The 142895-nt window shown below is 41.7% G+C and overlaps 8 protein-coding genes, 2 long non-coding RNA genes and 4 other non-coding genes across 26 annotated transcripts in view; 13 read left to right on the forward strand and 1 right to left on the reverse strand.

Annotated features, from left to right (window-relative positions):
* Nucleotides 1–16685: 16685 nt before the first annotated feature.
* On the forward strand, nt 16686–25935 carry LOC109869937 (casein kinase I). 2 transcript variants are annotated; one of them, XM_031805245.1, is made up of 11 exons: nt 16686–16968; nt 18604–18704; nt 19233–19343; nt 19554–19702; nt 19907–20135; nt 21084–21254; nt 22172–22320; nt 22571–22778; nt 23347–23486; nt 23688–23751; nt 23958–25935. In XM_031805245.1, exons 2-10 carry the CDS (start codon nt 18629–18631, stop codon nt 23718–23720), a joined length of 1266 nt encoding a protein of 421 aa, XP_031661105.1. In that variant the 5' UTR covers nt 16686–16968; nt 18604–18628; the 3' UTR covers nt 23721–23751; nt 23958–25935. The 2 variants fall into 2 exon arrangements, with proteins under 2 accessions (XP_031661105.1, XP_031661106.1); XM_031805246.1 differs by having other exon boundaries at nt 16691–17005.
* Nucleotides 25936–26375: 440 nt separating this feature from the next.
* Nucleotides 26376–44791, forward strand: LOC109870247 (transmembrane protein 184B-like). Of its 8 annotated transcripts, none has more exons than XM_031804539.1 (11): nt 26376–26624; nt 26759–26787; nt 26909–26985; nt 32483–32728; nt 36159–36324; nt 40518–40608; nt 40697–40864; nt 41079–41248; nt 41433–41633; nt 42112–42138; nt 42426–44753. In XM_031804539.1, exons 4-11 carry the CDS (start codon nt 32483–32485, stop codon nt 42653–42655), a joined length of 1299 nt encoding a protein of 432 aa, XP_031660399.1. In that variant the 5' UTR covers nt 26376–26624; nt 26759–26787; nt 26909–26985; the 3' UTR covers nt 42656–44753. The 8 variants fall into 8 exon arrangements, with proteins under 8 accessions (XP_031660399.1, XP_031660397.1, XP_031660396.1 ...); XM_031804537.1 differs by having other exon boundaries at nt 26937–26985; XM_031804538.1 differs by having other exon boundaries at nt 26386–26466; nt 26937–26985.
* Nucleotides 44792–47220: 2429 nt separating this feature from the next.
* Nucleotides 47221–52305, reverse strand: LOC109870498 (transcription factor MafF-like). Of its 3 annotated transcripts, none has more exons than XM_020461020.2 (3): nt 51995–52305; nt 50451–50538; nt 47221–50354 (listed from the first exon to the last, which is right to left on the reverse strand). In XM_020461020.2, exons 2-3 carry the CDS (start codon nt 50481–50483, stop codon nt 49911–49913), a joined length of 477 nt encoding a protein of 158 aa, XP_020316609.1. In that variant the 5' UTR covers nt 50484–50538; nt 51995–52305; the 3' UTR covers nt 47221–49910. The 3 variants fall into 3 exon arrangements, with proteins under 3 accessions (XP_020316609.1, XP_020316611.1, XP_020316610.1); XM_020461022.2 differs by lacking the exon at nt 51995–52305 and adding an exon at nt 51521–51577; XM_020461021.2 differs by lacking the exon at nt 51995–52305 and adding an exon at nt 51170–51289.
* A 444-nt stretch (nt 52306–52749) lies between these two features.
* Nucleotides 52750–57506, forward strand: tomm22 (translocase of outer mitochondrial membrane 22 homolog (yeast)). Its single transcript, XM_020461023.2, has 4 exons — nt 52750–53067; nt 54338–54456; nt 55329–55446; nt 56341–57506. The coding sequence occupies exons 1-4, from the start codon at nt 52978–52980 to the stop codon at nt 56413–56415; spliced, it is 402 nt and encodes a 133-aa protein (XP_020316612.1). The 5' UTR covers nt 52750–52977; the 3' UTR covers nt 56416–57506.
* A 96-nt stretch (nt 57507–57602) lies between these two features.
* Nucleotides 57603–68042, forward strand: dmc1 (DNA meiotic recombinase 1). Its single transcript, XM_020460839.2, has 13 exons — nt 57603–58280; nt 58610–58654; nt 58865–59011; nt 59176–59258; nt 59374–59426; nt 59562–59603; nt 59732–59804; nt 62311–62402; nt 66771–66844; nt 67035–67149; nt 67294–67354; nt 67490–67606; nt 67766–68042. Exons 1-13 carry the CDS (start codon nt 58224–58226, stop codon nt 67833–67835), a joined length of 1029 nt encoding a protein of 342 aa, XP_020316428.1. The 5' UTR covers nt 57603–58223; the 3' UTR covers nt 67836–68042.
* Nucleotides 68043–73047: 5005 nt separating this feature from the next.
* Nucleotides 73048–84682, forward strand: LOC109870044 (eukaryotic peptide chain release factor GTP-binding subunit ERF3A). 3 transcript variants are annotated; one of them, XM_020460363.2, is made up of 14 exons: nt 73048–73447; nt 73779–73820; nt 75285–75554; nt 75690–75723; nt 75900–75977; nt 76145–76325; nt 76702–76856; nt 77095–77235; nt 77474–77567; nt 79018–79098; nt 79478–79651; nt 83477–83566; nt 83717–83885; nt 84041–84682. In XM_020460363.2, the coding sequence occupies exons 1-14, from the start codon at nt 73249–73251 to the stop codon at nt 84091–84093; spliced, it is 1761 nt and encodes a 586-aa protein (XP_020315952.1). In that variant the 5' UTR covers nt 73048–73248; the 3' UTR covers nt 84094–84682. The 3 variants fall into 3 exon arrangements, with proteins under 3 accessions (XP_020315952.1, XP_031660580.1, XP_031660581.1); XM_031804720.1 differs by having other exon boundaries at nt 75285–75723; XM_031804721.1 differs by lacking the exon at nt 73779–73820 and having other exon boundaries at nt 73049–73447.
* Nucleotides 84683–89498: 4816 nt separating this feature from the next.
* LOC109870045 (uncharacterized) lies at nt 89499–117724 on the forward strand. Its single transcript, XR_004205420.1, has 19 exons — nt 89499–89522; nt 89620–89768; nt 91541–91643; nt 91859–91954; nt 92284–92415; nt 95528–95676; nt 97449–97550; nt 97766–97861; nt 98191–98322; nt 105107–105255; nt 107028–107130; nt 107346–107441; nt 107771–107902; nt 111015–111163; nt 112937–113039; nt 113240–113335; nt 113665–113796; nt 116886–117003; nt 117325–117724. It is a non-coding gene; the product is annotated as an uncharacterized LOC109870045 (long non-coding RNA).
* LOC116357535 (small nucleolar RNA ACA64) lies at nt 92090–92217 on the forward strand. The gene has a single exon (XR_004205557.1). It is a non-coding gene; the product is annotated as a small nucleolar RNA ACA64 (small nucleolar RNA).
* LOC116357536 (small nucleolar RNA ACA64) lies at nt 97997–98124 on the forward strand. The gene has a single exon (XR_004205558.1). It is a non-coding gene; the product is annotated as a small nucleolar RNA ACA64 (small nucleolar RNA).
* LOC116357537 (small nucleolar RNA ACA64) lies at nt 107577–107704 on the forward strand. Its single transcript, XR_004205559.1, has one exon. It is a non-coding gene; the product is annotated as a small nucleolar RNA ACA64 (small nucleolar RNA).
* LOC116357539 (small nucleolar RNA ACA64) lies at nt 113471–113598 on the forward strand. Its single transcript, XR_004205560.1, has one exon. It is a non-coding gene; the product is annotated as a small nucleolar RNA ACA64 (small nucleolar RNA).
* A 6833-nt stretch (nt 117725–124557) lies between the features above and the next one.
* Nucleotides 124558–125959, forward strand: LOC109870440 (uncharacterized). Its single transcript, XR_002252149.2, has 2 exons — nt 124558–125252; nt 125698–125959. It is a non-coding gene; the product is annotated as an uncharacterized LOC109870440 (long non-coding RNA).
* Nucleotides 125960–128464: 2505 nt separating this feature from the next.
* tnfrsf17 (TNF receptor superfamily member 17) lies at nt 128465–131317 on the forward strand. The gene is made up of 3 exons (XM_020461124.2): nt 128465–129067; nt 129348–129491; nt 129903–131317. Exons 1-3 carry the CDS (start codon nt 128950–128952, stop codon nt 130196–130198), a joined length of 558 nt encoding a protein of 185 aa, XP_020316713.1. The 5' UTR covers nt 128465–128949; the 3' UTR covers nt 130199–131317.
* Nucleotides 130378–142895, forward strand: part of snx29 (sorting nexin 29) — a 106596-nt gene continuing 94078 nt past the window's right edge. Inside the window, exons 1-11 of the mRNA XM_020460609.2 lie at nt 130378–130819; nt 131510–131574; nt 134727–134779; nt 134913–135037; nt 138038–138218; nt 138326–138396; nt 138835–139104; nt 139260–139626; nt 139766–139860; nt 140186–140282; nt 141614–141702. Coding sequence (XP_020316198.1) covers nt 130813–130819; nt 131510–131574; nt 134727–134779; nt 134913–135037; nt 138038–138218; nt 138326–138396; nt 138835–139104; nt 139260–139626; nt 139766–139860; nt 140186–140282; nt 141614–141702 — 1420 coding nt within the window. The 5' untranslated portion in view covers nt 130378–130812. The remainder of the gene's footprint in view (nt 130820–131509; nt 131575–134726; nt 134780–134912; nt 135038–138037; nt 138219–138325; nt 138397–138834; nt 139105–139259; nt 139627–139765; nt 139861–140185; nt 140283–141613; nt 141703–142895) is intronic.

Here is a 142895-nt window from a genome sequence, read left to right on the forward strand (position 1 = left end):
ATCTGATGTTAGAGAAGATTCCATTGGAGAACACTCTGGGTTCTGTTGGATAAATAACTCTCCAACCAGTTCTCACAGTTAATTGGCATGAATAATTTTACAAATCATTCCAGTGTTGTGCGTGAAAAGTACAGGAGGCTTCTGAGAGACTGGAACCGGTATGCCTAGCACCGACAATCATACCACGCTCAGTCGCTAAGGTCACTTGTTTTGCCCATTCTAGCGTTCAATCGAACAGTAACTGGAATGCCTTGATGCCCGTCTGCCTGCTATATATAGCCAGCCACGGCCACGTGACTTACTGTCTGTAGGAGCGAGCCCTTTTTCGGGAACGAGCTGGTGTAACTTATAAACTGGCCACTGAGTGTGCATATACGTTAACATAACTCTCCAACCGGTTCTCACAGTTAATTGGCATGAATCATTTTACAAATCATTCCAGTGTCGCATTTGGATTCACCTCCTCATACACATCAGACCAACATGTTCAACAAGAGAGTCCTGGGAAAACATTTTGTGTGGTCTCTTATAAATTACTTTAGGCCCAAACTTTGGCACTTTGGCTTTCCTTGTTATTGCCACAATAGTATGGTCACTACAGCCAATGGGAACTTTGCTTTGGAGCAAAGCTCTGCAGCATTAGTGAAGATATGATCAATACAATTGGATGTCACAGATCCAACACTTATGGTTTACACTAGTTGCTTGAGTGATATCCTGGGTCATATTACAGGCATCAGTCACAGTTAGAGGCTTCTTCTTGAGAGGACAGCTAGTTGCTAACCAGTCAATGTTCAGGTCACCCAGAAAATAGACCTCTAACATTACACACACTATCAAGCATTGGACGCATTATCCAAATACAAATGATCCAACCTCAGGAGGCTAAAGAAATTTGGTTTAACACCTAAAACCCTCTCAAACTTTAACAGATGCACAATTGAGAGCATCCTGTCGGGCTGTATCATCGCCTGGTACGGCAACTGCACAGCCCACAACCGTAAAGCTCTCCAGAGGATGGTGCGATCTGCCCTCCTGAACACCTACAGCGCACGATGCTATTGGAAGGCCAAAAAGATCATAAAGGACATCAACCACCCGAGCCACTGCCTGTTCAATCCGCTATCATCCAGAAGGCGAGGTCACTACAGGTGCATCAAAGCTGGGACCGAGAGACTGGAAAAACAGCTTCTATCTCAAGGCCATCGGACTGCCAAACAGCCATCACTAGCACATCAGAGGCGGCTGCCTATAGACATAGATTAAAACTTTTAGAAATGGATCACTAGCCACTAATAATGTTTCCGTATCGAGCATTACTTATCTAATATGTATAAACTGCACTCTACACTATTCTACGGTTTCCTAGTCACTTTAATTGTGTGTAAATATTGCATCACCCATCTCATATGTATATACTGTACTCTATACTATGCCACTGTATCGTAGTCCAATGCCTCTCTGACATATATGTATATATTCTTAATTCATTTCTACTTAGATTTGTGTGTATTGGGTATATGTTGTGAAACTGTTAGATATTACTGCACTGTCGGAGCTAGAAGCACAAGCATTTCGCTACACCCACAAACATGTATGTGACCAATACATTTGATTTGATATTGATACCTTTAGCATTTGGTGGCCTATAATGGCACCCCTAAAGAAGAGGCTTTAGACGAGGCAGGTGAACTTGCAACCACAACACTTCCAAATCATTTGACATGAGATCCTCTAAACTTTTACAGGAATAATGCTCTGAACATATACAGGCATTCCTGTATCTTCTGTAGATGTTATATCCCTGTATTGCTACTGCTGTATCGTCAAAGGAATTATCAAAGTGAGTTTGAGATGGCCAGTATAGGAATGTTATGTGATGTTAGCAAGTTATTGATTTCATGAACCTTTATTTCAAAGGCTACTTGTATTAATATGGACTTTTCTTAGACCTTTCCTGGGTAGCTTATCAGTGAAAAAAAATAAGTAAAATAACAATTTAAACATTGTTTGACTAACAGTCAGTCAATCAGGCACTTGTGAGTGTCAGTTGGTCTGTGTGTGTGTGATGGGTTGAAGCTACTGACCCAAAAGCTTGGCTCTCACTCCTCCCAGGCTTTTGCGAGGAAGGGTGGACAATGAGCTTGTCGTAGCGGGTGTAAGCCTAAGCAATGTCCCCACACACTCTGGCAGCTTTCATAGCTGGGATAGGTTCTTTCCACCTCTGGTGCACAGCTTCAGAGAAGTCCTCATTGAGTAAGATGTTGGTTTCTCAAGTTCTTGGCTCTCTCCAGAACAGCCATCTTGTCCTTGAACCTTAGGAACTTGACCACTATCAGCCAGGGTCTGTCACCTGGGCTGGTTACAGGTTTTCCAGACCTGTGTGCACACTCCACCTCAATCTTCCTATGATCCATCTGCAGCTTTTTGGTGAAATATTTTCTCACTTTCTCCTCGGACTTCGTCCAGGTCTCATGTGGAGACTGTGGTATGTCATCCACAACAGTGTTATTCCTCCTGGATTGTCCCTCTATAGTCTGTTTTCACAGTCATCTGTAATAGAATCCCACAGAAAATGTTCCCATTTGGTTTTTTTCCGCCATTCAATTTTCCAATAGGATGACTTTAGAACCACTTCAACCGAGGCCTGTTTCATGTAGGTTTTCCCCTGGCGTGACATTTTGACGACCATGTTAAATCAATCTCAGACAAGGTAACTTTAATCAATATATCTGGCTCTATTTACTCTTAGATTCGAAAAAAGGTAATTAGCATCAAAGTACAGTTGAAGTAGGAAGTTTACATTCACCTAGGTTGGAGTCATTAAAACTTGTTTTTCAACCACTCCACAATTGTCTTGTTAGCAAACTATGAGTTTTGGCAAGTCGTTTAGGACATCTACTTTGTGCATGACAAGTCATTTTTCCAACAATTGTTTACAGACAGATTATTTCACTGTATCACAATTCCAGTGGGTCAGAGGTTTACATACACTAAGTTGACTGGCTTTAAACAGCTTGGAAAATTCCCGATAATTATGTCATGACTATAGAAGCTGGAGGAAACGGGTACAAAAGTATCTATATCCACAGTAAAATGAGTCCTATATCGACATAACCTGAGAGGCCGCTCAGCAAGGAAGAAGCCACTGCTCCAAAACTGCCATAAAAAAGATAGACTACGGTTTGCAACTGCACATGGGGACAAAGATCGTACTTTTTGGAGAAATGTCCTCTGATCTGATGAAACAAAAATAGAACTGTTTGGCCATAACCATCGTTATTTTTGGAGGAAAAAGGGAGAGGCTTGCAAGCCAAAGAACACCATCCCAACCGTGACGCACGGGGGTGGCAGCATCATGTTGTGGGGGTGCTTTGCTGCAGGATGGACTGATGCTCTTCCCAAAATAGATGGCATCATGAGAAAAGAAAATGTGGATATATTGAAGCAACATCTCAAGATATCAGTCAGGAAGTTAAAGCTTGGTCGCAAATGGGTCTTCCAAATAGACAATGACCCCAAGCATACTTCCAAAGTTGTGGCGAAATGGCTTAAGGACAACAAAGTCAAGGTATTGTACTGGCCATCACTAAGCCCTGACCACAATCCTATAGAAAATTTGTGGGCAGAACTGAAAAAGTGTCTGCAAGCAAGGAGGCCTACAAACCTGACTCAGGTACACCAGCTCTGTCAGGAGGAATGGGCCAAAATTGACCCAACTTATTGTGGGAAGCTTGTGGAAGGCTACCCAAAACGTTTGACCCATGTTAAACTATTTAAAGGCAACGCTACTAAATACTAATTGAGTATGTAAACTTCTGACCCACTGAGAATATGATGAAAATGTTGTGCACTTGAGTGAGGACCCAAAAGCGGTTTAGCAAAAACAGAGTCCTTTAATGTAAAAACACAGGGAAGACAGATCCTCTTCAGATGTAGAAAATGGCAAAAATAGACAACCCTCAGAGAGGGCGACAAATGAAACAGAAAGTCCTTCTGATATTTACAAAAGAGTCCCCTTCTTAGCAGCAGAGGAGAATAGCTGGGTTGCGGCGACAGACTGCTGGTCTCTCTGGGTAGGCGCGGGTCGTAGCGGACAGAGGTACCTGATCACACGTAGCATCAGGAGAACAGGCAGATTCCGACAGGATGGGACAAGGGTGAAGCAAACGAGACGATAGTTTGGTTCTGGCATGAGAAACTCAAACGAGAATCTGACAAAGAAAGAAGCAGGAACAGAGAGAGAAATAGAGACCTAATCAGAGGGAAAAAGGGAACAGGTGGGAAAAGGGTGAACGAGGTAGTTAGAGAAGATGAGGAACAGCTGGGGGAAGGAGAGGAAGAGAAGGTAACCTAATACGACCGGCAGAGGGAAACGGAGTGAAGAGAAAGAACAGGAACAAGACATAAATCAAATCAAATCAAATCAAATCAAATTTATTTGTCACATACACATGGTTAGCAGATGTTAATGCGAGTGTAGCGAAATGCTTGTGCTTCTAGTTCCGACAATGCAGTAATATGACAATACATGACAGAAATAAATAAAAACAGAAATAAATCATTCTCTACTATTATTATGACATTTCACATTCTTCAAATAAAGTGTTGATCCTAACTGAGCTAAGATTTGGAATTTTTACTAGGATTAAATGTTAGGAATTGTAACAAACTGAGTTTAAATGTATGTAAACCTCCGACTTCAACTGTAGATATCATGCAAGACTACAAATCCCTGCAAGTTCCTACACATAATCTCTATCTGACACCTTTGCTGTTAGCTAACTATCTATAGCTACCTTGATCCTTAAACGAAAGATATATTGAACATTTTCAATATTTTGTTTAATACCAAATGCTTATTTATGCATTTGTTCCTATCTTGTACAGAATACTATCCTAGTAGCAGTCAGATATTTACAATGTTCCATGAATACTAGGCTACCCTTATTTTACCAGATCCTTTTCTCGTTCAGCCTATTTAATACCCTCAAAGCCAGATGAACTCATTGCAGAATGTATCCACATTATACAAATATTTATTTGACAGGAATGCACCTATGTAACAGTATAACTTTAGACCGTCCCCTCGCCCCTCCCCGGGCGGCGAACCAGGGACCCTCTGCACACAGCAACAGTCACCCTCGAAGCATCTTTACCCATCGCTCCACAAAAGCCACGGCACTTGCAGAGCAAGGGGAACCACTACTTCAAGATCTCAGAGCAAGTGACGTCACCGATTGAAACGCTATTCAGGGACACATTATTCCATTTCTGTTAGTCACATGTCTGTGGAACTTGTTCAGTTTATGTCTCAGTTGTTGAATCTTGTTATGTTCATACAAATATTTACACATGTGAAGTTTGCTGAAAATAAATGCAGTTGACAGTGAGAGGACGTACATTTTTTGGCTGAGTTTATGTGCACACCCTCCCCCTCCATAAAATGAACTCTAAATTGATTATTACCACTATAAATAAATAACTGTAGCAACCCTGTGTTTCCAAACGTGGATATCGGCTTTACCATTTCAGGCTGGTTTTGTGATACAGTCAATGCCACACATGGCTACAGGTCAGAAGGTTGAGGGTTTGCCGACCACCACGAGCAAGCTCACTCTCCCTACCTGTTTCATTACACTAAGATCAGAGCCGGCTGCAGACAATGATCAGCTTGTGGGGAATAAGATTTTCAGCATTTTGATGCTATATTTATAATTATATAAAATATATGCAATGAATTTTCATTGTGACTAGTTCATTGTAACTTTGTCACATAAGAGGTCATATAGTTAATACATGAAATGGAAAATACTTAGGTTATTGAAGTGTTAGGTTCTAGGTCGAAGAATAGCTGATCGGAAAGGAGGCAGAACAAGTCTTAATCTTTTTTAAACAACTGCTGGGAAGATAGGCCTATGTGGCCATACTATACAGGACAACTTGGAGGAATGATGATCGACAACAGACAGCCAGGGCCTAAAATTAACTTTTTGGTCCACCAGCCAATGTGACAGTTTAACAATCTACCAGCCACTCAGATTTTTACCAGCCAAAATATATTTATGCCATAATTACACCTGCCTGTGTGATAGAGAATCTGCCTGGTAGCCAATATGTCTCTAGCAACCGAGCTTGTGAACAAAACAATTTAAATAGCCAAGGCACACAAGGACAAAGTCTCACTTTAGTTTACCTTTGAGTAAATTAGATCAACTTTTATGCCTGTGCACAGCGCTTCTAAAAATGAATCTTACTTCAGCACTTCAATCACAGTGCGCACAGCTCCCAAGCCAGGCAGTGTTGCGCAGAGGTGGGATATTATAGGATTCGTAGTTCTTTGTGTGATTAGCTAAAATCGTACTCGCAAATGCCCAAATCTACCTGCATTTGGCGGGTGGCGGATGTTAATTTTAGGCCCTGCAGACAGCACATCAGTATCAGAAGTAAAAAATACAACCAGACTGGCCTGCGACTGTGTCTTTCTATATACCGGAGAGAGTAGACCCACAATCGATCCAAATGGAATGAATGGAATGGAACATTCAAATAACAGTGCTTTTGTGCCATTATTCAAATTACATTTTTAATGTAGTTTAGAGCCTAGAGATGAATTGTACTCAATTGTTCATTGGAATGTGGTGGTATAGGCTAGTCTAGGTAGTATCATTTTATTGTCCCTAAACAAGATCAATAGGGGAGCTTTTTGAGCTGCCTATCAGCTCTATCTTGTGGATTTATATTGAAAATCGGTGCAGATTTGAATGATTTTATGTGTGGTATGATTGTTAGTTAACCTATTGCAGATCTGGACAAATGATCCAACTACCACTATTGTCACTATGGATAGAGGGCAGGATAGGCAATTGACTGGTAGACTACATTGACCTGTGGTATAGTAAGCACACAGAAAAAAGTAGTGCATAAGGTTAGCACCAAATCATCTTGATAGGAGAGGAGCAGATGAGGAAATGTGGCTACATGGAAGATATATAGTAAAACCTTCCGGGGGAAAAACACCGCCTCCCATGCCAAATATTTGTTTTATTACGTTTGACAACCCTCCCCTATTTTGGACCAGCCCTCTTACCCCAGTAAATGTCAAACTGCCCTTAAGGTAGGTTTAATATGTAATACTAGGTCAACTCCAGCAGAATGAGAAATACACTTAACTCAAAACAAGGAAGTCATGCCTAAACACAGTTATATCAACATCCTTCTTGTCAATTTAACAGGTCTGTGTTGCTGCTGTCAATTGTGAGCAGCACATTTACCACTGCATTCAGCCTGAATCCCAGAATAAGCAGGACAACATTACACAGGTTTAAAAAAGGTCGCAGAAACAGTACACCACAACACTTTAAAACGTGTTACCAAGTCTAGATGTTATCAAATTAGGAGAAGAACAAGTTAAGGAAACAGCGTAGGCAAAACGGGTGAAGGTAGAGTGGATTTATCAAGATAAAATGAAGGGTTCCAAAGTGTCCGAAGTTGAGGGACAATGGGACATTGCTAGAGGGATGGATGGCCATGGAATAAACATAAAATGGGGTGATGTGTGCTTCTGCACCCATTTCAGGTTGTTGTCACAAATATCCTGCCCATGTCCAGTCATACTCGGGGGGGGGGGGAGCTTGTGTCCCTCGATGTCATTCCATCTCAGTTACAACATTAAAATCGTGGTCATCTTGTGTCTGTGAATCACAACATGAAAGACGATGAGTGATCACAGCATTAAAGACGAGTGATCACAACATTAAAGACGATGATTGATCACAGCATTAAAAACGAGTGATCACAGCATTAAAGACGACGAGTGATCACAGCATTAAAAACAAGTGATCACAGCATTAAAGACGATGAGTGATCACAGCATTAAAGACGATGAGTGATCACAACATTAAAGACGATGAGTGATCACAACATTAAAGACGATGAGTGATCACAGCATTAAAGATGATGAGTGATCACAGTATTAAAGACAATGAGTGATCACAGCATTAAAGACGATGAGTGATCACAACATTAAAGACAATGAGTGATCACAACATTAAAGACGATGAGTGATCACAACATTAAAGACGAAAAGTGATCACAGCATTAAAGATGAGTGATCACAGCATTAAAGACGATGAGTGATCACAACATTAAAGACGATAAGTGATCACAGCATTTCCACCAATTGAGACATACACAATACAACTTAAGCATTGAGGACAGAATTTGGTTGACAACATGATGGTTTACACTATGTCAACAATGTGTAAATGATGTAAGAATCTTAACCCACCTGTAGGTCCATTAAAGTGTGTGTGGTCACTTAGGCCTGAGCATCAACCAGTACTGGGACCAGTGGAGACTGGAGATGCTTGCTCTCTAAGTGCTGCTTGAATGTCTTCAGGTCTACGTCTAAATGTCATGTACAAAATGGAGGAAGTTAATCTGTGGTTTAGATTGAATTCAAAGTTGACACAAATGATAAACAAAGCAATACGATGTAACAAATGAATACACATATAAAAGACTGTACCACACATGCCAGTACAACAGCCTACACATAGAGAGGAACCTAAAGGCACATACAGTACCAACCAAAAATACTCACCCAACAGTCAGGGCATGTGTGGACCACTGCTGCTATGACTGTAGTCTTCTGGTCCGCAGCTGCTCCCTTCTTCACAGCAGCCACGTTTAGCATCAGTCAACAAGTCTCAACTTGAAAGTGGTGCATGCGTTATATATCAATACCATCGAAATGGTTTGTTGTATTGGTTTGACAAAATGGTTTGTCAGATGACGCAAATGCTAAACTACAGGACTGTTTTGCTAGCACAGACTGGAATATATTCCAGGATTCATATGATGGCATTGAGGAGTATACTATCAGTCACCTTCATCAATAAGTGCATCGTACGTACGTACAGTGTATTTGGAAAGTATTCAGACCACTTGACTTTTTCCACATTTTGTTATGTTACAGCCTTATTCTAACATGGATACTAAAACAATTTTGCCTCGTCAATCTACACACGTTAGCCCATAATGAAAAGGTGGAAACAGTTTTTCAGAAATGTTTGTAAATGTATTGAAAAAAACTAAAACAGAAATAGCTTATTTACATAAGTATTCAGACCCTTTGCTATGAGACTCAAAATTGTGCTGAGGTGCATCCTGTTTCCATTGATCATCCTTGAGATGTTTTTACAACTTGATCGGAGTCCAACTGTGGTAAAAACAATTGACTGGACGTGATTTGAAAAGGCACAAACCTGTCTATATAAGGTCCCACAGTTGACAGTTGACAGTGCATGTCAGATCAAAAACCAAGCCATGAGGTCAAAGGAATTGTCCATAGAGCTCCGTGACAGGAGTGTGTCGAGGCACAGATCTGGGGAAGGGTAACAAAACATTTCTGCAGCATTGAAGATCCCCAAGAACACAGTGGCCTCCATCATTCTGAAATGGAAGAAGTTTTGAACCACCAAGACTCTTCCTAGAGCTGGCCACCCAGCCAAACTGAACAATCGGGGGAGAAGGGCCTTGGTCAGGGAGGTGACCAAGTTCCGCTGTGGAGATGGGAGAACATTCCAGAAGGACAATCTTCTCATTGACTCGGTACCAGTACGCCCTGTATATATAGCCTCGTTATTGTTATTTTGTTCTATTAGTAAATATTTTATAAACTCTTATTTTTACTTAAAACTGCATTGTTGGACTCATAAGGAAGAATTTCATGGTGTTTGGCGCATGTGACAAATAACATTTTATTTTATTTGGTTAGAAATTTGGCATCAATAACATGACAGTAATTTTACCCAAAAACAAATCTGTGAATACCAATTAATTTAAAATCCACCATGAGGAATAACATTGCCTACTAGCTATAACAGTAACAGCAAATGGACCAATGTCTTCCCGCAGTAAAGCAAGCACACTGTTGACTTGAGAGGATGCTAATCAATCCATCTCTGAAACCTCTCGGAAAGCCAGACCAAAATAATACAGCTAGCTAGGGTAGCTACAAGTCAATTAGTACTTGAATTAGGCTACCCACCCCTCACCCACAGATACAAGCAAACATTATCTAGAATGCTAGCTTCACCATCTAAGTTAGATAGCTAGTTTAACTATCAAGTTAAACTGTTGGTTTATTAAAGCCAAAGAAAGCTAAACAAATGTGTAGGAATTTCACATGCATTTAAATGGCTAGATAAATAGACTGCAAATGTAGCCATCTAGCCAGGATAATGTTGCTAACTACCCCATTCATAGACGCTAACTTCTTTAGCGTCTGTTGACGATAGTGTCTTCTGGTTGGGTGAGTTTTGTTAAGATCCCTAAAGCTCGTTCTGAACGTTAAAGCATATCGCTTGGAGTGCGGGTTTGGAAACATACGGATCGTATTTTTCATATTAGCTAGTGTTGATAATGGGATATGTAGAAGGGTGAGCCGGTCAAGGATCGATTCAGACAAGGTGGTAAATTGTATGACAAGCGACAGTTTAATTATGAGTGAAGATATCTGGTACAGCGTATACGGGCCCGTTCATTCAGCTCATAAGGAACCTCCAGAAAGAAGCCCCGCTAACAGTTTGCACAAGCATTATATACAGAACAGAAAGTAGGTTGATTCTAGAAGATCGGGTCTTCGGATTGGTTCAGGCTGAGGTGTAGTCTTCCGGCATTGGCGCAGTTGAACCATCCGTCATCATAGAATCTCGCCGTGCCTGTTCTTGGTCACACAAAGTTCAGCTAAAAAAGGAGATTAGGTGTGTGCGCTGTCCTCAGTCACACAATGTTCGGCTAGAAAGGAGATTAGGTGTGTGCGCTGGTTTCTGCAAGTCAAGGCTGTCTCTTCCTCCCAATGTGTGGGTGTATGTCTTATCTGTGTGTCCTCGGCAGTTAGTGTGTGTAATGTGTGTGTGTTGTGTGGGAGCCATCCTGTATGGGACCTAACATGTTTTACTGTGAAAATACGTTGTCTCAGTTATAGCAATGTAATAGCAGTAGGCTGGTCACCTGCATAAGAAATAGCACTTCCTTACACTAGAAATATATATATATATATATATATATATATATATATATATATATATATATATATATATATATACAGTGCCTTGCGAAAGTATTCGGCCCCCTTGAACTTTGCGACCTTTTGCCACATTTCAGGCTTCAAACATAAAGATATAATACTGTATTTTTTGGGAAGAATCAACAGCAAGTGGGACACAATCATGAAGTGGACGACATTTATTGGATATTTCAAACTTTTTTAACAAATCAAAAACTGAAAAATTGGGCGTGCAAAATTATTCAGCCCCTTTATATATCCCTTTAAGCATGGTGAAGTTGTTAAATTACACTTTGGTTGGTGTATCAATACACCCAGTCACTACAAAGATACAGGCGTCCTTCCTAACTCAGTTGCTGGAGAGAAGGAAATCTCTGGTGACTTTAAAACAGTTATAGAGTTGAATGGCTGTGATAGGAATAAACTGAGGATGGATCAACAACATTGTAGTTACTGTCACGGTTCATGAATCCACTGCCTCTCTCTTTCTCTCTCTCTCTCTCCCGTGTTTGTGTGGGCGTGGTTCCCAATCTCGGCCTGATTGTCTGTGCCAGCTGGAATCACTTATCTTCCCTTTATATGTTCTGTAACCAGTGTTTCTTGTTGTCAGATCGTTGTTACTTCTCTGAGTTTGTGTCGTGTGTCCGTGCTCATCTCTCACCGCCCTTGTGTGGATTATCTGCTGTGCTCCCTCCTACCCATCCGGACACACTCCCCTGGATTTCTCAGCACGCTATCATCAGAAGACGCGCCCTAGTCCCTGGGTCGGATTCCGTCTGAGTACAGTCTGTCTGTCCTGTTGCTGCTGTAACTGTATTCATTAAACCATCGTTGCTTGCATCTTGCATCCGCCTCTGTATTGTCACAGTTACTCCACAATATGAACCTAATTGACAGGGTGAAAAGAAGGAAGCCTGTACAGTATACAAATATTCCATAACTTGCATCCTGTTTGCAATAAGGCACTGATGCAATATTGCAAAAATGTGACAAAGCAATTAACTTTTTGTCCTGAATACAAAGTGTTATGTTTGGGGCAAATCCAATACAACGCATTACTGAGTACCGTACCACTCTCCATATTTTCAAGCATAGTGGTGGCTGCATCTTGTTATGAGTATGCTTGTAATCGTTAGGGATTGTGGTGTTTTTGTGCAGACACTGGGAAATGAATTCACCTTTCAGCAAGACAATAACCTAAAGCACATGGCCAAATCTACACTGAAGTTGCTTACCACAAAGACCGTGAAAGTTCCTGAGTGGCCAAGTTACAGTTTTGACTTAAATCTACTTGAAAGTCTATGGCAAGACCTGAAAATGATTGTCTAGCAATGATCAACAACAAATTTGACATAGCTTGAAGAATTTTTCAAATAATATCGGGCAAATGTTGCGCAGGTGTGAAAATCTCTTAGCGACTTACCCAGAAAGACTCACAACTGTAATCGCAGCTGAAGGTTCTTCAACAAATAATTGACTCAGGGTTGTGAATTATTATGTAATTAAGATATTTCTGTATTTAATTTTCAATAAATTGGCACATTTTTCTAAAAACATGTTTTCTCTTCATCATTATAGTGTATTGTGTGTAGATGGGTGAGAAAACAAAAAGTTATAAATTTTGAATTCAGGCTGTAACACAACAAAATGTGTAATAAGTCAAGGGGTATGAATACTTTCTGAAGGCACTGTATAGGGTTAGGTTTAGTGTTCCCACACAGCTATATCTCCATGTTACATCATTTGTTTACGGAAGACATAGGCGGCCACCAGTGTTAATTTGCTATCCAGCGTGCTCAGAACACCTGTGTGTAAGCATAAAGGAAGTGCAGTTCGTTAACTGGAGGCACACACAGCATGTGGATCTGGAGGAGGAGATGACAGGACTTAGAGAAACGATCCACAACGACCAGGATCGCGGTGTTACACTGTGGAAGATCCGTCAGAAAATCCACCGACAGGTGCGACCAAGGCCGCTGTGGAATGGGTAAGGGGTGTAGCTTACCTCTGGGCAGGTGCAGAGGAGCCTTACACTGGGCGCACACCGAGCAGGAGGAAACATAAACCCTCATGTCCTTAGCCAAGGTAGGCCAGCAGTACCTCCCGCTCAAACAGCGCACTGTCCGACCGATCCCAGGATGACCAGAGGAGGGTGACGTGTGGGCCCAATAGATCAACCGGTCACTACCGGCGCCACCAGGCAGGAGGCAGGGAGTATGGGAGTGGGATCCATGGGCCTCTCCTCTGTGTTATACAGCCAGGACAATGAGTCTGACTTCACTTTCTGGGAGCCTGGTCTGTAGGAAAGGGTGAACACAAAACGGGGGAAAAACATGGCCCACCTTGCCTGGCGAGGGTTCAGTCTCCTCGCTGCCCGGATGTACTCCAGATTGCAGTGGTCAGTCCAGATGAGAAAAGGGTGTCTGTCCCCCTCAAGCCAATGTCTCCACGCCTTCAAGGCCTTGACGACAGCCAACAGCTCCCGGTCCCCCACGTCATAGTTTCGCTCCTCCGGGCTGAGCTTCTTCGAGAAGAAGACACAGGGGCGGAGCTTCGGTGGCGTACCTGAGCGCTGAGAGAGCACAGCTCCTATCCCAGCCTCGGACGCGTCCACTTCCACTATGAACGCCAAAGAGAGATCCGGATGGGCCAGCACGGGAGCTGAGGTAAGCAGAGCCCTCAGGTGACTAAAAGCTCTGTCCGCGTCAGCCGACCACTGCAAACGCACCGAGGCCCCCCTTCAGCAGTGAGGTAATGGGAGCCGCTACCTGACCAAAACCTCGGATAAACCTCCGGTAGTAGTTGGCAAACCCTAAGAACCACTGCACCTCCTTTACCGTGGTGGGAGTCGGCCAATTACGCACGGCTGAAATGAGGTCACTCTCCATCTCCACCCCTGAGGTGGAAATGCGATACCCTAGGAAGGAGACGGACTGCTGGAAAAACAGGCATTTCTCAGCCTTGACGTACAGGTCATGCTCCAACAGGTGACCAAGCACCCTGCGCACCAGGGACACATGCTCAGCGCGTGTAGCGGAGTATATCAGGATATCATCAATATACACCACTACACCCTGCTCGTGCAGGTCCCTGAAAATCTCGTCTACAAAGGCTTGAAAGACTGATGGAAAATGAAAAGTGGATCGGCGATGGCTAGAAGGTCGGTGACGTTCACCGCCGAACGTCGCTCGAACAAGGAGAGGGACCAACTTCGGTAGAAGTTGTGACATAAACATTAAGTGACTAAAATACCATAGAATAGTATAGAATACAGTATATACATATGAGATGAGTAATGCCAGATATGTAACATTATTAAAGTGACTAGTGTTCTATTCCTTAAAGTGGTCAGTGATTTCTAGTCTATGCCTATAGGCATCCGCCTCTAATGTGCTAGTGATGGCTGTTTAGGAGGCTGGTGGCCTTGAGATAGAAGCTGTTTTTCAGGCTCTCATCCCAGCTTTGATGCACCTGTACTGACCTCGTCCTTCTGGATGATAGCGGGGTGAACAGGCAGTGGTTTGGGTGGTTGATGTCCTTGATGATAATTTTGGCCTTCCTGTGACATCGGGTGCTGTAGATGTCCTGGAGGGTGGGTAGCTTGCCCCCGGTAATGCGTTGGGCAGACCGCACCACCCTCTGGAGAGCCTTGCGGTTGCGGGCGGTGCAGTTGCCGTACCAGGCGGGGATGCAGCCCTACAGGATGCTTTCAATTGTGCATCTGTAATCATTTGTGAGGGTTTTAGGTGACAAGCCAAATTTCTTTAGCCTCCTGAGGTTGAAGAGGCTCTGTTGTACCTTCTTCTCCACACTGTCTGTGTGGGTGGTCCATTTCAGTTTGTCAGTGATGTGTACGCTGAGGAACTTAAAGCTTCCACCTTCTCCACTGCTGTCCTGTCGATGTGGATAGAGGGGTGCACCATCTGCTGTTTCCTGAAGTCCACAATCATCTCTTTTGTTTTGTTGACGCTGAGTGAGAGGTACCACACTCCCAGAGCCCTCACCTCCTCCATGTAGGCTGTCTCGTCATCGTTAGTAATCAAGCCTACTACTGTTGTGTTGTCTGCAAACTTGATGATTCAGTTGGAAGCGTGCTTGGCCACACAGTCATGGGTGAACAGGGAGTACAGGAAGGGACTGAGCACACACCCTTGTATGTTGAGGATCAGCGGAGTGGAGGTGATGTTTCCTACCTTCACCACCTGGGGGCAGCCCGTCAGGAAGTCCAGGACCCGGTTGCACAGGGCGGTGTTCAGACCCAGGGCCTCAAGCTTAATGATGAGCTTGGAGGGTACTATGGTGTTGTCCAGATCATCATGGCCCTGGTGCGTGACGTGAAGCTTGTGACAGGCATTTGTAGTTCTGTATGATAGCCATATTAGCAGCTATTTTGCATTTCATTTTTGGGAGGTAAATACAGGCAAATACATCATGCCAGGGTAAGCCTACATGAAACACAGACCTTATTTTAAGTGTTGCTAAAATCCCCTATGGAAAAAAATGAATGCTAGAAAAATGATTGCAACCATTTCCGTGTTTGGCTAGGTTTTATGGGTATTATGACTCATACTGTGGTACCACAGCGTTTCTAACCCTTACTGTAATGCCTTTGGTGATACTCTATAATGATTCACAGACAGTGCTGACATCATCTTGCGTGGACTTACCGTTTGTTGTGATCTTGCTGCAAGTCTCTCTTTCAGGACATCCGCCTCTCTGCAAACTGTTCTTAAGGTCTTGGACCTCTGCTCAGATCGTCCATTCTGTTGTTAGTTGAGTCCACCAGTATTTGGACAAGGCTCTTGAAGCTATTTTCCTGTTGCTGTAACAATTGCTTTTAGACATATTTTGGTTGATTTAAAAGATCCTGCACCTGTGACAGCAAAACACTGTCCTCTCCATTATTCCAACCCTCTTTAGCTTTAGTATAGTATCAAAGTAGGCTAACGCTGGGACTACACAAAATTCCAGCCAGCACAACTCACAGGGCCGATGGAAACAACAACAAACAAACAATCCTGCAAGAGTGACATTTCAAAAAAGGAGGAATGAGGACTTGGGTTAGAGAGGCCTATGCTGGCACCTACTGTAGTAACAGCAGAGGTGTCAGAGGTGTACTCAGCAAAGGTTAAATCTGATTTAGAAATTAAAATTAAAGAAAAATGAAATAATTCACTATTTTAGAAAAAAGGCCATGAAAAATCTTTACCAAGAAAATAATAACATTTAATTGCTGAATTTGAGCAGGAATATGATATTTTACTTTTGAAGAGAGCCAACAGGTTAAACTCAATTAAAGCATAAGCTACTATTAAGCATACTACTTATTGGCAAATAAACCTGGTAAACATCTTGCAGCCCTCACAAAACCAATACATCAAACTACATCAAATCATTTTAAAAGGTAAAGTTACAAATGCGTTAATTAGAATTAGACAACAGTGGGACTGATCCTACAGTCTTTTTAGACTCAACAAACAACAACACTTTCAGTAGACTGAGTATAGCAGCCTTGGAAAGTGCTCCAACTCACGACATTGACAACAGTGGAACAACAGCTGCATGAGGCGCGCGGTGTCTTTAAGGTAATCCGGGCATTTTCTTATGGTCTGTGCTGAATGACATCATTGATATTGTCAATGGTGTAACTGAGACGAGAGATAGAGGAATAGCTGGATTTCTGAGTTTACACCTAAATATCTGTCATTCGCAGTGCAGACTAGACCAGAGTATACCGCGGGACGCTTACATCAGGATCAGCAGGGCGGTGAGGAATGGTTCGTCAAGCGCATCGGCCGTCTTTCGCTGTCCATGGTGCTGTTTGAATGACAACGTCCTGATCAGCACCTCGGTGGAAGGAAGGCAGCAGTCCCTGAAGAGCTTGATCAAAAACGGTGGGCAACGGAGGGGAGGAAAGGCACGGGTCCATTGGTAAATAAGGGGGAATTGTGTTTGTCTGTTTGGGGTTTGTACAGGGACCCAAACAAGAGTGAGAATCCGATGGTAGGGACGTAGGGTTTTTCTCGTCCGAGAAGGTTTTCCCAAGCCAAGGGTGCGGCTTTGTGCAAATATTGACAATAAACACTGAACGTGAATTCGAATGTGTCTAATATAGGCCTAATTATATTGATTAGATTTTTGGATAGGTTTAATCTAGCTTCCCAGCTCTGTCGACTGGATGATTTACTATTTTACATCTGCAGCAAATGACGTGGCCCCTGGCATCTTGCTATGGAGCAGCGCTACAACCTTGCTACAAGAATAGGGCTCAATTTTGTAATAGGCTTATAGGGTAGGCTACTTACCTAACACAAACGTGAGCTGTTTCGTATATGCATTCATTAACAAGAGTTTGACCTTAACTGAGACGGGTTTACAGTGTAAAATTATCATGGTAAGATTGCATGTAGTTCCTGTCATCTATCATTACCTTGCATCAAAATGTTCTATCGCTGTTGGGATTTATCCCAATCTCATCCACCACCATTATGTACGACTGTAGAATATGTATTTTTTAATAGAATATAATTATATAATATATTATAACTTTATTAGTTCATTTTTTATAATCTGTTTAGTGTTCGTCAGTTACACATTCTATTTTGCTCTGCTCCCAACCTTTACAGACAAGACACCAGCAGGGCATCCTGAGTGCACTGCCCTTACAGAGCATGAATATAAATGCAAATTAAAAATATTTACCATCTTTATAATCAGTCTGTCTTTTCTATGTATGTATTTCAACACCATCACAGCCATTTTCCAAAGTAAACCTCTTCCTGTATTGTGATGGGAAAAGCATGCAGGCTGCATGCTGGAAGAAAATGTGTTTCACTTAATTTAATTTGGGACTCTGAAATGATGAGGTTATTCTAAATATTTGTTTATGTGCTGGTTTCCTTTGAAGTGAGATGGAGTGTCTGAGATGCCAGCTGGTTCAAAGTGCTGGATTTATTAAGTCAGATTCACACTGAGTTTTCCCCTGCACATGCCCTCTCAGAGAGGCATAGTACACAGCTTTTTCAAATCCATAGTTAAATCATCCAACTTTCTTATAAGAAGTTAAAAAACATTTTTTTTTAAATCAACATTTTAACCACACTATTTTCCACTCCCATTCCAATTATTTTGGCTTAAATAATGTTTTCTTCTTTCTCCATCCCTGACTTGGTCTTCATTTAGTCTTCTCTTGTCCCGTTTCTTATTTTGTAACCAATTCTCCCTTTTGTAACATCTTATTTGAGTTGGATCCCCATGAGATTGAGATGGAACTGGGTTGCGTCACAACGTCCTTCAGCTATATCGATCTACAGTTTGATTGAGGACAGGGGGCAGCACGTAGCCTAGCAGTTAAGAGCGTTAGGCCAGTAACCGAAAGGTCGCTGGTTCGCATCCCTGAGCCAACTAGGTGATAAATTAGTTGATGGGCCCTTGAGCAAGGCACTTAACCCTAATTGCTCATGTAAGTCACTCTGGATAAGAATGACTAAAATGTAAATGTATGTCTTCCCGTATGTTTGCTCCCACAGTGAGTTGGGAAGGACAGCAGGAACCATGGAACTGAGAGTGGGGAACAAGTACCGCCTCGGCAGGAAGATAGGGAGCGGCTCTTTTGGAGACATTTACCTGGGTAAGACCTTTGTTTTAATGTAGCTCTAACTCTACTTATTCTCACAAACCTCTAAATAAACATATTCCAGAGTAGACTTCCTTCCATACTAACTTTAAAGGGATTCTTCAGGATTTTGTCTACTTTTATTTACTTCTTCACAGTCAGATGAACTTGTGGATACAATTTTTATGTATCTGCGTGCAGTTTGAAGGAAGTTGCTAACTAGTGTTAGCACAAAGACTGGAAGTCTATGGTAACTGCTAGCATGTTAGTAGATACCATAGACTTCCAGTCATTGCGCTAACGCTTGTTAGCATTCAGCTGCGAAACTACCTATAACTTCTTTCATACTAGAAGTTAGAGATAGATAAAGGGTTTCATTGCCAAAATCCCAAAGTATCCTTTTAAAGTCTGTCTGAACACATTTCATCATTGAACACATCAAAGCTGGCCATAAAAAATAAAAGACTGTGTCAGAGTAGACCATGGTGATTGCATCATCAAAAAGGTGGTCATGGTATGTGTCCCTTCCTGTGTCTCTGTCAGGCATTAACATCGCCACGGGTGAGGAGGTGGCCATTAAGCTGGAATGTGTGAAGACCAAACACCCACAACTCCACATCGAGAGCAAGTTCTACAAGATGATGCAGGGAGGAGGTGAGAGAGGAGTAGGACAAGCGGGTGTGGTCAGAGGTGGGGGTAGTGGGCGACTGTGTTGGGAAACCCTAACCTGAAATCTGAAGTTTTGCATGAGTTTTCCAAGCTAATGCCTAGGCTTTAACTTAGAAGGCTTACTCTGGACCTGGGTTCGAACCACAGTATGTGACACTAGCTTATAAATCACACTCTCCCTTCCCTTCCCTATAGTGGGCATCCCATCCATAAAGTGGTGTGGAGCAGAGGGAGACTACAACGTGATGGTGATGGAGCTGCTAGGCCCCAGTCTGGAGGATCTGTTCAACTTCTGCTCCCGCAAGTTCAGCCTCAAGACTGTCCTGCTGCTGGCTGACCAGATGGTACAGCACGCATCCTCCTCCTCCTCCAAAACCTATTTTTATCATATGCTTCTCTATATGCTTTATTGTGCTGGCATTTTCAAAGAATACCCCTTGATTATATATAACGTTATTGGCTTTAACCAAGAACTGGAACTGATAATGATAGTCAACCATTCCCTCTCTCCTTTTCCCCTCTTCCTCCACTACCTTTCTCCTCTCCAGATCAGCCGTATTGAGTACATCCACTCTAAGAACTTCATCCACAGAGATGTGAAGCCTGACAACTTCCTGATGGGCCTGGGCAAGAAGGGCAACCTGGTGTACATCATTGACTTTGGCCTGGCCAAGAAGTACCGCGACGCCCGCACACACCAGCACATCCCCTACCGCGAGAACAAGAACCTGACCGGCACGGCACGCTATGCATCCATCAACACACATCTGGGGATAGGTACAGATATACAAATATATCTATTTGTTGACCTGTCACCCACTAATTGTAATATTAACCGTGTGTGTTCACGTTTGTTTGACCCTTCATCGGCTGTGTGTGTAGTGAGAGAGTCGATAGATTTTACGTGATTGCGTCGGTATTGATCAGGGGTTGATTCACAGAACTACTGCAGTAGGAGTATTGACCCTTCTCCATCTCCTCTCTCTTCCTCCCTCCCTCCCTCACTCCCCTGTCTCTCCTTTCCTTTACTCTATGCTCCTGTTCTCTCCTTTCCTTTACTCTCTGCTACTGTTCTCTCCTTTCCTTTACTCTATGCTCCTGTTCTCTCATTTCCTTTACTCTATGCTCCTGTTCTCTCATTTCCTTTACTCTATGCTCCTATTCTCTCATTTCCTTTACTCTATGCTCCTGTTCTCTCCTTTCCTTTACTCTATGCTCCTGTTCCCTCCTTTCCTTTACTCTATTCTCCTCTTCTCTAATTTCCTTTACTCTATACTCATCTTCTCTCATTTCCTTTACTCTATGCTCCTGTTCTCTCCTTTCCTTTACTCTATGCTCCTATTCTCTCATTTCCTTTACTCTATGCTCCTGTTCTCTCCTTTCCTTTACTCTATGTTCCTGTTCTCTCCTTTCCTTTACTCTATTCTCCTCTTCTCTAATTTCCTTTACTCTATTCTCCTCTTCTCTAATTTCCTTTACTCTATGTTCCTGTTCTCTCCTTTCCTTTACTCTATGCTCCTCTTCTCTAATTTCCTTTACTCTATGCTCCTGTTCTCTCCTTTCCTTTACTCTATACTCCTCTTCTCTCCTCTTTCTCCTCTAAAGGTATACACGTTATTGTTTTGTTTTATGTGTCTTAATAAGATCAGTATAGTGTCTCCTCTCTCCATGTCTCCTCTCTCCCCCCACAACCCCCCACTCTTCTCCCCCTCCCTCTCTCTACAGAGCAGTCTCGTCGTGATGACCTGGAGTCTCTGGGTTACGTCCTGATGTACTTCAACCTGGGCTCTCTGCCCTGGCAGGGCCTCAAGGCCGCCACCAAGAGGCAGAAGTACGAACGCATCAGTGAGAAGAAGATGTCCACCCCTATCGAGGTGCTCTGCAAGGGATACCCCTGTAAGTAGCTAAAGTCTGTTTCTTTATCCTGAGCTTACAACACTAACCATGAGTGTGTTTGTGTTAGTGTTGTTAGAAACACACTTCAAGTAGTCTTTCAACACCAAGCTAAATTAATGTGTATTTGACCCAAGTCTTTGGTGACACTTTGGTTACCCTCTGTCACCCACTCTATCCAACACTGAGTCTCTCTGTCACCCACTCTATCCACAGCTGAGTCTCTCTGTCACCCACTCTATCCACAACTGAGTCTCTCTGTCACCCACTCTATCCACAGCTGAGTCTCTCTGTCACCCACTCTATCCACAGCTGAGTCTCTCTGTCACCCACTCTATCCACAGCTGAGTCTCTCTGTCACCCACTCTATCCACAGCTGAGTCTTTCTGTCACCCACTCTATCCACAGCTGAGTCTCTCTGTCACCCACTCTATCCACAGCTGAGTCTTTCTGTCACCCACTCTATTCACAGCTGAGTCTCTCTGTCACCCACTCTATCCACAGCTGAGTCTCTCTGTCACCCACTCTATCCACAGCTGAGTCTCTCTGTCACCCACTCTATCCACAGCTGAGTCTCTCTGTCACCCACTCTATCCACAGCTGAGTCTCTCTGTCACCCACTCTATCCACAGCTGAGTCTCTCTGTCACCCACTCTATCCACAGCTGAGTCTTTCTGTCACCCACTCTATCCACAGCTGAGTCTCTCTGTCACCCACTCTATCCATAGCTGAGTCTTTCTGTCGCCCACTCTATCCATAGCTGAGTCTTTCTGTCGCCCACTCTATCCATAGCTGAGTCTTTCTGTCGCCCACTCTATCCATAGCTGAGTCTTTCTGTCGCCCACTCTATCCATAGCTGAGTCTTTCTGTCACCCACTCTATCCATAGCTGAGTCTTTCTGTCGCCCACTCTATTCACAGCTGAGTTCTCCACCTACCTGAACTTCTGTCGCTCTCTGCGGTTCGATGACAAGCCGGACTACTCGTACCTGAGACAGCTGTTCAGAAACCTGTTCCACAGACAGGGCTTCTCCTACGACTATGTCTTTGACTGGAACATGCTCAAGTTTGTGAGTACTGCATCCCTATTAACCATTATTATTACACTATTAATAATTTATTAACAATATATCTATTTGTTGACCTTATTTATCATTACATTTTCATTTTAAATGCAATTATACATTAGTGGATTACATGTGTATTATAAATGTATAATATATGACGTTTACATAGTTGATTATAGAAACGTGGTTCCCTATGAGTTTATTTTGAATCCCTGGCACCTTCCTAACCTGAACATACATCTTTCTGCTTCAGGGGGCCAGCAGGACAGCCGAGGATGGGGAGAGGGAGAGGGAGAGGGAGAGGAGAGAGGGAAAAGAGGGAGATGAGAGGATCGGCGGGGGACCTAGGGTACCTCGTGCCCTACCCCCGGGCGGCAACCCCCCGGGCGGTGTAGACAGGATCAGAAATGGCCCCAATGCAGCAGCCTCTAACCCTGCTTCCAGAGGAGTCGCACAGTCAGGTGAGTCATGAGGCAGACAGTAACCCTGCTTCCAGAGGAGTCGCACAGTCAGGTGAGTCATGAGGCAGACAGTAACCCTGCTTCCAGAGGAGTCGCACAGTCAGGTTAGTCATGAGGCAAACATTAACCCTGCTTCCAGAGGAGTCGCACCGTCAGGTGAGTCATGAGGCAAACAGTAGTTGAAAAGGTCTGCATTCTTAGAATGAAAGTGAAATATCAAACAAAATGTTTATTCCATTTTGACTAAAACAAATCTAAGAGTCCGGACCTTCTCTTTTTCTACTACTGACTATTTCAGATCTATGCACCAACTATTTAGGTTTTTACTTACTTCATTACTTACTTACTTCATTAGGTCGACAAGATATTACTGCATAAACACGAGGGTGGGTGTGTAAACTAAACCACTTGCTCAATTCATGACTCCAGTTTGTAGCCCTCTAGTCTCTTAAATAATCTGTTGTGTTTGGACTTGGCTGAGGAAACTTTGAGGAAAGTCCAAGGTGTGCAGGCATTTGTTCCAGCCCAGCACTAGATTCCATTTGACCAATAATGTGTGTGTGTGTAGGGAACCGGTCCCCACAGGCTGTGTCCCGTGCGGAGCGAGAGAGAAAGGTGGCCATGAGGCTCCACCGTGGTGCCCCCGCCAACATCTCCTCCTCTGACCTCACTGCACAGATGGGCCAGTCACGCATCGCCACATCACAGGTCATTTACCTACCATTGTATCTCTCTCTATTTTGCTCTCTCTTTCTGCTATCGTGAACCCCACTGCTCCCCCACTCTTCCTCTTCTGAAAGGGATTGAAGTTTGTCTGCCTGTGTATGTGAATGTATAATATGTCTGTTGAATGCACAGCACCTTATACTAAGCCTATGCTTTCTGTTAACCCCCTCTCCTCTCCACCAGGTCAGTGTGCCATTTGAACACCTGGGGAAGTGAGCTGCTCCTCTCTGGCCCTCTGGACTGGCAGGTAAGGACACGTCAGAGGGACAACACTATGTGAACTATGGACCAACCCTAACCTGTAACATCATTGCATGATTTACTCATGCTAGTGAGTTGCATGCACAGATCTCAAGTTTGAATTTGGCCCTAAGTATGTTTATGCTTTCTTGAATGACATTTTTTGCAAATGTGTGTAAAAAGTGAAGTAAATATATTCATATTTTTTTGCAGCCATGGCATTGTATCAAATACCTACTCAAGTACTTTTGAAATTGTTGGATAAAAAAGAAAGGAGTGGGTCAACAACACTGAAGAGGGATGAAAGATGGAAGAAAAAAAGGAAAGGAACGAAGGATTGAAAGAAAGTGTGAGAAGTGAACTCCTGTCCACTATGACTGTAGTTAACTGGAAGAAATTGTGAAAAGATGAAAGATTGACAACTTAAAGACACTCTCATGGTCTAGGCTTGCTTCCCGGGCTTGTAAGACCTTTGCCTCGGCTGGTGAATGAGACTTCGGTACTACTGTCCTGGTTCACTCTCATTACACCGGCTATATGATCAGTGGGACCATACACGTCTCTCAGAAGCTCAATGCGCATAAAAACATGCACATGTCAGTGCAAAACGGACAAGCTCTGATTGTTCTAGATGTTTTCACCGCTGAGGTGGTTGTGTGGGCTCATGTGTAGCTTAAAAAACACAGTCGAAACCGTTTGTCTCACATTGAATGTCCAATTTATGACAGCTGCATTTACTGCTAATGGTGTATGTTTATAATCAACAACAAGAAGAACAAAATCTGAGGTTTCCTGTGGTCAAGTAAAAAGGATTTATTCACTAGTAGGCAAGACGATCTCAGTTGAGAGGAATTGGGTGTGAAATGAAAGAAAGAGAGATAGGAAGAGATGTGGTAAAACGTTGTTCAGGAATGGGAAAAGATGAATGTGAATGAATGTGAAAGTGTTTGCGTCAGAGTTGCTTAGAGAAGTGGAAGTGTTTGCATCAGAATTGCTTAGAGAAGTGGGTTTGCATATAGTCAGTGTATGTCAATGTCTTATTGTCTTACTGTTTGTTTTTCGTACTTTTGGTTTTAGCAAGCCAAGGACCAACCAAGAGTCAAAGGAGGAAGGGGGGTGGTAGGAGACTTAGAGAGATGGACTGTCACCCATTTTCTCTTTACGTCTTCGCGGTTTAGGAATTCCAGGATAAGAATAATTATGAGTAGATTTTAACCTAGCGTTAAATGAGGAAATTTTGGTTCTACAACACTTACTGTTAAGATTATTGACACATTTCCATTGAGGTTCCACTCCCCTCTGCGGTGTATGTGAACACAGTATTGTATTACATTTGTCAACAACCAAGAGCTAAAAATGCCCCTTCAAATGATGGTGGACCATATAATAAAGGACCGTTACTTCTTATCATTATGTGGAGGAAATTAGTTATTTAATCAATTGATTGTTTTTGTTCTAGAGTTTTTGTCAACTGGTAAGTCAAGGCAAGACACTAACCTCTCATGCCAGGCTTCGCAAAAGGGAGAATAATGTTAAACAATACCTGCGTTCTTGGTTGTTATGATAATAAGAAAACAAGCCGTATTATCCTGGCGATGCGAGGAGGAGCATGGGAGAAATGAAGAGGATGGATTTCAAAGTTATATGCTCAATAACTTTTTTTAAAATATTTTTTTATCTCTTTAAATATGTTTTTGTGTAAAGCAAAAATGTGCTAGGTTGTTTGTTTGAAGATGTCAATGTAGTAACAGAGATTTATTGACCTGCAGGAGGGCTTGGTTAGGTGCAAAGGGAGTCAAATGTAAGGTAGGCCTACACCTGAGCAGGCAGATAACAATAAAGATGGAATATATGGTTGTGTGGGTGCACTGATATCTTGTACATTTCTTTACCATGTTTAGATTTTATTACAACAATATTGTGTATAATAATAATAATTAATAATAATAATTGTATTGTGTCCCTTTCCATAAAGTTGTCTTGTTGCATCTCAAACTCAACAGCACAGCATCACCACATATAGTGCATAAATACATAGATTACATACAACGATGTAAATTACGTGCAATAATGCAACAAAAAACGACAGATGTGGATAAAGTTTACGGAATAGGCCTGCGCTAGTTCATACCGTTTTGATTCATGGGAGGGGGGCTATATTTTATGAGTCAATAAAGATATGCACAACTTATAATATTGTCTGTTGTGTGTGTGTGTGTGGATAATTTATTTTAGAAGTCATTTTGATAGTTCTTAGATACATTTTCAATTCTTACCTTCGCTGTTAGGATGGAAAATAATGTAAAACTAAACTGACCTAGGATCAGCCCGTAAATGCGATTCGACTCAAATTAGACATGCGCATTGCCACAAATCACAACTAGAGAGAACGAAGCAAAACGAGAGATTTTGCTCGCCAAAATTGTCCAATATAAACCCAAAGCTTTTCTATGGGTTTATTCTGGACCTACAGTAAACGTGTAGCCTGCCTTCGAGCCTTTTGGACAACGACTCCCATTGTTAGGGTGGAGACATGAGCATCTCGTCATTATAAACTCATCTCTGTCACGACTCTGTCCACTTCCTGGTACTCGGTGTTCATTGGCTGTGATTGGTGGAAACAGCAGGCTACATATCATTCGAGAGAACCTACGGAGAGTACCGAACGGAGTTGATCGAATGTAGCTAATCCTAGAAGATAGGGTCTGTTACAAACGCCGAGGTAGGAAAAAGGAGAGAAAGGAATGACGGAGTTTATAGAGCAGGACAAAACTGATATTTTACCTGTATTGTTCATAACGGAATGAAGAAATGACCAAGGCACACTAAAATGAGATTCAAACCTTAAACTGAGATTTTTAAAAACGGATTTAACTCTTGGTTAGTATTGAAAGATTTCCAATCGAGCAGGACTGGAAAATAAACATGGATGTCGAAGTAACGATCGCAGTTTTGTGGAATTAAATACATTTTTCTCTCATTTCTTTCTTTAAAACTGCACTCGCCGACTAAAGTTTGTTCAGAAACCATCAATTGATGAAAGGTAAAATTATTTTACTTGCTCGTTTGAATGCAAATAAATCAGATTAAAGTTATGTCTAAAATAAGAATCGTTTCTAGTTGTCTACCCTTTAAAATATAATTAGAATAAACGTATGTTTCAGTTTTTTTCTCTCCAAATCCATTCTTCAGACAGACGTCATCTTGATTCAAGTTTACATATCGACAATCGACTGCAAAGGTGAGAGTGACGGTCTATATACAGTATGCGCCTGTTTTACGACCCTGTCATTCATACATTCAGTGTCGAGTTCTGCTTACATTAGTGGCTACTATGTTTTTCTACTGCAAATAATGTTTTTCTGCCAGTTTGCTTGAATGGTTGCTGCTGTTTGCTGGTAATCACTCGATCTTCCTAATCTCATTTCATCGTTTTACAAGTAATTGAAGTTAGTAGCATTTGTTATGGATTATGTATTGAAAGCATTTAACCATTTTTGATCGTTTTTAATATCATTACCTTCCTCACAAACCCCAACACACACACATTCCAGTCATGTGTGTCTCTCTCCCTGTCTGTCCTACAGTCTGCCGTTGATGCATTCAACCCAGCCCCATTCTACATGTTAATTTGCTGATTCTCTGCAAACCAATACAAATTACCCCCATCACACACAGAGAGAAACATACACATTCATAGACATTCATGTGACTCAAGCTCCAACGCTCACACAGTCTCATAATCAATGTAATTGGATTCATTTAATTTCATTAGTGTAGTGAGACCCAGGATTACACCTGTGTTTGCATGCCTGTGTGTGTGGAAGCAACATAATACTGCCTCAGTCTGTCATGCTGCTGTTAATATGACTTGCTCTGCGGTTTGGCAGCCAAGCCATGATATGATAGGTCAGTTTAGACATGTCCTTTAACATGCTGTCCACTGTTGCTGTCTCTGATTTTGCTTGAGAAAGGCTTTGAGTCACAACGGGCTATTTTTAGTCTCACTGTGTGTGTTATTGTGTGTGGCCTTTGAAGTGGACAGTATTTCTTATTTTTGTTCGATGATAATGTCAATGACAGCAACAACTGGCATTGAAGTTATCGCGTGGCAGATACAACATGCCAGCAGGATATCTGATACTAAATTCTGTTTGAAATAGGGATTCATAATGACTAAATAGAAATGTTTACAGATGCCATTTTTGGCTTTTCCTTGTGTTTGGTCCCTCTTCCATAGAAAAATAATGTAGTTAACCAAACCGTACAGCTCTATGCACAAGAACAACTTAAAAAAATGTCAGATTTTTTGAAAACAAAAACACATTTACTTCAAGGACAGTGCAGATGCAAAGTTTGGTAACAGCATGACAGCATGACAGTTTGCACAGTTTGTGCCGTCATTCTGTTACCACACTTTGTGTCTGCACTGTTCTTCAAGTAAGTGTTTTTGGAGAGAGAAATACATCTGTGGAAATGATTCAAAGTAGGCCTTGTGTATAGAGTTGAATGGTTTGTTTACTTTGCAATCATTGACGTACAAAAAGCATCAGTATCAGCAGCACTCTTTTATCGTGAAATTGCACATACAATACATGCTTTCAGATCAACCTGTTTAACACAAAACTGTCAAAAGAAACTCAATTATTTTAGGCAGGAGGGAATGCCCTGTCTCAGTAGCTGTGCGTGGGTAAAATCACCAGGGAAACCAATCACTATTCCAGCACAATTTCAACATAATCAAATCACCTCTGGTTAATCTAATATAGTGACAACTAAAACATACACAAAAATGATTTAGTCTAATCAACGTAAGCTAAATACAGTTGAAGTCGGAAGTTTACATACACCTTAACCAAATACATTTAAACTCCGTTTATCACAATTCCTGACATTTAATCCAAGTAAAAATTAATTGTCTTAGGTCAGTTAGGATCACCTCTTTATTTTAAGAATGTGAAATGTCAGAATAACGACGAGACGGCCTACAGGGAGGAGGTGAGGGCCCTCGGAGTGTGGTGTCAGGAAAATAACCTCACACTCAACGTCAACAAAACTAAGGAGATGATTGTGGACTTCAGGAAACAGCAGAGGGAACACCCCCCTATCCACATCGATGGAACAGTGGTGGAGAGGGTAGCAAGTTTTAAGTTCCTCGGCATACACATCACAGACAAACTGAATTGGTCCACTCACACAGACCGCATCGTGAAGAAGGTGCAGCAGCGCCTCTTCAACCTCAGGAGGCTGAAGAAATTTGGCTTGTCACCAAAAGCACTCACAAACTTCTACAGATGCACAATCGAGAACATCCTGGCGGGCTGTATCACCGCCTGGTACTGCAACTGCTCCGCCCACAACCGTAAGGCTCTCCAGAGGGTAGTGAGGTCTGCACAACGCATCACCGGGGGCAAACTACCTGCCCTCCAGGACACCTACACCACCCGATGCTACAGGAAGGCCATAAAGATCATCAAGGACATCAACCACCCGAGCCACTGCCTGTTCACCCCGCTATCATCCAGAAGGCGAGGTCAGTACAGGTGCATCAAAGCTGGGACCGAGAGACTGAAAAACAGCTTCTATCTCAAGGCCATCAGACTGTTAAACAGCCACCACTAACATTGAGTGGCTGCTGCCAACACACTGACACTGACTCAACTCCAGCCACTTTAATAATGGGAATTGATGGGAAATGATGTAAATATATCACTAGCCACTTTATATAATGTTACTTACCCTACATTATTCATCTCATATGCATACGTATATACTGTACTCTATATCATCGACTGCATCCTTATGTAATACATGTATCACTAGCCACTTTAACTATGCCACTTTGTTTACATACTCATCTCATATGTATATACTGTACTCGATACCATCTACTGTATCTTGCCTATGCTGCTCTGTACCATCACTCATTCATATATCCTTATGTACATATTCTTTATCCCCTTACACTGTGTATAAGACAGTAGTTTTGGAATTGTTAGTTAGATTACTTGTTGGTTATTACTGCATTGTCGGAACTAGAAGCACAAGCATTTCGCTACACTCGCATTAACATCTGCTAACCATGTGTATGTGACAAATAAAATTTGATTTGGAATAATAGTAGAGAGAATGATTGATTTATTTCTGATGTTATTTATTTCATCACATTCTCAGTGGGTCAGAAGTTTACATACACTCAATTAGTATTTGGTAGCATTGCCTTTAAATTGTTTAACTTGGGTCAAATGTTTCAGGTAGCCTTCCACAAGCTTCCCGCAATAAGTTGGGTGAATTTTGGCCCATTTCTCCTGACAGAGCTGGTGTAACTGACTCAGGTTTGTAGGCCTCCTTGCTCGCACACGCTTTTTCAGTTCTGCCCACAAATTTTCTATAGGATTGAGGTCAGGGCTTTGATGGCCACTCCAATACCTTGACTTTGTTGTCCTTAAGCCATTTTGCCACAACTTTGGAAGTATGCTTGGGGTCATTGTCCATTTGGAAGACCCATTTGTGACCAAGGTTTTACTTCCTGACTGATGTCTTGAGATGTTGCTTCAATATATCCACATACTTTTCTTTCCTCGTGATGCCATCTATTTTGTTTAGTGCACCAGTCCCTCCTGCAGCAAAGCACCCCCACAACATGATGCTGCCACCCCTGTGCTTCATGGTTGGGATGATGTTCTTCGGCTTGCAGCCTCCCCCTTCTTCCTCCAAACATAATGATGGTCATTATGGCCAAACAGTTCTATTTTTGTTTCATCAGACCAGAGGACATTTCTCCAAAAAGTATGATATTTGTCCCCATGTGCAGTTGCAAACTGTAGTCTTTTTTTATTTTTATGGCGGTTTTGGAGCAGTGGCTTCTTCCTTGCTGAGCGGCCTTTCATGTTATGTCGATAGACTCATTTTACTGTGGATATATATACTTTTGTACCTGTTTCCTCCAGCATTTTCACAAGGTCATTTGCTGCTGTTCTGTGATTGATTTGCATTTTCGTACTGAAATACATGAATCTCTAGGAGACAGAACGCGTCTCCTTCCTGAGCGGTAGAACGGCCACGTGGTCCCATGGTGTTTATACTTGTGTACTATTGTTTGTACAGATGAACGTGTTACCTTCAGGCGTTTGGAAATTGCTCCCAAGGATGAACCAGACTTGTGGAGGTCTTTGCTGATTTCTTTTGATTTTCCCATGATGTCAAGCAAAGAGGCACTGAGTTTGAAGGTGGGGCTTGAAATACATCCACAGGTACACCTCCAAATGACTCAAATGATGTCAATTTACCTATCAGAAGCTTCTAAAGCCATGACATTTTCTGGAATTTCTGGAAGCTGTTTAAAGGCACAGTCAACTTAGTGTATATAAACTTCTGACCCACTGGAATTGTGATACTGTGAATTATAAGTGAAATAATCTGTCTAAACAATTGTTGGAAAAATTACTTGTGTCATGCACAAAGTGGATGTCCTAACCGACTTGCCAAAACTATAGTTTGTCAACAAAAAATGTGTGGAGTGGTTAAAACACTTAGGTTGGAGTCATTAACTCGTTTATGTAAACTTCCGACTTCAATTTATGTGGTTGTCCATGGTTCTGATTTCTCTCTGTGTGTGTGTGTGTGTGTGTGTGTGTGTGTGTGCGCGCGCGCGTTCGCGTTCATGCAAGTAGAAAAACATGTTGACTCACCATACGTGTAGAGAAATGCCAATGCCATCCTCTCTTTCATGTTGACAATGGTTTATCACTGTCATATAGTACACACTGTATGACAGTGTTGTCCTAGGCTACCTGGCTAAAATGCTTGCAAGCTAGCTTAACTTCCATTCATGGGCAACGTTAGCTAGTTAACATTCATCATTTATCTACATATTGAACTTCCATCCTCTTAGGCCAGGGGCACAACAATGTATGACATGGTTGGATCAGAATTGCCATTATAGTCATTGGTCAGTACGGAGAATTAAGTAAAACCCCAAGTCCAAATTCCTATCTCCATCCATGGCTAATTTAGGAAAGGGCCAATTTTAGCTAGCTTGCCGCCAGAGGACAACACAACGAGATGCAACAATAACATTTTTCTATCAATGACGTATGCTCCTAATGGGATTTGAAATGTTCTACTTTTTTTGTCAAGGGAGGTCAGATGCTTGCTGGCTTCCCTTGCTTTTAATGGTACAGGCGGCAACAATGTCATACTCGTTAGGACCAGACCGCATCAGATAGATGGCCTACACGTAGAGAGACAGAGGGGCACTGTTTCACTTGCTCAGCTGCTTTGTCCTGTGAGAAACATTCATTCTCTTGCAAATTGAAGGAAAATGATTAAACAGAGAGACAAAATAATGTATTCTTTAATTCTTTTTGGGGGGGTCAATATTCCTTGGCATCCATGAGCACATGCCACTGCTGTCTATACAGTTAGTAGCCTAGGAGGGGGAAACATTGGTTTGACTATCAGAGATTATACAGTTATCTCCCCCTCCCACTCTGGAATCTATTGATTCCCTCACTCTATTCAGTAAACAGTACAACACACCTGACTCATTGTCTCTGCTCTTCCTTTATCAGATGCTCTCATCAACATAAATTACATTATCGATAGCTGTGGTTGATGGTTACAGTATCTCCAATAATGCTCTGGAAAGTATCAGACTGAATGTCTGCACTGTTTATGCACGGTATCATTAATGTGGACATAAAGGATATGTTTTCTCTCTGTACCCTTTTCTCCAGATGAGTCGTCTGTGGAGGCGTGACGTGCCCCTGTCTGAACGACTAGGTGTTGGTGTTGGAGAGGAATACCCCCTGGGTGGGGCCCCTGGTCCCCCTCCCACCATGGACTCCCCGGGCCCCAACATCTCCTGGTTCCCAGAGACCCCTCTGCTGACCCTGGACCAGCCCACCTTCCTGATGACCCCCGCTGCCCAGGCCGTGTCGGGCTTCTTCGTCTGGACTGCCCTGCTCTTCACCTGTCACCAGGTAATAAAATACACATTACACACGCACACACAGATGCACACTTCCCCACATCTCAAAACACACTCATTCCAATAAAACTGAACACCATTTAGAGTTTCTATTGAATCTCCAAATGGTATGCCCAGGCTCGGGGGTCTAGGTGTTGTCTTCCCCTGTAGGCCCTACAGTGTGAGGAGCTTATTTAACCAGAGGTTCCACCTGGGGTGATTCTGGAGGAATAGATGCATCTGCTCAGTCAGAGAGCATAAGTTGCCTAGCAACAACACACAATCCCTGTTTGTTTAACTGAAAAACCACCACACAACTACACCGACCTTGTGCAAGGTAATCCCTGTCCTACTGTCTGAAATGAGAATGTCTGGTGACTTCTTTGTTTGGGTAGAGAAAAGGGGGCTAAACTGAAAAGATGCCAAGGATGGTGTGTAGACCATATAATTAGGAATTTGAATGCTAGAATGAACATGAACCTTTTTTATGGCGGTCCAAAGATCAGCCATGTTGGTCAGGGAGTTGGCCGACCATGGTCTGCCAGTGTTGTGATAAGATATTGTGTAAAACAATGAATGCGAAGAATTTAGCTGCACTATATGTCTGTTAGCTAGCCAGACCGTTTTAGAGGAATGATTCCATATATTTTTTTAATGAACTGCCAATATGCCAACATTCCATTCAAACAATCCTGTCAATCCACAGCCATAGCCTGGCTCAAAAAAGTATTGACATTGTATCATACACTTCTCAAAAAAATAAAGGGAACACTAAAATAACACATCCTAGATCTGAATGAATGAAATATTCTTTTTAAATACTTTTTTCTTTAAATAGTTGAATGTGCTGACAACAAAATCACACAAAAATGATAAATGGAAATCAAATTTATCAATCCATGAAGGTCTGGATTTGGAGTCACACTCAAATTAAAGTGGAAAACCACACTACAAGCTGATCCAACTTTGATGTAATGTCCTTAAAACAAGTCAAAATGAGGCTCAGTAGTGTGTGTGGCCTCCACGTGCCTGTATGACCTTCCTACAACGCCCGGGCATGCTCCTGATGAGGTGGCGGATGGTCTCCTGAGGGATCTCCTCCCAGACCTGGACTAAAGCACCCGCCAACTCCTGGACAGTCTGTGGTGCAACGTGGCGTTGGTGGATGGAGCGAGACATGATGTCCCAGATGTGCTCAATTGGATTCAGGTCTGGGGAACAGGGGGGCCAGTCCATAGCATCAATGCCTTCCTCTTGCAGGAACTGCTGACACACTCCAGCCACATGAGGTCTAGCATTGTCTTGCATTCGGAGGAACCCAGGGCCAGCATATGGTCTCACAAGGGGTCTGAGGATCTCATCTCGGTACCTAATGGCAGTCAGGCTACCTCTGGCGAGCACATGGAGGGCTGTGCGGCCCCCCCAAAGAAATGCCACCCCACACCATGACTGACCCACCGCCAAACCGGTCATGCTGGAGGATATTGCAGGCAGCAGAACGTTCTCCACGGCGTCTCCAGACTCTGTCACGTCTGTCACATGTGCTCAGTGTGAACCTGCTTTCATCTGTGAAGAGCACAGGGCGCCAGTGGCGAATTTGCCAATCTTGGTGTTCTCTGGCAAATGCCAAACGTCCTGCACGGTGTTGGGCTGTAAGCACAACCCCCACCTGTGGACGTCGGGCCCTCATACCACCCTCATGGAGTCTGTTTCTGACCGTTTGAGCAGACACATGCACATTTGTGGCCTGCTGGAGGTCATTTTGCAGGGCTCTGGCAGTGCTCCTCCTGCTCCTCCTTGCACAAAGGCGGAGGTAGCGGTCCTGCTGCTGGGTTGTTGCCCTCCTACGGCCTCCTCCACGTCTCCTGATGTACTGGCCTGTCTCCTGGTAGCGCCTCCATGCTCTGGACACTACGCTGACAGACACAGCAAACCTTCTTGCCACAGCTCGCATTGATGTGCCATCCTGGATGAGCTGCACTACCTGAGCCACTTGTTTGGGTTGTAGACTCCGTCTCATGCTACCACTAGAGTGAAAGCACCGCCAGCATTCAAAAGTGACCAAAACATCAGCCAGGAAGCATAGGAACTGAGAAGTGGTCTGTGGTCACCACCTGCAGAACCACTCCTTTATTGGGGGTGTCTTGCTAAATGCCTGTAATTTCCACCTGTTGTCTATTCCATTTGCACAACAGCATGTGAAATGCATTGTCAATCAGTGTTGCTTCCTAAGTGGACAGTTTGATTTCACAGAAGTGTGATTGACTTGGAGTTACATTGTGTTTAAGTGTTCCCTTTATTTTTTTGAGCAGTGTATAATAGCACTCACAGCTTTCCAAGAAAACAAAATTTGAGACAATTATGGTCTGTTTACATATATTTTAGAGGCTATTTATACAGAAAATATGTATAAAACCTGTATTTATAATTTTACACTTAGTGTACAAAACATTAGGGACACCTTCCTAATATTGAGTTGCACTCCCTTTTGCCCTCAGAACAGCCTCCATTAGTCGGGGCATGGACTCTACAAGGTGTTGAAAGCGTTCCACAGGGGAGCTGGCCCATGTTGACTCCAATGCTTCCCACAGTTGTCAAGTTGTCTGGATGTTCTTTGGGTGGTGGACCATTCTTGATACACATGGGAAACTGTTGAGCGTGAAAAACCCAGCAGCGTTGCAGTTCTTGACACACTCAAACCGGTGCGCCTGGCAACTACTACCATAATCTGTTCAGAGGCACTTAAATGTTGTGTTACCCATTCACCCTCTGAATGGCACACATACACAATCCATGTCTCAATTGTCTTAAGGCTTAAAACGCCTACTTTAACCTGTCTCCTCCCCTTCATCCAGCCTGTGGATTTAACAAGTGACATAGATAAGGGATCATAGCTTTCACCTGGATTCACCTGTGTCATGGAAAGAGCAGGTGTTTCTAGTGTTTTCTACACTCTGTGTATGACAATATTTTAGGTTGAATATAATTCCATTAAACATTTTCAGATGCATCACATACTTTAGTTTTCCTGCATAAGTAAAAGCAGGAAAAGCATCACCTATGCCACTACTGTCATTCATTCCAATTAGACTCATTTTGAATTTCTCCCTGACCAAGATGGCTGCCATTTTGCCCCATTTTGGAACGTTGGAGGGTTTATGACCTAGTCCCTCTAATTGAATAGGATCTCTGTGGTGTAGGCATCACTGTGTTCTTCTATGAATTCCCACTGCTCTCACTCCCATTTCTGTCTCCCTCAGAGGCAGGATGTTAATTAGTAACAGGTTTAGAAAGTATGCAATGCTGCTTTTGTGTCTTGTAAAATGGGACAATAGAAATTGATGTAAACATTAAACTCTATCCCCCTCTATTTGTTTCTCTCTCATTTATATATATATATAACCTCCTTTCCATCCATCTTTGCTTCTCTCTTGCCCTCTCAGATCTACATGCACCTGCGGTACTACAGTTCTCCTAATGAGCAGAGACACATCGTGCGGATTCTCTTCATCGTGCCCATCTATGCTTTTGACTCCTGGCTCAGCCTCCTCTTCTTCACTAACGAGGAGTACTACGTCTACTTTGACACCGTCCGGGACTGCTACGAGGGTAAGAGACTACACATGAGTTGAACAGAAATGAATGGCTTTACCATGCCGATCAGCTTTGTTGTGATACTTCCTCACCCAGTGAGCCAAACTGGTTGAAAAGATGTCTTTTCAATCAGTTTTGCTCCCTGGGCAGGCTGTCTTTGGCCTCCAATGTCCACATGTGGCTGTTTATCTAATCCACAAGGGTGTGTGTGCACGTGTGCGTGCGTGTTGTTTACCAGTGTGTGGGAGTCATGGTGCGGCTCCATGGACAGATGGCTAACTGCTGATCTGCCTCTGTGCTGCCTCTTGTTGTTCTGGGGCCTGGCCAGATTTCTGGGTAGGAAGAACCTGTTGCATAGCAACCGTGTTCACTGCACAAGGCAGCCCTAATGATGAGGTCTCACCCAAACATGCTGGTACACACACAGAGAACAGAAGACAGAGTCAGCTGTTTATCTGATATGGCTTATGCAATATTCATAGTCACAAGGGATACAATGGTGAATATCACACATTTTATAAAGGCCTAATGTACTTGTAAAATACCTTTTAACTTCTAGATACTGGTACTCTGTTATCTATGAATTTGGTCTGGCAGTCTGTGTGGGCTAGTCTGGTCTAGTGTGTGATGGGGTGTCACCCCAGGTCGGTTCTGTTCCTTAATGTCTATGGTTCTGTCTGTCTGTGCATGTGTTAGTAGAGCTGTGCTGCAGAGACAAACAGAGAGTGAGGGTGATGATGAGAGTGAGAAAGCGGGTGAGAGACAGGGTGCGAGTGATGGAGAGAGATGACAGAATATCTGATGCCAGTGCTTCTGCTGCAGAGAAGAAGGTGTGTTTGGCAAATGGGATCTCACAGCAGCTCTGTTCCCCTGGGTGTACATGCTAAATATAGAGCTGTACACTGTAACACACACTCCCATACATTCTCATGCAAGTACCATCACTCACTACACAGTCACACACACCCTCACTTAACGTTACAAATCACCAACATCCACTCTGGCACATACCCTCCCATATGTTATACACCAACACACTCGCTTACTGGTTCAATACACACACGACACACACTCTCACAGAACTGCTGAGCAGGGAATGAGAACTTTAGAATCCCCCTTCAGGGTTTAATAGAGAGTATAATGGTGTATCGTGTATTAGTCATACAGTGAGTGCCTCAGGGTTGGACCTTTCCTCATCTCAGTCATACTAGTCACATTGATGCAATACAGACAGACACATACAGTAGCAGTCAAACGTCTGGACACACCTACTCATTCCAGGGTTTTTCTTTATTTTTACTATATTCTACATTGTAGAATAATAGTGAAGACAACAAAACTATGATATAACACGTATGAAATCAAAGTTTTAAACAAATCAAAATATATTTTAGATTTGAGATTCCTCGAAGTAGCCACCCTTTGCCTTGATGACAGCTTTGCACTCTCTTGGCATTCTCTCAACCAAATTCATGAGGTAGTCAATTGGAATGCATTTCGATTAACAGGTGTGCCTTGTTAAAAGTTAATTTATGGAATTTCTTTCCATCTTAAATCATTTCAGCCAATCGGTTGTGTTGTGACAAGGTAGGGGTGGTATACAGAAGATAGCCCTATTTGGTAAAATACCAAGTCCATATTATGGCAAGAACAGCTCAAATAAGCAGAGAAACGACGGGCCATCATTACTTTAAGACATGAAGGTCAGACAATATGGATAATTTCAAGAATTTTTAAAGTTTCTTCAAGTGCAGTCGCAAAAACCATCAAGCGCTATGATGAAACTGTCTCTCATGAAGACAGCCACAGGAAAGGAAGACCCAGAGTTACCCCTGCTGCAGAGGATAAGTTCATTTAGAGTTACCAGCCTCAGAAATTGTGGCCCAAGTAAATGCTTCAGGGTTCAAGTAACAGACACACCTCAACATCAACTGTTCAGAGGAGACTGCTTGAATCAGGCCTTCATGGTCATATTGCTGCAAAGAAACCACTACTAAAGGACCGCAATAAGAAGAAGAGACTTGCTTAGCAATGGACATTAGACTGGTAGAAATATGTCCTTTGGTCTGATGAGTCCAAATGAGAGATGTTTTGTTTCCAACTGCCATGTCTTTGTGAGATGCAGAGTAGGTGAACGGATGATCTCTGCATTTGTGGTTCCCAGAGTGAAGCATGGAGGAGGTGGTGTGGGGGTGCTTTGCTGGTGACACTGTCTGTGATTTATTTTTATTCAAGGCACACTTAACCAGCATGGCTACCACAGCATTCTGCAGCGATATGCCATCCCATCTGGTTTGGGCTTAGTGGGACATCATTTTTTTTTCAACAGGACAATGACCCAACACACCTCCAGGCTGTGTAAGGGCTATTTGACCAAGAAGAAGTGTGATTGAGTGCTGCATCAGATGACCTGGCCTCCACAATCACCCAACCTCAACCCAATTGAGATGGTTTGGGATGAGTTTGACCGCAGAGTGAAGGAAAAGCAGCCAAGTGCTCAGCACATGTGGGAACTCCTTCAAGGCTGTTGGGAAAGCATTCCAGGTGACGCTGGTTGAGAGAATACCAAGAGTGTGCAAAGCTGTCATCAAGGCAAAGGGTGGCTACTTTTTGAAGAATCTCAAATATGAAATATATCTTGATTTGTTTAACACTTTTTTTAGTTGGTTACTACATGATTCCATAGGTGTTATTTTGTAGTTTTGATGTCATCACTATTATTCTACAATGTAGAAAAAAGTACAAATAAAGAAAAACCCTGGAATAATGAGTTGGTGTGTCCAAACCTTTGCTTGGTACTGTAGGCCACAGAGATGCTATTGGATGCATACTGTAGGATGTCTGTCAAAGGTGAGAATAAAGCACATCCATATGTGTTTACTTTTATTGTTGTTCCTTAAGAATAAAGCGAGTTGGTGTGGGGGGTGTGCGTGCGTGCGTGCGAATACACTGTGTGACTATACAGTTTCATAGAGCCCCTGGTGTAGTGAGAGTTGGTAATCCCTTCCTGCTTTATTGACCTGACACAGCCCATCAGTCACACTGCAGACACACACACACACTGCGTAGAACAGAACGTGCACATCCGGAACACAGACTGCAAAGTCACTGCCACCTGCTCTAGTATGACTGGTCTAAAGACATGACATTTATCACTCCCCAAGGAGGGCAGACACTGCTTCTCAGTCACTGGTTATATCATATGGATGGGTCAATGCCATTGCTAGTAGTGCTGGCAGGCCACTCAGATGATTTATAGCTCAGTGGGTCTGTGCAGTATGCACAGAGATCCTATAAGCTTTAGTATCTTGATTATACTGAACAAAAATATAAACGCAACATGTAAAGTGTTGCTCCCATTTTTTATGAGCTGAAATAAAAGATCCCAGAAATTTCCCATACGCACAAAAAGCTTATTTCTCTCAAATTTTGAGGACCAATGTGTTTACATCCCTGTTAGTGAGCAACTTTCCTTTTCCATGACAATCCATCCACCTGACAGGTGTGGCATATCAACAAGCTGATTAAACAGCATGATTATTACACAGGTGCTGGGGACAATAAAAGGGCACTTTAAAAAATGTGCAGTTGTCACACAACACAATGCCACAGATGTCTCAAGTTTTGAGGGAGCGTGCAATTGGCGTGCTGACTGTAGGAATGTCCACCAGGGCTGTTGCCAGAAAATGTAATGTTAATTTCTCTACCATAAGCCACGTCCAACTGGCCTCACGCCCCTGCACAGTCATGTGAAATCCATAGATTTGGGCCTAATGAATTTATTTTAATTGACTGATTTCCTTATATGATCTGTAACTCAGTCAAATTGTTTAATGTTGTGTTTTTATAATTTTTTGTTTAGTGTAATTCTATGAGTCTCTGGTCTGATCAACCAGTTAGAACAACACATCTCCTGTGGGCAGGAAGTAGAGGCCTCCCTTGGGTCTGTGACAACTCAGCACAGGAAGTCAACGAGTGGCTGGGTGGTCTGATGTTTGTTGCCTTTTTTCCCATTGCCTTTGATATGACAGTCATTGGCTTATCTTGTCTCTTGGGGTAATGGAAGAGTGCTGGGTTTTAGATCTTTTTCCATGTCCATATTAGGTAGTTAATATACTGTACACAATATTTAGATGTAAAACATATGTCTGAGGAGTTGACTTCTTAAACAGTCCTTTATTGACTGTGTGTGTGTCTCTCCTGTGCAGCGTTTGTCATCTATAACTTCCTGAGCCTGTGTTATGAGTACCTGGGAGGAGAGAGCGCCATAATGGCTGAGATCAGAGGAAAACCTATCGAGTGAGTCTCTTCTTCCACTCTGTGTGTGTAGTCTATTTGTGTGTGTGTGTTCAACATGTATTTAACAAGCGTTTTCCTGCGTCTCCAGGTCCAGTTGTATGTATGGTACGTGCTGTCTCTGGGGGAGGAGTTACTCCATTGGGTTCCTGCGGTTCTGTAAGCAGGCCACGCTACAGTTCTGTGTGATCAAACCCCTCATGGCCGTGGTCACAGTCATCCTGCAGGCCTTTGGAAAGTACCGTGATGGAGACTTCAAGTAAGCCACTGCTTCTTGTTATGCAATCGTTGAATATCTCATACAAAAAAATGTTATAAGATGTATACATCTCTTTTTTTATTAAAAGACTTTGATTACCAAAAAGATGCGGTGCTTCTGTGTAGATGGTCGCAAATCCAGTGATACAGATTTGTCCTAATGTTGGTTTACTCTCAAATCTAATCAACAGTCTTGTCCCTGTCTGTCCTCCTAGTGTGAATAGTGGGTACTTGTATGTGTCCATCGTCTACAACATCTCAGTCAGCCTGTCTCTCTACGCCCTCTTCCTCTTCTATTTCTCCACCCGAGATCTGCTCAGCCCCTACAGACCCTTGCTCAAATTCTTCATGGTCAAATCTGTCATATTCCTCTCTTTCTGGCAGGGTGAGAAGCACAACTAAACACACACACACTAAACATCTAAATACAGATATACATTTTTAGGTCATTGAAGCACTGTAGGCAATTTGAATATGAGTAATGTCATTCATATCATATTACATGCCAAGTCAATATCATTATACTATAGTACTGTAGTCATTCTCCACATATGTTTATTTACCATCAGGCATGTTGCTGGCCATTCTAGAGAAGTGTGGGGCCATCCCCAAAATCAACTCACCCGAGGTGTCAGTGGGAGAGGGAACGGTTGCCGCCGGTTACCAGAACTTCATCGTCTGTATCGAGATGTTCTTTGCCTCCCTGGCCCTGCGTCATGCCTTCACATACAAGGTCTACATGGACAAGAGGCTGGACTCTCTCTCTCAGGGTAAGGAGACTGAGTTTTAGCTGTATTATATACTGTGGTGACAAATTTAATAAAAATATTTAATTGAACCTTTATTTAACTGGACCTACTCGACATTGGTCCAGCTCATGGTACTCATATGGTATAGTATCTTTGCAGAACTTCTCTAGATAATATGATCACGTCTTCTCTTTGCACTGACTCACACTCCCTTTCCCTCTATTCCCTTGTCAACATACATTTCCCACTTTGTCCTCCTCCTCGCCGTACCCCTGTACTTCCTATGTTGTGGCGCTTTTTCAAATCTTTATTTCCTTTATCTCCTCCCATTCATCTTTGTTTTTTGGAATACCTCCTTTTCCTCGTTCTTTTAAAAAACTCCCTCCTTGGTTCATTGGTCATCCCTCTTCGTATTCTCTGGGTCATTTTGTCTGTCTTATTCTTCCTTCCATATCCTTGTCCCTTTTGTCTTTCTCTTTCCCCATGCTGCGTTATCAAGGCCCAGTTCCTATATATGGAGAGTATGGTAGGTCTACCACTGATTTGTTTCAACACCATCTTTATGGTTCTTTCTACTTTTTACAATCCTATGTTCAATGCTGTGCTCCTTTTTTGTCTTACTTTGAATGAAATGTTGCTTTCTGTGAAATCAGTGGTTGTTATTGTTGCTGTTTTTACATTCACTGTAGCAAGCTTACAAAAGTGATTTTCCACTGTTTAGGTTTCACATTATTCACAATTACTACACAACTCTTACTTTACCTTTTAAAAATATTTTATATATTGTCCTTTCCTCCACCCCCCTTCTCCCAGGTCGCTGTGCCCCCATGAAGAGCATCTCCAGCAGCCTGAAGGAGACAATGAACCCTGGAGACATGGTCCAGGATGCTATCCATAACTTCTCCCCGGCCTACCAGCAGTACACCCAGCAGTCCACCCTGGAACAGGGTCACTCTGCCCCGCCTGTGTCCCGCACACACAGCACCATCAGCACCCGCGACAATGAGAAGACTCTGCTGCTCAGCTCGGACGATGAGTTCTAAGTTAACACACACCAATCCCAGCCAATCACCTCTTTACTGACTGTTGCGGTAAGGTACTACCCCCTGGTCTTCCTCATGTAGTACATGTCTTATGGAGGATTGGCAGGGGATGTAAGGTGTGTTAGGGGTTGGTACGTCAATACAGGACCATGTGACTTAGCCTGGTCCATTTTAATATGCTCTACTACACACATACTATTTGCACAAAATCAGGACTATACAGGAACTATTGATAGAGCACACACTTAGTGGGAACATGCTGAGGTACATTTTGGTTGAAACTATTGTCTAGAAAAAAAACTTTTATAGGAATTTGAGGATTTTCTGAGACAGAATTGTACACTTATTAGAGATTTTATTTGGGGTTTGGATAAACTGGATTGTATGGTTAAAAAAATGTGTGTGCTTATTAGCTAACATCCCCTGAAGAAGACAGCCCATACCAGATTGATATTAGAGTACTCTAGCTATGTGTGGCATTTGATTTGGCTTATTGGTTTTTAGTTTTAAGACCAGGCCATTCTCAGATCTCTGTGGTGGCCATGTTTACAGTGGGTTTTAAATGGGCGGTGTGAGGGGGTGGTTTAGGGCAGAACCAGCTCTGTGGACTGGAGAATGGTGGTGTTGTCATTGATTCACTAGGGACATGGGATGGATGGGGGATGTGAGGGGAGGGCAGGGATAGTGCTTGGTTGGACAGCACTTGATCAGATTACAGATGAAGAGAGACCTGCTCCAGTGTGTAGCAGACAGGCAGGGTGAGGGCAATCGAGCAGCGTGGTAGTCTGGATTATACTGTTGTAATTGGGGCATTATTCGTATGGTGGGGATTAGGCCATGCTCTAATCCAGCAAGGCTCATTCTGCCAACCGACCTCTCCTGGCCTCTAATGTATGTTAGGAAAAACGCCTTTAGTGATATCTGTGCGATCAGAGTACGTAGACACCGCAGGAATATAGGTAAATGCTATTTTTAAATGCTTACAATTCCAGTTAGACAATCTCAGGCAAAAAAAGTGTAACTGGATGCAAAAAAACAACAACAAAAGATTGAGCTTTGTAATGAAGTGTGGGTCAATTTTAGACTCACTTTTAGTGTCGTATAGACGTTTCCATTACACAGAAGTGGACATTAAGTGCTTACAGAGCAAAGGTATTGCGTTATACATAGTTTAGCTTTGAGGTTATTGTAGTGAGTCATACGGACAGGCTGCCATTATACAGTAAAGTCATAGTGAGTCACTGCTGCTCCATGCTCAGTCCTGCCACCAGAGAGCAGCAAGGAGTCTATTATATTTGGTCAATTTATAGACACACACACCCTTATCTATCAAACACAGGCCGATCATGGTCACACATTATGTTTGTAGCCTACACATTCTGTCTGCTAGAGAAAGGAATGCTTTATCTTAGTGGAGTCCCAGCCTCAGTCTATGCTGACCCCTCCCTCAACATATACTATGTGTGAGAGAGCTAGGCCCTATTCATGTAGGCAAGACATTATCCAGAGAGGCTAGTAACTATTTGGGGTGTCAATATTTCCCATTAAAGTCAGAATGTCTGCTTCATTTATATTGTTGAGAGGCCAGTATGTACCGTGTTATGGAGCTACACTTATTATGGGTTGTCTACTGTAGCATGCTGTTGAATCCTTTGCCATGTTGAATAAATTATGAGGGTTTGGCCTCATCCCCAAACATTTCCAGTTTCTGGTACAAAGAGAAAGTCACCACAAGACAATTTCATTCTCCAGTTCTTCTTTTTCTGATATCTTCTCTCTCTGCGCTCTCTTTATCTAGGCCTAGGGTGTATTTTGAGATGTATAAGACTATTATTGCTAGACATAAGATGATGTACATACAGTTTGAAATGATATACTGGAGAAATATTTAGTGATGTTGATGTAATAATGACAATGATGTAAAACTCTGATTTAAAAAGGCTTCGTTTTGTACTGTCGCTCCATAAACCATTTAGAAATGGTTTTTGATGACTGCTTTCTTTTGTCTAGTTCTTTTGTATTTTGTCAAAGCTGCTGATATGCTCCTATTTTTAGTCTAAATGAAATTCAGACAAAATAAAGATATTTAGTCTTGTCATATTATTCTATTTCATATTAAACGTAGGCTTTTTAGAACCTGGTTGTCTTTTAGATGTCATGATTATCTTAAATATAGCTCCAAATCACACGGGTAAGGGTAGGATACCTCTCATTGGGAAGATTTACTCATGTCTGCAAAGTTTTGCATGTTTTCTTCTCTTTTTTGCAAGTACATTTTACATAAAAGTTTACTGTACAGTACATATTGCTTATTTTAACCTCCCTACTCATCAGTATTTCTAGTTCCCTAAAGAAAAAACCTATCCCTGCTAATGTACACACACACTTCTCCTTTCTGCTTCCCTCTCATACATTGTAGCCTGACAGTTCGGAAGAACTGGCCAAAACAACATGATCAAAAACTACAGTGCATTCGGAAAGTATTCAGACCCCTTGACCTTTTCCACATTTTGTTACGTTACAACCTTAATCTAAAATTGTTTAAATTGATGTCCTCATCAATCGGCACACAATACCCCATAATGACAAAGCAAAAACAGGGTTTTAGGAATGTTTGTTAATTTATTTCAAATATTACATTTACATAAGTATTCAGACCCTTTAATCAGTACTTTGTTGAAGCACCTTTGGCAGCGATTACAGCCTCTAGTCTTCTTGGGTATGACGCTACAAGCTTGGCACCTGTATTTGGGGAATTTCTCCCATTCTTCTCTGCAGATCCTCTGAGGCTCTGTCAGGCTGGATAGGGAGCATCGCTGCACAGCTATTTTGAGGTCTCTCCAGAGATGTTCTATCGGGCTCTGGCTGGGCCAATCAAAGACATTCAGAGACTTGTCCCGAAGCCACTTCTGCGTTGTCTTGGCTGTGTGCTTAGGGTTGTTGTTCTGTTGGAAGGTGAACCTTTGCCCCAGTCTGAGGTTCTGAGCACTCTGGAGCAGGTTTTTATCAAGGATCTCTCTGTACTTAGCTCCGTTCATCTTTCCCTCAATCCTGACTAGTCTCCCAGTCCCTGATGCTGAAAAACAGCCCAATAGCATGATGCTACCACCACCATGCTTCACCTAAAATGGCGTAGCAGTGCAGATGTTGTTTGTCGTTCTCCCGTGTACATTTTTTTCCCTGTCTTTCTTTGTGAAATATATCATCTCTTTTTCCATGTTTTAAATTAAATATACCTTCCGGCAACCTGCCTCACCCAATGTGATACACCATTTGCACACACTGTATATAGACCTTTTCTATTGTGTTATTGACTGTACGTTTGTTTATTCCATGTGTAACTCTGTGTTTGTGTAGCACTGCTTTGCTTGATCTTGGCCAGGTCGCAGTTGTAAATGAGAACTTGTTCTCAACTGGCCTACCTGGTTAAATAAAGGTGAATTAAAAAAAAATAGTGATGGTGCCAGGTTTCCTCCAGACATGACGCTTGGAATTCAGGTCAGTTAAATCTTGGTTTCATCAGAACAGATCATCGTTCCCCAAGTGTGCTGTCGTGCTTTTCACTGAGGAGTGGCTTCTGTCACGCAACTCTACCATATAGGCCTGATTGGTGGTGTTGCAGAGATGGTTGTCTTTCTGGAAGGTTCTCCCATCTCCACAGAGGAACTCTGGAGCCCCAGAGTAGGCACTTATGAAACTCAGTGAACACCAGCCCCAGAGTGACCACCAGGCCCTTCTCCCCCAATGGCTCAGTTTGGCTGGGCGGCCAGCTCTAGGAAGAGTTGGTGGTTCAAAACTTCTTCCATTTAAGAATGATCGAGGTCACTGTGTTCTTGGGGACCTTCAATGCTGCAGAAATGTTTTGGTATCCTTCCCCAGATCTGTGCCTCGACACAATCCTATCTCAGAGCTCTACGGACAATTCCTTCGACCTCATGGCTTGGTTTTTGCTGACATGCACTGTCAACTGTGGGACCTTATATATACAGGTGTGTGCCTTTCCAAATGTGCAGTCAATTGAATTTACAACAGGTGGACTCCAATCAAGTTGCAGAAACATCAAGGATGATCAATGGAAACAGGATGCACCTGAGCTGTTTTTGCGCTTTGATTATTGGGTATTGTGTGTAGATTGAGGACAAAAAATATTTAATCCATTTTAGAAGGCTGTGACATAAGTAGGAAAAATCAAGGGGTCTGAATACTTTCCAAATGCACTGTATACAGTATAAATGATAAATCACACCATTTTATGTACAATATATACAACATTTATTTCAATTATTAATATATAAAATAGACAATGTACTTAATTTTCACCATAGAAAAAATACATGTAATAAATACAAAGACCATTTTTGTTTTGCGGTATAACAAAACATCCAGCACAATTTGACAATAATCTTAGATGAGACATTAGATATTACTGAGGATAAATGCTATGCGACATTGATATTGAGCAGATAGCTAAATATATCTTACAGAAGTAATCAACACAATGTCACTATTGACAATTTAAATCATATTGCTATTACTTTCTGAACATTAAGTCAACCCCAGTCTAATAAGAGTCAGCAGGGGTTTATTGATAAATCATGGATGTTACAAGGTTTTCAATTGAATTAAGCACCACCTCATATCGGTCCTCTTCTCCTTCCTCATTCACCTCCCAAATCCTCTTCTACCACCACATCTTTCCTTCATATCCTGTTATCCCTTTCATCTCTGCCTCATTCTTTTATTCCTTTATCATTCTTTTCCTTCGTTCTTTCTCCTTACAGTGTTACTCTCCCTCTTGAGCCATTTCAGAAAACAAACGTGAAATAAAATGTATCATAAATAACAATACGTATCATCACCTTGGTACTTGATAGAAAAATAATATCCCTACAACAAGCCACTCGACTCACTATGAAATTAGTACAAATATGGTGTACACGCATACTAAAATCATCTTACAGCAACATGACCATCGGCTTTTAGCATATCTAAACAGCTCATTACGACAGTTAAACATTACACAAATAATCGTCACACACTCAGTACAACAATTAGACGTGAGAATTTCCCCAAACTAGTCATACGCAGGTATTTGAAACATACATTACACCACAGCACTCATTAGCTTTTGTAATATCTATTCTTTAAATACAAATAAAATAGAATACCTCTGAATAAATGTTCGCTCAAACATTTGTCTCTTGTATAAACATTACAAAATAATATAAAGGAATGTATCAATAGATTTTTGCATTGACATAGTATTCTACGAGATGTGGATTTTTCAACTGTTTCCAGCAATGACCAACTACAACCAAAGCCGTTTATAACAAACCAAAATGTGCACTGTGCAGTTGAAATACACCCATGTAGCCACTACAAACGGCAACACAGTGAAGCACAATAGTATCGACACACAAGAGTACAGATGAACAACACTCCAAGACATGTACAGATGTCAATTGTGATGCCGTTTAAAACGTAAAGCTTGCATTGGAAGAAGCTGCGGAAGAGTCTGATTAACCCAAACATTGTGTAGCGGGGCTAGATGCCATGCTAGAAGGCAGAGCGCTAGCCGGCTCAGCCTGTTGAGTAGCAGTATCAGAGAGCACCAGCAGCAAGACTGGCTTTGTCGAGGGGTGTTGTCTTATGTCCCTGTTTTGCACGCCTATCGTGCCTCAGCCGGACTCGTCAGCAGTCATGTTTCCTCAACTGCACATCTGTATGAGTCTGTATGTGTGATGGCTGGGTTTAGAGTGAGTATTTGTCACTGACTGAACACCTTACTTGTGTGTGTGTGTGTTTGTGACAGGGTTTCCGTTAGTCGGTAATAGCCGGCTTTTGGCCGATAACTAAAATTGCCGCCGGCCTATTGTCCTGGAGAAGAAGGAAAATCGCATTGTGAAAATGCATTTTAGCCTATTTATTGATTGAAATACCAGTCGATGTAGCGCAAGAGCTGCTTCTACAGCTCATCAAACAGCTTGTTTGTTGCTGCTGGAGTGAAACGTGCTACTATAAGCCCAATCATTGCACAACAATTCTATATGCAATCTTGTGTTAAAAACAGTTTTGATGGTCATGATTAAAAAGAGCTACTATTTTTATTTATCAACTGTTAATTGAAGCGCACTTCCCATTCGCCATCCAAGTGCATAGGCAACTAGGCAGGCTTCAGCTAGTCAACACACCAATTTGCAATGAGCAGGAGGCAGTATGTATTTTGAAAACATATACTTAATTGTTTGAAACCGGAACATTTAACTACACATTATGAGGCATGTCTTACCTTGCTTCAAAGTAGCCTAGCCAAAATCCAACCAAACGTGCAGGCAATTATTTTCTAAAGACTTCCATATTCTATTGAAACCAGTAGCCTATTTCTCATGTTCTACCGGTTTTCAGATCAATCTTCTTTCATTGTCCAGTAGCCAAAAGGCACAATCATAGTCATATAAGCAGCCCATGCTAGTTGTTGCACCTTTAGAGGTCCACTCTTTCTAAATTTCTAACAGATATTTTCAACTCTGTCTCATGAAACCGCATGTGTGGTTTCCTAACAATTGTATTATGGAAGGAACATTCGCACATAGCCTACTGCCTTGTGTGGAATTTCTGTGCTTATAATGTGAAGAAATTGGTTTATGAACATTTTAAGCTAAACTTTCAGATCTGTTGCATGAGCCTCATTGCTTTAAAAATTGAGATTTAAACTAAGCCTACTGGTTATATGAATTTGGGATCTATCGTCTCACAACTGTCCCAGTCTGTTTGGAATAGGCTAGATTGACATAGGCTATGTTCATTACTCATCTTGTTGGCTGAGGAAAAGTAAATGTGGACAGTTATTCTAACTTGCGCATCGGAATTCGGTAAGAAGTATTCACATCGTTGCACCCTCGAGTTCCATGTCCCGTTAAGAAGAATAACCATAATCGAAATGTGATTTGTCATTCTGAGCACCGTGGGTGGACGCCCTAATCAGGTTACACACCCAATACATATGAGTCCGGTAAACATCTCAAATGTCCGGTAAACTAAAACACTGCCGTTCAAAGGTCTGGCGTCACATTTTCCTAACGGAAACCCTGGTGTGCGAGTGTATGTGTATCATCCTAAGCGCGTGAGTTTCATAAGTGCCTATTTGTCTGTGTTCCTCCAATCCTCCTGCGCTCTCCATGTGTCTGCCTGTGTGTGTGTGTCTATATGAGAATATGTGCGTGCATGAGTCCCTCCCCAGCCCGATCGGTTCCTCCTAGGAGCCCCCCTGCTCTCTTTGGACGTGGGCCTGTGGCGGGGTCTTCACTATGGTAATGACCGAGGCTGTGTTCAGGCGTGGGGCCGTAGCCAGGATGTTACCTCCTCCAGACTCTAACCCACGGGCGAACCTCTGCAGGGCAGCCAGCCTGGCCCCCAGGCCCTCCAGCTCTCTCCTCATCCCAGCGTTCTCCACACCCAGCCTCTCCACCTCCCTCTGGAGTTCCTTTTTCTGCTGCTCCAGGGCCTCACGCTGGGAGACGCGCTTCACCCGGCAGCTGGCCGCGTAGCCACGGTTCTTCAGGGTGCGCCGGCGCTGCTTGAGCTTCTGGACCTCCTCTCGGGATAGACCCCGTAGGTGGAGGTTGAGCTCCCGTACAGACAAGGACATGAGCTCGCTGTCCGACAACACCGGAACATTCTCACCACACTCCCGCTTCACCTGGAGAGAGATGGAGAGTTTGACAATTTTCTTTGCAAAGTATGTGTAAAATTTTAAATTGAATAAACTCCCAACTTAAATGTTTTGTAATTCTACCTTCAGGGCTTTGCTGCTTCTTTCTGACGTCATGGTCTGGCTTTATCCTCTGTCTCTGACACCAGTAAACACTGATTTTACAGACGATCTACAAGAAAGGGAGTGAGAGAAAGGACATTCAATTAAGTTGAAGCACTTGAGAAATATTATTTCCCCTATATACTGCTTGGTATAGTAGGATATAAAGTCATTCAATCTTGGACTGAAGATTTTCTTTTGGAAAAAAATAAATAAGAAAAAAAACATGCCACAATTTTTGAAAGTTGAAGATTTCTCCCAGCTGGAATCGTGAAGGGAAGTTAGGCCTATCATGTGCCCATCCCACATTGCTCAAAGCAGGCGTTCCCCTCAAACACTAGTAACCACTTCTTCCTAACACTCATAGCAGAACTGGCTTCGCCAAAACATTGGTAATAATACAGTAATAACCTAAAGATTTGAACATAGTGCTTTTCCAAATGCTCAAAGCAAGGTTCATTGGAGGCTGACTTGGTTGTACTCTTGCATGTGAAACTCGGATTTCTGAGGATATTTTTTAAACATTCTAATATCTTATCTATTCATGACAAATGGCATCCGTGTTTTGAGTGTTACTTTATCAGTTATTCTTGTCTTTGATATAAGCTATCCTCACTATTCTCTAGTCTAAACCTGATAATAATGATTGTTCTAAACCTAAAGAAAGACTGAGTTTGCTTTCGGTGGATCCTTGACCTTACCGTTTTCTGAAATGCGTGGGAAGTGACTGTATACTCAACGACTGTCCTACCACGAGGCGCCGTTGTAAACCGATATGACCATTTCATAAAGTCATAGTGATTCAGCAATAAGCTGCGCACCGCTAGTGTCTTACGCGCGACTACAATCACTCTCTTACATGCAGTTTGTAAAAAAAACTCCATTAAATATTTAGCATACATGTTTCCTCAAATTCTCAATTTAAAGCAGTATTTTGTGCCTAATAATAGTGTTGTAACACAATACAGTGCTGACGTTAGATGTCGACCAAATGACGTTTCAATACAAAATTAAAAACTAGCTGAGAAGCAGAAACCCAAAGCTATATTTACCGTTCAAAATATATTGTTGTTTCATAAACCGACTTTCGTTATTACCGGAATTAAAGATGCCTGCCTACCTAAACATTTAATTCTCAATAACAATCCACCCATTTCCTTATACGGAAGGGAGCTGGCGAGCTAGGTGCGCCATGCTACGCTAACTCGATGCGATAGTAAACACACGGCCATTGCAAGTGCGCAGGTGGCCACCCATTTCTTTTAGCAACGTTGAAAACGTTAATTTTATGAGAACCTACACAAATTTAAACAGAACACCAAATATCGAGTATAATACTTGACACGCATCTAAGATATGTAAATAGTGAATGTGGTCGTGTCTTTGTTGCCAAATTGTAACAATTTCGCAAGGCTAACTAAACAACATGCTAAAGTTAGCTAGTACTCTAGCTAGCACATTAGCCAGCAACATGGATTAGCCAATGCTAGGTGGCTAACCAGAAAAGCAAACAGCTGCCTACTTACTTGTCCTTGGCTATGTCGTTGGAGAGTACCAGCTGCCAGTCCTTCAGTTGTCAACACAATTGTATAAACAAATGTTTTTAAAACACGGAGAAACGTCAAATACTGTGTTCAAGTCGAAGCGAGTCAAGCGACAAAATGTCAGTTCGCCTTTTCCCGGAATTACTCTGTTCTGTGGGGTTGGATTCTTTCATTCACAAAAAACACCGTTACAATGACGTGAACTCTAAAGAATGAGGGTGGATCCGCCCGCCCCCAGCGTACGAGATGGAAGGATGTAAACAATAAGGATTCCCTGCGTCCCAAACTTTTCCATGATGAAGACCTGCCTCTCCTTTCCTATCCTTATTGATTTTGAAAGGCACTGCATGGAAAAGGAAAATAGATTAGGGAAGAATGACATTCCAAAGGAATAGTCAGCTGCATTTGCTTCTTGCTCACTCAGTGAATGTTAGTGAAAATGACTTTCAATGTTTATAAAGGTTAAATAAAAAGCAACAACCTGAAATTCCAATAATGCTTATAGAAAGGGGAGATGCTGACTCCTTACGAATAGATTGCATTTGGAAATCAAAAATGTTGAGGCTGTTCTTATAGTCGATTACTAGCCCAAAGACCACAATTTCTAATACAGAAATACTATAAACTATCTTCATAACATATATATATTTTTTTAATCGTTTTTTGTTCGATCCCGAAACACACTGGTTAGACCTCTCGTACAACAGAGGGCGCAATTTATTTTAGCTAGCCAGGCAAGTAACCATTTTTGCCGTCATCCAACGCACATGTAGCTTTTAACCGAGTGACCTCAGATTGTCGCAGGACCAATGCTCACCTTTTGGGTCCAATATTTATGCAAGTCGGGGCCAATGCAATAATTCCACGATAAAACATTAAAATACTGATTTGCCCTTCCACCAATTGAGGTACATTTTAAATTAGCTAAACACACCGGCTGATAAGCGGCGCGAGAACAGTTTTCCATGGCTGGAATCGAAGAGCTATCACCGGCTGCAGGCCCAGTCGAGACCCGTCCCCCAGAAGGCGAGATTGACGAAGATGAAGATGAAGAGGTAAAGATGAATGGAAACTTGACACATGTCACCCCGTAACAGTCATGCACGATCATACGTACAGTTTCACTTGAGTGGTATGCCTATTTGACTAGCTAGCTAGCTGTAACTACTCAGGGTCATTCGTTATGCGAGTAATTGCTAGCTTGTTTGCTAACGTTAGCGTGGTAGCTAGCTAGCTAACTTTCACATGTACAGCTATAATATCTGTTTTATCTGTACTGTAATTGACTGTACTGTAAATGTAATAAAATAAAATAATGTTCCATTGTTTGGGTACCTTGTAGGAATTGTCTAAACGGTCATGTGTCATTCAGTAATCTGTAGTTTACAGTACTAACTAGTACCACAACAGAACTGGTTACTTTTGAGACATTAAAATACTTAATTCATGTAGTTACTATACACTATATATAAAAAAGTATGTGGACACCCCTTCAAATGAGTGGATTCGGATATTTCAGCCGCATCCAGGTCACCGCCATTGGACTCTGGAACAGTGGAAAAACATTCTCTGGAGAAATGGATCACGTTATATTATCTGGCAGTCCGACAGAGGAATCTGGGTTTGGCAGATGCCAGTAGAACTCTACCTGCCCGAATGTGTAGTGCCAACTGTAAAGTTTGGTTGTTGGAGAAATAATGGTCTGGGGCTGTTTTCCATTGTTTGGGCTGGGCCCCTTAGTTCCAGTAAAGGGAAATGTTAATGCTACAGCCTATAATGACATTCTAGACAATTCTGTGCATTCAACTTTGTGGCAACAGTTTGGGAAGACCCTTTCCCGTTTCAGCATGGCAATGCCCAGGTGCGCAAAGCAAGGTCCATACAGAAATGGTTTGTCGAGACCGTTGTGGAAAAACTTGACTAGCCTACACAAAGCCCTTACCTCAACCCCATCGAACATCTTTGGGATGAATTGGAACGGCGACTGCGAGCCAGGCCTAATTGCCCAACATCATTGCCCAACCTCACTAATGCTCTTGTGGCTGTCTACCTAGTTTGGTGGCAGAATTTGAGATGAGCTGTTGTAACAAATTTTCCATAACACTAGTGTACCTAGTGGAAAGCCTTCCCGGAAGAGTGGAGGTTGTTACAGCAGCAAAGGGGGGGACCAACTCCATATTAATGCCCATGATTTTGGATTGAGATGTTCGACGAGCAGATATCCTCATACTTTTGGTCATTTAGTGTACCTCCATTCTTTTATTGGGTCTAAAATAACCATGTTATCTGTGTTGTAGTAACTTCCTTGTGTCTCCCTTCACTCAGCTGGATGAGACTATTATGGAGAGGCTGTGGGGTTTGACTGAGATGTTCCCTGATACACTGCGCTCTGCGGCTGAGGTGACCGCATCGGGCTCAGTCACTGTGGCCAAGAAGCTGTACAGGTAAATGTTCTCCTAAAAACTGCTGTTGCTGCTCTGGGTGTATCAGCAGCCTTAGAGTAGACATCTCGTTTTAGATCTTAATCTACCCCATTCATAGACGCTAACTACCTTTAGTGCCTATTGACGATAGTGTCTGGGGTAGTTTTGTAAAGTGTGCCGACGCTTTGCCCTAAATGTTAACACGCATCACTTGCGGTATGGTTGAGAAACATAAGGAAAGTATTTTTCATATCAGCAAGAAATAATAATCGGAATAAAAGGTGAAATTACTACACCTTTATGGGGTTAGGGGTCCAACATGGCCAAATTTCCATGTTACAGCACTTGTTTACGGAAAACAGACGGAAGACAGTCCAAATACCTGTGCTAATGAGCTATTTGCATATCCAAACACCTGTGTGTAAACAGAAGACGGACGCCACAAACGTGAGAAATACTGTCAGCTCCAACTGTGTTATAAGAGTAAGTGTATATTTTGCATTTGTGAAATTATTTTAATGTGATATGATAGCAATTGAAAATCGATTCACGTTTAGGGTGATTAGATAATTTGCCTCTAAACAGAAAATGTAAGGTCCTTGGACTATAACGAGTAACGTTAGGTTCCTTTAGTCCATTATTGGGCTAATCTTCACAATACACACAGACAATGAGGACGGAGCTGTGTGTGGATGGAGCACTATATTGCATTCCCAGTTCTGAACAGCTCCTCTGTATTCCAAGGACTGTTTTCCCTGCCTGTCCCTGATCTTGCCAAGGACAATCAGTTAGGCCATCTCTGTGTTTATTATCTACTCCAGTTCTCTCTCCACATCTGTTTTGTTATTTTACCCCCACCTTTCCATCTCCCCTCCTGCCTCTGTGTTTCTTAGTTTCTCCCGCGCTGCCCTGTGGGTGGGCACTACCTCGTTCATGATCCTGGTCCTTCCGGTGGTGTTTGAGACTGAGAGACTACAGCTGGAGCAGCAGCAGCTACAGCAGCAGAGACAGGTACTGTACTATCCTACTGGCAGATGATGTTCAGTTCCAAATACACAACCTAGGTCCTACTATTATGGTCTTGGCTCTTGTTTATGTCTGAAGAAAAAAATGCAATATGGCCAAAAGTACACACATTGTCTAGCATATCAGACAGCAAGGTGGAGATATAATCATATAGCTACAGTGAACTCCAAAAGTAATGGGACCGTGACACAGCACCATGATTATGGATAGTGAGTGAATCGTGAATAATAATGAGTAAGAAAATTAGACACACAAGTATCATACCCCCAAAACATGCTAACCTCTCACCATTACAATAATGGGTAGTTAGCATGTTTGGGCTGGTTATGATATTTATGCATCTAACGTTCTCACTCATCATTATTCACGATTCATTCAAGATTATTCATAATACTGGTAGCATCCACATGAATGTAGTTTTGTTTAGAAACATATTCTATCACAAGCTTGATGTAATCATTGCAGGCTAGGAATATGGGACCAAATACTATACTTTTGACTACTTTAATGCACCTAAGTGAATTTGTCCCAATACATTTGGTCCCCTAAAATGGGGGGGGGGGCTATGTACAAAAAGTGCAGTAATTTGTAAAAAGTTCACCCAATGTGGATGTAAATACCCTCAAATTAAAGATGTCAGTATGCACTTTAACCTCATAGTCATTGTATAATTTCAAATCTAAAGTGCGGAGGTACAGAGCCAAAACATCAACAAAATTGTCACTGTCCCAATACTTTTGGTGCTCACTGTATACCTATCATATACTTTTCGATCTACGTGAAAAGGGTTGGATTTGGAATTGGGCAAATCACTCTTTCATTAGGATCTGCAATGTTGTCAATGAACAAATGTTTTTGTAATGCCCCTTCCTTGTGTAGATCCTGTTGGGCCCCAATGCAGGGATGTCAGGTGGGATGCCAGGGCTGATGCCTCCCGCTCCAGTGAAAATGTGACCAATGTCCCTCCGACAGCCTTAGCGCTTCAACCAATGAGGGAGAGTGGAGACTTGGAAGGAGAGAGAGAAAGACACACAGAGACAAAGAAGAGGATACAAAGCTGCATCTGGTCAGCACATGTGCTCCTTCCAACATCCAGGATTGTCCATTTAAGGAGATTAGAGGAGGGTGATGTCACTTCATGGGTGTTGCAATAACGAATGTCCCTTTCGCTGTCTCTCTTACTCAACATCCTGCAGAGACTTCTGCACACTGTCTTCTGAGCACTGTTTTTACTTAATTTCTTTTTTTTTATACATAGCGATATAAATATGTATGTGTTCCAGGGGATTTGGATCAGGTGGATAATTGAAGAAATTGGGATATTATTGTGGTTATAAGAGGTTACCAATAGTGGTGTGTGGTCTGAATTTAAAAAAAATCTTCCATGTGGGTCTGTAGCTACATATGGCCTTGAAACTGTTGTAACCTGTGTTTGTTTTGGGAATGTGTTCATTCCACTTGTATGTGGGAAAATCATGGTAGAGCTATGATGTCAGTCATGTCTGTCATATTCACAATCACAGCTGGTCCTTGAGATCTATAGTGTCTGCTGGTTTTGCAAAAGCATTGGTGATAATAGTATGTATGTCACGTGTCGCTTGAGACATTGTTTCATTTGCGGGCATTAAAGCCATAAAAAAAAAAAGCATCACAAAAAGTATATTTTGATAAGATTCAAACAGCACTTTCCCTGCATACGGTATAACTCTAAAGATATTATGTCAATGTACACATAGTCCTGTCAAGCCTGAGAGAATGTCAGTAACTTTTTTCTATTGTCACTTTGGAATGTATGTTCTTTTAACTTTGCAACGAGCAAATTCTGTCTTGTGTGTTCAACCTGAATGCAGGAATAAAAACACCAACGAAATGGACATTACAAAAAAAGTTGTATTATCATATATGCTAGATGGGTGCAGGGAAATGTAACGTGCTGCTTTGCCCTCTTTATGGTTAACTTGTTTGATTATTTACATGTAGGTTACTTTCCTTCTCTATCAGAGACATTCCATTTGTATACTGTAGTAAAGTACAGGTATCTTACAGATAAATGCTACAAATTGACTGTGGCTTTTGTGCATCAAGATCAGTCACTAACAAAGATTGTTGCTGAGGAGAGCATGAGAGCATCTCGCGTGTACAGTTTGACATTTCACTTGATTGTTGCTGATGAGAGCATCTCGCGTGTACGGTTTGACATTTCACTTGATTGTTGCTGAGGAGCGCATCTCGCGTGTACAGTTTGACATTTCACTTGATTGTTGCTGAGGAGAGCATCTCGCGTGTACAGTTTGACATTTCACTTGATTGTTGCTGAGGAGAGCATCTCGCGTGTACAGTTTGACATTTCACTTGATTGTTGCTGAGGAGAGCATCTCCTGAGTAACTTTTATGATTGAAAGCTCTCAACTTTCAGCACGAGCGTCAAACATTCCCGCCACCTCAAGAAGTAATCAGGTGGCAAGTAATTTTTCATCTTGATAAGGTCATCATTAGCTTTGCAACATTTTACAGGGTTGTGAAGTTAGTGAAAGAAGCAACCTCATTCTGTAGATGTTGATAACATCTTTCAGGAGCATATAGCTGACGTTGGGTAGCTAACAGATCGCTTGCTGACATCGCAAGAAATGTTATTTCCTCTGCCCCATTTATTAACTGGTAGCTTATAACGTTAGCTAGCAGCTAGCTCGCTGAAACAAAACAAAAAACATCTAGTTCAAGAGCTAACGTTACTAGTAGCTAACTACATTGCGCTAATCAAGATGAAAGCCGCCGAGGATCAAGTTGTGGAGGATGAGGCCGGATATCAAGATGATGAGGTAACCTGCCTAAACTAGCGATAAACTAGCGAATGTTAGCTTGCTTGCTAGCCTGGCTGTGGTTGTCAGTTTGGTTTGCCACTAGCATTCTCGTAGCTACTACTAGGTAGATACAGTACATGTTATTTTATCCCCAGGTAGAATGGATTCTTGTAGCTAGTTAGTTAGCTGTCACTCATTGTTAATCATTCATAACATAGCTAGCTAATATATTGTTTGGTAGTGGTAACTCAATTTCTACACCACTTTCATCTAGCCTAAGTCAGTGGCAGAATATTTTACTTCTCAACATAGTTTCAAACACGTTTTGTCATGTTCTTTACCAACAGGAGTCATTTTTCCAAGACATAGACACCCTACAGAAGTATGGAATTGTGAGTATATCTGAAACCAAGGTCTAGGAAAGTAGTCTGCCCTGACCCTTGAGTTTTTAAAGAAACTTCGTCATGGGTCAGTTGGTCGATAAACTCAAGATTACACCTCAAAGCTAATAAGTAAAATAAAAAAATAAAAACACTTTCTCTATTCTCTCCCACCACCACCCCTTTCTTTCCCCCCTTCCATCCCACCCCCCATCCATTCAGAACATGGCAGATTTAAAGAAGCTGAAGTCTGTGGGTATCTGCACAGTAAAGGGGATCCAGATGACCACACGCAGAGCCCTGTGTAACATCAAGGGCCTTTCAGAAGCAAAGGTGGATAAGATCAAAGAGGCTGCTGGGAAAATTCTGGTGAGAGACTCAGCTGAGACACTTTCAGCATAGAGGACTTTGGTGTCTCATGATTAGTTTAATTATCAAGTCCCTAAAGATTCGGTTTGGGGATGAGGTATGGAAGACATGAATCAAGTTAACTTCAGTTGACATGTTTTCATTTGCTCTTGTGTTCATTGTAGACCAATGGTTTCCTGACAGCATTTGAATATAGTGCGAAGAGGAAACAAGTGTTCCACGTCATGACTGGAAGCCTGGAGTTTGAGTTAAGATTCGCCCCAACATGCTCAACCTTTCATATTAATACATTTTCCTGAGTCATATTACGGTATAATACAGTACTCCTATTTTTCCTCTTCATCCGTCGGTCTGCTCTGCAGTAAACTGCTTGGGGGAGGTATGGAGAGCATGGCAATCACTGAGGCATTTGGAGGTGAGCTCTGTTTCTGACTGTGTCCCTCAGTCAAAGATATGATTAATCTCATGCTCATGATGTATAAGACCTGACCTGGGTCAAATATAAAACATGTTTTTATCACACTTTAACAGTACAGTTTTTATCCCTCAGAGTTTCGGACAGGCAAGACTCAGCTCTCTCATACACTATGTGGTAAGTGAATGTCTGAGGGTCTTTTCAGTAGTCCCAGATTTTCCAGTCCTGGAAGTCAGTTTTCAGAAACTTACAGATATTCTTCCATGGTTGGTTCTTGTCATTTAGTCCTTGTCTCTGTTCTCCAGTCACAGCCCAACTTCCTGGAGAGGATGGCTACACAGGAGGAAAAGTCATCTTCATCGACACAGAGAACACCTTGTATCCAAATTTATCTGAGCTCTAATCTATAAAGCCAGATTTGCATCAATATAAACCCAGCTAATAATTCAGGGAGAGAGAATGTTTTTGTAATGTTACCCGTATATATTCTGTGTTGGTGTTAAAGTTAGGTGAACATTCAGTTAAAGTCGAGCAGAATTGATCTAGAACGTGGTTACAATGTTCTCAGAATATTAATATTGTAGACTAGTTTTATGGGAAGGTTCAAGAACATTCATGGGCCTATAATACATGATTTAGAACAGACAAATAACTAGGTAGCCAGATGAAGAATATATTGTACCCTTTAGTTAACAGTTAAGCTATTATTAGCAAGTATTGTTTTAGTCATGTCCCCAAAAAGTTTCCACCGACACTCGCGAATAAGGCCATACAAAGTTGCTAAACTTTTTGGGAGCGATTCATATGATTAATTGAAACAATTATTTTTGTGACGAAACGAACAACTCACTTAACCATTGTATAAGTTGGGATTGGGTTCAAACACGGTGAATCAAATAATTTGAATCAAAATAATAATTTGTGAAATGTGAACATTAACTTGAGGAAAAAATATTAGGCTTCAAAACTTGTTTTGTAGATACTTCCAGTTGATTTTGGCATCCGAGCTATTGCAACTCAATAGGTGCTAGTCAGCCTGCAAAGTTAACACTAAGGTAGCTAAGATACAGTGCATTCGGAAAGTATTCAAAAACTATCTACACACAATACCCTATAGTGACAAAGCAAATTTATAAAAATAAAAAAACTTAAATATCATATTTACATAAGTATTCAGACCCATTACTCAGTTGTTGAAGCACCTTTGGCAGTGTTTACAGCCTTGAGTCTTCTTGGGTATGACACTACAAGCTCGGCACACCTGTATTTGAGGAGTTTACATTCTTGTCTAAAGATCATTTCAAACTGTCAGGCTGAATGGGGAGCGTCAATGCAAAGCTATTTTCAGGTCTCTCTAGAGACTTGTCCTGAAGCCACTCCTGCGTTGTCTTGGCTGTGTGCTTAGGGTCGTTGTCCTGTTGGAAGGTGAATCTTTGCCCCAGTCTGAGGTCCTGAGCACTCTGGAGCAGGTTTTCATCAAGGATCTCTCTGTACTTTGCTCCGTTCATCTTTCCCTCGAACCTGACTAGTCTCCCAGTCCCTGCCGCTGAAAAACATCCCCACAGCATGATGCTGTCACCACCATGCTTCACCGTAGGGATGGTGCCAGGTTTCCTCCACATGTGACGCTTGGCATTCAGGCCAAATAATTAAATCTTGGTTTCATTAGACCAGAGAATCTTGTTTTCTCATGGTCTCATTGAAAACTCCAAGCTGGCTTTCGTGCCTTTTACTGAGAGAGTCGCTTCCATCTCCCCACTCTACCCTAAAGGACATATTGGTGGAGTGCTGCAGAGATGGTTGTCCTTTTGGAAGGTTCTCCAATCTCCACAGAGGAACTCTGGAGTGACCATCGGATTCTTGGTCACCTCCCTGACCAAAGCCCTTCTCCGATTTCTCAGTTTGGCCGGACGGCCAGCTCTAGGGAGAGTCTTGGTGGTTCCAAACTTATTTTATTTAAGAATGATGGAGGCCACTGTTTTCTTGGGGACCTTCAATGCTGCAGACATTTTTTGTACCCTTCCCCAGATCTGTGCCTCGACACAATCCTGTCTCTTGAGTTCTATGGCCAATTCCTCCGACCTCGTGTCTTGGTTTTTCTCTGACATGCACTGACAACTATGAGACGTTTTATCGACAGGTCTGTGCTTTTCCAAATCATGTCCTATCAATTGAATTTACCACAGGTGGACTCCAATCCATTTTTTTAAATCCATTTGCCATCAAATTCTCAACCTGTTTACGCTTTGTCATTATTGGGTATTGTGTGCAAAGCTGTTATCAAGGCAAAGGGTGGCTACCTTGAAGAATCTCAAATATAAAATATATTTCGATTTGTTTAACACTTTTTTGGTTGCTACATCGTTCCATATGTGTTATTCCATAGTTTTGATGTCCACTATTATTCTACAATGTAGAGAATAGTCTAAATAAAATAAAAATGTAGGTGTGTCAACTCGACTGGTACTGACAACCATGTTCTGTATATGTTTGGTGGGACGTTGATGGAATTTTATTTTAACCTACAGAAACTGGACACATGAATGTTCTTGCAATGTTCCCATGAATTGTGTCTTGAACATTAGTATCTTAAGTTCTGAGAACATGGTAACCACGTTCTGGGTAAGTTCTATTTAACATTAAGGGAATGGTTTCTTGGAAACATTCCCTGCACATCACAGAAACATTCCCATGAAAACATTAGTTAATGAGCCTCTTAAGGAACATTCTCTAAAGTTGTGAGAACGTTTGTTGTTAGCTGGGAAATCACCTGTACCTTTGCAAGTAGGATATATTGTTATGAGGATCAGTGTTTTTATTCACGACTCAGCCATTAGTCTCTTATGAAATCCTATGTTTTCCTTAACCTAATGTGACCCTCTAGTCGTCCAGACAGACTGAAGGACATAGCAGACAGGTTCAATGTTGACCATGATGCTGTGCTGGACAATGTGTTATACGCCCGAGCCTACACCAGTAAGACGTCTAACTAAGTCATTAAACAGTACCTCTCTCATCATTACTGCCTAAACCTGAGAACATATTGTCTGAGGAAAGCAGTTTCACAATCTTAGATATACATTTTATTTAAAAAATTTAAATTTCACCTTTATTTAACCAGGCAGGCCAGTTGAGAACAAGTTCTCATTTAAAACTGCGACCTAGCCAAGATAAAGCAAAGCAGTGCGACACAATCACAGAGTTACACATGAGATAAACAAACGTGTATAAAACACAATATAAAAATCTACACACAGTGTGTGCAAATGTAGTAAGATAAGGGAGGTAAGGCAATAAATAGGCCATAGTGGCGAAATAATTCAAATTTAGCAATTAGACATTTATCCAAAATGTACGTTCTTTGTCCCCATGTGCAGTTGCAAACCGTAGTCTGGCTTTTTTATGGGGTTTTGGAGCAGTGGCTTCTTCCTTGCTGAGTGGCCTTTCAGGGTATGTCAATGTAGGACTTGTTTTACTGTGGATATAGATACTTTTGTACCTATTTCCTCCAGCATCTTCAGAAGGTCCTTTGCTGTTCTGGGATTGATTTGCACTTTTCGCAACAAAGTACGTTCAACTCTAGGAGAGAGAATGCGTCTCCTTTTTGAGCGGTATGATGGCTGCGTGGTCCCATGGCGTTTATACTTGCGTACTATTGTTTGTACAGATGAACGTGGTTCCTTCAGGTGTTTGGAAATTGCTCCCAAGGATGAACCAGACTTGTGGAGGTCTTGGCTGATTTCTTTTGATTTTCCCATTATGTCAAGCACAGGGGCACTGAGTTTGAAGGTAGGCCTTGAAATACATCCACAGGTACACCTCCAATTGAGTCAAATGATGACAATTAGCCTATCTGAAGCTTCTAAAGCCATGACATCATTTTCTGGAATTTTCCAAGTTATTTAAAGGCACAGTCAATTTAGTGTACGTAAACTTCTGACCCACTGGAATTGTGATACAGTGAATTATAAGTTAAATAATCTGTCTGTAAACAATAGTTGGAAAAATGACTTGTGTCATGCACAAAGTAGATGTCCAAACCGACTTCCCAAAACTATAGTTTGTTAACAAGAAATTTGTTGAGTGGTGGAAAAATGAGTTTTAATGATTCCAGCCTAAGTGTATGTAAACTTCCGACTCCAACTGTATTTGTAGTTGTCCACATTTTCTAAGTCTGAACCATCCAGAGTAGTGATGCTAGGGGCGGGCCGGTGCGGGCAGCGATTGGTTGAAGAGGTTGTTTAGTTTTACTTGCATTTTAGAGCAGTTGGAGTCCACGGAAGGAGTGTGGTATGGCATTGAAGCTCGTCTAGAGGTTTGTTAACACAGTGTCCAAAGAAGGGCCAGAAGTATACAGAATGGTGTTGTCTGCATAGAGGTGGATCAGAGAATCACCAGCAGCAAAAGCAACATCATTGATACATATATATACAGAGAAAAGAGTCTGCCCGAGATTTGAACCTTGTGGCACCCCCATAGAGACTTCCAAAGGTCCGGACAACAGGCCCTCTGATTTGACACACTGAACTCTATCTGAGAAGTAGTTGGTGAACCATGCGAGGCAGTCATTTGAGAAACCAAGGCTGTTGAGTCTGCCGATAAGAATGCGGTGATTGACAGAGTCAATAGCCTTGGCCAGGTCGATGAATACCGCTGCACAGTATTGTTTTTTATCGATGGCGGTTATGATATCGTTTAGGACCTTGAGCGTGGCTGAGGTGCACCCATGACCAGCTCGGAAAACAGATTGCATAGCGGAGAAGGTACGGTGGGAATCGAAATGGTCGGTGATTTGTTTAACTTGGCTTTCGAAGACTTTAGAAAGGCAGGATAGGATAGATATAGGTCTGTAACAGTTTGGGTCAAGAGTGTCTCCCCCTTTGAAGAGGGGGATGATCGCGTCAGCTTTCCAATCCTTAGGCATCTCAGACGATACGAAAGAGAGGTTGAACAGGTTAGCAATAGGGGTTGCAACAATTGCGCAGGATAATTTTAGAAAGAGAGGGTCCAGATTGTCTAGCCCAGCTGATTTGTAGGGTTCCAGATTTTGCTTCTCTTTCAGAACATCAGCTATCTGGATTTGGGTGAAGGAGAAATAGGGGAGGTTTGGGCAAGTTGCTGTGGGGGGTGCAGAGCTGTTGACCTGGGTAGGGGTAGCCAGGTGGAAAGCATGGCCAGCCATAGAAAAATGCTTGTTGAAATTCTCGATTATCATAGATTTATCTTGGTGACAGTGTTTTCTAGCCTCAGTGCAGTGGGCAGCTGGGAGGAGGTGCTCTTATTCTCCATGGACTTTAGTGTCCCAGAACTTTTTTGAGTTTGTGCTACAGGATGCAAATTTCTGCTTGAAAAAACTAGTCTTTGCTTTCCTAACTGCCTGTGTATATTGGTTCCTAACTTCCCTGAAAAGTTGCATATCGCGGGGGCTATTCGATGCTAATGTAGTACGCCACAGGATGTTTTTGTGCAGGTCAAGTGCAGTCGAGTCTGGAGTGAACCAAGGGTTATATCTGTTCTTAATTCTACATTTTTTGAATGGGGCATGCTTATTTAAGATGGTGAGGAAAGCACTTTAAAAGAATAACCAGGCATACTCTACTGATGGAATGAGGTCAATATTCTTCCAGGATAGCCGGGCCAGGTCGATTAGAAAGGCCTGCTCGCTGAAGTGTTTTAGGGAGCGTTTGACAGTGATGAGGGGTAGTCGTTTGACCGCGGACCCATTACGGACGCAGGCAATGAGGCAGTGATCACTGAGATCCTGGTTGAAGACAGCAGAGGTGTATTTTTTATTTATTTATTTTATTTTACCTTTATTTAACCAGGTAGGCAAGTTGAGAACAAGTTCTCATTTACAATTGCGACCTGGCCAAGATAAAGCAAAGCAGTTCGACAGATAAAACGACACAGAGTTACACATGGAGTAAAAACAAACATACAGTCAATAATGCAGTATAAACAAGTCTATATACAATGTGAGCAAATGAGGTGAGAAGGGAGGTAAAGGCAAAAAAGGCCATGATGGCAAAGTAAGTACAATATAGCAAGTAAAATACTGGAATGGTAGTTTTGCAATGGAAGAATGTGCAAAGTAGAAATAAAAAATAATGGGGTGCAAAGCAGCAAAATAAATTAATAAATAAAAATTAAATACAGTTGGGAAAGAGGTAGTTGTTTGGGCTAAATTATAGGTGGGCTATGTACAGGTGCAGTAATCTGAGAGAGGGTAGGGTAGTCAGGATGATATCTATGAGGGTGCCAGTGTTTACGGATTTAGGGTTGTACCTGGTAGGTTCCTTGATAATTTGTGTGAGATTGAGGGCATATAGCTTAGATTGTAGGACGGCTGGGGTGTTAAGCATATCCCAGTTTAAGTCACCTAACAGTACACACTCTCAAGATAAATGGGGGGCAATTAATTCACATATGGTGTCCAGGGCACAGATGGGGGCTGAGGGTGGTCTATAACAAGCGGCAACAGTGAGAGACTTATTTCTGGAAAGGTGGATTTTTAAAAGTAGAAGCTCGAACTGTTTGGGCACAAACCTGGATAGCATGATAGAACTCTGCAGGCTATCTCTGCATTAGATTGCAACTCCACACCGTTTGGCAGTTCTATCTTGTCGGAAAATGTTGTAGTTGGGAATGGAAATTTCAGAATTTTTGGTGGCCTTCCTAAACCAGGATTCAGACACGGCTAGGACATCTGGGTTGATGGAGTGTGCTAAAGCAGTGAATAAAACAAACTTACGGAGGAGGCTTCTGATGTTAACATGCATGAAACCAAGGCTTTTACGGTTACAGAAGTCATCAAATGATAGCGCCTGGGGAATTGGAGTGGAACTGGGGGCTACAGGGCCTGGGTTAACCTCTACATCACCAAAGGAACAGAGGAGGTGTAGGATAAGGGTACGGCTAAAGGCTAAAAGAACTGGTCGTCTAGTGCGTTGGGGACAGAATAAAAGGATCAGATTTCTGGGTGTGGTAAAATAGATTCAGGGCATAATGTTCAGACAATGGTATGGTAGGATGTGAGTACAGTGGAGGTAAACCTAGGCGTTGGGTGACGATGAGAGAGGTTTCGTCTCCGGAGGCACCAGTTAAGCCAGGTGAGGTCTCCGCATGTGTGTGGGGTGGGACAAAAGAGCTATCTAAGGCATTTAGAGTGGGATTGAGGGCTCTACAGTGAGTATACATTTGGTTAAGTATACATTTTGAGTCTGTTGTTTGTATTTAAAAAAATACTGTGTACATTTGAAGCTGACTGCTGTATTTCCTAACTGGTATTATGACATCAGACGATTAGGCATTTGTACTGTATGCATAATTGGATTTCAACTTCAGGTGAACACCAGATGGAACTGTTGGATTTTGTGGCAGCCAAATTCCACGAGGAGGGTGGCGTCTTCAAACTTCTGGTATTAATGCAAAGAAAAGATAATCAATGTCACTTTGTTTTATGATAGTTATATTTTCATATTGTCAACTTCCATCACGGTACCTATATTTCGTTAACACTTTAATTAATGCCGACAGGTATCATGCATTATGTTTTATACACATTTATAATGTCTTGTGTCTCTACGTCTTTTCCCTTTCTCCCCTCAGATCATAGACTCCATCATGGCTTTGTTCCGGGTAGATTTCTCTGGCCGAGGGGAGCTGGCAGAGAGACAGCAGAAGCTGGCCCAGATGCTCTCCCGTCTGCAGAAGATCTCTGAAGGTCTGGCGACTTCTCTTGCAGACATATATGCAAACTGCATTTAAGTCTGCAGCAGAAGAACTGGCAAAAAAAACTCTTGACTTTTGCGTAAACCTTTCATTGATGTAGACATATTGATATTCATGTATTCTGCTCTCTCCCTAGAGTACAACGTTGCAGTGTTTGTCACCAACCAGATGACTGCAGACCCTGGAGCTGGGATGACGTAAGTGACTGTAACTAGATGTAGGAAATAGGGATTGGTTTGAAATTAGACTGAAAGTCAGCAACTCACTCGGCCAAAGTTCTAAAAGGTTTTGGCCTGGAGTTCTGATCAGAGGGTTTCTCTTGTTTCTGTCAGGTTCCAAGCTGATCCCAAGAAGCCGATTGGAGGGCACATCCTGGCGCATGCGTCCACCACACGAATCAGCTTGAGGAAGGGACGCGGAGAGTTGAGAATTGCCAAGATATTTGACAGGTAATTAGTCTGAAAGTTCACTCACTCAATATATGTTGTTCTCATTATTCCTTAGTAATAACAACCCCCCTTCTAAAGAAGTGGTCAAATTTGATTTTTCTTGCTTATGGAGAAAGATCTACCTCCTCATAGCTTCATTTTTTCTATGACCTCCTGCAGTCCTGATATGCCTGAGAACGAGGCCACTTTCGCCATCACTCCAGGGGGAATTGCTGATGCCAAAGAGTGAAAGACCTTCATTGATTTACCAGTAGAGGAGAGGAAGCACATACAGTTCTAGGCAGTTTTTAGAAAATCTTAATTTTTTAAATTCTAATGAAGACTATTTGTACTATTTGGTGTTTATATGTACAGTGCCTTCAGAAAGTATTTATACCCCTAGACTTTTCCCACATTTTGTTGTGTTACAAATTGTGATTAAAATATATTTAATTGACATTTGTTTTTGTTAACGATCTACACAAAATACACTGTAATGTCAAAGTGTAAGAAAAATTGTAACATTTGTAAAAAAATATATAAAAAAATAAAGACTAATATACAGTATCTTGATATGATAAATATTTAACCCCTGAGTCAATACATGTTAGAATCACCTTTGGCAGCGATTACAACTTGTGAGTCTTTCTGGGTAAGTCTCTAAGAGCTTTGCACACCTGAATTGTACAATATTTGCCCATTATTATTTTCAAAATTCTTCAAGCTCTGTCAAATTGGTTGTTGATCATTGCTAGACAAAAGTCTTGCCATAGATTTTCAAGGAGATTTAAATCAAAACTGTAACTCAGCCACTCAGGAACGGCACTGTCTTCTTGGTAAGCAACTCCAGTGTAGATTTGGCCTTGTGTTTTAGGTTTATGTCCTGCTGATTGGTGAATTCGTCTCCCAGTGTCTGATGGAAAGCAGACCGAACCAGGTTTTCTACGATTCTGCCTGCGCGTACCTTCATTCTGCTTCTTTTTAATCTTGAAAAACATCAAAGTCCTTAACAATTACAAGCATACCCATAACATTATGCAGCCACCACTATGCTTGAAAAGGAGTGGTACTCAGTAATGTGTTGTATTCACAAGAGGCTACTGATGTCACGGTCGTCGTAAGGAGGAGACCAAAGAGCAGCGTGATATGCGTACATACTTCTTTAGTTAAAGAAAACACTGAACAAACTTAACAAAACGTGAAGCTAATATTGCTAGAGCAGACAGGCAACTAAACATAGAATAACAACCCACAAAATACCCAAGGAATATGGCTACCTAAATATGGTCCCCAATCAGAGACAACAATAAACAGCTACCTCTGATTGAGAACCAATCTAGGCAACCATAGACATATAAACACCTAGACTAGAAAAACCCCAAGACAATACAAAAACTAAACAAACCACCCTTGTCACATCCTGACCTAACCAAAATAATAAAGAAAACAAAGATAACTAAGGTCAGGGCGTGACAACTGAGGGGAGGACATCTCATAATAATGGCTGGAATGGAGTGAATAGAATGGAATGGTATCAAACAGATGTTTCATGAGTTTGATTACCATTCCAATCATTCTGTTCCAGCCATTACTATGAGCCCGTCCTCCCCAATTAAGGTACCACCAACCTGCTGTGGTTGTAATGGATTTGCCCCAAACATAACACTTTGTGTTCAGGACATATTTTTTATTGTTTTGCCACATTTGTTGCAGTATTACTTTAGTGCCTTGTTGCAAACAGGATGCATGTTTTTAAAAAAAATAAAAATTCTGTACAGGCTTCCTTCTTTTCACTCTCATTTAGGTTAGTATTGTGGAGTAACTATGTTGTTGATCCATCCTCAGTTTTCTCCTATCACAGCCATTAAAGTCACCATTGGCCTCGTGATCTTTGTAATGCCTGGGTGTATTGAAACACCATCCCACGAGTTATTAATAACTTCACCATGTTCAAAGGGATATTCAATGTCTGCTTTATTTTATTTTTTTAATAGGTTCCATATTATTATTTACTAATAGGTTGCATTCTTTGCAATGTGCTTTAAAAAAAATCTATCTACCAATAGGTGTTGTTCTATCCAAGGCATTGAGAAAACCTCCCTGGTCTTTGAATCTGGATTTGAAATTCATTGCTCAACTGAGGGACCTTACAGATAATTGTATGTGTGGAGTACAGAGATGAGGTAGTCATTGAAAAATAGTGTTAAACACTATATTTTACACAGAGTGAGTCCATGCAACTTAAGTTTAAACTTGAACTTATTTAGGCTTGCCATAACAAAGAGGTTGAATACTTATTATATATTTATGTTTTATCAGTGTATATATATATATATTATATTATATACAGTACCAGTCAAAAGATTGGACACACCTACTCATTCCAGGATTTTTCTTTATTTTGAATATGAATACATCAAAACTATGAAATAATGGAATAATGTAGTAAACAAAAAAAGTGTTAAACAAATCAGAATATATATTTTCTATTTGAGATTCTTCAAAGTAGCCACCATTTGCCTTGATGACAGCTTTGCACACTCTCGGCATTCTTTCAACCAGTTTCACCTGGAATGCTTTTCCAACAGTCTTGAAGGAGTTTCCACATATGCTGAGCACATTTTGGCTGCTTTTCTGTCACTCTGCGGTCCAACTTATCCCAAACCATCTCAATTGGGTTGAGTTCGGTGATTGTGGAGGCCAGGTCATCAGATGCAGCACTCCATCACTCTCCTTCTTGGTCACTCTCCCCCACAACCACACATGCTGAGATCATCTGTTCGCCTACTCTGCATCTTACAAAGACACAGCGGTCATTTGGACTCATCAGACCAAAGGACAGATTTCCATCGCTCTAATGTCCATTGCCCGTGTTTCTTGGCCCAAGCAACTCTCTTATTATTGGTGTCCTTTAGTAGTGGTTTCTTTGCAGCAGTGATAGACACAGTCTCCTCTGAACAGTTGATGTTTAATGTGTCTGTTACTTAAACTCTGTGAAGCATTTATTTGTGCTGCTATTTCTGAGGCTGGTAACTCTAACAAACTTATCCTCTGTAGCAGAGGTAACTGTGTTTTCCTTTCCTGTTGTGGTTCTCATGAGAGCCAGTTTCATCATAGCGCTTGATGGTTTTTGCGACTGCACTTGAATAAATTGATGGGGTCATGATAGGGGCTGCACCAAATGATTGATGTAGTTTAATAATTGATTATGCATATGTTGTATTAATAGAAGGGGCAAGGGCTATAAGACCTCTCCCCCACTACATTTATAGGGTCCTGGACTACAGATTAGCAATATATATTTTTATGCATTATAAGGTTTAATATTGTTCCACAATTATTTTCTAGTCTCTGCCTCTTATAAGAAACGGTCTGAGAGATGTGTGAGTTATTGCAGCCAAAACAGGGTGTCTGTGAGAAAGCACCTCAAGGCAAAAATTAGATTCATAGACACAGAACCCTGCAGGGGAGTGAAGGAGATAAGAGACAAGTCAGACACACCACTGTAAGCCACACAGGAGTGGAAAATTACTGCTGAGCCCTTAGAAAATACTGGAACTATTGTTCTCTCCTGCAAGTTTGTATAACTGTATATGCATGGGCTTGGTCTCATGAGTAGAAGGTGTTGACGTAGACAGTTTCATCACTAGGGGTTGACTGCAAGCATATTAAAGCAACTTGGACCTTTCCTATTTTGCAGAACTTACTCGGAAACATGCGTGCTATGTTCCCATTGTCAACTTATGTCTGCAATTGCATTAATAAAAGGTTTGATTGATTTACTTAAAGATATTGTCTGATTGCTGATTTCACCAATAAGCAATTGACTGACAAGGAACAAGGAACCTACCCCAACAAAATTGTCAAAGTTCTTGAAATGTTCTGAATTGACTGACTTTCATGTCTTAAAGTAATGATTGACTGTTATTACTCTTTGCGTATTTGAGCTTTTCTTGCCATAATGGACTTAGCCCTATTTGCTAAGAGTCCATCTTCAAATAGGGCTATCTTCTGTATACCACCCCTACCTTGTCACAACACAACTAATTGGCTCAAACGCATTAAGATGGAAAGAAATACTGTAAATGAACTTTTAACAAGGCACACCTGTTAATCGAAATGCATTCTAGATGACTACCTTATGAAGCTGGTTGAGAGAATGCCAAGCGAGTGCAAAGCTGTCATCAAGGCAAAGGGTGGCTACTTTGAAGGATCTCAAATCGCAAATATATTTTGATTTGTTTAACACTTTTTTGGATACTACATGATTCCATATGTATTATTTCATAGTTTTGATGTCTTCACTATTATTCTACAATGTAAAGAAAAATCCTTGAATGAGTACTGTAGGTGTGTCCAAACTTTTGACTGGTATGGTATACATGTCTTTTTAAAGTGTATTTTCCTTTATTATTTTCCATTTACCCTACCACCCTTCCCAGAATTGGAGTAAACTAATGAACATCAAAACATAGTCTTCTACTTCCCGATTATACATACTATATACATTTGACGTACAATCTATTTTACATTAATATTTCTCTACCCTCAACCTCTATTTCTGATGTCCATCCAGTTTGATTTCTATTTGCCATATATTTTTTAACTGGGCTGTTTCACAAAAGCTCTGAACATATTACAGACACAGTATATTTTACATTAGTTATCTTGTTGTTTTTAGTCCCACCATTCGGTCCATTCAACCCCTCCCATCTATTTCTTAACACCATCCATTTTGGATTTCCATTTGTCATATTTTTTTCAACTGTGCTGTGCTGTGATGCTTCACAAAGTTCTGAAGCTTTGTGTTCTCATAGTTTCTACAGATTGTACAATTAAAAATGTAAATGTTTGCTAAAATTATTATATTTTTGATCGATTGACTATGACTTTTGAAATCACCCAGTATTGCTATCTGCAGAGTTAGCGCCAGGTAAATGTTGCAATTCTTCAGCCATTCCTGGACCTTTGACCAAAAACAAGCTACATGTGGACAGTACCAAAATAAATGATATAATGACACTGTCTCTTCTGTTGAATAATTATTGACTCAAGACATTTGAACTTTTATTCATCAATATTCATTGATTTAAAAAAAAATCGAAAAACATGAAACACCTTTGACATTATGGGCTATTTTGTGTAGGCCAGCGGAGAAAAAAATGCTCAATTTGATCCATTTTAAATACAGGCTGGAACACAACAAAATGTGAGAAAATTCAAGGGGTATGAATACTTTCTGAAGGCACTGTATATAACTTGTTTAAATTATTTGTTTAATAAAGTAAAGGATGTGTACACATGCTCTGATTATTATACTGTTATTAATTTTCATATTTACTGGTATACTGAGTCTAAAGAGAAAACGATGAAAAGCTTTATATTCAACCCCACCTTCCAGAATGCATTGTTCTGTAGTTCCAAGGGTCGCCCTCTCGAGCGGTCCTCCTAGCGGTTAGTCCTGGAACTGTAGGTTCACGTCTCTCCCTCTCTCGTCGGGCTTGCCTCCGTGCGTGACACCGGCGCACCATATGCCTCCCAAAACAAGACACAGTGAAGCAACGCAAAGTATTGAATAAGTAGCAAGATAACATAGCTAACGGACATCAAGCCAGCTGCATTATTCACAGTCAAGCTAGCTAGCTATTTTAGCTAACTGTGCCATGGACCCGCGAGACACAGCACCGGATTCGTGGGAGCAGGAGGAGGATGTTAAGGCCCGAGCTGCCGCGGGGCTCCAGTCCGCTCTCGCCGCTCTCAGCGTCAATGCCAAGCCATTTATCCCGAATGTCGACGCGGCGGTGTTTGTGCCGACTTTCCTTCAAAGTAGCCCTACGGAAATCTCCAATTCCTATGGTCACGGTAGGTCAGTGCATGCTTGTGGTGGAGTGTTGGATTAACGAGATGTTGACAGCTGCTGTTATTACCAGGGGTTAACCAAGTTAGCCAAATAGATAGCTAGCTTTAGTTTGGAGCTAGCAAGCTCACTGGGCTAGTGTTGTAGCTATGATATTGCTCAACACTAATGTGACAGCGTTGACATGATGGTGCACATTTTACAACTGGGCCTACTGCTCATAATGCTATAATTATTGTTAAACCCTCACTCGTACTTAATCTGATATGGTGATTCCTAAAAGCTCCAATGTCCATATAATGCCAATGATGAATGCAACAACTTGTCTCTTCACAGGTGCTGAGCCAGTTGCCAGCATGGAGGTTTTAGAAACAGTTGGTATGTTTTGTGTCTATTACTATATTATTATGTAATTAACTGTTCTTTCTTCCTTTTACTTCATTTTTTCACACTCTGCCTTGTACTTCACACAATGTTATTGTTTGGACAATCACAGACAGTATCAGATTTGTTTGTTGAAGGTGTGTATATCACAGGTGTTTTTTTTTTTAAAGGCCTTAGGTCTTTTTACCTGTAGAAGGTTGCCTTGCCAACTCCCACCCAACTCATTCCAGAAGCAATTACAAATGTCCTTCAGTCAGTATTGTTTACCTTGCATTCATTCAGGCCTACTGTTCACTAGGAGGTAGCCTATGCCTGAAGGCCAGCTCTGGGAGACATGACAAGGTCCAACTGGGAAGGTTGTGCATGTAGGGAGTGGGAGCTACTCCCTACATGCACATCTATAGCATGATGCAACATCACAGGCCTATGCTTAAAATAGACTAGTACACGGGATCATGTGGAAACAGATAGAAAATATGTTTTTAGACTGGTATAACCAAATGGGGCACAGTCCAGTTCTTGTATTTTCAGGGAATGTTTCTGTAGAAATGTACTATGTTGACCAGCCGTATATGTGCTGAGGTCAGGTGTTTAAATTTGGCAAGAGAGCACTGCCACTGTGCACATCTACTCAGGTTACATTGGCCTGATTTATCTGTTAGTGTGACACCTGGCTGCAACTGCAGCCTGCAAGAGAGAGAGAAGACATGATGGGAAGGAAGTTCTGAGTGATTGGTGAAGTTACCTTGTGGGTTTATATTTCAGAACAAAGATGCCGACATTTTCTGTGGTGCATGCATGCTTCTCCGGGCAGTTGTCATCATCATGACTATTCTCCAATGCTGATTGTGAATGACAAGCGTTGATAAGAGAACAGGCATTGTACATGATCGGTCAGATGTTTGATTTCATGAATAAGGAGGTGCAGGCCTTGTTTTTATGCTGCTATGGGAAGAGTTTTTGTACACGCTAATCTACTGATTTGATTAGCAGGTTTTTACATTTGCATCAGTGCACTTTAATTTCTTTAAAGAAAGAATGCATTTAATTTGTTCAATATAAGGTTAGCTAGCTATCACTACTATCACTGCAACGCTATATCACTATTAAATAATTATATTGAACATCCATGGCATAGGTGACAACTATGCAATAAATGTGTAATAAGCCAATTTCATTGTTATATTGTGTGAGGTCAAAGAGCATTGTTTGAAGAGAACAGCCAATCACTGTACTCTCCAGCACACAGTTTAGATGCTCCCAGATTCTCCTTCAAAACCCTGAGGGAAAAAACCCTCATCTGAACAGTGTGCCGGTACTCTCCTTTCTGTTCACAAGCAATCTCATATACCCATAATGCACCTGTGAAATCTGCTGGGTGTGCGGACTACCTTAAACAAAAGAGCACTGTTTCATGGTTTACATCAGTGGTAACCGAGTGCCGTTTGTGTCGTTTAGCTCCGGTGGAGAACGGAGGAGGGACAGAAGCAGACATGGCGGTGGAGGTGGAGACGTGGGAGCAGAAAGAGGAGCCCGGGGAAGGAGAACCAGGGGGAGGAGGAGCACTGGGAGGAGAGGGAGGTTCCAGTGAAGAGGCACAGGGAAGGGAGGAAGTAGAGATGATGGAGGAGGAAGAAGAGGAGGAGTTGCCCGTGCTAAAAGTAATCCCGCTCCCACCAAATGCCCCGAAGAAGGAGCATGTCAATGTGGTGTTCATCGGTCATGTGGGTCCGTCCCTATTGTATACTATTACCTCATGGTTTTCTTTCGTACATTGTTTGTTCTCCCTGGGCACAGGGAAATGGCTCTTAGAAATTGCCTGTGTGTTCATTTGGATTGAGGATTATTTTTTATTTTTTTCAGATGCTGGTAAATCAACAATTGGGGGACAGATCATGTGAGTAATAACATGGTTATCAATAACTATGCCTACATTCAGGTTACTGAAGATGGCTTATCATTTTCTTCTACAGTATGATAACCATTGCTATTAATGCCATGGCTACCTAAAAAATAAAATGTTTTCCTATATTTATCAGATCAGACAATGTCTGTTTTTCTTTCTTATCGTAGGTATTTGACAGGTATGGTGGAGAAAAGAACCCTGGAGAAATATGAAAGAGAAGCAAAAGAAAAAAACAGAGAAACATGGTGAGCTTACCTTCTGTTGTGACTAGATTCAGTTATGTGTATGATTGAAAATAATTCTGAAAAAGTTTGCATATTACTTTTTCATCTTGGGTACGACATGAGAAAATATGGTAGCCTGTTTTTAATCATACATTTTAGGCACTCAGATTTGTTTTTCTGTTCCCCAGGTACCTGTCCTGGGCCCTGGACACTAACCAGGAGGAGAGAGACAAGGGGAAGACGGTGGAGGTGGGGAGAGCCTACTTTGAGACAGAGAAAAAGCACTTTACTATCCTGGATGCCCCCGGCCACAAAAGCTTTGTCCCCAACATGATTGGTGGTGCATCACAGGCTGACTTGGCAGTGCTGGTGAGTTTTCCCAAACAATGCTTAGCAGTATTGTATTGTATTGTTCACTTTTCATATCTGCTGGGTCAAGGCAAAACAGACCCATGTGTCCCTGTTAGTTAGGTAGTTGGAAGGTTGCCATTATCAAATCATAGTTTATTGGTCGCGTACAAGTTGACTGGGAATGCATTGTTTTATAAATATATTTTTTTTATGAGAAGAAGAGGACTGACTTACTGTATAATGAGAGGGTAGATTCTAACATGTATTTTCGTTTTGAAAACGACACTGTAGATAATGACAGACAGTATGCACAGTACATTATGGTGTACCCTAGTTGTTTATCAGTATCTTCTGCACCCTATGCTAGTCTAACGTAACCTTATTTTGTGGTCAGGTGATCTCGGCCAGAAAAGGAGAGTTTGAGACAGGCTTTGAGAAGGGAGGCCAGACGCGAGAGCACGCCATGCTAGCCAAGACGGCTGGAGTCAAGCACCTCATCATCCTCGTCAACAAGATGGATGACCCCACCGTCAACTGGAGCTTGGAAAGGTGACTCAGTACAATGTACCGACATGCATCTTGGTAGATAGAAACAAAATGTATATTTAAAGCCAAATGCAGAATCTACAGTATCCCATCCAATGTGTTCATTGACCCTCATGCTGCATGGCTGGTTATGACAGACAGTCATAGAATAGGAAAGAGATTGTGTTCCTCAATTAGTCAACATTGTAACATTGATATTTAACTCAGTAAAATAACCCATCCTCCTCCCTCTCCACTACAGGTATGAGGAATGTAAAGAGAAATTAGTGCCATTTCTGAAGAAGGTGGGCTTCAATCCAAAGAAGGACATCTACTTCATGCCTTGCTCTGGGCTAACGGGAGCCAACTTGAAGGACCCCATAGAGGAGTGCACGTGGTACACGTAAGTCAACCCCCATTCTGTTCTCTGCCAAAAGTACATGAAAGTCAATCGCTTTGTGGGTGCTGAGTGACGGTTGCTTGTCAAGTCTTCATTTTGATATCAGTCCATCAAATCAATGTAGCTCTGCTAACCTTTCTGAAGCTATAAAAGTTCTCTATTCCCACAATAATTTAAAATCCATAATATGTAGTATTAGAAAAGATAATAATTTATTGTCCTAATTATTCTTTGTTACAAGGGGGTTGCCATTCATCCCACACCTAGACAGCCTGCCAAGCTTCAACAGAATCACAGACGGCCCCGTCAGATTACCCATCGTAGACAAATACAAGGTGAGTGCAACTGCTGTCATGAGTTATCCCAGTTACATATCTCTAGCTCTGTATTGCACTTAACAGCATAGCTAGCATAAATTTGAATCAAGTCAGGCCATTTTATTCTGTAGTAATTAATAATCCATTATTATCTCAGAGTTTTATGAAATTACTTCCAAAAGATAACGATAACGCAGGACTATGCAGCTGCTACACCATACACACACACACACACACACACACACACACACACATACACACACACACACACACACACACACACACACACACACACACACACACACACACACACACACACACACACACACACACACACACACACTCTGGCCTTCCAACATCAGGGTGGCCTTCCAAGTCCTCCCTACTGTAGCCAAGGACTGCAGAGCACAGCCATTTTCTCCACAAGACAATTTAGCTTTCTGGCACCGGTGTCATCAATGTGTGGGTGTGTTTTGGAACATGTTAGAAGGCAGGGAACATGATGGAATTAAGATATTGTATAGCTGTCTCAGCAGGTTTTCTACACACTGCAGGGTGTTATGAAACCCAGGAGCTCTAACTAGGTCTTCTATTCAGTTGATATAATGGAATTATGGTCCAGTTAATTGGGGGATGGTTAGATTGTTAGACTAGCTGGCAGTGGGCCTGTTCTAACTTCACTACAGTACAGTAGAACAGGGGGTCAACAGCTTAGTGCTAGGACACTGAAGATATGGCATCTTAGGTGGTAGCATAAAAAGGAAAGGAACCAAAAACTTTCTGGCTTTTTTTAACAACCATTTTAATCTCCCAGCTGGAATCCATTTTAGTTTTAATTTCATTCATTCATTCATTCAATATCAAGGTGATCTTGCAAACTCCAGTGTCCTTCCTAACCCTTAGTACCAATCTGTTGATGTGCCTTAGAGCAAGGCACTTAACCCTAATTGCTCCAGGGTCACTGTTGTTAATGGCAGACCCTGGTCGTGACCCCACTCTCTGAGGGTGTCTCAGGGGGAGTTGGGGTATACAAAAATCCAATTTTGAAATAGGACAAGTATAAGCACCCACCAAATTATTAACACCTCTTAGATGGGAGCAGAGGATGAGAACGGGGAAAAAAGGATGTAATGTAACAATACAATTTTCTTTAACTGATAGTAAGTACCCTTGTGGGAGCCGGAATGGCTCGTAGGAACAGGAGCTTCCTGTTTCTGTAGCATGAGGCAGCTTGATGTACAACTCCCCCTGGACAGGACGCGGGTCTATTGCATGTTCTTCTCCCTAAACTATCTCGCTGAGTGCAAAGCAGAGACGGATCGGGTCCCATTTTTACAGTCTTTTGTATGACTCGGCCAGGGATAGAACTCACAACCTTCCAATCTCAGGGAGGACACTAACCACAAGGCCACTGACTTGAACTGATAGCATAACCTTTAACCTGGTCTTGGTTGTGCTCTTTGCTCAGGATATGGGCACGGTGATCCTGGGGAAGCTGGAGTCTGGCTCCATTGCCAAAGCCCAGCAGCTGGTCATGATGCCTAACAGGGTAAGGCTCTCCATAGGTCATTCATCTGTCCTGCTCCTGGAGAGTATACATTACACAAGTGTACAGCAGCCCCTTTCACAATTTACATCTACTTTTTACTAATTTGGCAGATGCTGCACAGAAGAACCTCTGCTAAATAATTAAAATGTAAATTGTGAAAGGGACTCCAGACTTCCGACATTAAAATGCACATCTGTTTTGGATTCTCCAACATGTACGCACCTGTGTTAAAGGCGTTACTTCAGGTTCTAATGATTATATTTCCCTTCCCAGACCCAGTTTATCTTGCCATTTAAGGATACTAATATAATACTTGATGTATAACATATACTGTATATATAGCAATATGATACAAGTGATGTGTTATCCCTACCCCCAGCACACAGTGGAGGTGCTGAGCCTGCTGTCTGATGAGGTGGAGACAGATGAAGCTGTTCCTGGGGAGAACCTGAAGCTAAGGCTGAAGGGCATCGAGGAAGAGGAGATTCTGCCTGGCTTCATCCTCTGTAACGCTGAGAACCTCTGCCACTCCGGACGCACCTTTGATGCCCAGGTAGCCTACGCTCCTTAGGACAGGTCTAAGGTCCTCTGTAGCTTGGTTGGTAGAGCATGGCGCTTGCAATGCCAGTATAGAATTTGATTTGTTACAGTGGGTTCCATCCCCGGGACCACCCGTACGTACAATGTACAGTGTATGCACGCATGACTTTAAGTCGCTTTGGATAAGAGTTTGCTATATAAATGGCATATATTATTATCGTCTAGGATCATCTTAAGAAGATACGCTGCATTATAGAAATGCTAAATGATAGTGATACTAGGCAGGGTTGGGGAGTAACTGATTACATGTAATCTGATTACAAAAAACAAACAAAAATAATCAGTTACGTTACCGGCAAAAATATTGTTGTCACATTTAAGATACTTTTGAAAAACTAGTTGATTACTTATTGGACTACTTTTGAATTCAGAAAGAATGTTTGCGGAAAAATAGGTTATGACCAAAGTTCCCTCTAAACTGCGGGTGTGCCCACAGAGAGAAGCACGAGATTGAACTTCACAACTTTTTAGAGCAGTGGTCACCGACTGGTCGATTTCCAAAAACCCAAAGATAAAGCCTTGTGTTCTTATAAAAAAAATTGGTCTCGGGCTGTTGGCTGTAGGTGCACCCGATTCAGCTGCCCTGCGCCCCGGGTAGGCGAACTGTTGCGATTTTGAACAATTTAATTTGTCTGAAGGTACAAACTCTGCCTTTCCGGCAGGCCCAGAGAGCAAATCAAGTGCACAATAGCTGTACCGCTGGCCAATCGGATGGCTCAGATGACCGTGTCTGCTGGAACGTAGCACACATAAAAGAAAGCTACAGCAAAGTTAATACTGTGAGATTTCAAAATGTTTAAAACCATGACTAGAGAGAGACTGTCAATGAATACAGCAAAGAACTGCTGTTTTTATGACTTCATGTTTAAGTTCTTACTCAGCACTGTCAACTTTGTATAGCAGCACACCACTTTTATAAGCAATCAAATGTGCGTTCTTCTTATTTACACTCAGCGCAACAACAAGCACTGCAGCAGTAATGAATGAGCTGGAAAGTGTATGTATAGGCTTGCGTTGTTATTATTAGTTGCTTGGGTCTTTCTTATTTGTATTTAATTGTTAAAAAAACAAACCTATATATATATATATATATATATATATATATATATATATATATACACACAGTTGAAGTCGTTAGTTTACATACACTTAGGTTGGAGTCATTAAAACTCGTTTTTCAACCACTCCACAAATTTCTTGTTAACAAACTATAGTTTTGGCAAGTCGGTTAGGACATCTACTATGTGCATGACACAAGTAATTTTTCCAACAATTGTTTACAGACAGATTATTTCATTTATAATTCACTGTTTCACAATTCCAGTGCGTCAGAAGTTTACATACCTTAAGTTGACTGCGCCTTTTAAACAGCTTGGAAAATTCCAGAAAATGTCATGACTTTAGAAGCTTCTGATAGGCTAATTGACATCATTTGAGTCAATTGGAGCTGTACCTGTGGATGTATTTCAAGGCCTACCTCAAACTCAGTGCCTCTTTGCTTGACATCTATTTGCTTGAAAATCAAAAGAAATCAGCCAAGACCTCAGAAACAAATTGTATACCTCCACATGTCTGGTTTATCCGTGGGAGCAATTTTGAAACGCCTGAAGGTACCTTGTTCATCTGCACAAACAATAGAATGCAAGTATAAACACCATACCGCTCAGGAATGAGACACGTTCTGTCTCCTAGAGATGAATGTATTTTGGTGCGAAAAGAGCAAATCAATCCCAGAACAACAGCAAAGGACCTTGTGAAGATGCTGGAGGAAACAGGTACAAAAGTATCTATATCCACAGTAAAACAAGTCCTATATCAACATAACCTGAAAGGCCGCTCAGCAAGGAAGATGCCACTGCTCCAAAACCGCCATATAAAAGCCAGACTACGGTTTGCAACTGCACATGGGGACAAAGATCGTACTTTGTGGAGATATGTCCTCTAGTCTGATGAAACAAAAATAGAACTGTTTGGCCATAATGACCATTGTTATGTTTGGAGGAAAAAGGGGAATGCTTGCAAGCTGAAGAACACCATCCCAACCGTGAAGCATGGAGGTGGCAGCATGATGTTGTTGGGGTGCTTTGCTGCAGGAGGGACTGGTGCACTTCACAAAAAATAGGCATCATGAGGAAAGAAAAGTATGTGGATATATTGAAGCAACATCGCAAGACATCAGTCAGGAAGTTAAAGCTTGGTTGCAAGTGGGTCTTCCAAATGGACAATGACCCCAAGCATTCATCCAAAGTTGTGGTAAAATGGCTTAAGGACAACAAAGTCAAGGTATTGGAGTGGCCATCACAAAGCCCTGACCTCAATTCCATAGAAAATTTGTGGGCAGAACTGAAAAAGCGTGTGCGAGCCAGGAGGCCTACAAACCTGACTCAGTTACAGCAGCTCTGTCAGGAGGAATGGGCCAAAATTCATCCAACTTATTGTGGGAAGCTTGTGGAAGGCTACCCGAAACATTTGACCCAGGTTAAACAATTGAAAGGCAATGCTACCAAATACTAATTGAGTGTATGTAAACTTCTGACCCACTGGGAATGTGACGAAATAAATAAAAGCTGAAATAAGTCATTCTCTCTACTATTATTCTGACATTTCACATTCTTAAAATAAAGTGGTGATCCTAACTGACCTAAGACAGGGAATTGTTACTAGGATTAAATGTCAGGAATTGTAAAAAAACGGAGTTTAAATTTATTTGGCTAAGGTGTATGTAAAATTCCGATTTCAACTCTGTGCTGTGCGCATCGTTTAATGGTTATGGTATGAAGGTTTGGCTTGGAATGTTTTTGTTGTTGCCTGAAGTCCACAAGCGAAGGGAAAATGTGAAAGTAGGAGAGTGAGTAGATGCGAGAAGGAATTATACCACAAGCAACGTGATGATGCTGTTTGTATGTGGCTGCAATGAAAGTGAACTTTGTGTGTGGATGATCAGGGGTGTATTCATGCTGCCGATTCTGTTGAAAAAATATTTAGTAAATTGAAGCAAACTAAACGAAAACTAGACTTAACTGAATTTGTCCAATAGTAACTCTTGTTTTGGCAACAGTTTGGACTAATGATTATACCCTAGATCAGCTAGATGCAGGCAAGAGTGTGCAAGGCGGTATTGACTGTGTCACTGTCTGTCACCTTGATTACTCCAATTTGTCTCTCATGTGCACCTACGTTATATGTATATACTTTAATTTGTAGGCTGTTGTAGCATCCTCATAATGGGTATAGGGAAAATTTGACTATCATGTAGTAGCCTTAACCTATCGATGTTACATTGAACTGGGTGAATGGAATAATGAATGACAGTCATCCGATATGCTTTAATAGAAATAAGGCCATGCTCATTAAAAAGAAGTTTCCTCCCTAATCTTAAATGGCACCAGCCGCCACTGGTTTAAAAACATATTTTATGATTTTTTGGCTGTGCCACCTAGTGACCGCTCTGCAGAGCTGCCTCCAGAAGAAGATTAATGACGTAAAATGTTAACCTACTGATGACACACCATATGTGTTTGATGGATTATTTTTGTCTTCTAATGCCTCTTAAGGGAGATGTAATCCAAAAGTAACTGAAAGTAATTAGACTATGATACTGAGTTTGGGTAATCCAAAAGTTTCATTACTGATTACAATTTTGGACAGGTAACCCTAATGGATTACAGTTACAAAGTAACCTACCCAACCTTAATGCTAGATTGAGCTGACTAAATATGTAAACTCCAGTACTTGCACCTCTGCTAATTTCTCTGCTGTTTTTTTACTTTGTTTTTAGATCGTCATCATTGAGCATAAATCCATAATCTGCCCAGGTTACAACGCAGTCCTACACATCCACACCTGTATTGAAGAAGTACAAATCACAGTGAGTTACTAAATTACATTAGCTTGTTTACATCTCCTAACCTGACCGGGTCTCTATCTAATTATAGTTTGCCAACCACAGGTATCTTCTCTGTCAGTGAATAATGCTCATTAGTAAATAAACCTGTTTTTAATTAAATTCTCTTATCAGGCCTTAATTTGTCTAGTGGACAAGAAGACAGGTGAGAAGAGCAAGACACGACCTCGCTTTGTCAAACAGGACCAGGTGTGCATCGCCCGGCTTCGGTGTGCCGGAACCATCTGCCTGGAGACCTTCAAAGACTTCCCACAGATGGGGAGGTTCACCCTTCGAGATGAAGGTAGTGTGTGTGTGTCTGTTCCTGTGATATTGTTTTTCCCCATTTATTGTTTCTATTGATGAATATGAAGAATCTTCTACTTGATATATTTGAAAACTATTGCCAAATGGAATACTAACTCATTTTTATAACTATGTAATTGCCTCCCTTTTCAGGCAAAACCATTGCTATTGGCAAAGTGCTGAAGCTGGTACCAGAGAAGGACTAATGTGAACCAGCATGGAATCCTGGGACAGTTGTCATGACAGAGGAAGCTGCTGACGCCGACTTAGCCAGCCACCCCCTCTTACATACCACTCTCTCCTGAAGAGGAAGAGAAGGAGGAGGAGAACAAATCAAGTTTGAAAATAAAGAAGAAACTGTAAAAAGTGACTGAATCAGTTTTTATGAACAATATTAAAGAAAGACAAGTCCAGTGTGTCAGCTTTCTCATATTGAGAGCTCAGCTATGTCACTAATGTAGCCGCTACCCTTTCCTAAGCCAACCTCACTCTGCGCTGGTCCACCTTTTGTTTTGGAAATGGGGAATGTATGCAGTGTTACTTTGTTTGGAAAGGAAGGGACTGGCGTTGCATCCGGTTGCATCACTTTGGACCAGAGTTAGCTAGTTATACCCATTCAAATCCAAAATAATATACCAAAATGTTAATATTTTGGTTGTAGACATCCCCATACCAAATCCTATCTGGTATGTTCACACACACAATCAAACAAACATGGTTCCTGTTGTGATCATGTGTTGTCACGTTACCAACAACAGTGAAAATAAAGTATCAAACTGAGGAATAAAAGTAAAAGCTCTGTTTATTCTCAATTTCTTACAATGTTCATTTAGCATTTTTGAATCTTGTATGTAGAAAGAAGTGTGCAGAAATTGTCCACAAACTTCTTGCAAATAAAGTTGGGATGTTTCAATTTCAAGAGTGACGTAAACGAATCGATTTGCGCATGCGCAACCTGGAAAAACGTGAAGAAATAAGTATGGCAGACAAACCGGAGGATTTGCCTCTGGACCGGGTGCAGGTAATGTATTAACGCAACTTTCATAAGGGCTTCTTCGACAATAGTATAGTTGTTATTTGCGTGCTAGGAAAAGTGGGGGTGATATCAGTTGGTTATATTGTGTAAACCACCTTTCTTTGGAGTTAGCAACTCGCTGGCTAGCAAGCTAGGTTGCTTGTGCATTAGGATAGTACGACACGAGGCAAGTCACTCAGTTATTTTATGTATCTCAACGAGGAACGCTGTGAATACATTATCAAGGATAAAAGTTGTACACCACCCTCAATTGGTTATCTTGGTGAAAGTGCCTTTGTAGCGAGCCTTCTCAACTCTGACTTGTAAACGTCGTTAGGCGCAAAGTGAAAAAGTTGTAACTAGTTAAAGTTAGCTAGCGTATCCGCGTTAAATTTCTCAGCAGAGCTAATGAGGCTGGTTATTTGCATTTGATCTATTTGCACAAAATAACCGAAATATGAATTTGTCATGTTGGAGATGTTCTAAACACGTTCTCATTGTATTGCTATGTAAAGAAGGCTGTTAAGAGCACTGCAGGCTTTCCTGAAGACCAAATCCACCCCAGACTCTGCTCCTGGACGAGAGTCAACACATCTCCCTCTTCACACTATGGCAGATCCTCAAGCAGACACAGACCATCCCCGCGTGAGTCCCTTTGCCCACACAGTACAGAGCAACATGGCTACATAATACAAGAGTGTCTGGAAAAAGTGTGTTTCTCCAGCAACACACTGTTCTGGAGTATAGGTGGTGAAGCTGTTGTACTAATCACAAGTCACTCAGCCCCTTGCCTCATGGCATCTACACCAGAGATGACCCCTGACCAGATCCAGCAGTTCTGCAAGAAGTTCCTGACAGAGAGGGGGAGGGGTCAAGAGGTATTTCTAAATACTATAATTTTATTTATACAAGGCTTTTCTAGACACTAAAAGTGCTTACCTTATCCTCCAATCGGGGATGCATGCTAGTCACCTTCTGGTGAAATTCGCTGTTTTGAATACAAAATAGGATACCTATGTGATTTGTGTAGATCCAATGAGAAAAGGGGGGGCTTTATTGAGTGATGCGCAATACTGGCTGTATCCAAGGCTCGGCCAACCGTTCACATAACAGAATGCTGCATGTGACAGAAGAAGAGACAACCAATTTGCTAGTTACAGCATCAGCGTGCACTTTGGAAAGACAGCGGGAGGGTGGAAAGGCAGTTTGCCAGTTACAGCAGTGCATCCCCTGAATGATATCAAACAGGTAGGTGAGAAGTCTGACCACGGGGGCGAGAAGGTGTTGCTGTAACCGAAAAACAACTGGCATTTGGAAAGTTTGAGGGGGTGGAGAAAGTGTGGTGGAACAAGTGTTATTAGTATTGTTAAGCATCTTGCTAGCTGGATCGATTTCTCCGTTAGCTAGCTATAGTATTAACTGGTATACGACTCCTTGCTGTTCCTCAAGTTATAAGACGTTAGTTGCTTACTGGATCCTGGCAAAAAGTGTGAAATGTTCCCTCAAAAGTATGTGGTTTGTTTTCAGGATGAGGGAATTAAGCGAAAATGAGGCATTGCTTGTTAAACAAGTGTATTAGTAGCCGGTAGCTTTAATGCAGGGAAACATAAATCAGTTCTACCAAATCGCTATCAACATGTTAAATGTGCAACCAGAGGGAAAAAAATTCTAGATCACCTGTACTCCACACACAGAGATGCGTACAAAGCTCGCCCTCCATTTGGTAAATCCGACTCTATCCTCCTGATTCCTGCTTACAAGCAAAAATTAAAGCAGGAAGCAGATGCTAAACTACAGGACTGTTTTGCCATCACAGACTGGAACATGTTCCGGGATTCTTCCAATGACATTGAGGAATACACCACATCAGTCACTGGCTTTATCAATAAGTGCATTGAGGACGTCGTCCCCACAGTGACTGTACGTACATAGCCCAACCAGAAGCCATGGATTACAGGCAACATTCGCACTGAGCTAAAGGGTAAAGTTGCCGCTTTCAAGGTGCGGGACTCTAACCCGGAAGCTTACAAGAAATGCTGCTATTCCCTCCGAAGAACCATCAAACCGGCAAAGCGTCAATACAGGGCTAAGAATGGTCCACACACACCTTCTCACTATTGGTTAGTCTGTAAGTAAACAGTCAAATAATATTACTCGAAAATATTCATATTCATGAAATCACAAGTGAAATATATTGAAACACGGCTTAGCCTTTTGTTAATCACCCTGTCATCTCAGATTTTGAAATTATGCTTTACAGCCAAAGCAAGACAAGCATTTGTGTAAGTTTATCGATAGCCTAGCATAGCATTATGCCTAGCTAGCAGCAGGCAACCTGATCACGAAAATCAGAAAATCAATCAAATTAAATCGTTTACATTTGATGAGCTTTGGATGTTTTCACTCACGAGACTCCTAGTTAGATAGCAAATGTTCCTTTTTTCCAAAAATATTATTTTTGTAGCTGAAATAACGCCGTTAGTTCTTCACGTTTGGCTGAGAATTTGACTGGAAATTGCGGTCACGACAACGCCGAAAAATATTCCAAATTGGCTCCGTAATATCGACAGAAACATGGCAAACGTTGTTTATAATCAATCCTCAAGGTGTTTTTCAAATATCTATTCGATAATATATCAACGGGGACAGCTGTATTTTCCGTAAGACCGGGAGGAAAAATAGCTACCTCTGTCTATTACGCAAGAATTACTCTGAGAGCCCTCAGCCGGACACTTACGCAATGTAGTCGGTTACGCTCATTCTTCAACATAAAGGCGTGAAACTACGTCAAAATGCTGTAGACACCTTGGGGAATACGTAGAAAAAGGAATCTGGTTGATAGCCCATTCACTACTCAATAGGGACGCATCAGAACGCAGAGCGTTCAAAACATGGGTCACTTCCTGATTGGATTTTTCTCAGGCTTTCGCCAGCAATATCAGTTCTGTTATACTCACAGACAATATTTTTACAGTTTTGGAAACTTTAAAGATTGTTTTCTATCATAAGCTGTCAATTATATGCATATTCTAGCATCTTGTCCTGACAAAATAGCCCGTTTACTTTGGGAACGTTATTTTTCCAAAAATGAAAATAGTGCCCCCTAGGTTTTAAACAAATCAAAATATTTTATATTTGAGATTCTTCCAAGTAGCCACCCTTTGCCTTGACAGCTTTGCACATTGTTGACATTCTCTCAACCAGCTTCATGAGGTAGTCACCTGGAATGCATTTCAATTAACAGCTGTGCCTTCTTAAAGGTTAAGTTGTGGAATTTCTTTCCTTAATGCATTTGAGCCGATCAGTTGTGTTGTGACACGGTAGGGGTGGTATACAGAAGGTAGCCCTATTTGGTAAAAGACCCAAGTCCATATTATGGCAAGACCAGCTCAAATAAGCAGAGAAACGACAGTCCATCATTACTTTAAAACATGAAGGTCAGTCAATATGGAACATTTCATGAACTTTGAAAGTATCTTCAAGTGCAGTCGCTGTGATGAAACTGGCTCTCATGAGGACTGGAACGGAAGACCCATAGTTACCTCTGCTGCATAGGATAAGTTCATGAGAGTTAACTGCACCTCAGATTGCTGCCCAAATAAATACTTCAGAGTTCATGTAACAGATACATCTCAACATCAACTGTTCAAATTGCTGCAAAGAAACCACTACTAAAGGGCACCAATAAGAAGAGACTTTCTTGGGCCAAGAAACACGAGCAATGGAAATCCTTTGGTCAGTCCAAATAGGAGATTTTTTGTTCCAACCACCATGTCTTTGTGATGCAGAGTAGGTGAATGGATCTCCGCGTGTCGTTCCCCTCGGGAGGCATGGACGAGGAGGCGTGAGGTGCTTTGCTGTTTGCTGTTTTGAATCCAAAATAGGATACCTATGTGATACATATACATACTACCTCCAATAAGCCTGACTAACCGGTGTCTGTATATAGCCTTGCTACTCTTATTTTCAAATGTCTTCTTACTGTTTTATTTCTTTACTTACCTACACACACCTTCTCACTATTGGTTAGTCTGTAAGTAAGCATTTCACTGTAAGGTCTACCTACACCTGTTGTATTCGGTGCACGTGACAAATAAACTTTAATTTGATTTATTCAGGGATGAAGTGGAGATGGAATTGGGCCTGGCTTAAGCTGGATGCCACTAGAAATGAATGGAACACCACACTTTTTCAATAAAATGTGGCATGCCAGATGTACTCTGCCTGAAAGAGATCAATTATGCCAACAAAGGGTATCTTGCTCTGCTGGCACATTGTAGAACAGATGTCCACAGGCAGAAAGTATTCAATGTAATGTGTAGCCCAAAGATATTGATTTTTGTGTTGAATTTGACAGTAACGTGTGTAAGGGGGGGATTATTTTTTACTCAGTGAACTGTCCAATGCATCTCTTCAACTGATTTTACTCTCGTCTGTAGCTAGCATTTGGTCATCCAATGTGAATAAGTGCACCCCAGCAAACCCTGTACTCCTGTCTCTGTGTTGGACATGGGCCACGATGGTGCCACTGTGACTCTAAATATATCCAGGCGGACTTTCCTCCCTATTGGAGTCTGTCGCTACAACTTTGAGACAGTTACTTACTGTCATACTTAAAATGTATGTAATAATGATGATTACTTATGATATGGTCCTCGTTTACTTCTTGGTGCACGAGACACAACTCATCCAGGCATATCCCTTTGTCTTTCTTTAGGTGATCCCTTACAAGACACTGAGGACTGAGTAAAAGCCCTTTGAAGCCAAACGACGGCTGCTGGGGAACTTTGACATGTTTCTTTCAGACGACCGCATTCGCCGCCTGCTGTCCTCGCACATCGGCAAGCACTTCTACGAGAGAAAGAAGTAAGCTTGTAAATATTGTTGGTTGATCACCTTGCCTATTTTAGTCAAATGAAATCTATTTAAAGACTCATTTTTGCACTGGTTCGGAACCTGGTTCACTCTCGGTATGAATTTTGGTGTAACTCCATTGCTATATGAAACTCATTCCAGTGAGGCAGGGGAGTGGTATCCTTTTTGTGCTGTCTCCCTGTTCACTCTCTGGGAACATCAACATAGCCCCTAGTGCTGTTCCCTGGTTTTGAAATACATGTCCTCTTATACGGTTGAAGTCGGACGTTTACATACACCATAGCCGAATACATTTAAACTCACGTTTTCACAATTCCTAACATTTAATCCTATTAAAAATTCCCTGTCTTAGGTCACCACTTTATTTGAAGAATGTGAAATGTCAGAATGATAGTGGTTTATTTGTTTCATCACAGTCCCAGTGGTTCAGAAGTTTACATACACTCAATTAGTATTTGGTAGCATTGCCTTTCAATTGTTTAACTTGGGTCAAATGTTTCGGGTAGCCTTCCACAAGCTTCCCACAATAAGTTGGGTGAATTTTGGCCCATTCCTCCTGACAGAGCTGCTGTAACTGAGTCAGGTTTGTAGGCCTCCTTGCTCACACACACTTTTTCTATAGGATTGAGGTCAGGGCTTTCTGATGGCCACTCCAATACCTTTACTTTGAGTCCTTAAGCCATTTTGCCACAACTTTGGAAGTATGCTTGTGGTCATTGTCCATTTGGAAGACTCATTTGCGACCAAGCTTTAACTTCCTGACTGATGTCTTGAGACGTTGCTTCAATATATCCACATCATTTTCCTCCCTCACGGTGCCATATATTTTGTGAACAGTTCTATTTTTGTTTGATCAGACCAGAGGACATCACTCCAAAAAGTGCGATCTTTGTCCCCATGTGCAGTTGCAAACCGTAGTCTGGTTTTTTTATGGCGGTTTTGGAGCAGTGGCTTCTTCCTTGCTGAGCGGCCTTTCCTGTTGTCGATATAGAATTTGTTTTACTGTGGATATAGATACTTTTGTACCGGTTTCCTCCAGCATCTTCAAAAGATCCTTTGCTGCTGTTCTGGGATAGATTTGCACCGACGTACATTCATCTCTTGGAGACAGAACGGGTCTCCTTCCTGAGCGGTCTGACGGCTGCGTGGTCCCATGGTGTTTATGCTTGCTTACTATTGTTTGTACAGATGAACGTGGTACCTTCAGGTGTTTGGAAATTGCTCCCAAGGATGAACCAGATTTGTGGAGGTCTACAATTGTTTTACTGAGGTCTTGGCCGATTTCTTTTTGATTTTCCCATGATGTCAAGCAAAGAGGCACTGATTTTGATGGTAGGCCTTGAAATACATCCACAGGTACACCTCCAATTGACTCAAATGATGTCACTTAGCCTATCAGAAGCTTCTAAAGCCATGACATCATTTTCTGGAATTTTCCAAGCTGTTGAAAGGCACAGTCAACTTAGTGTGTGTGAACTTCTGACCCACTGGAATTGTGATACAATGAATTATAAGTGAAATAATCTGTCTGTAAACTATTGTTGGAAAAATTACTTGTCATGCTAGATGTCCTAACCGACTTGCCAAAACTATAGTTTGTTCACAAGACATTTGTGGAGTGGTTGAAAAATGAGTTTTAATGACTCCAACCTAAGTGAATGTAAACTTCCGACTTCACCTGTAAGTTTAAATGTGCCTTTAAGCTAGCCCTTACAGAGTTCTAATCTAATGGAGTCTTTTTTATTATTATCTCCCCTGCTTAGGGAGCCTTTGTCATTGAACCTGCAGAGCAAGAAGCTGGCCTTGGACATCCAGAGGGAACATCCAGGGAACAACAACCTCCATTTCTAAGAAAGGCTGCTACTGGTGAGGCCTGCTCTCTGACTTAGTCAGTAAGTGCGCCTCAGCAAACCCTGTCCGTGTTGGACATGGGCAATGATGGTGTCATAGTGACTCAAAATATATCCTGACAGATCTCCCTCTCTATTGGGGCCTGTCTCTGCAACTGACACACAAGGGCAATTAATGTACATTCATTTATATACACATTGCCTCCTGTAAAATGTTATTGTTTGTTTTAGCATGGCTTGTGTGGCCCACTCTGGGATGGCTGCAGATGAAATAGCAGAGAATATTGATTCAGCTGTCAGCACCATCGTGACAAAACTACGGGTTAGGTGAGTTTACTGCCAGGATGTCTTCCTGATCTCCCTAATCAATTGTACCCCGTCATCACAGATATTTACACTTTTATTATACGTTAAATGGTCAGGTATACTCAATGTTTATTAATGCTAAAGAAATGTGTGGGCCCAGTCTGAAAATCACCTTTGATATCTCTGTTGTCTGAGGTGAGATTACAGGGCCTATAGTACTGTGGTACGTTAAGCTTATTGCCTGCTCTGTATAGCAGTGTGATTAAACCCATGTGCCTACAATCCTGATCCTTGACCTGAATGTATGAGTGATTGTGTTCTTTGAGTATAAAGTGTTGTCTCTTTTGCAGAAAGGACCGTTGATAAAGGTCATCCACTTGAAAAGCCAATCAGTGGCTCTGCCCATCTACACCTCTAACCTGAGTAACCTGACCCTTATAGATGAAACACAGAAACAGACCCGCGCAGCCATGGATGCCAAGGTAGGACTGCTACACACAAATGCTTGTAAATTGCTTTGGAAGATTATATTATTTGATCAATGATCTATTTTTGTCAAATTAAAGGACTCGTCTTTGCACTGGTTCGGAACCTGTTTTACACTCTATTAATTTTGGTTTAAATCCAGTGCTATATGAAACCCATTCCAGTGAGGCAGGGGAGCGGTCTCCATTTAGTGCTGTCTCCCTGTTCACTCTCTGGGAACATCAACATAGCTCTTAGTGCCACATATGGACTATTGAGGTCAATTGCAGACCTCTCTATTATTTACATGCATATTTACATACATGCAGTACCAGTAAAAGTTTTGACACACCTACTCAAGGTTAAATAAACCTAAAGGGTTTCTTTATTTTTTACTATTTCCTACTTTGTAGAACAATAGTGAAGACATCAAAACTATGAAATAACACACATGGAATCATGTCGTAACCAAGTGTTAAAACTTCTTGACGCTACCCATCCCTGTCGCGGGATCATTTTAGTCCGCAGCCGCTGAATAGCATAGCGCCACAGTCAAATAATATTACTCGAAAATATTCATATTCATGAAATCACAAGTGAAATATATTGAAACACGGCTTAGCCTTTTGTTAATCACCCTGTCATCTCAGATTTTGAAATTATGCTTTACAGCCAAAGCAAGACAAGCATTTGTGTAAGTTTATCGATAGCCTAGCATAGCATTATGCCTAGCTAGCAGCAGGCAACCTGATCACGAAAATCAGAAAATCAATCAAATTAAATCGTTTACATTTGATGAGCTTTGGATGTTTTCACTCACGAGACTCCTAGTTAGATAGCAAATGTTCCTTTTTTCCAAAAATATTATTTTTGTAGCTGAAATAACGCCGTTAGTTCTTCACGTTTGGCTGAGAATTTGACTGGAAATTGCGGTCACGACAACGCCGAAAAATATTCCAAATTGGCTCCGTAATATCGACAGAAACATGGCAAACGTTGTTTATAATCAATCCTCAAGGTGTTTTTCAAATATCTATTCGATAATATATCAACGGGGACAGCTGTATTTTCCGTAAGACCGGGAGGAAAAATAGCTACCTCTGTCTATTACGCAAGAATTACTCTGAGAGCCCTCAGCCGGACACTTACGCAATGTAGTCGGTTACGCTCATTCTTCAACATAAAGGCGTGAAACTACGTCAAAATGCTGTAGACACCTTGGGGAATACGTAGAAAAAGGAATCTGGTTGATAGCCCATTCACTACTCAATAGGGACGCATCAGAACGCAGAGCGTTCAAAACATGGGTCACTTCCTGATTGGATTTTTCTCAGGCTTTCGCCAGCAATATCAGTTCTGTTATACTCACAGACAATATTTTTACAGTTTTGGAAACTTTAAAGATTGTTTTCTATCATAAGCTGTCAATTATATGCATATTCTAGCATCTTGTCCTGACAAAATAGCCCGTTTACTTTGGGAACGTTATTTTTCCAAAAATGAAAATAGTGCCCCCTAGGTTTTAAACAAATCAAAATATTTTATATTTGAGATTCTTCCAAGTAGCCACCCTTTGCCTTGACAGCTTTGCACATTGTTGACATTCTCTCAACCAGCTTCATGAGGTAGTCACCTGGAATGCATTTCAATTAACAGCTGTGCCTTCTTAAAGGTTAAGTTGTGGAATTTCTTTCCTTAATGCATTTGAGCCGATCAGTTGTGTTGTGACACGGTAGGGGTGGTATACAGAAGGTAGCCCTATTTGGTAAAAGACCCAAGTCCATATTATGGCAAGACCAGCTCAAATAAGCAGAGAAACGACAGTCCATCATTACTTTAAAACATGAAGGTCAGTCAATATGGAACATTTCATGAACTTTGAAAGTATCTTCAAGTGCAGTCGCTGTGATGAAACTGGCTCTCATGAGGACTGGAACGGAAGACCCATAGTTACCTCTGCTGCATAGGATAAGTTCATGAGAGTTAACTGCACCTCAGATTGCTGCCCAAATAAATACTTCAGAGTTCATGTAACAGATACATCTCAACATCAACTGTTCAAATTGCTGCAAAGAAACCACTACTAAAGGGCACCAATAAGAAGAGACTTTCTTGGGCCAAGAAACACGAGCAATGGAAATCCTTTGGTCAGTCCAAATAGGAGATTTTTAGTTCCAACCACCATGTCTTTGTGATGCAGAGTAGGTGAATGGATCTCCGCGTGTCGTTCCCCTCGGGAGGCATGGACGAGGAGGCGTGAGGTGCTTTGCTGTTTGCTGTTTTGAATCCAAAATAGGATACCTATGTGATACATATACATACTACCTCCAATAAGCCTGACTAACCGGTGTCTGTATATAGCCTTGCTACTCTTATTTTCAAATGTCTTCTTACTGTTTTATTTCTTTACTTACCTACACACACCTTCTCACTATTGGTTAGTCTGTAAGTAAGCATTTCACTGTAAGGTCTACCTACACCTGTTGTATTCGGTGCACGTGACAAATAAACTTTAATTTGATTTATTCAGGGATGAAGTGGAGATGGAATTGGGCCTGGCTTAAGCTGGATGCCACTAGAAATGAATGGAACACCACACTTTTTCAATAAAATGTGGCATGCCAGATGTACTCTGCCTGAAAGAGATCAATTATGCCAACAAAGGGTATCTTGCTCTGCTGGCACATTGTAGAACAGATGTCCACAGGCAGAAAGTATTCAATGTAATGTGTAGCCCAAAGATATAGATTTTTGTGTTGAATTTGACAGTAACGTGTGTAAGGGGGGGATTATTTTTTACTCAGTGAACTGTCCAATGCATCTCTTCAACTGATTTTACTCTCGTCTGTAGCTAGCATTTGGTCATCCAATGTGAATAAGTGCACCCCAGCAAACCCTGTACTCCTGTCTCTGTGTTGGACATGGGCCACGATGGTGCCACTGTGACTCTAAATATATCCAGGCGGACTTTCCTCCCTATTGGAGTCTGTCGCTACAACTTTGAGACCGTTACTTACTGTCATACTTAAAATGTATGTAATAATGATGATTACTTATGATATGGTCCTCGTTTACTTCTTGGTGCACGAGACACAACTCATCCAGGCATATCCCTTTGTCTTTCTTTAGGTGATCCCTTACAAGACACTGAGGACTGAGTAAAAGCCCTTTGAAGCCAAACGACGGCTGCTGGGGAACTTTGACATGTTTCTTTCAGACGACCGCATTCGCCGCCTGCTGTCCTCGCACATCGGCAAGCACTTCTACGAGAGAAAGAAGTAAGCTTGTAAATATTGTTGGTTGATCACCTTGCCTATTTTAGTCAAATGAAATCTATTTAAAGACTCATTTTTGCACTGGTTCGGAACCTGGTTCACTCTCGGTATGAATTTTGGTGTAACTCCATTGCTATATGAAACTCATTCCAGTGAGGCAGGGGAGTGGTATCCTTTTTGTGCTGTCTCCCTGTTCACTCTCTGGGAACATCAACATAGCCCCTAGTGCTGTTCCCTGGTTTTGAAATACATGTCCTCTTATACGGTTGAAGTCGGACGTTTACATACACCATAGCCGAATACATTTAAACTCACGTTTTCACAATTCCTAACATTTAATCCTATTAAAAATTCCCTGTCTTAGGTCACCACTTTATTTGAAGAATGTGAAATGTCAGAATGATAGTGGTTTATTTGTTTCATCACAGTCCCAGTGGTTCAGAAGTTTACATACACTCAATTAGTATTTGGTAGCATTGCCTTTCAATTGTTTAACTTGGGTCAAATGTTTCGGGTAGCCTTCCACAAGCTTCCCACAATAAGTTGGGTGAATTTTGGCCCATTCCTCCTGACAGAGCTGCTGTAACTGAGTCAGGTTTGTAGGCCTCCTTGCTCACACACACTTTTTCTATAGGATTGAGGTCAGGGCTTTCTGATGGCCACTCCAATACCTTTACTTTGAGTCCTTAAGCCATTTTGCCACAACTTTGGAAGTATGCTTGTGGTCATTGTCCATTTGGAAGACTCATTTGCGACCAAGCTTTAACTTCCTGACTGATGTCTTGAGACGTTGCTTCAATATATCCACATCATTTTCCTCCCTCACGGTGCCATATATTTTGTGAACAGTTCTATTTTTGTTTGATCAGACCAGAGGACATCACTCCAAAAAGTGCGATCTTTGTCCCCATGTGCAGTTGCAAACCGTAGTCTGGTTTTTTTATGGCGGTTTTGGAGCAGTGGCTTCTTCCTTGCTGAGCGGCCTTTCCTGTTGTCGATATAGAATTTGTTTTACTGTGGATATAGATACTTTTGTACCGGTTTCCTCCAGCATCTTCAAAAGATCCTTTGCTGCTGTTCTGGGATAGATTTGCACCGACGTACATTCATCTCTTGGAGACAGAACGGGTCTCCTTCCTGAGCGGTCTGACGGCTGCGTGGTCCCATGGTGTTTATGCTTGCTTACTATTGTTTGTACAGATGAACGTGGTACCTTCAGGTGTTTGGAAATTGCTCCCAAGGATGAACCAGATTTGTGGAGGTCTACAATTGTTTTACTGAGGTCTTGGCCGATTTCTTTTTGATTTTCCCATGATGTCAAGCAAAGAGGCACTGATTTTGATGGTAGGCCTTGAAATACATCCACAGGTACACCTCCAATTGACTCAAATGATGTCACTTAGCCTATCAGAAGCTTCTAAAGCCATGACATCATTTTCTGGAATTTTCCAAGCTGTTGAAAGGCACAGTCAACTTAGTGTGTGTGAACTTCTGACCCACTGGAATTGTGATACAATGAATTATAAGTGAAATAATCTGTCTGTAAACTATTGTTGGAAAAATTACTTGTCATGCTAGATGTCCTAACCGACTTGCCAAAACTATAGTTTGTTCACAAGACATTTGTGGAGTGGTTGAAAAATGAGTTTTAATGACTCCAACCTAAGTGAATGTAAACTTCCGACTTCACCTGTAAGTTTAAATGTGCCTTTAAGCTAGCCCTTACAGAGTTCTAATCTAATGGAGTCTTTTTTATTATTATCTCCCCTGCTTAGGGAGCCTTTGTCATTGAACCTGCAGAGCAAGAAGCTGGCCTTGGACATCCAGAGGGAACATCAGGGAACAACAACCTCCATTTCTAAGAAAGGCTGCTACTGGTGAGGCCTGCTCTCTGACTTAGTCAGTAAGTGCGCCTCAGCAAACCCTGTCCGTGTTGGACATGGGCAATGATGGTGTCATAGTGACTCAAAATATATCCTGACAGATCTCCCTCTCTATTGGGGCCTGTCTCTGCAACTGACACACAAGGGCAATTAATGTACATTCATTTATATACACATTGCCTCCTGTAAAATGTTATTGTTTGTTTTAGCATGGCTTGTGTGGCCCACTCTGGGATGGCTGCAGATGAAATAGCAGAGAATATTGATTCAGCTGTCAGCACCATCGTGACAAAACTACGGGTTAGGTGAGTTTACTGCCAGGATGTCTTCCTGATCTCCCTAATCAATTGTACCCCGTCATCACAGATATTTACACTTTTATTATACGTTAAATGGTCAGGTATACTCAATGTTTATTAATGCTAAAGAAATGTGTGGGCCCAGTCTGAAAATCACCTTTGATATCTCTGTTGTCTGAGGTGAGATTACAGGGCCTATAGTACTGTGGTACGTTAAGCTTATTGCCTGCTCTGTATAGCAGTGTGATTAAACCCATGTGCCTACAATCCTGATCCTTGACCTAAATGTATGAGTGATTGTGTTCTTTGAGTATAAAGTGTTGTCTCTTTTGCAGAAAGGACCGTTGATAAAGGTCATCCACTTGAAAAGCCAATCAGTGGCTCTGCCCATCTACACCTCTAACCTGAGTAACCTGACCCTTATAGATGAAACACAGAAACAGACCCGCGCAGCCATGGATGCCAAGGTAGGACTGCTACACACAAATGCTTGTAAATTGCTTTGGAAGATTATATTATTTGATCAATGATCTATTTTTGTCAAATTAAAGGACTCGTCTTTGCACTGGTTCGGAACCTGTTTTACACTCTATTAATTTTGGTTTAAATCCAGTGCTATATGAAACCCATTCCAGTGAGGCAGGGGAGCGGTCTCCATTTAGTGCTGTCTCCCTGTTCACTCTCTGGGAACATCAACATAGCTCTTAGTGCCACATATGGACTATTGAGGTCAATTGCAGACCTCTCTATTATTTACATGCATATTTACATACATGCAGTACCAGTAAAAGTTTTGACACACCTACTCAAGGTTAAATAAACCTAAAGGGTTTCTTTATTTTTTACTATTTCCTACTTTGTAGAACAATAGTGAAGACATCAAAACTATGAAATAACACACATGGAATCATGTCGTAACCAAGTGTTAAAACTTCTTGACGCTACCCATCCCTGTCGCGGGATCATTTTAGTCCTCAGCCGCTGAATAGCATAGCGCCACAGTCAAATAATATTACTCGAAAATATTCATGAAATCACAAGTGAAATATATTGAAACACAGCTTAGCCTTTTGTTAATCACCCTGTCATCTCAGATTTTGAAATTATGCTTTACAGCCAAAGCAAGACAAGCATTTGTGTAAGTTTATCGATAGCCTAGCATAGCATTATGCCTAGCTAGCAGCAGGCAACCTGATCACGAAAATCAGAAAATCAATCAAATTAAATCGTTTACATTTGATGAGCTTTGGATGTTTTCACTCACGAGACTCCTAGTTAGATAGCAAATGTTCCTTTTTTCCAAAAATATTATTTTTGTAGCTGAAATAACGCCGTTAGTTCTTCACGTTTGGCTGAGAATTTGACTGGAAATTGCAGTCACGACAACGCCGAAAAATATTCCAAATTGGCTCCGTAATATCGACAGAAACATGGCAAACGTTGTTTATAATCAATCCTCAAGGTGTTTTTCAAATATCTATTCGATAATATATCAACGGGGACAGCTGTATTTTCCGTAAGACCGGGAGGAAAAATAGCTACCTCTGTCTATTACGCAAGAATTACTCTGAGAGCCCTCAGCCGGACACTTACGCAATGTAGTCGGTTACGCTCATTCTTCAACATAAAGGCGTGAAACTACGTCAAAATGCTGTAGACACCTTGGGGAATACGTAGAAAAAGGAATCTGGTTGATAGCCCATTCACTACTCAATAGGGACGCATCAGAACGCAGAGCGTTCAAAACATGGGTCACTTCCTGATTGGATTTTTCTCAGGCTTTCGCCAGCAATATCAGTTCTGTTATACTCACAGACAATATTTTTACAGTTTTGGAAACTTTAAAGATTGTTTTCTATCATAAGCTGTCAATTATATGCATATTCTAGCATCTTGTCCACCATAGCATCTCCCACCTGTAGCACACGCTCCAGCAGGTATATCTCTCTAGTCACCCCCAAGACCAATTCTTTCTTTGGCCGCCTCTCCTTCCAGTTCTCTGCTGCCAATGACTGGAACGAACTACAAAATCTCTGAAACTGGAAACACTTATCTCCCTCACTAGCTTTAAGCACCAACTGTCAGAGCAGCTCACAGATTACTGCACCTGTACATAGCCCACCTATAATTTAGCCCAAACAACTACCTCTTTCCCAACTGTATTTAATTTGTATTTATTTATTTATTTTGCTCCTTTGCACCCCATTATTTTTTTTTCTACTTTGCACATTCTTCCATTGCAAAACTACCATTCCAGTATTTTACTTGCTATATTGTATTTACTTTGCCATCATGGCCTTTTTTTTGCCTTTACCTCCCTTCTCACCTCATTTGCTCACATTGTATATAGACTTGTTTATACTGCATTATTGACTGTATGTTTGTTTTTACTCCATGTGTAACTCTGTGTCGTTTTATCTGTCGAACTGCTTTGCTTTATCTTGGCCAGGTCGCAATTGTAAATGAGAACTTGTTCTCAACTTGCCTACCTGGTTAAATAAAGGTAAAATAAATAAAATAAAATAAAAATTGTCCTGACAAAATAGCCTGTTTACTTTGGGAACGTTATTTTTCCAAAAATGAAAATAGTGCCCCCTAGGTTTTAAACAAATCAAAATATTTTATATTTGAGATTCTTCCAAGTAGCCACCCTTTGCCTTGACAGCTTTGCACATTGTTGACATTCTCTCAACCAGCTTCATGAGGTAGTCACCTGGAATGCATTTCAATTAACAGCTGTGCCTTCTTAAGGTTAAGTTGTGGAATTTCTTTCCTTAATGCATTTGAGCCGATCAGTTGTGTTGTGACACGGTAGGGGTGGTATACAGAAGGTAGCCCTATTTGGTAAAAGACCCAAGTCCATATTATGGCAAGACCAGCTCAAATAAGCAGAGAAACGACAGTCCATCATTACTTTAAAACATGAAGGTCAGTCAATATGGAACATTTCATGAACTTTGAAAGTATCTTCAAGTGCAGTCGCTGTGATGAAACTGGCTCTCATGAGGACTGGAACGGAAGACCCATAGTTACCTCTGCTGCATAGGATAAGTTCATGAGAGTTAACTGCACCTCAGATTGCTGCCCAAATAAATACTTCAGAGTTCATGTAACAGATACATCTCAACATCAACTGTTCAAATTGCTGCAAAGAAACCACTACTAAAGGGCACCAATAAGAAGAGACTTTCTTGGGCCAAGAAACACGAGCAATGGAAATCCTTTGGTCAGTCCAAATAGGAGATTTTTAGTTCCAACCACCATGTCTTTGTGATGCAGAGTAGGTGAATGGATCTCCGCGTGTCGTTCCCCTCGGGAGGCATGGACGAGGAGGCGTGAGGTGCTTTGCTGTTTGCTGTTTTGAATCCAAATAGGATACCTATGTGATACATATACATACTACCCTCCAATAAGCCTGACTAACCGGTGTCTGTATATAGCCTTGCTACTCTTATTTTCAAATGTCTTCTTACTGTTTTATTTCTTTACTTACCTACACACACCTTCTCACTATTGGTTAGTCTGTAAGTAAGCATTTCACTGTAAGGTCTACCTACACCTGTTGTATTCGGTGCACGTGACAAATAAACTTTAATTTGATTTATTCAGGGATGAAGTGGAGATGGAATTGGGCCTGGCTTAAGCTGGATGCCACTAGAAATGAATGGAACACCACACTTTTTCAATAAAAATGTGGCATGCCAGATGTACTCTGCCTGAAAGAGATCAATTATGCCAACAAAGGGTATCTTGCTCTGCTGGCACATTGTAGAACAGATGTCCACAGGCAGAAAGTATTCAATGTAATGTGTAGCCCAAAGATATTGATTTTTGTGTTGAATTTGACAGTAACGTGTGTAAGGGGGGGATTATTTTTACTCAGTGAACTGTCCCAATGCATCTCTTCAACTGATTTTACTCTCGTCTGGTAGAGCTAGCATTTGGTCATCCATGTGAATAAGTGCACCCCAGCAAACCCTGTACTCCTGTCTCTGGTTGGACATGGGCCACGATGGTGCCACTGTGACCTAAATATATCCAGGCGGACTTTCCTCCCTTTGGAGTCTGTCGCTACAACTTGGAGACCGTTACTTACTGTATACTTAAATGATGTAATAATGATGATTATTATGATATGGTCCCTGTTTACTTCTTGGTGCACGAGACACCAACTCATCCAGGCATATCCCCTTTGTCTTTCTTTAGGTGATCCTCTACAAGACACTGAGGACTGAGCTAAAGCCCCTTTGAAGCCAACGACGGCTGCTGGGGGAACTTTGACATGTTTCTTTCAGACCGACGCATTCGCCCGCCTGCTGTCCCTCCGCACCATCGGCAAGCATTCTACGAGAGAAGAAGTAAAAGCTTGTAAAATATGTTGGTTGATCACCTTGCCTATTTTAGTCAAATGAAATCTATTTAAAGACTCATTTTTGCACTGGTTCGGAACCTGGTTCATCTCGGTATGAATTTTGGTGTTTGTTTTTGTAACTCCATTGCTATATGAAACTCATTCCAGTGAGGCAGGGGAGTGGTATCCTTTTGTGCTGTCTCCCTGTTCACTCTCTGGGAACATCAACATAGACCCTAGTGCTGTTCCCTGGTTCTTGACGCTACCCATCCCTGTCGCGGGATCATTTTAGTACACCAGCCGCTGAATAGCATAGCGCCACAGTCAAATAATATTACTCGAAAATATTCATATTCATGAAATCACAAGTGAAATATATTGAAACACGGCTTAGCCTTTTGTTAATCACCCTGTCATCTCAGATTTTGAAATTATGCTTTACAGCCAAAGCAAGACAAGCATTTGTGTAAGTTTATCGATAGCCTAGCATAGCATTATGCCTAGCTAGCAGCAGGCAACCTGATCACGAAAATCAGAAAATCAATCAAATTAAATCGTTTACATTTGATGAGCTTTGGATGTTTTCACTCACGAGACTCCTAGTTAGATAGCAAATGTTCCTTTTTTCCAAAAATATTATTTTGTAGCTGAAATAACGCCGTTAGTTCTTCACGTTTGGCTGAGAATTTGACTGGAAATTGCGGTCACGACAACGCCGAAAAATATTCCAAATTGGCTCCGTAATATCGACAGAAACATGGCAACGTTGTTTATAATCAATCCTCAAGGTGTTTTTCAAATATCTATTCGATAATATATCAACGGGGACAGCTGTATTTTCCGTAAGACCGGGAGGAAAAATAGCTACCTCTGTCTATTACGCAAGAATTACTCTGAGAGCCCTCAGCCGGACACTTACGCAATGTAGTCGGTTACGCTCATTCTTCAACATAAAGGCGTGAAACTACGTCAAAATGCTGTAGACACCTTGGGGAATACGTAGAAAAAGGAATCTGGTTGATAGCCCATTCACTACTCAATAGGGACGCATCAGAACGCAGAGCGTTCAAAACATGGGTCACTTCCTGATTGGATTTTTCTCAGGCTTTCGCCAGCAATATCAGTTCTGTTATACTCACAGACAATATTTTTACAGTTTTGGAAACTTTAAAGATTGTTTTCTATCATAAGCTGTCAATTATATGCATATTCTAGCATCTTGTCCTGACAAAATAGCCCGTTTACTTTGGGAACGTTATTTTTCCAAAAATGAAAATAGTGCCCCCCTAGGTTTTAAACAAATCAAAATATTTTATATTTGAGATTCTTCCAAGTAGCCACCCTTTGCCTTGACAGCTTTGCACATTGTTGACATTCTCTCAACCAGCTTCATGAGGTAGTCACCTGGAATGCATTTCAATTAACAGCTGTGCCTTCTTAAAGGTTAAGTTGTGGAATTTCTTTCCTTAATGCATTTGAGCCGATCAGTTGTGTTGTGACACGGTAGGGGTGGTATACAGAAGGTAGCCCTATTTGGTAAAAGACCCAAGTCCATATTATGGCAAGACCAGCTCAAATAAGCAGAGAAACGACAGTCCATCATTACTTTAAAACATGAAGGTCAGTCAATATGGAACATTTCATGAACTTTGAAAGTATCTTCAAGTGCAGTCGCTGTGATGAAACTGGCTCTCATGAGGACTGGAACGGAAGACCCATAGTTACCTCTGCTGCATAGGATAAGTTCATGAGAGTTAACTGCACCTCAGATTGCTGCCCAAATAAATACTTCAGAGTTCATGTAACAGATACATCTCAACATCAACTGTTCAAATTGCTGCAAAGAAACCACTACTAAAGGGCACCAATAAGAAGAGACTTTCTTGGGCCAAGAAACACGAGCAATGGAAATCCTTTGGTCAGTCCAAATAGGAGATTTTTAGTTCCAACCACCATGTCTTTGTGATGCAGAGTAGGTGAATGGATCTCCGCGTGTCGTTCCCCTCGGGAGGCATGGACGAGGAGGCGTGAGGTGCTTTGCTGTTTGCTGTTTTGAATCCAAAATAGGATACCTATGTGATACATATACATACTACCTCCAATAAGCCTGACTAACCGGTGTCTGTATATAGCCTTGCTACTCTTATTTTCAAATGTCTTCTTACTGTTTTATTTCTTTACTTACCTACACACACCTTCTCACTATTGGTTAGTCTGTAAGTAAGCATTTCACTGTAAGGTCTACCTACACCTGTTGTATTCGGTGCACGTGACAAATAAACTTTAATTTGATTTATTCAGGGATGAAGTGGAGATGGAATTGGGCCTGGCTTAAGCTGGATGCCACTAGAAATGAATGGAACACCACACTTTTTCAATAAAATGTGGCATGCCAGATGTACTCTGCCTGAAAGAGATCAATTATGCCAACAAAGGGTATCTTGCTCTGCTGGCACATTGTAGAACAGATGTCCACAGGCAGAAAGTATTCAATGTAATGTGTAGCCCAAAGATATTGATTTTTGTGTTGAATTTGACAGTAACGTGTGTAAGGGGGGGATTATTTTTTACTCAGTGAACTGTCCAATGCATCTCTTCAACTGATTTTACTCTCGTCTGTAGCTAGCATTTGGTCATCCAATGTGAATAAGTGCACCCCAGCAAACCCTGTACTCCTGTCTCTGTGTTGGACATGGGCCACGATGGTGCCACTGTGACTCTAAATATATCCAGGCGGACTTTCCTCCCTATTGGAGTCTGTCGCTACAACTTTGAGACCGTTACTTACTGTCATACTTAAAATGTATGTAATAATGATGATTACTTATGATATGGTCCTCGTTTACTTCTTGGTGCACGAGACACAACTCATCCAGGCATATCCCTTTGTCTTTCTTTAGGTGATCCCTTACAAGACACTGAGGACTGAGTAAAAGCCCTTTGAAGCCAAACGACGGCTGCTGGGGAACTTTGACATGTTTCTTTCAGACGACCGCATTCGCCGCCTGCTGTCCTCGCACATCGGCAAGCACTTCTACGAGAGAAAGAAGTAAGCTTGTAAATATTGTTGGTTGATCACCTTGCCTATTTTAGTCAAATGAAATCTATTTAAAGACTCATTTTTGCACTGGTTCGGAACCTGGTTCACTCTCGGTATGAATTTTGGTGTAACTCCATTGCTATATGAAACTCATTCCAGTGAGGCAGGGGAGTGGTATCCTTTTTGTGCTGTCTCCCTGTTCACTCTCTGGGAACATCAACATAGCCCCTAGTGCTGTTCCCTGGTTTTGAAATACATGTCCTCTTATACGGTTGAAGTCGGACGTTTACATACACCATAGCCGAATACATTTAAACTCACGTTTTCACAATTCCTAACATTTAATCCTATTAAAAATTCCCTGTCTTAGGTCACCACTTTATTTGAAGAATGTGAAATGTCAGAATGATAGTGGTTTATTTGTTTCATCACAGTCCCAGTGGTTCAGAAGTTTACATACACTCAATTAGTATTTGGTAGCATTGCCTTTCAATTGTTTAACTTGGGTCAAATGTTTCGGGTAGCCTTCCACAAGCTTCCCACAATAAGTTGGGTGAATTTTGGCCCATTCCTCCTGACAGAGCTGCTGTAACTGAGTCAGGTTTGTAGGCCTCCTTGCTCACACACACTTTTTCTATAGGATTGAGGTCAGGGCTTTCTGATGGCCACTCCAATACCTTTACTTTGAGTCCTTAAGCCATTTTGCCACAACTTTGGAAGTATGCTTGTGGTCATTGTCCATTTGGAAGACTCATTTGCGACCAAGCTTTAACTTCCTGACTGATGTCTTGAGACGTTGCTTCAATATATCCACATCATTTTCCTCCCTCACGGTGCCATATATTTTGTGAACAGTTCTATTTTTGTTTGATCAGACCAGAGGACATCACTCCAAAAAGTGCGATCTTTGTCCCCATGTGCAGTTGCAAACCGTAGTCTGGTTTTTTTATGGCGGTTTTGGAGCAGTGGCTTCTTCCTTGCTGAGCGGCCTTTCCTGTTGTCGATATAGAATTTGTTTTACTGTGGATATAGATACTTTTGTACCGGTTTCCTCCAGCATCTTCAAAAGATCCTTTGCTGCTGTTCTGGGATAGATTTGCACCGACGTACATTCATCTCTTGGAGACAGAACGGGTCTCCTTCCTGAGCGGTCTGACGGCTGCGTGGTCCCATGGTGTTTATGCTTGCTTACTATTGTTTGTACAGATGAACGTGGTACCTTCAGGTGTTTGGAAATTGCTCCCAAGGATGAACCAGATTTGTGGAGGTCTACAATTGTTTTACTGAGGTCTTGGCCGATTTCTTTTTGATTTTCCCATGATGTCAAGCAAAGAGGCACTGATTTTGATGGTAGGCCTTGAAATACATCCACAGGTACACCTCCAATTGACTCAAATGATGTCACTTAGCCTATCAGAAGCTTCTAAAGCCATGACATCATTTTCTGGAATTTTCCAAGCTGTTGAAAGGCACAGTCAACTTAGTGTGTGTGAACTTCTGACCCACTGGAATTGTGATACAATGAATTATAAGTGAAATAATCTGTCTGTAAACTATTGTTGGAAAAATTACTTGTCATGCTAGATGTCCTAACCGACTTGCCAAAACTATAGTTTGTTCACAAGACATTTGTGGAGTGGTTGAAAAATGAGTTTTAATGACTCCAACCTAAGTGAATGTAAACTTCCGACTTCACCTGTAAGTTTAAATGTGCCTTTAAGCTAGCCCTTACAGAGTTCTAATCTAATGGAGTCTTTTTTATTATTATCTCCCCTGCTTAGGGAGCCTTTGTCATTGAACCTGCAGAGCAAGAAGCTGGCCTTGGACATCCAGAGGGAACATCCAGGGAACAACAACCTCCATTTCTAAGAAAGGCTGCTACTGGTGAGGCCTGCTCTCTGACTTAGTCAGTAAGTGCGCCTCAGCAAACCCTGTCCGTGTTGGACATGGGCAATGATGGTGTCATAGTGACTCAAAATATATCCTGACAGATCTCCCTCTCTATTGGGGCCTGTCTCTGCAACTGACACACAAGGGCAATTAATGTACATTCATTTATATACACATTGCCTCCTGTAAAATGTTATTGTTTGTTTTAGCATGGCTTGTGTGGCCCACTCTGGGATGGCTGCAGATGAAATAGCAGAGAATATTGATTCAGCTGTCAGCACCATCGTGACAAAACTACGGGTTAGGTGAGTTTACTGCCAGGATGTCTTCCTGATCTCCCTAATCAATTGTACCCCGTCATCACAGATATTTACACTTTTATTATACGTTAAATGGTCAGGTATACTCAATGTTTATTAATGCTAAAGAAATGTGTGGGCCCAGTCTGAAAATCACCTTTGATATCTCTGTTGTCTGAGGTGAGATTACAGGGCCTATAGTACTGTGGTACGTTAAGCTTATTGCCTGCTCTGTATAGCAGTGTGATTAAACCCATGTGCCTACAATCCTGATCCTTGACCTGAATGTATGAGTGATTGTGTTCTTTGAGTATAAAGTGTTGTCTCTTTTGCAGAAAGGACCGTTGATAAAGGTCATCCACTTGAAAAGCCAATCAGTGGCTCTGCCCATCTACACCTCTAACCTGAGTAACCTGACCCTTATAGATGAAACACAGAAACAGACCCGCGCAGCCATGGATGCCAAGGTAGGACTGCTACACACAAATGCTTGTAAATTGCTTTGGAAGATTATATTATTTGATCAATGATCTATTTTTGTCAAATTAAAGGACTCGTCTTTGCACTGGTTCGGAACCTGTTTTACACTCTATTAATTTTGGTTTAAATCCAGTGCTATATGAAACCCATTCCAGTGAGGCAGGGGAGCGGTCTCCATTTAGTGCTGTCTCCCTGTTCACTCTCTGGGAACATCAACATAGCTCTTAGTGCCACATATGGACTATTGAGGTCAATTGCAGACCTCTCTATTATTTACATGCATATTTACATACATGCAGTACCAGTAAAAGTTTTGACACACCTACTCAAGGTTAAATAAACCTAAAGGGTTTCTTTATTTTTTACTATTTCCTACTTTGTAGAACAATAGTGAAGACATCAAAACTATGAAATAACACACATGGAATCATGTCGTAACCAAGTGTTAAAACTTCTTGACGCTACCCATCCCTGTCGCGGGATCATTTTAGTCCGCAGCCGCTGAATAGCATAGCGCCACAGTCAAATAATATTACTCGAAAATATTCATATTCATGAAATCACAAGTGAAATATATTGAAACACGGCTTAGCCTTTTGTTAATCACCCTGTCATCTCAGATTTTGAAATTATGCTTTACAGCCAAAGCAAGACAAGCATTTGTGTAAGTTTATCGATAGCCTAGCATAGCATTATGCCTAGCTAGCAGCAGGCAACCTGATCACGAAAATCAGAAAATCAATCAAATTAAATCGTTTACATTTGATGAGCTTTGGATGTTTTCACTCACGAGACTCCTAGTTAGATAGCAAATGTTCCTTTTTTCCAAAAATATTATTTTTGTAGCTGAAATAACGCCGTTAGTTCTTCACGTTTGGCTGAGAATTTGACTGGAAATTGCGGTCACGACAACGCCGAAAAATATTCCAAATTGGCTCCGTAATATCGACAGAAACATGGCAAACGTTGTTTATAATCAATCCTCAAGGTGTTTTTCAAATATCTATTCGATAATATATCAACGGGGACAGCTGTATTTTCCGTAAGACCGGGAGGAAAAATAGCTACCTCTGTCTATTACGCAAGAATTACTCTGAGAGCCCTCAGCCGGACACTTACGCAATGTAGTCGGTTACGCTCATTCTTCAACATAAAGGCGTGAAACTACGTCAAAATGCTGTAGACACCTTGGGGAATACGTAGAAAAAGGAATCTGGTTGATAGCCCATTCACTACTCAATAGGGACGCATCAGAACGCAGAGCGTTCAAAACATGGGTCACTTCCTGATTGGATTTTTCTCAGGCTTTCGCCAGCAATATCAGTTCTGTTATACTCACAGACAATATTTTTACAGTTTTGGAAACTTTAAAGATTGTTTTCTATCATAAGCTGTCAATTATATGCATATTCTAGCATCTTGTCCTGACAAAATAGCCCGTTTACTTTGGGAACGTTATTTTTCCAAAAATGAAAATAGTGCCCCCTAGGTTTTAAACAAATCAAAATATTTTATATTTGAGATTCTTCCAAGTAGCCACCCTTTGCCTTGACAGCTTTGCACATTGTTGACATTCTCTCAACCAGCTTCATGAGGTAGTCACCTGGAATGCATTTCAATTAACAGCTGTGCCTTCTTAAAGGTTAAGTTGTGGAATTTCTTTCCTTAATGCATTTGAGCCGATCAGTTGTGTTGTGACACGGTAGGGGTGGTATACAGAAGGTAGCCCTATTTGGTAAAAGACCCAAGTCCATATTATGGCAAGACCAGCTCAAATAAGCAGAGAAACGACAGTCCATCATTACTTTAAAACATGAAGGTCAGTCAATATGGAACATTTCATGAACTTTGAAAGTATCTTCAAGTGCAGTCGCTGTGATGAAACTGGCTCTCATGAGGACTGGAACGGAAGACCCATAGTTACCTCTGCTGCATAGGATAAGTTCATGAGAGTTAACTGCACCTCAGATTGCTGCCCAAATAAATACTTCAGAGTTCATGTAACAGATACATCTCAACATCAACTGTTCAAATTGCTGCAAAGAAACCACTACTAAAGGGCACCAATAAGAAGAGACTTTCTTGGGCCAAGAAACACGAGCAATGGAAATCCTTTGGTCAGTCCAAATAGGAGATTTTTAGTTCCAACCACCATGTCTTTGTGATGCAGAGTAGGTGAATGGATCTCCGCGTGTCGTTCCCCTCGGGAGGCATGGACGAGGAGGCGTGAGGTGCTTTGCTGTTTGCTGTTTTGAATCCAAAATAGGATACCTATGTGATACATATACATACTACCTCCAATAAGCCTGACTAACCGGTGTCTGTATATAGCCTTGCTACTCTTATTTTCAAATGTCTTCTTACTGTTTTATTTCTTTACTTACCTACACACACCTTCTCACTATTGGTTAGTCTGTAAGTAAGCATTTCACTGTAAGGTCTACCTACACCTGTTGTATTCGGTGCACGTGACAAATAAACTTTAATTTGATTTATTCAGGGATGAAGTGGAGATGGAATTGGGCCTGGCTTAAGCTGGATGCCACTAGAAATGAATGGAACACCACACTTTTTCAATAAAATGTGGCATGCCAGATGTACTCTGCCTGAAAGAGATCAATTATGCCAACAAAGGGTATCTTGCTCTGCTGGCACATTGTAGAACAGATGTCCACAGGCAGAAAGTATTCAATGTAATGTGTAGCCCAAAGATATTGATTTTTGTGTTGAATTTGACAGTAACGTGTGTAAGGGGGGGATTATTTTTTACTCAGTGAACTGTCCAATGCATCTCTTCAACTGATTTTACTCTCGTCTGTAGCTAGCATTTGGTCATCCAATGTGAATAAGTGCACCCCAGCAAACCCTGTACTCCTGTCTCTGTGTTGGACATGGGCCACGATGGTGCCACTGTGACTCTAAATATATCCAGGCGGACTTTCCTCCCTATTGGAGTCTGTCGCTACAACTTTGAGACCGTTACTTACTGTCATACTTAAAATGTATGTAATAATGATGATTACTTATGATATGGTCCTCGTTTACTTCTTGGTGCACGAGACACAACTCATCCAGGCATATCCCTTTGTCTTTCTTTAGGTGATCCCTTACAAGACACTGAGGACTGAGTAAAAGCCCTTTGAAGCCAAACGACGGCTGCTGGGGAACTTTGACATGTTTCTTTCAGACGACCGCATTCGCCGCCTGCTGTCCTCGCACATCGGCAAGCACTTCTACGAGAGAAAGAAGTAAGCTTGTAAATATTGTTGGTTGATCACCTTGCCTATTTTAGTCAAATGAAATCTATTTAAAGACTCATTTTTGCACTGGTTCGGAACCTGGTTCACTCTCGGTATGAATTTTGGTGTAACTCCATTGCTATATGAAACTCATTCCAGTGAGGCAGGGGAGTGGTATCCTTTTTGTGCTGTCTCCCTGTTCACTCTCTGGGAACATCAACATAGCCCCTAGTGCTGTTCCCTGGTTTTGAAATACATGTCCTCTTATACGGTTGAAGTCGGACGTTTACATACACCATAGCCGAATACATTTAAACTCACGTTTTCACAATTCCTAACATTTAATCCTATTAAAAATTCCCTGTCTTAGGTCACCACTTTATTTGAAGAATGTGAAATGTCAGAATGATAGTGGTTTATTTGTTTCATCACAGTCCCAGTGGTTCAGAAGTTTACATACACTCAATTAGTATTTGGTAGCATTGCCTTTCAATTGTTTAACTTGGGTCAAATGTTTCGGGTAGCCTTCCACAAGCTTCCCACAATAAGTTGGGTGAATTTTGGCCCATTCCTCCTGACAGAGCTGCTGTAACTGAGTCAGGTTTGTAGGCCTCCTTGCTCACACACACTTTTTCTATAGGATTGAGGTCAGGGCTTTCTGATGGCCACTCCAATACCTTTACTTTGAGTCCTTAAGCCATTTTGCCACAACTTTGGAAGTATGCTTGTGGTCATTGTCCATTTGGAAGACTCATTTGCGACCAAGCTTTAACTTCCTGACTGATGTCTTGAGACGTTGCTTCAATATATCCACATCATTTTCCTCCCTCACGGTGCCATATATTTTGTGAACAGTTCTATTTTTGTTTGATCAGACCAGAGGACATCACTCCAAAAAGTGCGATCTTTGTCCCCATGTGCAGTTGCAAACCGTAGTCTGGTTTTTTTATGGCGGTTTTGGAGCAGTGGCTTCTTCCTTGCTGAGCGGCCTTTCCTGTTGTCGATATAGAATTTGTTTTACTGTGGATATAGATACTTTTGTACCGGTTTCCTCCAGCATCTTCAAAAGATCCTTTGCTGCTGTTCTGGGATAGATTTGCACCGACGTACATTCATCTCTTGGAGACAGAACGGGTCTCCTTCCTGAGCGGTCTGACGGCTGCGTGGTCCCATGGTGTTTATGCTTGCTTACTATTGTTTGTACAGATGAACGTGGTACCTTCAGGTGTTTGGAAATTGCTCCCAAGGATGAACCAGATTTGTGGAGGTCTACAATTGTTTTACTGAGGTCTTGGCCGATTTCTTTTTGATTTTCCCATGATGTCAAGCAAAGAGGCACTGATTTTGATGGTAGGCCTTGAAATACATCCACAGGTACACCTCCAATTGACTCAAATGATGTCACTTAGCCTATCAGAAGCTTCTAAAGCCATGACATCATTTTCTGGAATTTTCCAAGCTGTTGAAAGGCACAGTCAACTTAGTGTGTGTGAACTTCTGACCCACTGGAATTGTGATACAATGAATTATAAGTGAAATAATCTGTCTGTAAACTATTGTTGGAAAAATTACTTGTCATGCTAGATGTCCTAACCGACTTGCCAAAACTATAGTTTGTTCACAAGACATTTGTGGAGTGGTTGAAAAATGAGTTTTAATGACTCCAACCTAAGTGAATGTAAACTTCCGACTTCACCTGTAAGTTTAAATGTGCCTTTAAGCTAGCCCTTACAGAGTTCTAATCTAATGGAGTCTTTTTTTATTATTATCTCCCCTGCTTAGGGAGCCTTTGTCATTGAACCTGCAGAGCAAGAAGCTGGCCTTGGACATCCAGAGGGAACATCCAGGGAACAACAACCTCCATTTCTAAGAAAGGCTGCTACTGGTGAGGCCTGCTCTCTGACTTAGTCAGTAAGTGCGCCTCAGCAAACCCTGTCCGTGTTGGACATGGGCAATGATGGTGTCATAGTGACTCAGATCTCCCTCTCTATTGGGGCCTGTCTCTGCAACTGACACACAAGGGCAATTAATGTACATTCATTTATATACACATTGCCTCCTGTAAAATGTTATTGTTTGTTTTAGCATGGCTTGTGTGGCCCACTCTGGGATGGCTGCAGATGAAATAGCAGAGAATATTGATTCAGCTGTCAGCACCATCGTGACAAAACTACAGGTTAGGTGAGTTTACTGCCAGGATGTCTTCCTGATCTCCCTAATCAATTGTACCCCGTCAACACAGATATTTACACTTTTATTATACGTTAAATGGTCAGGTATACTCAATGTTTATTAATGCTAAAGAAATGTGTGGGCCCAGTCTGAAAATCACCTTTGATATCTCTGTTGTCTGAGGTGAGATTACAGGGCCTATAGTACTGTGGTACGTTAAGCTTATTGCCTGCTCTGTATAGCAGTGTGATTAAACCCATGTGCCTACAATCCTGATCCTTGACCTGAATGTATGAGTGATTGTGTTCTTTGAGTATAAAGTGTTGTCTCTTTTGCAGAAAGGACCGTTGATAAAGGTCATCCACTTGAAAAGCCAATCAGTGGCTCTGCCCATCTACACCTCTAACCTGAGTAACCTGACCCTTATAGATGAAACACAGAAACAGACCCGCGCAGCCATGGATGCCAAGGTAGGACTGCTACACACAAATGCTTGTAAATTGCTTTGGAAGATTATATTATTTGATCAATGATCTATTTTTGTCAAATTAAAGGACTCGTCTTTGCACTGGTTCGGAACCTGTTTTACACTCTATTAATTTTGGTTTAAATCCAGTGCTATATGAAACCCATTCCAGTGAGGCAGGGGAGCGGTCTCCATTTAGTGCTGTCTCCCTGTTCACTCTCTGGGAACATCAACATAGCTCTTAGTGCCACATATGGACTATTGAGGTCAATTGCAGACCTCTCTATTATTTACATGCATATTTACATACATGCAGTACCAGTAAAAGTTTTGACACACCTACTCAAGGTTAAATAAACCTAAAGGGTTTCTTTATTTTTTACTATTTCCTACTTTGTAGAACAATAGTGAAGACATCAAAACTATGAAATAACACACATGGAATCATGTCGTAACCAAGTGTTAAAACTTCTTGACGCTACCCATCCCTGTCGCGGGATCATTTTAGTCCGCAGCCGCTGAATAGCATAGCGCCACAGTCAAATAATATTACTCGAAAATATTCATATTCATGAAATCACAAGTGAAATATATTGAAACACGGCTTAGCCTTTTGTTAATCACCCTGTCATCTCAGATTTTGAAATTATGCTTTACAGCCAAAGCAAGACAAGCATTTGTGTAAGTTTATCGATAGCCTAGCATAGCATTATGCCTAGCTAGCAGCAGGCAACCTGATCACGAAAATCAGAAAATCAATCAAATTAAATCGTTTACATTTGATGAGCTTTGGATGTTTTCACTCACGAGACTCCTAGTTAGATAGCAAATGTTCCTTTTTTCCAAAAATATTATTTTTGTAGCTGAAATAACGCCGTTAGTTCTTCACGTTTGGCTGAGAATTTGACTGGAAATTGCGGTCACGACAACGCCGAAAAATATTCCAAATTGGCTCCGTAATATCGACAGAAACATGGCAAACGTTGTTTATAATCAATCCTCAAGGTGTTTTTCAAATATCTATTCGATAATATATCAACGGGGACAGCTGTATTTTCCGTAAGACCGGGAGGAAAAATAGCTACCTCTGTCTATTACGCAAGAATTACTCTGAGAGCCCTCAGCCGGACACTTACGCAATGTAGTCGGTTACGCTCATTCTTCAACATAAAGGCGTGAAACTACGTCAAAATGCTGTAGACACCTTGGGGAATACGTAGAAAAAGGAATCTGGTTGATAGCCCATTCACTACTCAATAGGGACGCATCAGAACGCAGAGCGTTCAAAACATGGGTCACTTCCTGATTGGATTTTTCTCAGGCTTTCGCCAGCAATATCAGTTCTGTTATACTCACAGACAATATTTTTACAGTTTTGGAAACTTTAAAGATTGTTTTCTATCATAAGCTGTCAATTATATGCATATTCTAGCATCTTGTCCTGACAAAATAGCCCGTTTACTTTGGGAACGTTATTTTTCCAAAAATGAAAATAGTGCCCCCTAGGTTTTAAACAAATCAAAATATTTTATATTTGAGATTCTTCCAAGTAGCCACCCTTTGCCTTGACAGCTTTGCACATTGTTGACATTCTCTCAACCAGCTTCATGAGGTAGTCACCTGGAATGCATTTCAATTAACAGCTGTGCCTTCTTAAAGGTTAAGTTGTGGAATTTCTTTCCTTAATGCATTTGAGCCGATCAGTTGTGTTGTGACACGGTAGGGGTGGTATACAGAAGGTAGCCCTATTTGGTAAAAGACCCAAGTCCATATTATGGCAAGACCAGCTCAAATAAGCAGAGAAACGACAGTCCATCATTACTTTAAAACATGAAGGTCAGTCAATATGGAACATTTCATGAACTTTGAAAGTATCTTCAAGTGCAGTCGCTGTGATGAAACTGGCTCTCATGAGGACTGGAACGGAAGACCCATAGTTACCTCTGCTGCATAGGATAAGTTCATGAGAGTTAACTGCACCTCAGATTGCTGCCCAAATAAATACTTCAGAGTTCATGTAACAGATACATCTCAACATCAACTGTTCAAATTGCTGCAAAGAAACCACTACTAAAGGGCACCAATAAGAAGAGACTTTCTTGGGCCAAGAAACACGAGCAATGGAAATCCTTTGGTCAGTCCAAATAGGAGATTTTTAGTTCCAACCACCATGTCTTTGTGATGCAGAGTAGGTGAATGGATCTCCGCGTGTCGTTCCCCTCGGGAGGCATGGACGAGGAGGCGTGAGGTGCTTTGCTGTTTGCTGTTTTGAATCCAAAATAGGATACCTATGTGATACATATACATACTACCTCCAATAAGCCTGACTAACCGGTGTCTGTATATAGCCTTGCTACTCTTATTTTCAAATGTCTTCTTACTGTTTTATTTCTTTACTTACCTACACACACCTTCTCACTATTGGTTAGTCTGTAAGTAAGCATTTCACTGTAAGGTCTACCTACACCTGTTGTATTCGGTGCACGTGACAAATAAACTTTAATTTGATTTATTCAGGGATGAAGTGGAGATGGAATTGGGCCTGGCTTAAGCTGGATGCCACTAGAAATGAATGGAACACCACACTTTTTCAATAAAATGTGGCATGCCAGATGTACTCTGCCTGAAAGAGATCAATTATGCCAACAAAGGGTATCTTGCTCTGCTGGCACATTGTAGAACAGATGTCCACAGGCAGAAAGTATTCAATGTAATGTGTAGCCCAAAGATATTGATTTTTGTGTTGAATTTGGACTGCAGAGTGAAGGAAAAGCAGCCAACAAGTGCTCATCAAATATGGGAACTCGGAAGACTGTTGGAAAAGCATTCCAGGTGAAGCTGGTTGAGAGAATGCCAAGAGTGTGCAAGGCTGTCAAGGCAAATGGTGGCTACTTAGAAGAATCTAAAATGTATTTTGATTTAAGTGTTTGTGTTACTACATGATCCCATATGTTTTATCGATTTGATGTCTAGTAAAGATAAAGAAAAACCCTCGAATGAGTAGGGGTCCAAACTTTTGACTGGTACTTTGTGTATATAAACATGCGAGAGCTGGATCTCATCAATACCTGTGTCTTGTTTATGAAATTTCAGAAAAATGCGCGGAAACAGAAGTCTGCAAAGAAAGAACAGAAGTCTACAGAAAAAAACTCTGGTGCTGACAGGGAGGAAGAGGTTCCCATAGTAATGCCAAGGAAAAAGGCTAGTGGAGGTCTGTACCCCGCTTGTGTCAAACCAAATGTTATTAGTTTTATCAATTATCTATTTTTGTCAAATAACATTTTTCAAAGAACTCTGTGCACTGGTTTGGAACTTGTTTCACTCTCCTTATGAATTTTGGTTTAAATCCAATGCTATATTAAACTTATTCCAGTGAGGCAGGGGAGCGGTGTCCCTTTTATGGTGTTTCCCTGTTCACTCTCTGGGAACACTGCCCCCCCAGTGGAAGTTAATTGACCGACCTCTTTGTCTCTACAGAAAAAGACTCCTCTCAGTACTGTACAAATAGTTTTCTTCTCTCTGATCCCCGTAGAAGCCGACCAAGAAGGGACTTGTGAAGGTACCCAAACCAACAGGAGGAAAGGTATAAAATAAAAAATGACCAAGAAGGCTGCAAAAATACCTTCACAAAATATGAAAAGAGAAAGTGCCTAAATCTTAATGTCTGTTTGTCAACTCAGTGTAACACAACTCTCCTTTCTCTCCCCATTGCTACCTGTGTATTACTCCCGCCTTCTCTAAATGGAACTCTGACTTCATTATACTGATATAAAAAGGACTGGTTCTGAATGTATATAAACTGTCAATGTTAATCGAGCCAAGGACAAACTCAAATGTGTTGCAAATCTTTGTCTGCCCCATAAAAGGGTCTTGTTCAAAATCATATTTTTTATAAGCCCAACTTGTAAATTAAAATATTACCACAAAGTATATTTCATGTCTTTAATTTGTTATCCACAATGACATTGTTTTCCATTAGCGCTACTCATTTTCAGCCGGCTACTTTTTCCACTTCATATTAACTAGGCTCCTTTTCATTTAAGCTTCAAATTGCAAGGCCCTTGAGTTCTCTCCCGTTAGAATGAAGGATATTCATCTTCTAGCGATCTATTGCTAGGATAGGCGCCAGTTACAAAGCGAGCGATGACTGGGAAGCTGTCCCACCATCCGGTACAATTTGTGTGCTGCGCTGTGGTTGGTTGCAGTCAAATTTCTTTACACAGAGGGAGAGGATGCTTGGGAATTTGCACTTTCCATCTAATGCGAGTGGGAACAATGAGTCAATCCACTCAGCCTGATTTAGAATTTTGGCACATTTCTTTTAAAATAGATTTTCCCACAAATATGTATTCAATTATTCCCCAGAGTATTTCATAGCTTTCCTCTTGGTTGTACTGCTTCCAGCCCCAGGTTGAGATTTGGAGGGCTGGTCTTTATGTTAGATCTTTTATCCAATCATATTCAGCCATGTGTTGCCAGGGGTCTAAAATCTGCCCTCAGACCTTCAGAATCAACAGTGCGGGCGCTTGTAGCTTAAAGTGAATGGAAATGAAAATGTAGTGTCAACCAATCAGCTTTAGAGTTGGCTATTGTACACCTGCTGGCTGGCTCCAGTGTTACACAGGAGCCAGCTAGCAGGTGTAGTGCGTACACATCTTTTGATTGGATTACCAATATTGAGAGGCAGGTCCTATGGGCAGGTCTATGCAGAACTAGGAAACAGAATTTGATAAACTAATTTGCGTACTACTAAGCTGTGTTTTCAACCCATAATGGCGGAAGGAGGAGAAGATATCGATTTGGTCGAGGATATAATTATAACGCCATTCTCAAGACTTTTCAAGAAAAGTTCGACATTGTAAGGAGAGGTCGCCCGACGCTACAAAGCCTGTCACAGGCGGGAAAGGGGTTCGTTCGCCACTTTCAAAGTTCCAACTACTAGCGCTATCAATGGCTCACAGGCTCCGAGAAGCACTGCAAACTGTACTGCTGGGAATGCCTATTATTACAATTGAGCGAGAGAGGCGCAGGTTCAGTCAAATCTACGATGACACAGCTCACATCTCAAGTTCACCCAGCGCACACAGAGGCCCAGCACAAGGAGACCCTCGCACATACTACCAACAACTCCACAGCAATATTCTGGACAACATTATTTGCCAGATACGAAACAGGTTTCAAGACCACAAACTTAATGTTTCTCTCCCTCCTGGACCCCCAGCACTTTCAGATTTACCGGAAAAAATTCCCACAAACAGCCTTCTCCAGCTTAAGTGTCACGGAACACTGTTTGACTTATCCAAGCTAAAAACAGAACTGACTGTAATGTATGCTATGGCTGATTTTGAAGGGAAAAGTCCCTCTGATCTCCTTGATTTCCCTAAGCAGAAAAATCTGAATGAGGACATGGGGGCAACTTTACACTTTGGCATGTGTGACTATCCCTGTGTCCACAGCTTCTGTCAAGCGGTCATTCTCAGCCTTAAAGCGAATCAAAACGTATTCCTGAAATGCTACTGGACAGACTCGGCTTTCAGCATTAGCCTCCATGTCGATAGAAAAGGACTTATTGGTGGAACTAAAACGCACAGAGACTGTACAACAGAGTCATTGAAGTCTTCTTGAGGAAAGAAAGGAGGATGGATTTTGTGTTCAAATAATCAGTCTTTGGTGAGTAGGCATACAATGCATTTGATTTTTTATTAAATGTGTATGTATATTTTGCATTTTATTTTGTTAATATTAAATAGCCTATGTTGCAAATGATTTGTTTTCTTTCTTTTATTTTCAGTGAATAGTTGTCTTTATCATCACGGTGAAACTGCTTTGCGTGCGACAATGCGCTGTTTAGTGAACACACTATTTTTATTTTTGGGACTTAAAGCTCAAAGTTTGTGGACCAGAAATGGATAGAAGAAGAATATTAATATAACTGTTGCACTCGACTATGTTCTGCCTATTAGTTGAACTGTACTGTATTGTACTCTTCCCCTGCAATTCTCTGAATACAAATTCTTATTTACAATGACGGCCTACCCCGAACGACACTGGGCCAATTGTGTGCCGCCCTATGGGACTCCCAATCACGGCCGGTTGTGCTACAGCCTGGAATTGAACCAGAGTCTAGTGATACCTCTTGCACTGAGATGCAGCGCCTTAGACAGTCTTTCCACAGATTTTAAATGTTAAGCCTGGGCTTTGGCTGGACCACTCAAGGACTTTCACATTGTTCTGAAGTCTATGTTTGGGGTCATTGTCCTGTTGGAATGTAATTCTTTGCCCAAGGTCGTTTGCATTGAAGCAGGTTCTCATCAAGGATTTGCCTATATTTGGCTCCATTCATTGTTCCCTCTATCCTTACCAATCTCCTAGTCCCTGGTGCTGAAAAGCATCCCCATAACATGTTGCTACCACCATGCTTCACTGTAGGGTGGTGGTCGAAGGGTGATGAGGTGCGCCTTGTTTTTTCCAGACACGGTGCTTTTCATTCAAGCCAAAGAGTTCAATTTGTCTCATCAGATCACAATCTTTTGCCTTATCAGTCTTTCACGTGCAGTTTTGTGAACTCCAGGTGTGCTGTCATGCCTTTTTTTCAGGAGTAGTTTCAGTCTGGCCACTTCCATAAAGCCCAGATTTGTGAAGTGCTGTAGAGACTGTTGTCATTCTGGTAGGTTTTCTCATCTCGGCCAAGGAACTGTTATTGGTCACCTCCCTGACCAAGGGCCTTGCCAGGTTGCACAGTTTGGTTGGACAGCCAGCTGTAGGCAGTCTGGGTAGTTTGTTTCTCCATCTCCCAATTATTGTTTTTATGTCTCATCACAATTCTCTCCGGGCTCTACGGACAGTTCCTTAAACTTTATGGTACAGTTTCTGCTCTGACATGCACTGTCAACGGTGGGACCTTTTTATATTGACAGGTGTTTCTTTCTAAATCATGTTCAAACAATTGAATTGGACACAGGTGGACTCCCAAGTTGTAGTGACATCTCAATGATGATCAAAGTAAATTGGAGGAATCTGGGCTCAATTTGGAGTGTCATAGCAAAGGGGTGTGAATGCTTATGTAAATGAGATTTCAGTATTTAATTTTCAATACATTTGCAAACATGTTTTCACTGTATGGGGCATTGTGTGTAGATTATTCCAGCTGTAAAATAACAATGTTGAGTAAGTGAAGGTGTAGCCTGTAACTACTTTTCTGAAGGCACTATATATCCCTTTGCCATTCAGTAACCCGAGGTTTCCTAACCTTTGATGTTGGAATTTGCCAGACAGTGACTGGTTTCGTCAGTCAGTGTAGCCTACCGAATCGCATCAGTAAGAGCCATTCATTTGGCTCCCTAATTTGCGTAGGCAATTGGTAGGCCAAGGCTTTTAGTAATTATCTGCAGATAAATTATGAAAACATTTGATGAAGATGGTAAATCATCACTGCAGGAACAACAGGTAATGGAGAGCTGTGTTCAACTCATGATAATTAGGGCCCTCGCGGAATCCAGTCATTAACAGAATTCAACAATATTCATATGTATTGACCATAGTAGGGAATCAAATAAACGCATTTAAATGTATTTGTTTTATCATAAGACATGAACAGAATGAATCAGTTTGTATTTTCTGCAACTTTCTGAAGCGGCAACGTCAGTGTGTGTGGTGCATGCGTCTACCACATGAGTACCACATTTTTCATTATGCTAATGAAAAAGGTATTCTAGTAGATGGAAAAGCCTTCTCAATTTTATGTTAGGCTAATTTGTAGTTATCTGGCAGAATTATGTTATGACTATTTTCTTCAATCCAGTTGGTATTTGTTTTGCAAACTCTACCATCGCGTGTGCTACAAAAATACTGTTCAACAACAGCCTCTTGCTAGGTGTGCGTTTAAATTAAAAGGTAACTGCGTCCAAAATTAATTTCTCTGATTTTTTTTCCCAGACCTCAAGTGGTTTAAGCATTGTTGTGGACTTAGAACTTCCACTTTGGTTGTTTTTCTATTAAAATGTGATTTTGCCAGCGAAGACCTGGAAAAACAAAACAGAATTGGGAAGACTAAACGGAATCAGGCAAAACGTTTCATCATTAGTCAGGGTAATGATGATTATACATTTAGGCTATGTAAAATTAGAAATATATCATATTTAAGACTAATATTCCCATTATAATTTTTTTTGATTCAACCTTAATTTATGTTTCAAGATTTGAAGAACACATTATGGCCATTCATATTTTGTATTACAATTGTAAATAAGACCAGCTCAAAGAGAAGATAGGTTTAATGTTCTTACCTAGTAAATAATCCTGATCATATAGGCCTAGCCCAATGGTCACCAATCAGTCCATCGAGATCTCCGAGTCTTACCTAGTCGATCACCAAACATTTCTACAAAAAAAAACAACAAAGTCAGACTTTCCTATTTTATGTATTTGTTTCCTGTTGTTGGCGATAGTTGCACTTGATTCAACAACCCTACTACCGGGAAGGCAAAGTGTTCCATCGAATTAACATGAATTGGTGCGTGAGACAGAAATAATGCAGTGTTACTTGAGTTCCCCATCAGCTGGAAGACAGTGTCCCCTTTTCTCTGTGGTGGGAGGGAGAGCGGAGGGACGGTAAATCGGGTGAGAGGCAGCCTCACTGCTGCTTTCTCCCTCCCCTCAGACTGACCATCAGATGCAGGCAATCAGTCCAGTAAAATAAAAAAAATATTATTATGCTCACTCAGCAGTGCCTCAAAAGTAATATTACAAATTACAATTGCTCTATTACTAGTGTAATATACCTACAATTTTGAAATATAATTTCAAAATGGTCTGAAGAACAATATTGGCAGGGCAATTCAAGCATAGACAATATGCATTGATAATGTATTGGGCATATAGCCTACTACAAACCTCATTGCTACAGAACCGTTTTTAATAAGTTAATGTTGCATAGGCTTACATTTTTATAAAGTAATGTTGGAGAAAAAAAATCTGAGCAGTAGAGCTCTGCTTGCATTTTGACTCAGTGAACTTTACTCAGGAAAGATTGGTGACCTTTGGCCTAGATGATATCCAAAACAATTAAATACACTGAATTCATACATTTTCATTAATTTAAATTGTAAAATCATGTCTTTCTACATAATACCACAACCAATCTGGAAGGTAAACTTTATAAAGTACCCAATCATTTCACTGTGTATTTCTGATGATAGAATATAAGGCATTATAATGTACCGGAGGCCACCAAAATAGAGCTCCTTTAGCCAAAAATGTCAGACCGGGGAAGACAGGCTTTTTTCTATTTGGCTGGCAACTCCTACTTGTGGAGACCACTGAAATGGGCTCACTGTTAATTTTTATGTAATGAATACATGTAAGGTTTTTATGTAATATAAACCCATTAAATTAGGCTATCTGTCTGTACAGGTAATGTGTGGTTCTGGTTCACCTCCGATGCGAGTGATGTTTTACCATGGTAAACACTGTCCAAATACAATAGACTGTTGGTATTAGATGACAAGGCTATTGTTGATGAGATCATAACATGGTTGTGCAGCTGCTCCCTGATGTTTGCCTTTCTAATATCACAGACTGGGTTGTTCACTATAGTGCTCTTTTAAGTGCAATGTTTAACATTGATTTCTAAGTATAATTTCTGTAATATCCATTTGAAGCGAAGTAATTTATTTGTTCAGCACTGTTTTCACATGAATGTAAAAGCTGCCAGAGTTAGCTAGCAAGTTTAGACAATACACGCCTACAGGTGGTCCATGTCTGTCTAGTATTCAACTACCCCTCCCTATTTGATGTAGGTGTGGTTAACTGGGTGGAAATCGATGGGATGAGGGGAGTGGGTTTTAGGAAACAACAGAGCAGTCATCAGTAAGGAGGTTGTAGTTGGTAAGCATTAGAAATCTTATATTGCAGTTGAGGCAGAAGAAAAAGTATACATGTTAATGCAAGTTAGTTGCCGTTGTCCAAGAGGTCATGAAGTGACACAAATTGGGTCTCCAAAATATAAATCTATTTCACTTTGAGTAACAATTGCAGTTTAGTAAGGGCAGCTTTTCACCACAGCACCTGATTTTGACAAAAGTCATCACATCATCATTATGAGGATGGCATCATCAGAAGAGCTCACAGAATCCTCTGTTCTTGGAAGGAGAGTCCCGTGTCCAGAACTTGACCCCAATACTCCAGAACCACCTCGCTGGGCCTACATACACAAACCTATCATCATCATGGTGATGGGAGCCCTGATGCTGGGCGCTGGTGTGGTGCTGATTCTCCTCCACTCGTCTGGTGTGACAGACACCCCCCATGCCACTGCCCCGGTCTGCCTGTCCATTGGAATGATGTTTGTAGTGGTAGGGCTGGTCTGGATACCCATCCTGAAGGACAAGCAGAGACGTATGGGGCTGGGGGCCAGGAGCACAAGCAGGTCCCTCAGCAGTGTGTGATGGAAAGGGTAAGGGGTGATCCATTCTTCAGACGTTCTGTTGGACATGTGTGGTTGGAATCCTAATTTTGTCTTTTAAATAATATAGACTTTTAATTTGTATTTATTAGAGACACTTGGATGTTTTTGGATAACAGGTTATACTGTCATTTACTGACAGATTAATTTATTTTTCACAAGGGAACTTCAGAAAGGACCATTCTTCTGCCTTTTTAAGAAGCACCTTAAAATAATTTCTGAATATCTGATAAAGTATCATCAAAGAAGATCATGTCTCGTAAAGCTGTACTAAAAACCAAAGGTGAATGTACTTTGAACAATTTTACTGTGTGCTCTCAGTATGTTGCGTCCCTGTGACTGTGCGCTGCGTTCTCCAACAGTCCAAAGGCGCGTCATCGCACATCACCTTGTGTCCGCACCGGAGTCGGCACTTTTGGAAATGACATTCCTTTCTGGACTTCAAATTACTTTTTGAAAAGGAAATATTGCACTTCCGTTACCATGGCGCAAATACAAGAAAGGCTAGTGGAGGTCGCGGAGAGGAGATATCAGGGAGTTGGTCGCTGTAAATGTGCCTTTTGGTTTGCGGTGAGCCACGACGTAGTTGGAGTGTTTATATTGCTGACCGGGGTGTTTGCAGACATATTCTGCCACGACTTGTTCATCTATGCAGGGGCTGTCATCATCTTCCTCAGTCTCATCTGGTGGGTGTTCTGGTTCTCGGGGAACATCGAGGTGCCACCTGAGGAACTGGAGGATGACGTTGGCTTGGTCAAACTAAAGAACAAAGGGATCAGCGGTGTTGTCAGGAAGGTTTCCAACCGTCTCACTAACGGAATTAGGAACTCATTCCGAAGGAATGGGAGGGTCAAGGGAGAGGGGCCCCGAACAACGGATGGAAATGTTACCTCTAACCAGCAGCAAGCCCCTGTCACTCTTTCCATTATTTATCAGAACACAACAGAAGCTTCATCTACTGAACTTACCAGACAGACACTGACAATATGACTTTACAGGTAATTTCGTTTCAAATGTAACTAACTACTGGTAACATCGTAATAATAATGTTCTGTTATAAGCCCATAATAGACATTTCATTAACTGAATCATAATGTAATGTTTCGGGTTAAGCAGGCAAAATAAGCCTATTTGCCTCACTGGTAATGATTAAACAACATCAAGGTCACTGGAAAGAGTCCACATGTCTCCCTATCTGCTATCTTGTAGATAAAATGGCAGACTCTGTACTGTGCATAAGTGGTATATGATCATTTTGCTGATAATGGTGCCAAAAAATGTGCACATGCAAATGTATTTTCATTCTTATGTTTTGATTAGGTATAATTGTTGCATGAATCCTTACAAATGCTCCTCAAAATAATTAATTTGAGACCTTTTTAGGAAATAATAGAATCCCTTTTAATTATTTAGTATACTAATGTTATTTTTTCCCCAATGCAGGTTCAGAGCATTTTCTCTGGATTCAGGAGCAGTCTGCAGGAACCTGAAGATGTATTGCACACTGTGACTGTACCAAAAAAGTAGCTGATTAGAGTAATGAGATTGATTGCACTCTGATGCTATAATTGTTCATAACATGGCATTTGATAGTCATTGTAAATATTACATATTATTTTGTACAATAACATCTCTGCATTTATTTCTAAAGTCATATTTTGTGAATTGCTTAAACTATTTATAGCAAAATAAAATGTACAACAGATCAAAGTTTGTCACATGCACAGGATACAGCAGGTGCAAAACGGAACAGTGAAATGCTTACTTGCAAGCTCTCTTCCACAGTGCAGTACAAATATAAAAATCAATATATACTGAGTGTTCAAAACATATACATTAAGAACTCCTGCTCTTTCACCTACTTAGTCTATGATCCCTTATTAATGTTACTTGTTAAATCCACTTCAATCAGTGTAGATGAAGGGGAGGAGACAGGTTAAAGAAGGATTTTAAGCCTTGAGACAATTGAGACATGGATTGTGTGTGTGCCATTCAGAGGGTGAATGGGCAAGACAAAAGTTAAGTGCCTTTTGAACAGGGTAGGAGGTGTCAATTCAGGCACATTGGTCTGTGTCAAGAACTGCAACGCTGCTGGGTTTTTCACACAACAGTTTCTTGTGTGTATCAACACTCACTGATATATCCATCATATTTGTCAACATTTCTCAAGCTTTTGACATTTTGGTTGAAATCATTGATTGACAGCAATATTTACACTTTGTCTCTGATTTTTTAAGCAGACTTAAGTCAGGACTGAGACCGGACCATTTTTTTATTTGTAGTTATCCACATATTCTAAGTCGGAGCCGTCCAGAGTAGTGACGGGCGGTGATCGGTTGAATAGCATGCATTTAGTTTGACTTGCATTTAAGAGCAGTTGGAGGCCACAGAAGGAGAGTTGTATGGCATTGAAGCTTGTCTGGAGGTTAGTTAACACAGTGTCCAAAGAGGGGCCAGAAGTATACAGAAGGGTGTCGTTTGCGTAAGAGGTGGATCAGAGAATCACCAGCAGCAAGAGCGACATCATTGATTACAGAGAAGAGAGTTGGCCCGAGAATTGAACCCTGTGGCACCCCCATAGAGACTGCCAGAGGTCCGGATAACAGGCCCTCTGATTTGACACACTGAACTCTATCAGAGAAGTAGTTACTGGGTTTGCGATCCACTTGAATCAAAATGCAACACTTCAAAATATCCAAATGTAGCTACATGTCTTCTACAAATTGTACTCTAACCAGTGATGAACAGATTCAGTGTGTTTGTTTTAGCTGTGTTAGTTCTTATAGTCTGACTAAGAGTGTGTGTATGTGTATATATATATATATATATATATATATATATATATATATATATATATATATATATATATATATATATATATATACTGGTTAAATAAAGGTGAAATAAAAAATAAATAAACATGACCTGGGAACAGATTACAGTGATATGAAGTATAAAAAAGTTTTTCCAGGAAGTACTGGTAATCTTTATCTGCACTGGGGGCCCTTCAAGATTTTGGTCAGGCGAGAGGTGTGTGTGTGTGTATATATATATATATATATATATATACACACACACACACACCTCTCGCCTGACCAAAATCTTGAAGGGCCCCCAGTGCAGATAAAGATTACCAGTACTTCCTGGAAAAACTTTTTTATACTTCATATCACTGTAATCTGTTCCCAGGTCATGTTTATTTATTTTTTATTTCACCTTTATTTAACCAGGTAAGCTAGTTGAGAACAAGTTCTAATTTAAAACTGCGACCTGGCCAAGATAAACGCATAGCAATTCAACACACACAACAACACAGAGTTACACATGGAATAAACAAAACATAGTCAATAATACAGTAGAACAAAAGAAAACAAAAAGTCTATATACAGTGAGTGCAAATGAGGTTAGATGAGGGAGTTAAGACAATAAATAGGCCATGGTAGTGAAGTAATTACAATATAGCAATTTAAACACTGGAATGGTAGATGTGCAGAAGATGAATGTGCAAGTAGAGATACTGGGGGGTGAATAGGGGCAAGATAAATAAATAAATACTGTATGGGGATGAGGTAGGTAGATAGATGGGCTGATTACAGATGGGCTATGTACAGGTGCAGTGATCTGTGAGCTGCTCTGACAGCTGGTGCTTAAAGCTAGTGAGGGAGATATGAGTCTCCAGCTTCAGAGATTTTTGCAGTTCAGTCCAGTCATTGGCAGCAGAGAACTGGAAGGAAGAATGACCAAAGGAGGAATTGGCTTTGGGGGTGACCAGTGAGATATACCTGCTGGAGCGCGTGCTACGGGTGGGTGCTGCTATGGTGACCTGACCAGTGAGCTGAGATAAGGCGGGGCTTTACCTAGCAGAGACTTGTAGATAACCTGTAGCCAGTGGGTTTGGTGACTAGTATGAAGCGAGGGCCAACCAACGAGAGCGTACAGGTCAGTGGTGGGTAGTGTATGGGAATTTGGTGACAAAACGGATGGCACTGTGATAGACTGCATCCAGTTTGTTGAGTACAGTGTTGGAGGCTATTTTATAGATGACATCACCGAAGTTGAGGATCGGTAGGATGGTCAGTTTTACGAGGGTATGTTTGGCAGCATGATTGAAGGATGCTTTGTTGCGATATAGGAAGCCAATTCTGGATTTAATTTTGGATTGGAGATGCTTAATGTGAGTCTCCAGCTTCAGTGATTTTTGCAGTTCGTTCCAGTCATTGGCAGCAGAGAACTATAAGGAAAGGCGGCCAAAGGAGGAATTGGCTTTGGGGGTGACCAGTGAAATATACCTGCTGGAGCGTGTGCTACATTCACACTTTGAGGTTGGAATTATAATTCTGTATGAGTATAAGATCTGTTTAAAATACAGCATGAAGTTTCAGTCTGTGTTCACTCTGTCTATTAAATGAGTTAATATAGACTGGGGGGGGGGGGTACTCAGTGTATTTACCTACTTTCTGTGGTGAATAACACCTTCATGCTGTGGGTATAGTTCCTCTCTCGCTCTGAAATCTCACCAGTCTCTGTGTAGCAGAGGGATTTCCCCTACATTACACATTATTTACATATTATGTATTATCTTTTAAAACCAGAACCACATAATTGCCCAGTCAATCTCAGTCACTGAATCTGGAAAGTACACAATTTTAGCATCTATTTCAGATCTTATTCTTGATTGTCTTATACTTTATTGCTATGTCAGAAGGACAGTGTGGACTGGGATACTACTATGATGGGCTAGTCGAGGAGTGTAAACAATGTTATTTACGATGCAATTCACCACCCAGGGTTTGCACAACATACTGTACTCAATGTAAGTACAATACTGTTTTAACATTTCAAACTTTTGATCATTTGAGTTCTGAAATTATAATGCAGCTGTATATGAATAAACATGATTGTATTTGTTATTGTTATAGAATATCTTTAAGCATTGTTATAAATATTGGCATCTGAATTGTTATGTGAGACATTGTATTGTTAGTCCTTATTATACTCAAGCGAAGGAGGCATAGACAAATGAAGCTGGCCCAGTGAATCTGTAGGATAAGTACGAGCATTACGGACATATGTTTTTCTGTTAACCTGTCCAGCATCAGAGAGCAAAGCCCCAGAGCCGTTCAACATTCGTCTGACCCTGGTCTGGCTGTTTGTGTTCCTGTGTGCTTTTACTACTCTCCTGCTGCTGCTGCAGGTACTGAGGAAGAAGACATGCAGACGTTTCCCAAGGAACAAATGTAAGATAAAACACAAAGAAGAATAGGGAGGTGATATGTGGTTATATAGTGATGGTCTGTTATCAGCAGACAGGTTACCGTATCTGCCTGTCAGTCATAATATGACAACGCTTGCTTTACCTTTCATATGATGGGAAATGATTATACAGTGATTCGCTGTTAGTAGCAGGCACACAGGTTACGTCGATCTGTCACAATATGTGACCATGCTTCCTCATCTGATTGGTGATTGATTCACTCATTTGTGATGAATGGAAATTCCCTTCCATGAATGATAAGTCAAATGTAAAAACTCTGTGAAGAACTACAATGAATGAATCGAATTCATATCCTTGTGACTATACCCAATACATTGCCTACCCCTATATCTCTATCATACAGTATGTAACTCACGTCAATGTTATCCCCCAGTATCACCACTACAGGAAGCAGAGTGTCCTGGGATTGAGAGGGTCTCTGATGATTTCCCTGAGCAGACAGTGGTTATCATGGGACAGGACAGCTTGACGAGTGGAGCTGGAGCCATGGTTCTCCAGGAGGGAACAAACTGCCAGACTCCCGACTGCAACTCCAACCTGCCTGTCCCTTCCACTGAGGAGGGCACCACCATACTGGTCACAACCAAGACAGTACAGATCTTTAACCGCACAGATGACATTACAGAGGGAAAGACATTGGGGTTATGGAGGTCTGGCTTTGCAGCTTGATGTCTCTACTCCCCCCCCCCCCCCCCCCCACACACACACACACACCCCACACACACACTGCTTGCCATAGAAAGTGAAAACTATCAATGAATGTGTTTGAAAACAAGTGAATGTTTAACAGATATTATAGTAATGAACTACAGATCCCACAACCTCCTACCCTATCACATGACAACAGTGTGTCTGGTCATGTGACCGGCAGTGCCGACGATGTTTCGCTTTGCAGGCAGTGGCACAATAAATGTATTTTATTACAACTTAAAGATTATCCAGAGCTACGACAGTCCGGTCACTGAAACTACAAGTTCTTCTGGGTTTGTAAATCAAACATTTGATCTACAAATGTGACTCGGTTTAACTCTTATAGCGATAGTGATAAACGGCTACTCGCAGGCCTCTGTAGTTCCAGCCGACATGCGCAACAGTGGGCCAAGGACCCCGGTTGTGTTGATGGGAAGAAGGGAGTGCAAAATCATGGAAGTAGTGTTCTCTGCCTCCCAGGGTTCGGTTCGTACAGAATAGCAATAGAATTCTGGATTTCCACCATGTCGAACCGAACTATGAACTAGTTTACTTGTGGTGTGTCAACAACACTAACGACTCGGACTGACAGCATGAACGGTGAGTTGTAGCTAAAAACAAAATCACTTTTTGTCCTACCATCACCAATTGAAATGGCTTTGGTTTATTACAGGAATTTTGTATGTTTTGTGCACATATAGGCCTATTAAAGCAATGCGGTTTAGAATGAAGGACAACGCATCATTCTCATAATGAGTTCAGGCAGGCGTAAAGGATAGATAATGACACTTCCCGCGGGTATCTTGAATCTCCTCATGCAAATCGAATTATGGCTTGACTGCATGACATAGTAGTCATTAATAAATGTTGATACATCAAAGAGAAACCCCTCTAACCATATTAGACCTTTTTTTGTTATTGCTCCTGACCAACCTCATCTAGCCCATTACTTTTTCCAAGGTCGTGTTTTCTTAGCAAACTGCATGTATTTGTTGGTGAATACTTATTACAACAACCTTTTCTTGTTATTACAGTATCTCCAAAATGTGTTATGTCACTTTCCTACTGTAGAATAAAGATATATTTGACCAAATCATATTCTTCTTTGTGGAACACATCATTGTATACATTTCTGATAAGCTTGGTGAAATAGTTGTACAGCTCTGTGATTTAGCCAGAGATTACTTGTCCATTATGCAGGATAGTCACTCTTAGGCCATAAGTCTGAGATGAGATTACCAAACTGACAGATGGTCTATTTTGTATGATCACCCTCCTTCTCCTTTCCAGGCCCTCAGCAGAATGACGCAAAGAGACAACACCTGCTAGAGAGGCTGCTGGACGCTGTCAAACAGGTGAATGGTAATCTCGGTTAACCCAGAACAGAAGTCTTGCATAATTGGTCAGCTGCTCGATTAAGTTATGGGTCCATACATGTTAAGAGAAGAGAGGAGTGGAACCGGAACGAGGAGCTCCATTTTCTCACTGCAAGTTACCGGCCAAATGTCCCCTTCCGAAATTCGAAAGATGTTAACACCTGCAAAATTGTGATTTGTCCAAATAACCAGTGATGGAAAAACCCAATCATTGGAACTACTACAGATTGTTATCCCACGCATCCCATTCCTTCCCGACAGATTCTATGGTTACGGTACCAGTTATGTTTACGTAGGTCTGTCCACCAGAGATTAGGTGAGGGGTCACAACAATCATAACAACAATCATACCTCACTGTACATGTCATGACAGGTTATGTTAGCTGCAATGTATGTGACATAACATGTTATGATAGCTGCACTGTATGTGTCATAACAGGTTATGTTAGCTGCACTGTATGTGTCATAACAGGTTATGTTAGCTGCACTGTACGTGTCATGACCCTTTATGTTAGCTGCACTGTACCTGTCATGACAGGTTATGTTAGCTGCACTGTACGTGTCATGACAGGTTATGTTAGCTGCAATGTATGTGACATAACAGGTTATGTTAGCTGCACTGTACGTGTCATGATAGGTTATGTTAGCTGCACTGTACGTGTCATGACAGGTTATGTTAGCTGCACTGTATGTGAAAGGACATGTTATGTTATCTGCTCTGTACGTGAAAGGACATGTTATGTTATCTGCTCTGTACGTGAAAGGACATGTTATGTTATCTGCTCTGTACGTGAAAGAACAGGTTATGTTAGCTGCCCTGTACGTGAAAGGACAGGTTATGTTAGCTGCCTTGTACGTGAAAGGACAGGTTATGTTAGCTGTCCTGTACGTGAAAGGACAGGTTATGTTAGCTGCCCTGTACGTGAAAGGACAGGTTATGTTAGCTGCCCTGTACGTGAAAGGACAGGTTATGTTAGCTGTCCTGTACGTGAAAGGACAGGTTATGTTAGCTGCCCTGTACGTGAAAGGACAGGTTATGTTAGCTGCCCTGTACGTGAAAGGACAGGTTATGTTAGCTGCCCTGTACGTGAAAGGACAGGTTATGTTAGCTGCCCTGTACGTGAAAGGACAGGTTATGTTAGCTGCCCTGTACGTGAAAGGACAGGTTATGTTAGCTGCCCTGTACGTGAAAGGACAGGTTGTGTTAGCTGTCCTGTACGTGAAAGGACCGGTTGTGTTAGCTGCCCTGTACGTGACAGGACAGGTTATGTTAGCTGCCCTGTACGTGAAAGGACAGGTTATGTTAGCTGCCCTGTACGTGAAAGGACAGGTTATGTTAGCTGCCCTGTACGTGAAAGGACAGGTTATGTTAGCTGTCCTGTACGTGAAAGGACAGGTTGTGTTAGCTGCCCTGTACGTGAAAGGACAGGTTATGTTAGCTGCCCTGTACGTGAAAGGACAGGTTATGTTAGCTGCCCTGTAAGTGAAAGGACAGGTTATGTTAGCTGCCCTGTACGTGAAAGGACAGGTTATGTTAGCTGCCCTGTACGTGAAAGGACAGGTTATGTTAGCTGCCCTGTACGTGAAAGGACAGGTTATGTTAGCTGCCCTGTACGTGAAAGGACAGGTTATGTTAGCTGCCCTGTACGTGAAAGGACAGGTTATGTTAGCTGCCCTGTAAGTGAAAGGACAGGTTATGTTAGCTGCCCTGTATGTGAAAGGACAGGTTATGTTAGCTGCCCTGTACGTGAAAGGACAGGTTATGTTAGCTGCCCTGTAAGTGAAAGGACAGGTTATGTTAGCTGCACTGTATGTGTCATGACAGGTTATGTTAACTGCCCTGTACGTGAAAGGACAGGTTATGTTAGCTGCCCTGTACGTGAAAGGACAGGTTATGTTAGCTGCCCTGTACGTGAAAGGACAGGTTATGTTAGCTGCCCTGTACGTGAAAGGACAGGTTATGTTAGCTGTCCTGTACGTGAAAGGACAGGTTATGTTAGCTGCCCTGTAAGTGAAAGGACAGGTTATGTTAGCTGCCCTGTACGTGAAAGGACAGGTTATGTTAGCTGCCCTGTACGTGAAAGGACAGGTTATGTTAGCTGCACTGTATGTGTCATGACAGGTTATGTTAGCTGCCCTGTACGTGAAAGGACAGGTTATGTTAGCTGCCCTGTACGTGAAAGGACAGGTTATGTTAGCTGCCCTGTACGTGAAAGGACAGGTTATGTTAGCTGCCCTGTACGTGAAAGGACAGGTTATGTTAGCTGTCCTGTACGTGAAAGGACAGGTTGTGTTAGCTGCCCTGTACGTGACAGGACAGGTTATGTTAGCTGCCCTGTACGTGAAAGGACAGGTTATGTTAGCTGCCCTGTACGTGAAAGGACAGGTTATGTTAGCTGCCCTGTACGTGAAAGGACAGGTTATGTTAGCTGCCCTGTACGTGAAAGGACAGGTTATGTTAGCTGCCCTGTAAGTGAAAGGACAGGTTATGTTAGCTGCCCTGTACGTGAAAGGACAGGTTATGTTAGCTGCCCTGTACGTGAAAGGACAGGTTATGTTAGCTGCCCTGTAAGTGAAAGGACAGGTTATGTTAGCTGCCCTGTACGTGAAAGGACAGGTTATGTTAGCTGCCCTGTACGTGAAAGGACAGGTTATGTTAGCTGCCCTGTACGTGAAAGGACAGGTTATGTTAGCTGCACTGTATGTGTCATGACAGGTTATGTTAACTGCACTGTATGTGAAAGGACATGTTATGTTATCTGCTCTGTACGTGAAAGGACAGGTTATGTTAGCTGTCCTGTACGTGAAAGGACGGGTTATGTTAGCTGTCCTATTGCCCTCCTCTACTATGGATAATCTCCACTGAAGAGGAGTGCATTACAGCTATGTTCAAATTAGTCATGTAATCATAAACTCATAATGATGTGCTTTTACAGTGTAAATACAGTGTAATTACAGTGAACTTATCCACTCTCTAAAGTTTATAAGGCATAATACTGTGCACATTGTGTTGTTTCTCAACCTGGTTTGATGTTGTGGACTTAGCTGGCAGGCTCCCATTGAGGAAGTAAAAGTTTTGCATCATAGTTATTCTGCTAGCCATGTCATCTTCATTCTTCATGTCTGTTCAGTGCCAAATCCGCTTTGGAGGAAGAAAGGAGATCGCCTCAGATTTAGACAGCAGGTACCAATGTGCTTTATTATTTTAAAACTGATATGATTTACTGTTGTTTTGTGTGTGAATGTGTAATGCGTGTTATGTATAATGTGCGTGTGTGTGATGTATTGTAATGCTTGTGTTTGTATCTCCCCTGTAGGGTGATCTGTTTGTGTGCCCAGTTTGAGGCTGTCCTCCAGCATGGCCTGAGGAAGAGTAAAGGACTGGCTCTCACTGCTGCTGCCATCAAGCAGGCCGCAGGATTCACCAGCAAGACTGAAGCAGGTACAGTCACATGACCTGGAAACAGATTACAGTGATATGAAGTATAAAAAAGTTTTTCCAGGAAGTACTGGTAATCTTTATCTGCACTGGGGGCCCTTCAAGATTTTGGTCAGGCGAGAGGTATATATATACTCTTAGTCAGATTATAAGAACTAACACAGCTAAAAAAACCACACTGAATCTGGGAATAATGTGTTCATCACTGGTTAGAGTACAATTTGTAGTAGACATCTAGCTACATTTTGACATTTTGAAGTTTGCATTTTGATTCAAGTGGATCGCAAACCTGGTAACTACTTCTCTGATAGAGTTCAGTGTGTCAAATCGGAGGGCCTGTTGTACGGACCTCTGGCAGTCAAACAGGGTTCAATTCTCGGGCCGACTTTCTTCTCTGTATACATCAATGATGTTGCTCTTGGTGCTGGTGATTCTCTGATCCACCTCCACGGAGACAACACCATTCTGTATACTTCTGGTCCTCTTTGGACACTGTGTTAACTAACCTCCAGACGAGCTTCAATGCCGTGGCCTCCAACTGCTCTTAAATCTAGAATCGGCTTCCTATTTCGCAACAAAGCATCCTTCACTCATGCTGCCAAACATACCCTTGTAAAACTGACCATCCTACCGATCCTCAACTTCGGGGATGTCATCTATAAAATAGCCTCCAACACTCTACTCAACAAATTGGATGCAGTCTATCACAGTGCCATCCGTTTTGTCACCAAATTCCCATACACTACCCACCACTGACCTGTACGCTCTCGTTGGTTGGCCCTCGCTTCATACTCGTCACCAAACCCACTGGCTACAGGTTATCTACAAGTCTCTGCTAGGTAAAGCCCCGCCTTATCTCAGCTCACTGGTCACCATAGCAGCACCCACTCGTAGCACCCACTCGCTCCAGCAGGTATATCTCACTGGTCACCCCCAAAGCCAATACCTACTTTGGTCGCCTTTCCTTCCAGTTCTCTGCTGCCAATGACTGGAACAAACTGCAAAAATCACTGAAGCTGGAGACTCATACCTCCCTCACTAGCTTTAAGCACCAGCTGTCAGAGTAGCACACAGATCACTGCACCTGTACATAGATGGGCTGTTTACAGATGGGCTATCTACCTACCTCATCCCCATACTGTATTTATTTATTTATCTTGCTCCTTTGCAGCCCAGTATCTCTACTTGCACATCTACCATTCCAGTGTTTAATTGCTATATTGTAATTACTTCACTACCATGGCCTATTTACTCCCTCATCTTACCTCATTTGCACTCACTGTATCTATACTTTTTGTTTTCTTTTGTTCTACTGTATTATTGACTATGTTTTGTTTATTCCATGTGTAGTAATGCATACTGTCCAGATCATGGAAAGTTACATAATATACATTCATTCCATATGGCAAAAATAATTCAATATCTTCATTTAGGATGATAGCAAATGGAGCAAACGCTTTGATTTTTTTCAATATTCACATATTTCTCACTAGTTTAACCATTTTAGAGATTTAAAAAAATGCTCTTAATTTAACTGGGGGACTTATTCAATCGACTTCCCTAGTAACAGCTTAATATTAGTAGAGTTCAAAAGCTACTTGCACTCAAACCGTGAAAAGGAATAACCAAAGGAGGCCAAGATGCTAAAATAATATACTTCATTTAATCGATACTCGAAAGAATAGAAAAGGTACAAGTGCAAGGTGCTATAAAAACAAGAAAAGGAGCATACCTAATATTAGCCTAGGAAACTGGAGACCTGAGAATACTTTACTCACCTCAGTAGGAGATAACGGCTGTGATGAGTGTCTACTCTCCACGCAGGAAACAGATGCTGTAGGACGACTGATAGAGAAACCAGGTGCAGATACTGGCTGTGAAACCAGAGGGTTATGCAACAGATTTAGTCAAAAACGACAAGAAAGAAAATTCTCTCTTTCTGAGAGCAGCCCAGCACCTGTTGTGGTTTCTTAAAAGAAGCAGTGGCAAAATTCAAACAGATAATTATGGCTGAACAAGTTGTAAAAGAGGTGTCCGTGGACCAGATGTTGTTAGGGCTGTCAAACGATTCAAACATTTCATTAAGTTAATCGCAGGGTTTGCTGCGATTAAACACGATTATAATCGCAAATTCTGAATTTGCTCAAAGTAAACTGTAATTTAAGATGTTTCATACAAAGATCATCTTTAATTTGTCTAAAGCAACGGTTAGCAACATTTGGTAAAGTGAGAAGGCACACTAACCTCAATGTCAACTAGTTTTTACATTGCATTGTTGTTTTTAGACATAGGTTATGTATTTAGGAAATTCCAAAACTTCAAGTTTCTAGATCATTTTTGACTTCATTGGGCCTCTCCATTAGCCCTTCCTGTCCCAGTTAACAAAGCCTTGGTGATGATGGAGAGAGAACTCTGGGACACAGCTACCATACTGAGTGTCTAATAAGTCCAGTGCTGCGGAGTGAAATAGGCTGTTTTATTACACATTGTTCTAAGGGCATATGGTAATGCTATGCTAAAGAGAGACCTCCATCGCAGTTATTCACACTAATTATCAAGAACGTGAAAACTTACAGCGAACAGACTTTCAAACTGTCTTGCAAGTTGGGTGTTTATATAAAGAGTGAAAACTCTGTTGGCCAATAGGTGATGTGTTTGGTGACTCTATCCTCTGGGGAGTTGTTGAGGTCTTGAGGACAAACTGAGGAAAATGAGGAAGGTGTGAACATGGCTAATTAGTCAGTGGATGAATATGATGGTTTAGAACTGTGATTACTTAGACGATCTTTAAGCTTTTACTGGCTGCTCTCTGACCTTTTGATCTCTGACCTTTGACATGGCCATTCAGAAGCTTCAGTTGGTAAGAAATGGCTTCAATTGTGTAGAAATGAGTTCACATTCTAGCTGTGTTAAAGGATATAGATCTTGGGAGTAGCAAGCAGTGGACATTCACTTTCTTTTTGGTGCATCTCTCTCTCTTTCTCTCTCTTCTCTCTCTCTCAGAGCTGACTTTCTGGCTCTATGTGAAGGAGCATTTGAACCGCCATGAGCTGCAGCGGTTCTACTCCCTGAGACACATCTCCTCTGAGCTGGGCCGTGGCCGCGCCTGGCTCCGCTGTGCCCTCAACGAACACTCACTAGAACGCTACCTACACATGCTGCTCGCAGACGGCATACGCCTCGGGTGAGAGTGTGTGTCTGTTTGTACGTCTGTATTTATCTCAGGTCTGTGTGTGGGTGTGGAGTCTGGACCTTTCTTTCCAGTATATCTTATTTCTTTGTGTTTTCTAGTACTTTCTATGAAGACTGGGCGTTTATTCTGGATGAGGAGCGAGCCAGCATGCTGCCCACCATGGCTGCAGGTGAGAGCATGACTCGGATTCCTGTGGTGAAACACATTCATGTCTCTACCATTCAGAGAGCTACTTTGCAGTAAGCCATGAGTCACAGTTGAGTCACTTACTCCCTGTGTGATATGCAGTCAGTGGTGTAGTGGAGGGTGCACGCTGGTATTTTGCGTAAGCGTTTACCCAGCAATACGGGAAGATGCATTGAAAGTAAAGGGAGTGTTATACTTATATACTTATGTTATACTTATCACCGCGACCTGCAATCTGAGTTTACCCACCTACTGCGTCTAGTGCAGTGCTGATGGATTTGGATTTATGTAGCACTTTTCCAATTCTCAGGGAGCTATACATTGTTAGTTGGGGAGAACCAACTCACCTTATCCACTACCATTAATGCTGTGTGAACGACTAGTAACTAGACCTTCTCCTCTCTCTCCACCCTTCACACAGGACTAAACTCCATCCTGTTTGCCATCAACATCGACAACACAGACCTGAACGGTGTGCCCCGGGCGGGCGGCTCCTCCTCCTCCGTGAGCCACCTCCTGAAGGAGTCCACCCAGGGCATAGGGAGCCTATGGAAGGAGTCCACCCAGGGGGTGAGCACTCTGCTCAGGGAGATCAGCACCGTCACCGCTGTGGTGCCAGGCTTCACCCCTACCCACTGCCCCGACGGATCATCAGACCCACTGCCTGTCCTGCCACGCAGCGCCTCCGCAGGTAGGGAGGAGAAATTACAATCAACTCAGACACTGAGGGGGACAGTGCATATGGACAATTATTTATATTCAGTTCTATTCATATTATTACTCAGGGAAGGAATAATACGCCAACAAACATGGAGAGCAAACTGACGACATGTTTTCTCTCTCCAGACTCTGGCCTGAGGAAGGAGCGACGGAGGAAAAAGAAAATCACCAACATCATCTCCTTCGACGACCTGGATGGGGGAGCGGAGGATGAGGAAGAGGTGGGGGGGGGGACTGTCACCCTCAGGAAGAGCACCACTGCTCCTCAGGTCAGTCTGGAGGAGGGTATTTACCCACTGGAGTCCTCCTTCTCCCTCTCGCCTCTCCAGAACGGGCTGCCCGATCCTGGGATAGTCAGCTGGGCCGGGTCTCCTCCTTTCTCCAGAGCTCTGCCTGACACCAAGATTATTGATAATGATGATGAGGAGGAAGAGGTATACAAGAGTAGGCCACAGCCACAGAGCCCCTTTCATAACACGGCCAACGCTGACCAGTGAGTAACCATGGAGACTAAGGATTATACATCATCTAGCACTTTCTTAACGATACAATAAGCAGGGAGAGAAACTCCTAATTAAGAATTGATATAAACAGGTGTACTTTATCTGTGTTGTAACGTGTGTCTGTTACAGAGTGTCAACGTGGGGCGCCCTGCAGGCCATAACTGATAATGACAGTTCAGACATCCTCATTCCTGTGGCCTCCAGCCACTCCTACGCTCAGCCAGGTGAGGCTCCTCTCCTCTACAGCAACAGTGTTTCTCAACCCAGTCCTCTGAGCCCAACAGTCATTTCTTACATAACCACAGAATTTTGGTTATAATGTGTTGGTTCATATGTGTTCATTTTTGGGGATAGTTTCCATAGCAACAGCAGACTGGTGTTAAAAGAGAATAGTGGGTGAGGTTGCTTAGTGATAAAGCTCATGAGAAAACAGAAGTGTAAATTTACTAAGCTTTTGTAGAATATGGAAAGCATTAAACCCAGACAGATACGTCAGCATTGAAGTACTTTCTCTCTCTCTCATTGTTTTTCACTTTCATTTTGTTTCAGTCGGCTCAGTGAAAGATACGGTTGCATTTCCTGTACAGACAGATTCCACAGGTCCAGTCAGCGACTACGAGACGACCAGATCCCAGCTACAGTTCAAGTAAGTTGTCAGTCCATTTTATATAAGCATCATCTTAACAAGGGTGGGAGGAAAACTGCACTCAGATCAATAATTTTGAGTTCAAAGCTCATCACTAAGCTAAGGACCCTGGGATAAACACCTCCCTCTGCAACTGGATCCTGGACTTCCTGATGGGCCACCCCCAGGTGGTAAGGGTAGGTAACACCATATCCGCCACGCTGATCCTCAACACGGGGTCCACTCAGGGGTGCGTGCCCAGTCCCCTCCTGTACTCTCTGTTCACTGACTGCACGGCCAGGCACGACTTCAACACCATCATTAAGTTTGCAGATGACACAACAGTGATAGGTCTGATCACCGACAACAACGAGACAGCCTATAGAGAGGAGGTCAGAGACCTGGCCGTGTGGTGCGAGGACAAGAACCTCTCCCTCAACATGATCAAGACAAAGGAGATGATTGTGGACTAAAGGAAAAGGAGGACCGAGCACACCCCCATTCTCATCGATGGGGCTGTAGTGGAGCAGGTTGAGAGCTTCAAATTCCTTGGCGTCCACATCACCAACAAACTTACATGGTCCAAGAACACCAAGGCAGTCGTGAAGAGAGCATGACAAAACCTATTCCGCCTCAGGAGACATGGGTCCTCAGATCCTCAAAAGGTTTTACAGCTACACAATCGCATGGTTACATCACTGCCTGGTATGGCAACTGCTCGGCCTCCGACCGCAAGGCACTACAGAGGGTAGTGCGTACGGCCCAGTACATCACCGGGGTCAAGCTTCCTGCCATTCAGGACCTCTGTACCAGGCGGTGTCAGAAGAAGGCCCTAAAAATTGTCTAAGACTCCAGCCACCTAGTCATAGACTGTTCTCTCTACTACAGCATGGCAAGCGGTTCTGGAGCGCCAAGTCTAGGTCCAAGAGGCTTTGAAACAGCTTCTACCCCCAAGCCATAAGACACCTGAACATCTGCAACTGGCTACCCAGACTATTTGCATTGCCCCCATACTCCTCCCCATTCTTCTACACTGCTGCTACTCTCTGTTATTATCTGTGCATTGTCACTTTAATAACTCTACCTACATGTACATATTACCTCAACTACCTCGACTAACCGGTGCCTCGCTATTGTTATTTTACTATTTTTTATTTTTTATTTTTTTTATTTGTTACTTTTATTTTTTGGGGGTCTTTTCTTAAAACTGCATTGTTGGTTAAGGGCTTGTAAGTAAGCATTTCACTGTAAGGTCTACACCTGTTGTATTTGGCGCATGTGACAAATAACATTTGATTTGAGTTGTTGGATGGAGATGTATACGTAACCTCTCTCTGTCTGTGGTGTTACAGCTTGGAGCCCAGCCCGCCGGTCCAGAATGCACCTCTCTCCAGTGTACTGTCCAGTGCCACCCCTGGTCTACCAGAGTCAATGACAGTGGGTGTGTGTGGTATACTGTACATGTGTTTGGTAATAAGAAGGGAATCCTGTATGATGATCATTTGGGCTGCAGGTAGCCTAGTGGTAACTAGTTGGACTAGTAAAATCGAAAGGTAAAAATCTGTTGTTCTGCCCCTGAACAAGGCAGTTAACCCACTGTTCCTAGGCTGTCATTGAAAATAAGAATTTGTCCTTAACTGACTTGTCTAGTTAAATAAAGGTAAAAAAAAAAGAAGAATAATCCCTTATTCAACCAGGTGATGGCACTGCTGAGTCAGTGTGCCTCTGTGTATTCTAACGGCAGCCTACAGTTTACTGTAACAAAGGATGATATGAGTGAAACAGAACAGTACACTCAGAAAAGCATGTCTTACTTGATAGATTTCATTTCTGTAAACAACACACACCATTAATTGACATTTTGTCCGCTCTACTGTCTTTCAAAACTTCCTGGAATGTAAAATGCCCTGATCCAGTCAACAGTTTACACACTGTCTCTGTTTTCCACTCCAGAACGTGATTTGCGTAATTTCCTAAAGCTTAGCAGAGGGTAGCTCGGCTGATGCTCATATTGATGCTGTTTCCTGTGCGTGGAACACACTAAGCCTGTAATGTGAGTTAGGGCAGGGGATCTGAGTGGGGCGGCACATCTAGACCCACAGGCACATCTATGGTCATGACTCACGTCTATAGTCGAACACTCACAGATTAGGGGCTCTCAAAAGAAGAGAGCTGTGTGTGTGTATTTGTGTTTGTGTGTACAGATAGAGAACATTGTGTGCAGTAAAAAAACTAAAAACATAATGGAGTCTGCCGTTTAACTGGATCTGTAATGGGAACCATTGTCCAAATCCATACACTGCCTGCATCACACACAAACCCACATACGCACAAGCACACACACACAGTTGTAGTGCAACAGAGGGGCGCCTCTCTATAAAGCTCCTTAATGGATTGCCGGTGCTAGCTTCCTGTGGTGAACGCATGGTTGTTGTAAATGTCACACCTATTTCTGGAGCACTGATGTGGAATTGGGAGCTCCAGATATAATGGGGCTCTCCTCTACCTTCTTCATCATCCTCCTCTTCACCTCCTCAACCAGGCACTTTGGGTTGTAAAACCTACTTTTTGAAATGCGTCTGGGGCCAAAACGAGCTCCACTTCTTTGCACTCCCTGCTGTTAATGTAGCCAAG

This window comes from Oncorhynchus kisutch, linkage group LG25 (assembly GCF_002021735.2).
Source record: "Oncorhynchus kisutch isolate 150728-3 linkage group LG25, Okis_V2, whole genome shotgun sequence".
Lineage (NCBI taxonomy): Eukaryota > Metazoa > Chordata > Actinopteri > Salmoniformes > Salmonidae > Oncorhynchus > Oncorhynchus kisutch.

Bases quoted from the DNA above. Each gene is read 5' to 3' on its own strand.
- dmc1 (XM_020460839.2), top strand. From the start codon at position 58,224: ATGAAAGCCGCCGAGGATCAAGTTGTGGAGGATGAGGCCGGATATCAA. The intron at 59,259-59,373 runs GTTAAGATTCGC...TCTGCTCTGCAG, and splicing joins ACTGGAAGCCTGGAGTTTGA to TAAACTGCTTGGGGGAGGTA. The intron at 67,355-67,489 runs GTAAGTGACTGT...TGTTTCTGTCAG, and splicing joins GACCCTGGAGCTGGGATGAC to GTTCCAAGCTGATCCCAAGA.
- LOC109870044 (XM_031804720.1), top strand. From the start codon at position 73,249: ATGGACCCGCGAGACACAGCACCGGATTCGTGGGAGCAGGAGGAGGAT. The intron at 73,448-73,778 runs GTAGGTCAGTGC...GTCTCTTCACAG, and splicing joins CTCCAATTCCTATGGTCACG to GTGCTGAGCCAGTTGCCAGC. The intron at 76,326-76,701 runs GTGAGTTTTCCC...TTTTGTGGTCAG, and splicing joins AGGCTGACTTGGCAGTGCTG to GTGATCTCGGCCAGAAAAGG.
- LOC109870247 (XM_031804536.1), top strand. From the start codon at position 32,483: ATGAGTCGTCTGTGGAGGCGTGACGTGCCCCTGTCTGAACGACTAGGT. The intron at 41,249-41,432 runs GTGAGAAGCACA...ATTTACCATCAG, and splicing joins ATTCCTCTCTTTCTGGCAGG to GCATGTTGCTGGCCATTCTA. The intron at 42,139-42,425 runs GTAGGTCTACCA...CCCTTCTCCCAG, and splicing joins TCCTATATATGGAGAGTATG to GTCGCTGTGCCCCCATGAAG.
- tomm22 (XM_020461023.2), top strand. From the start codon at position 52,978: ATGGCTGGAATCGAAGAGCTATCACCGGCTGCAGGCCCAGTCGAGACC. The intron at 53,068-54,337 runs GTAAAGATGAAT...CCCTTCACTCAG, and splicing joins ACGAAGATGAAGATGAAGAG to CTGGATGAGACTATTATGGA. The intron at 54,457-55,328 runs GTAAATGTTCTC...TGTGTTTCTTAG, and splicing joins GTGGCCAAGAAGCTGTACAG to TTTCTCCCGCGCTGCCCTGT.
- LOC109870498 (XM_020461020.2), bottom strand. From the start codon at position 50,483: ATGACGTCAGAAAGAAGCAGCAAAGCCCTGAAG. The intron at 50,355-50,450 runs GTAGAATTACAA...ATCTCTCTCCAG, and splicing joins GAAGCAGCAAAGCCCTGAAG to GTGAAGCGGGAGTGTGGTGA.
- tnfrsf17 (XM_020461124.2), top strand. From the start codon at position 128,950: ATGTCAGAAGGACAGTGTGGACTGGGATACTACTATGATGGGCTAGTC. The intron at 129,068-129,347 runs GTAAGTACAATA...TAACCTGTCCAG, and splicing joins CACAACATACTGTACTCAAT to CATCAGAGAGCAAAGCCCCA. The intron at 129,492-129,902 runs GTAAGATAAAAC...GTTATCCCCCAG, and splicing joins ACGTTTCCCAAGGAACAAAT to TATCACCACTACAGGAAGCA.
- LOC109869937 (XM_031805245.1), top strand. From the start codon at position 18,629: ATGGAACTGAGAGTGGGGAACAAGTACCGCCTCGGCAGGAAGATAGGG. The intron at 19,344-19,553 runs GTGAGAGAGGAG...CCTTCCCTATAG, and splicing joins CAAGATGATGCAGGGAGGAG to TGGGCATCCCATCCATAAAG. The intron at 20,136-21,083 runs GTACAGATATAC...CTCTCTCTACAG, and splicing joins CAACACACATCTGGGGATAG to AGCAGTCTCGTCGTGATGAC.